This window comes from Ovis aries, chromosome 2 (genome assembly GCF_016772045.2).
Source record: "Ovis aries strain OAR_USU_Benz2616 breed Rambouillet chromosome 2, ARS-UI_Ramb_v3.0, whole genome shotgun sequence".
In the NCBI taxonomy this organism is placed as follows: domain Eukaryota; kingdom Metazoa; phylum Chordata; class Mammalia; order Artiodactyla; family Bovidae; genus Ovis; species Ovis aries.
Genome location: NC_056055.1, coordinates 101,538,302 through 101,679,445, shown reverse-complemented (window position 1 = coordinate 101,679,445; position 141,144 = coordinate 101,538,302). Strand labels below are relative to the sequence as shown.

The window sequence follows — 141,144 nt, the reverse complement described above, 5'->3', positions numbered from 1 at the left end:
CATTACATTCACATAGCTTATTCATCCAAATCTATTGTCAACGAGTAATTTTCTATTACCTCAGGATTTTGCTTTTGGGACTTATTTGTGTAAAGGAAATGCAAGCATTTGTGCTTGTACTGATCCTCTGATAAATAGGAAAACTTATTGCTTCTTAGTCTAAATAGTTAAATTCAGCCTTAGCTCGGGGAAGGTAATCCAAGGGCTTTCCTAACGCATCTAGTCTAATAATGGGTGGTGTGTACAAAAGGGCGAGGGTTTATGCAAGGCCATTTCATGGCCTTTGCTTATTGGGAATTACTCTTCCATCATGGAGAATAATTTCAGTCCCCTCTAGCATAGGCTGCAGACAGTTGAGCTAGCCAGTAACGTGTCTGTGAACTTGGAAAGTTTTTTCAGAAGGTGCTTTTGGGTGCTGAAAACCACCACCCATTGTCCCTACCAGTGATGTCAGGGGATGAGAAATGGGAAGGGGTTCTTCACAGAAAACAGATTTCATCAGTATTCAGAGCGTGGATCCATTTCTAACACTAAGCTCAATAGACCTTTGTACTAACGAAATGGTGACTGATTAATCACTCTGATAATGTAGAGACCAGAATTTGTATAGGTCTGTCTGGTAATTGGTGCCTTTAGGAAAACCCACGGGCATCTGAATCATGATCATGTAACCTACCCTCAAATGGTCCAGGAAAAATACATAGTTGGAGAGGAATAATGATAAATTGTGGGAAAATTTAAGGTGAACGAGGGTAAAATACAGGAATTCTCTGTACTTTTTTTTTTTGTAATTTTTATGTAAGGATGAAGTAATTTCAAAATGAAAGTGCCTCCAGGCCTTCAGGGTTGCCTGCATATGAGAATATATTAGTTACCAGCCTTGGATATTTTCCAAAAGGGGGCAAAAATGACAAAAGAAACGTGACTATTAAAGCCACTTTCTCTTCAGGAAAGTAGAAGTCACTAGACAGTTTATAAGGCTAGACCTGTTGAAAGTGAGGGTCTTGTCTGAGATACACAGTTAACTACTCTTGGTTCCATGCTCAAAAGCAAGCTTGTGAGGGTATAAAACCAAAGGAGAGTTTGCTTAATTTTTGAAATTTTGAATGGGTGGGAGACGAGATTTTGGGGAAGGAGCTCCTAGAAGGAAATGGCAACCCACTCCAGTATTCTTGCCTGGAGAATTCCATGGACAGAGGAGCCTGGCAGGTTACAGTCCGTGGGGTCACAAAGTGTCAAGACACAAGTGGGCACATGCACACATACTTCTAGAATGGGGAAAGTTGAGAAAGGGGAGGGACAACTGGCGAAGCAAAATGGAGAGGGGGTGGGTGCAGGACGCAGGTACGTGAACTAGTAGCAGCCGCAGAAGGAAGTAAAAATGCACAGAGACATTGGTGGGTAGATGGCTGTGCTGAAGTGGTTCATCATCTGAAGCCTCTCCAGGAAGCAGGAAGCGGTGCCATCCTCTGAGAAAGATAGGTGGTCAACAGGATTGGGCTTGAGGAGCGGAGTGGAAAATGCTGCTTAAGGGGTGGGAAGGGGTTAGCCACGAATTGCTGGTGAGTGGTGAGGCCTCAGGGTGATAGTGGGATGTTTATGGGGCCCTGAAGCTTGCGATTTTGCTCTGGTAGCATTCAACTGTGTGGAAGTAGAAGCAGAAGTTAAAGTTGGACATGGAGTATGCCTTCCATATTTACATAGCACATGAACAAATGGATGGATTTATCTATGGTTAAAGTATCGCTGAAAGTAAGTAGCAAAAGAGAGGGTGGGCTAGGGAGCTGAGTGAGATAAATGTAGTTAAATCGGTGTATTCTGGCATCTGGGCTGAGTAGGGAAGGAAGTGAAGTTATGAAATGACCGTTAGGGAACAGTGATTGTCAAGGGATTCGTTTTCCAGTGAGGTTCAAGTATGTATATGTGGGGGTACGCCTTTTTCAGAAGACTGAAAGATGTGTTAGAGAATGCCTAATTCTAGCCTTGATTGAAAGTAACCAACATGACTGGAGGTGAAGGTGATTGGATTTGAGGACAATGATCTGTGAGGCTAAGTATTGTCTACATGGAAGAACACTCTGGGTGATGCTGGGACATAACAGGATGGAGAAGAAAATGGTAGTTGTGTCACAGGTATCACGTCTTGTCCTTTAAACTACACTCATTTCTGCTACAGCAGCTGACTCATGCACCAAAGGTAACCAAAGCTTGGGAGATGATTGCCAAGTCACTTCAGTCGTGTCCCGACTGTGCGACCCCATAGACGGCAGCCTACCAGGCTCCCCCGTCCCTGGATTTTCAAGGCAAGAACACTGGAGTGGGTTGCCATTTCTTCTCCAATGCATGAAAGTGAAAAGTGAAAGTGATTAATTTACTCATTTTGAATTTTCAGTCAGTAACTGAATCTTTTAGGTGTTGGGAAACAGTAAGTGGTATATGGCTGTTTTTAAAAGTAATGTTCAGTGTTAAAACGGCACAGAAATTAGTAAATTTTTTCCTACTTTACTTGGGGGATGAGAAGTACCACTGGATCTGTACCTGAGAAAAGCAGGAGGTAAGAGACAGAGAGTTCAACTTAGACCAAGGTCTGAGTCCAAATTCACCCCAGTAGAAACTGGCTGTGATGTTTGCAAGAACGCTAGGTGGTATGCTTTCATATGGACATGGGACAAAATTAAAGCCTCCAGTATTTGCCTGGAGTAGGCTGGCTTCTGTTTCCCTGCAAGGTTGTCTGTACTTCAAATAGGTAACAGTTCTCTCCTAGGCAGGAGGCTATGTCTCCGCTTTCCTATCTGCAAAATTCGTTTCTTCATCAGATGCTGTATACTGTCGTCCAAGACTATGCTAAGTGCTAGGGTAATAAGGATGAAAAAGACAGTACTGACAAGAATTTCGGGCTTCCGTGGTGGCTCAGACAGTAAAGAATCCGCCTGCAATGTGGGAGACCTAGGTTCAGTCTCTGGGTCGGGAAGACAAGAATTTTAAAGAAGGTGGGAATGGAACAATCAGGTGGTTATAAAAACAACTAGATATAATGAAGAAGGTTTAGAGTAGGGAAAGTCTCAGCAAAAAACCATCTGAGGAGGGCTCTGGTGGTCCGGTGGTTGGAACTCCATGCTTCCAGTGCTGGGAGTGTGGTTCGATCTTTGGTCAGGGAACTAAGATCCTCATGCCTCTGATTTGGAGAACCAGCCAGTAATGTCTTCTTTTCAAAGAAGCCATCAAGGCTGCTGCCATCTCCATGGACATCACTAATGTCAGTGTCTCTTGGTGTGGCCAAAAAAGTATTTGAGAAGCTCTTTGCAGCAGTTCAGTCAAAAGGACCTATAGGACAGTAGTGACCCAGAGGAGAGGCTGGATTCAATAGATTTCTGAGGTAGAACAGACAAGATGTGGGCAGCATTTCGATGGGGCTGGGCTGTGAGGGATAGGGAAGAGTCTGGTAGGACCTTTTTTTTTTTTTTTTTCATGTGAGAGAGAATGCTGCCAATATTCAAGGTAAGAAATACAGGAATTAGCGATAGTTGGGGGAGAAAAATGAGTTCAGTTTGAGGTGTTTGAGTTGCCTAGAGCTATGCTATCCAATAGAGTCACCACTGGCTACATGTGGGTGTTGACCACTTGAAATGTGGTTAGTAAAACCGAGGGGCTTTTGGATTTCCCTGGTGGTCGTCCAGTGCAGGGAGGGGACACAGATTCGATCCCTGGTCCAGAAAGATTCACATGCCACGGGGCAACTAAACCTGTGTGCCACAACCACTGAGCATGCATGCTGCAGCTGTTGAAACCCGTGCACCTAAAGCCCATGTTTGGCACTCTGCAACAAGAGAAGCCACTGCAGTGGGAAGCCCGGGCACCGCAGCTAGAGAGTGGCCCGTGCTCTCTGCAGCTAGAGAAGGCCCGCCTGAGGACCCTGGAGCAGCAACGAAGACCCAGAGCAGCCAAAAATGAAAAGGCAAAACCTAGAGGACTTTTGAATTTCACTTTAATAGTCACACAAGGCTTGTGGCTATCATGTTGGCCAGGACAAGTAGAAAGCATGTCCACAAAAATTCTTTGCACAGCATGGAATAGAGGCTACCTATGCAGATGAAGATTTCCAGTGGGTAGCTGGAAGTAGGAGTGTATATCTTGGAAGAACAATTGGGGCTAGAGACAGGATTGAAGAGTCACTGGTAGTCAGAGTAGTAATGAGGCTGTGGGGATGGATGAGACCTCCCAGAGAGGGGAGGCAGAGCAAGAAGGGAGGAAGGCATCAGTGAGAAATCTAGAGAATACAACCTAAAGTCCAGTCGCTCAGTCATGTTCGACTTGGCGACCCCATGGACTGCAGCACACCAGGCCTCCCTGTCCACCAACTCCCTGAGTTTACTCAAACATGTCCATTGAGTCAGTGATACCATCCAACCATCTCATCCTCTGTAGGCCCCTTCTCCTCCCGCCTTCAATCTTTCCCAGCGTCTTTTCAAATGAGTCAGTTCTTTGCATCATGTGGCCAAAGTATTGGAGAATACAACCTAAAGGAGGCTGATAAAACGAGATGCTTTCCAAAGAGACTAAGAAGTGTTTCCTCTAGTTTCATATACTTTCTTTTTTTCCAATTTTATCTGGTATCTCCTGTGCCAAATACATACAGTGTCCTACACACGGTATAACACAAGAAGTGTCTTTTATTTTCAAGTTCTTGAGTACCTCACTGTATCTTCATGTGATCATTGTATCAGGAACTACTGCTCTGGGTAGATCAGGTTAGACTGCCTCTGAGGATATCTAATATGACTTAGACAGAATTCAGGAAGAGGAGTGACCATCTTTTGACCTTACTAAGTCACCCTTCCTTGCTACACTTTCCTTCATACTCAGCTATGATTTTCTGGATTATACTTAAATCAGTTCATTGCAATACCCTCCAACTTTCTGTCCTCATTCACATCATTTAGGGGTTGGCAGTCGTTTCCTGTAAAGGGTCAAATAGTAAATATTTTCAGCTTTAGGGGCCATATGTAGTCTCTGTCGTATAGTCTTTAGTAGTATGATCTATAGTTTTTCCCTATAGTGCTTTAAAAATGTAATAGCATTTTTTAGCTTGCAGCCTGTAAAAACCAAGCCACATGCTAGATTTGTCCTGCAAGTAATAGTTTATTAACCTGTTACCTAGCAAGACCTCAATCTGGGTGAACCCATCTCTAGACTTGTCCCTACATACATCCTGCTAAGTGTTCCTGAAGGAAATCAGTAACTCTATAGATTGTTAACATAAAAACAGTCACCAGCCCAAACTTCGTATGATACACATTCAGTTCAGTTCAGTTGTTCAGTCGTGTCCAACACTTTGCAACTCCATGGACTGTAGCATGCCAGGCTTCCCTGTCCATCACCAACTCCCGGAGCTTGCTGAAACTCATTTCCATTGAGTTGGTGATGCCATCCAACCATCTCATCCTCTGTCGTCTCATTCTCCTCCCACCTTCAATCTTTCCTAGCATCAGGGTCTTTTTCCAGTGAGTCAGTTCTTTGCATCAGGTGGCCAAAGTATTGGAGCTTCAGCTTCAGCATCAGTCCTTCCAATGAATATTCAGGACTGATTTCCTTTAGGATTGACTGGTTTGATCTCCTTGCAGTCCAAGGGACTCTCAAGAGCCTTTTCCAGCATCACAGTTTGAAAGCATCAATTCTTTGGTGCTCAGCTTTCTTTATAGTCCAACTCTCACATCCATACATGACTACTGGAAAAACCATAGCTTTGACTAGACAGACCTTCGTTGGCAAAGTAATGTCTGATTTTTAATATGCTGTCTAGGTTGGCCATAAATTTTCTTCCAAGGAGCAAGTGTCTTTTAATTACCTGGCTGCAATCACAACCTGCAGTGATTTTGGAACCCAAGAAAAGAAAGTCCGTCACTGTTTCCATTGTGTCCCCATCTTTTTGCCCTGAAGTGATGGGACCAGATGCCATGATCTTAGTTTTCTGAATGTTGAGTTTTCACTCTCCTCTTTCACTCTCACTAAGAGGCTCTTTAGTTCCTCTTTGTTTTCTACCATAAGGGTGGTGTCATCTGCATATGTGAGCTTATTGATACTTCTTCCAGCAATCTTGATTTAAGCAGGTGACAATATACAGCCTTGACTTACTCCTTTCCCAATTTGGAACCAGTCCATTTCTTGTCCGGTTCTAACTGTTGCTTCTTGGCCTGCATACAGATTTCTCAAGAGGCAGGTCAGGTGGTTTAGTATTCCCATCTCTTGAAGAATTTTCCACAGTTTGTTGTTATCCACACAGTCAAAGGCTTTAGTGTAATCAATGAAGCTGATGTTTTTCTGGAACTCTCTTCTTTTTCAATGATCAACAGATGGCAATTTGATTTTGGTTCCTCTGCCTTTTCTAAAACCAGCTTGAACATCTGAAAGTTCTTGGTTTACATATTATTGGTGCCTAGCTTGGAGAATTTGAAAGCCTAGCTTGCCTCCCAAAGAAAGGCAATGCCAAAGAAGGTTCAAACTACCACACAGTAGCACTCATCTCACATACTAGCAAAGTAATGCTCAAAATTCTCCAAGCCAGGCCTCAACAGTACATGAACCAAGAACTTCCAGATGATACACATTAGTGGACAAGCTTATTACTCTTCCTCATTGATACAATGGATATTTCCCACCTTTTCCTCTTCAGACCTTCCATTTCTGTCCCACACACTCCATACTGATTGGGCAGACTAGTCAGTGCTAAGCTCAGGCAAAACAAAAAACAAAAAAACAAAAAAAACCTCTAGCACATTATCATCAAAATGTATCAGAAATGATAACCTCTAGCACATTATTAGAGACACTGCCTGCCTACTTGGTCTTAACTGGCTTTCTCATGTGTCCAGTTAACTGGTGGGTCTGCTGACCTAGGCTGGCCTCAGCTAGGATTACTTTCCATGTGGTCATTTATCTTGTAGCACATTAGCATGAGCTTGTTCATATCATGGTCCTAGGGCTCCGAGAGAAAGCAGAAGCTTGAAACCTGACTCAGTATTGACACACTGTCATTTCCTCATTCAAAGTCGTAATTCCACGCAGACTCAGGGGAGGGAAAAGTGACTCTACTGTTGATGAGGGGAACTGCAGTTACCTGCTGCTGCTGCTGCTGCTAAGTCGCTTCAGTCGTGTCCGACTCTGTGCGACCCCGTAGACAGCAGCACACCAGGCTCCGCCGTCCCTGGGATTCTCCAGGCAAGAACACTGGAGTGGGCAGCTACTTGATAACAGGTTGTAAATACTGAGAAAAGTGACTTGTAATCTTTGCTATCAACCTGTGATAGCATTCATCTTTGCACAATGAAGTTCTCTTTCTCTCGGCCTCCGTTCTCAGACTTTCACATGCATCAGAATCACTGGGAGAGTTTGTGAAAACACAGATTGCTGGGCTCCACCCACACAGTTTCTGATTCAGAAGGTCTGGGATGCCAAGAAATGTGTTTTTCTCACGAGTCTCCAGGTGGTTCCTCTGCTACCGGCCTACACACTAGTTTGAGAACCACTAGTTGAGGCTCATCCCTCCCTGTGTGTTCTGGGTTTCACTTCCGTTCACTTTAATAACAACTTTGATTTTGCAGTTCTCCTCCTTTTCCCTTATCTCTGACTTTGCTGTCCAGACTGAGGTCTGTGGCCCACCACGATCAGCATCACCCGGGAGCTTGTTAGGAATGCAGTCTCAGGTACACTGGATTAGAATCTGTACTTTTATCAGCATGATTCGTGCGCACAGTGATGTTTGAGAAGCACCACCTGTGGGCTGTCCTCGTCAGCAAGCGAGCCTGTTCTTGATTTCCTCCTCCAAGCTCGCCTCTCTTCCAGTGTCCGTGTTAGCAGATGGCACCCCCACTCATGCAGCTGCTCAGGGGAAACCAACGGGTGTTCTCCTTGATTCCTGTCTCACGTATCCTTCCTCCAGTCCATCAGCAAATTGTCATGGGGGTTTTAAGGTTACACATCCAGCAACTTCAGCACTGCCACTGCTTTGACCCTAGTTCAAGAGTCCACTCTCTCTCACTGGGACCAGTGCTGTAGCTTCTTACCAGGTCGCTGCTCCCGCCTTCCCCCTTGCAGTTTGTTTGCTGTTCTCCTGCTCAAAATCCTGCGTTAGTTACCGAGAGTGCTCAGGATCAAAATCGTCCCTGTCTTCCGTCAGGCCGTATTTGACTGCCTTGGCCGCCTCTCTTTCCCCAGTCCATCCCACTCCCACAGCCCTGCTAACCTTTATTTTTTTTCCTGCAGACTCAGTTTACTATCGCCTTCCAGACTTTGTAGTTTCTCTTCCTTTGGAGTAGAACGCTCTTCACCCAGCTGGCATGTTCTCCCTTGATATGAATCTTCCCTGATCAATCTGTATAGCATAAGCAGCCCCCATTTGCTCTTTATTCCCGTATCGTGCTGCATTCTCCTCACTGCTCTTACCTGACATCTAGTTTCTTGTCCGCCTCTCACACTAGAATGTCATAAAGTCCATTTTAGTCACGGTGCGACCATTTTCAGTCATTCAGACCAGATACCTGAACTGTAGGCTTGATTCTTTTCCCTCTTCTTTTCTGCAGCTATTGACGCAATCCTGTCTCTAAAATATATCTCTTCTCCTCTCCACTGCCACTGTCCTTATCTAAGCCTTCATGTATCTTCCATGAGTCACCTCCCAACTGAACTACTAGTTCTGCATAGGAACCAGGAAGAATGTTATCAGATTATGCTGTTTTGCTTAAAACCTTGCGGTGTGTTCCCACTGCCCTTCATTCCTTGCATTACAAGGCCCTGCTTGCCTCTTCAGCAGCACTGCCTACTATTTACCCCTTGTTCTTGAAGTTCCAGCTACCAGTGTTTTTCACTTTTTCTTGTTGACCTGTTTCTGTTTTCCGTCCCCCTGCATGAAATCCACTGCCCCAGCTTTTTATGAACAGTTGATTCCTTCTCATTCTTAAAGATCCAGCTGAATGAAGTGTGGCCTATTCGGAAAAATACACCCTTACCATTGTATTAAAAGCTTTTTTCCCAATGTCCATTATTTTCTGACTCATGACTTTACTTGCATTCTTTGCATTACTTCACAATGGTCAATTTCTTATTTATGCATTTCCACCTGAGGGAAACTTTTGTCACTTATCCCCACGTACCCAGTTCTTTTCACAGTACTGCGCAAATGTGCTGGTTAAAGGTAATGGCCAGGTGAGCTAGCAGTTCTGCCGAATCCTTTCTTCTCATTGTTCTGTGATGCTTTCCTTCTTCCGCTTCTCTGACCTCTCAAATGACTCTGTTTATGGAACTTCAGTTCTTTCCGATTCTACACTGTAATTGTTGATGTTTAATTAATTCATTGTTATTCAAAGCTCTGTAGCATAAAAGGAGGCATGTCTTTCTTTTTTAAAGGAATTTTAGATCTGATTTTCCTTCCTCAGTTAAACATTTAAACCCCATTAGTGGCAGAATAGCTTGTATGAGAAAACAGTGATAAAAATGGACAAAATATAAAGAACAAGTACTTGGAGGCATTGAAAAAAAAAAGCAGGAACTAGAGGGAAGCAGAATACTGAATGACGGGAACTGTACTGCATCAGAACTGCATTTATTTGACTTTTCTTCTGAGGGTTCCCACTAGTGCATCTGTCAGTTTGCACACAAGCAGAGAGTCACTGAATTCAATGGCAAGCCGTCACTGAATTAGAAGCTGAACCCTGGGGCTGCCACAGTGATGACACTGAGGGGGAAATTTCTGAAAGGAAACAGAGGGACCCCTAGAATTTGTGTATAACGTTCACTCAAATCCTTCCATGAAGGGAAGAATGCAAGGGCCCAGGTAAGCAACAGCTGGAAGGCTGGAAAAGCTTCACAAGATAGCTGGAAAGGGAAGGCAGAATTTGGGGTCTGAGTTTCACCAACTTGGAAAGGCAGTGGAAACATGTAGAGCTTTTCACTGAAACCCTCAGGGCCACACCTTAACAGAAAAGACTATATCCCAAATAAGGGAATCACCTTGCATAAAGGCAAACTTTTAACAGAGGTGTGAAACCCACCAGAACTGTGAAACAAGGCCTCTATAATTTCAAAATTAATAGCTGGTAAGTTAGTATATTAGATAAAAAGCAACACTCCCCAAAGTAAAATAACAGAATCCAGAGATTCTACAGCATATCTGTGATGTCCAGGGTAAAATAAAAGATTATTAAATGTGTGACGGAATCCATAGTCAAGAGAGAAAAAAGTTACAAAACCATAGTGTGGCACCTCCCTATGGTCCGGTTGTTAAGACTCAGTGCTTCCAATGCAGGTGTGCAGGTTTGACTCATGGCCAAGGAACTAAGATCCCGCATGCTGTGTAGCATAGCCAAAAAAGCAAAAAGAAAGAAAAAACCCAACACATACTGTGAGATAATCCACATGGTGGAATTAAGCAAAGACTCTAAAGATAAAATTAGAAATATATACATGAACTTAAAAGGCAGCTATAATGATGAACATAGAGTTTCTCAGCTGAGAAATTGAAAGAAGAAAAAAACAGTAGAAATCTTAGAACTCTTCAAAACAATATTAAAAATGATAAATTCACTGGAAGCCTAAACAACATATTGGAGGAACCAGAAGAAATGACATCAGATGGAAAAAAAACATTATCTACAAATGGGAATGAATAACACTTGAAATTGTAAATGGGAAAATAGAAAAGAAAATAATTATTTTATTTAAAAGACAACTGACTTTTTACAGTAAAGCTCATAGCATTGTATTATGTGGTTTATAATGCATAAAAAAGTAAAAATTAGGACAATAGCAAAATGATGGGCTGGGATGGGTGCTTGCAAGGATCTTATATTTTTACTTGACGTGGTATAATATTAATTATAAGTAGACTGAATCAGTTAAAGATGCACATTGTAATCAATAGAGCAACCACTATATAAGGTTGCTCATACACACACACACACACACACACACACACACACACACACAGGGACAAACTAAAAAGAAGACAATTTATAGCTAACAAAATCAGATGCAACAAACAGCAAAATTGCAGTTTAAAACCCATAAAATGACTAAATATAAATAGATTTAATGTTCCAATTAAAAGGCAGAGATTGTCAGACTGGATGAAAAAGGAACACCTAACTATAAACTGTATCCTAAAGGTACACTCTACATATTAACAGAAGTTGAAAATAATAGGATGGAAATGATACACCATGCAAACGGTAAGCATGAGAAAGCTGTATAACACACGAAGTAGACTTGATATAACAAGAGTCAGTACAGACGAAAAGATTCATAAAGACACCATTTATCAGGAAAGCAACAGTCCTAAATGTGTACACATCTGACAACAGAGCTACAAAATTTATGAAGTAAAAACTGATAGAGCAAAAGGGACACATGGACAAACCAGTAATCATGACTGGAGATTTTAACACCCCCTCTCAGTACTTGATACAGCAAGTAAAAACTATGAATAGTAAAGACAGGAGGCTCGAACCACACTCATACACCAACCTGACATAATTGAAATTTATCAAATGTTATACTCAAGAACTATAGAATACACATTCTTCTTAAGTATATCTGAAAGGTATATCAAGATTGTCTATATGCTGGGTGATAAAGCAAATTCCAATAAATTCCAAAAGACTGAAATCCTACAACGTATGCTTTTGGATCACAGCAGTTTAAAATCGGAAGTCAGTAACATCAAGCTATTTGGGAAATTCCCAATATTTGGAAAATAAACAGCATACTTCTAGTTAACTCATAGTTTAAAGAAGAAATCACAGGGATATTAGAAACTTTCAAATGGAATGATGTTGTAAACAAAATGTATCAAACTGATGGGATTTAAAACTTCTCAGCTGAGGAAAGGAAAATTTATAGCCTTAAATGTCTTTTATTAGGAAAGAAAAATGTATAAAATTGTGATTTAAACTTCTAACCTACCAAACTAGTAAAAGAAGAGCAAATTAAACCCAGTGGATGTAGGAGAAAATAATGATTAGAGCAGAAATCAGTGAAACAGAAAACAGAATAACAATGAAGCTATCAAAGCCAAAGTTGGTTTTTGAAAAAACAGAGTTGGTAAATTCCTGGCAAGACTGATTTTTAATTGATGTATATTTGAGTCACAATGTGTTAATTTCCGCTATACAGCAAAGTGATTCAGTTATATATATGTTCTTTTTTACATTCCTTTCCATTATCATTTATTACAGGATACTGAATATAGTTCCCAGTGCTATACAGTAGGACCTTGTTGTTTATTCATCATATATATAACAGTTTGCATCTGCTACCCCCAAACTCTCAGTTCATTTCTCCGCCACCCCACTCCTTCTTGGCAACCACAAGTCTTTGTTCTCTATGTCTGTGAATCTGTTTCTGTTTTGTGGATAAGTCATTTGTGTCATATTTTAGATTCTACAAGACTGATTTTTTTAAGGTAAAAAGATAATAAAGAATATCATGAATAGGTTTATACCAACAAATTTAATGATTTAGAGGAAATGGCCAAATTCCTTAATAAGCACAACTTAACCAACACTGATTTGACGTCAGGTAAAAAATCAGGGCTTCCCAGGTGGCTCAGTGGTAAAGAATCCGCCTGCCAATGCAGGAGATGAGTGTTCAATCCCTGGGTCTGGAAGATCCCTTGGAGAAGAAAATGGCAATCCACTATAGTATTCTTGCCTGGAAAATCCCATAGACAGAAGAGCCTGGTGGACTTCAGCCCGTGGGGTCACAAAAGAGTCAGACACAACTTAACAACTAAACAACAACAACAAAAAATTAGAATGGCCTTATATCCAGTAAAGAAATCGAACTGTTATGAAGAATCTTTGTGTATCAATCTAGAGGGGTGGGGTGGGGTGGGAGATGGGAGAGAGGTTCAAAAGGGAGGGAATATATGGTGTACCTATGGGTGATTCGTGTTAAGGTTTAACAGAAAACAACAAAATTCTGTAAAGTAATTATCCTTCAATGAAAAATAATAATAATAAAAGCATCTTCAAACAAAACTCCAATCCCAAGTGGCTTCACTGGTGTATTCTGTTAAATATTTAAGGAAGGAACAATACCTGTCTTACACAAACTTTTGTTTTATAAGGTCAGCATAACTCTAACATTACAAGAAAATGTACGACCATAGGTACAAATGTATGACCATAGATAAAAAATATTAGCAAACTGAATCCAGAAATACATTTTTTAAAGGGTGCTACTTCATGATCAAATGTGATTTATCCTGAGAGTTCTAGGTTGATTTAATATTAAAAAATCAATAAATGAAATTCAGTATATTTGAAATTCAATATATGATCACCTCAACAGGTATTAAAAAGCTGAGAAATTTGACACCTATTCATGATTTAAAAAAAATAACTCTGAGCAAAGTGGAAATGAAGAAAACATCAATCTGATAAAGGGCATCTAGGAAAAACCAATAGCCAACCTGTTTACTGAGTCCAAGCTTGTACCACTCACTGTATGACTGGCCAATAAATTCAGAGACAAGTTGCTGGGGCAGGGAATAATGACTTTGTTTGGAAAGCCAACAGACCAAGAAGATGGTGGACTAGTGTCCTAAGGAACCATCTTTCAAACGTGAAAACCGAGCCGCCTTTTATATTGTGACTTCCCTGGTGGTGCAGATGGTAAGGGATCTGCCTACAATGCAGGAGACCCGGGCTCGATCCCTGGGTCAGGAAGACCCCCTGGAGAAGGAAATGGCAACCCGCTCCAGTACTCTTGCCTGGAAAACCCCATGGGCAGAGGAGCCTGGTAGGACACAATTGAGCAACTTCACTTCACTTCTTTTATATTAAAAGGGGAAAGGGGTGTGGCTGGTTGTTTCAAACTTCTTGGCATTGGAATCCTTTGTTCTTACTGCTGTTGACCTAGGTCTGGCATGATGTTCCTACAAACCTCCGACAAGACAAATATTATGCTCTGCTTTCAAATTTCTATCTCTCTATGAATGGAAAGGTGTTAACACCTCTAAAGATCGGAGTCTTGAGAATGGACTGTCCTGTAAATTTCAGGCTCAAGGCAGCATTCTTTTGAGTTTGAGGAGCCCTTGGTACAGAGTCCGTGCGACTAAGCACAGGCAACAGACCACACAAGTTAGAGCTAAAGGGATGGATTCAGTATGGAGTCAGGTTTGTTCTCTGTTACAGAGTTTGTAGTTAAAGTGAACATTGATTGTTTCCCTGCTTAGATTAGTAATAAGGTAAGGGTGTCAACTCACTAGTTTTATTCAGCTTTCTTTTGAAGCCACAGGAGGTGCCATATGGAAAAGAAGCAAAATAAAAGGCATAAAGATTGGAAAAGAAATAAAACCCTGTATTCCCAAATGGCATACTGTTTACATAGAAAATTTTAAGAACTCTATGGAACAGTAACTCTCTAGAGCTAATAAGTGAATTAGTGAATTGCATAATACAAGTCAAATTAGTCAATTCTATATACCAGCAACAAAAAGTTTGAAAATGACACTTTAGAAATGATTCAATTTACAGAAGCCTCAAAGAATGTAAAATAGTTAAGAATAAATTTAATAGATATGTAGAAGATCTGTACTTGTAAAACTATAAAATAATGCTGAGGGCAATTAAAGACCCAGATAAATGAAAACTTATGTTCATGGATTTGAAGGCTCAATACTGTTAAAAATGTCATTTCTCCTCAAGTTCATCTGTAGGTTTGATGTAGTTCTGATTAAAATCCCAATATGCTGTTTTAAAAATAGGAGTTGGCAAATAATATTTCATGAAAGTGAAAGTCACTCACAGGTGTCTGACTCTTTGTGACCCTACGGATTGCAGCCCGCGAGGCTCCTCTGTCCATGAGATTCTCCAGGCAAGAAAATTTCATATCAAAATCCAAAGATCCCAGAACAGTCAATGTACTTTTTTTTCCTTTGGTATTTTTAAATTTATTTGGCTGTATCAGGCCTCAGTTGCAGCACGCAGGATCTTTAGTTGCAGCATGTGGGATCTAGTTCCCCACAAGGGATCACACCAAGGCCATCTGCACTGGGAGCAAGAGTTTTAGCCACTGGACCACCAGGTAAGTCCCAATATAGTCTTTACAAAGAGACATAAAGCAGTATCAACAAATAGATAAGTGGAACAGAATAAAGTTAGAAATAGTGCACAGCTGATTTTTTGACAAAGGTGCCAAGCCTATTCAAAGGGAAAAGTTTTCAAGGAAATAGTTTGTGTGAAACAAGTATGGAAAAAGTGAAAGCTTGACCTCTACCTCCTCCCACAACAAAATTAATTCGAGATGCCCATAACCTAAAGATAAAAGCTGAAAACACAAAGACCCTAAAAGAAAACACAGAATATCTTTAGTAGGCAAAGATTCACCAAAGAGGACACAAAAGGCAGTAAACAATGAAAAAACTGGTAAATTAGGTTTCACCAAAATAAATTTATGCTCAAAAGGCACCTTAAAGAGAATGATGTAAGTCACAGACTGGGAGAGGGTATTTGGACTACATATATTTGACAACAGCGCACTATTTCATACCAGGCAAAAGCCCAAACCAAACCAAACAAGCGAGCAACAAACTGACCAGCGTGTGTATTTCCCGGGCTTGCATCCCCTGAAGCTCTCTCACACTCCAGGTGGGGAAGGCACCACGGGATGGCCACTTTGGAAAACAGGTGACAGTGTCCTGTAAAGTTAAGACACTAGACCACAGGACCCAGACAACCTGGGCAAAGTGGTTACACCCGCATACATCTCCCCAAACTCATAGAATTATAAATTAACATCTATGCATTTTATCGCATCTCAACTTTACGGCCCTAAAAGCAAAACAGAAAGTAAGATGAAGTGAACACCAAAGAGAAACTCGCAGGGGTCCCCTTGGGTCCCTCGGGATCCGCGAGCTGGCGAGGAAACGAAACCGAAACCGCGCGGGGGACCCGCGGTTGATCACGGAGCCTGGGGGGCCCCCGCCCCTAGTTTCAGTTTCGATTTTCCCCCCGCAGCCCGGCTTCCCCTGCAGCTCCGCCTCCGCGAGGAGTGCTCACCTCGCCAAATTTCTCGCGCCTCACAGCTGTGTTTTCGCCGAGCGGAGCCGAGCGCAGCGGCGCCGAGCAGAGCGCAGGCGAGGCAGCGGGTCGCGGGGAGCAGAGTCGCCGGCATGACGGCCGAGCAGCGGCGGAATTTGCACGCCTTCCGCGGCTATGTCAGCAAGATCCTGGACCCTACCTACATCCTGAGCTACATGACCCCCTGGTTTAGGGACGGTGAGTGGTTGCCGCCTGCTTCTTGGTGCAAGAAAACAGTTCAGGATTTCTTTCTTAATTCCACCCCTCAACCCCCTTCCCGGTCTTTCAGTCAATACAGTGAACGCAGGGTTTGTGGCGAGATCTTCGCAATATTTTAGACTGGGGATTGTCAAGAGTTTGAGAAGCCCTTGGAAGCCCACATGGGGAAACTGAGTCCCAGCGAAGTGAAATGACTTGCTTAGAGCTGCACATTTGTTTAGACTTAAAGCTGGGGAAGCATGTCGCTGTCCGTTTCATTTATGTGTGCTGATAGTTGTGTCCGTCTACTGTGTTGGTCTTTGCGCTGACATCAGAGATTCAGAATAAGATACAAGCCCTTCCTTAAAATACTTTAAAGTCCAAGGGGTTGGTGGAGACAGGCGAGGACCGAAGTACACAAATGGTAAGAAAGTGCTGTACTCCGGGAGAAGTTGAGACTCACTCTGCCAGATCTGGATCTTATCAGCAAGTGACTGGAAACTTTTATAAATTTGATTTTTATTTTATGTTGGGTATAGTTGATTTACAATGTTGCATTAGTCTCATGTACAGCAAAGTGATTCAGTTATACCTATACCATTCTTTTTCAGATTCTTTTCTCATACAGATTATCACAGAATATTGAGCAGAGTTCTAGGTGCTATACAGTAGGCGCTCCATAGATGACCTGTTTCGTATATAGTAGTGTGCCCACTCCAGTGTTCTTGCCTGGAGAATCCCAGGGACTGGGGAGCCTGGTGGGCTGCCGTCTATGGAGTCGCACAGGGTTGGACACAACTGAAGCGACTTAGCAGCAGCAGCAGCAGTGTGTGTATGTTTATCCGAGACTCTTAATTTAGCTCTCTCCCCCACCTTTCCCCTTTGGTAACCATAAGTTTGTTTTCGTAGTCTGTGAGTCTGTTTCTGTTTTGTAAATAAGTTCATCAGTATCATTTTTAAGATTCCACATATAAGTGATATGATGTGATATTTGTCTTTCTCTGAGTTCACTTAGTATGATAATCTCTAGGTACATCCATGTTGCTGCAAATGGCATTATGCCATTCTTTTTTATGGCTAATATTCCATTGCATATATGTACCATGTCTTTTTTATCCATTCCTCTGCCATTGGACATCTAGGTTGCTTCCATGTCTTGGCTACTGTAAGTAGTGCTGCAATAAATACTGAGGTGCATGTATCTTTTCAAATTATGAGAGGAGCAAGACTCACTGGAGGGAATGGCTTTAGGCTTCAATTCAGGTGTTTCCCCATAGCATATGAGTCCCATGATGATGGATAATGGCCATTTTACAGATTTGTATTGAGGTACTTTGTGCCAGAGGTGAGCAGAGCCTTGGGGAGAAGAGAAGGGAGGGGCTGCCTGGAAAGAGTTGAGGTGAAAGAGGGAGCCTGCTCCAAACGCCTACATAACTTTCCTGATGTGAGGCAGTTTTTTGAAACTGTATTAAAGCAGGCAGGTAACTTGAGTGCTAATTGCTATGCACATCCGAAGCACAGGCTGTGGAGTGAGGAGTGAAAGAATGCCACCAACACAAAGCATTCCCCCTTAGTAGCTGTGCTCAGAGAGAAGTAACAAAATAACATCCTACTGACCGCAGAGGAGTTGGGGCCCTTGAAGAATGTAAGTGGTGCAAGACATCTGTCTCTTCTAGAAATCCTCCAAAGAGTGGAACACTAACAATGATGTGCATCTCATTCTTTCATGTACTGTGTATTGACTTAATAACCAGCAACTCAGCAGTTAAGCTGTGTCAGGCATTAGGCTAGCACTGGCTAGCATTAAAACATACTACTACTGCTGCTGCTAAGTCACTTCAGTCGTGTCCAACTCTGTGCGACCCCACAGACAGCAGCCCACCAGGCTCCCCCGTCCCCAGGATTCTCCAGGCAAAAACACTGGAGTGGGTTGCCATTTCCTTCTCCAATGCATGAAAGTGAAAGTGAAGTCACTCAGTCGTGTCCAACTCTTGGCGACCCCATGGACTGCAGCCTACCAGGCTCCTTCATCCATGGGATTTTCCAGGCAAGAGTACTGGAGTGGGGTGCCATTGCCTACACATATTAGTTAATAGGAAGCATCCTTTCAGGAAATGAAGGATCGATAGGAATGGTTCTGCCCTGAGATTAGAGTGCATGTGTGAAATCAGGTAACTGAGCATAATAAAGTGTGGTGAGTGCATTGATGGAAAACCATAGTATGCTTATGGGAGTGCACAGGTGGGATTGTTTTTTAATATATATTAACTTTAATTTATAGTTATAATACAGCACAATAAACATATCAAAAGTTTCTGTGGAGTATGTATCTCCCTGAATAAACCTTAAAAAAAAAAAGACAATAAACTCCTCATAAAAGAAAAAAAACCCCACAAGGTAAGTTCAAAAAGTGAGCTTGAGTAGCTCAGTGGTAAAGAATTGCCTGCCAGTGCAGGAGACATGGATTCAATCCCTGATCCGGGAAGACCCCATGTGCCGCGGAGCAACGAAGCCCGTGCTTCGCAACTATTGAGCCTGTGCCTGAGACCCCGAGAGCCGCAACTCCTGAGCCATCTGCCACACCTGCTGAGGCCTGCACGCCTGGAGTGCGCTCCACAGCAAAAGAAGCCGCTGCAATAAGAAGCCTCCGCACAGCTAGACAGTAGCCTCATCTCTCTGCAGCTAGAGAGCCGCCCACGTGGCAGGGAGGACCCAGTGCGGCCAGAAATAAATAATTTTTTAAAAGCAAGCTTAAAAATACTGTGTATAATATTATCTTATTTTTGAATGTTAACAATACCGTAGAGTTCTCAAGTCCAGCCCCATAGGCAGCTGTTTGCATATAGTTGGTTGACATCTTTCCTGTTCATTCCTTTGTATCATCACATAAACTCTGCTTTTCCACCCACTTTTTCTGTTTCTGTTACACTGATTAAATTCTCTATACCTCCCCCGCCTTGTTTTCTCAGCTCTTTTGGTTAAATCCTAACCCTAAGCTTCAGAATGTGACCTTAAGACCCAGCAATCTTGTGCCTAGCTGTATATGTACTTAAGAGAAATGAATATTTATATCCACACAAAATCTTGTACATGAATGCTTATAACATTACTGTTCATAAAAGACAAAATGTAGAAACCTAAATGCCTATTAACTGATGAATAGATAGACAAAACTGGTGCATCCATACAATGGAATATTATTCAGCAAGGAAAAGGATTAAATATGATACATGATTACAATATGGATGAACTTGAAAACATTATGCTAAGTGAAAGAACCCAGCCATGAGGACCACCTACTCTGTGATCCCGTTCATATGAAATGTCCAAAATAGGCAAATCCATAGTTACCATGGGGGAAGTAGGGAATGACTGCTCATGGGTGTAAGATTTCTTTCTACAGTAAAGAAAAGGCAGTAAAATTATATAGTGGTGATGGATTTACAGCTATAAAAGCCATTGAATTTTATACTTTGAAAGGGTTTGTTTTATTGTTGCAGAGACCTTGGCAGAAAAGGGAAGCATTCCTTCCTGTCTTCTTGCATTCATTCAGCATACCTTTGCTAACTGTGCATTGAGTACTAGGTCTTCTAAACTCTGAGAATACAGAGGTGAACCTGCCCAACAATTGGAATCACTCCCTTAGAATTTACATCCCACTGGCAATAGGACTTCCCTGGTGGCTCAGATGGTAGAGCATCTGCTCAATGCGGGAGACCTGGGTTCAGTCCCTGGGTCGGGAAGATCCTCTGGAGAAGGCAATGGCAACCCACTCCAGTGCTCTTGCCTGCAAAATCCCGCGGATGGAGGAGCGTGGTAGGCTACAGTCCATGGGGTCACAGAGAGTCGGACATGACTGAGCAACTGACTTTGCTTTGCTTCGACAGTGGGGAAAATGATCAAGTGTCAGGTCATACGAAGGTAACTTTGGTTATCTGCCCAGACGTGGAGTTACTGTGCAAAATCAGTAAGACCACCAGCTGGTTGGTGGATAGTTGTCTGTTACCTGGCCTCACTGTGTTTTCTTTAGCTCCTTTTGCTTTTTCTTTTCTACCATATTTCCTACCATCTGTTGACCTGAAATAAATAGACTGCCAGATATTTCTCCAGCAAAGACAGACTTTTTTCAGGATCAGCAGAGAACTGCAATCTGGGATCTGCAATTGTGGCAGCCCCATGCAGGTCCCTGCAGGGCAAAGGAAGAACACTTTTATAGAGGAGAAAAGGAGCCTGGGAGGGGCTGTAGTAAACAGTCATTGGCTTTTCCTTGGCTCACTCCTTGCCAAGAAAGAAGTCTGACTTCTTCCTCTTGGGCTCTGCTATGGGCATAGATGCATTGGGGAAGGAAATGGCAACCCACTCCAGTGTTCTTGCCTGGAGAATCCCAGGGACGGGGGAGCCTAGTGGGCTGCCATCTATGGGGTCGCACAGAGTCGGACACGACTGAAGTGGCTTAGCAGTAGCAGTATGGGCACAGGGCATGAGAGTGCCCCCTTCTGGTCTCCTGACTCTATTGTGATTTCTGTTTACTAATTTTTTGTCTTAACAAAAGCCTGGAAATAGGACCATAAAAGGACCTTTGTTTATTCTAACTCTGGTTGCTGTTCAGTTCAGTTCAGTCACTCAGTCGTGTCTGACTGTTTGCAGCCCCATGGACTGCAGCACGCCAGGCCACCCTGTACAACACCAACTCCTGGAGCTTACTCAAACTCATGTCCATCGCATCGGTGATGCCATCCAACCATCTCATCCTCTGTCATCCCCTTCTCCTCCTGCCTTCAATCTTTCCCAGAATCAGGGTTTTTTCAAATGAGTCAGTTCTTCGAATCAGGTGGCCAAAGTATTGGAGTTTCAGCTTCAGCATCAGTCCTTCCAATGATTTCCTTTAGGATTGACTGGTTTGATCTCCTTGCAGTCCAAGGGACTCTCAAGAGTCATCTCCAACACCACAGTTCAAAAGCACGAATTCTTTGGTGCTCAGCTTTCTTATAGTCCAACTCACACATTCATACGTGACTACTGGAAAGACCATAGCTTTGTCTAGATGAACCTTTTTGGCAAAGTAATGTCTCTGTTTTTTAATAGGCTGTCTAGGTTGGTCATAACTTTTCTTCCAAGAAGCAAGTGTCTTTTAATTTCACGGTTGCAATCACCATCTGTGGTGATTTTGGAGCCCCCCAAAATAAAGTCTGTCACTGTTTCCCATCTATTTCCCATGAGGTGATGGGACCAGATGCCATGATCTTCGTTTTCTGGATGTTGAGCTTTAAGCCAACTTTTTCACTCTCCTCTTTCACTTTCATCAAGAGGCTTTTAGTTCCTCTTCACTTTCTGCCATAAGGGTGGTGTCATCTGCATATCTGAGGTTATTGATATTTTTCCTGGCAATCTTGATTCCAGCTTGTGCTTCATCCAGCCTGGCATTTCGCATGATATGCTCTGCATAGAAGTTAAAGAAGCAGGGTGACAATATACAGCCTTCACTTGCTCCTTTCCCGATTTGGAACCAGTCTGTTTTTCCATGTCCAGTTCTAACTGTTGCTTCCTGACCTGCATATAGATTTCTCAAGAGGCAGGTCAGGTGGTCTGGTATTCCCATCTCTTGAAGAATTTTCCACAGTTTGTTGTGATCCATACAGTCAGAAGCTTTGGCATAGTCAATAAAGCAGAAGTAGATGTTTTTCTGGAACTCCCTTGCTTTTTTTCTGTGATCCAGCGGGTGTTGGCAGTTTGATCTCTGGTTCCTCTTCCTTTTCTAAATCCAGCTTGAACATCTGGAAGTTCACGGTTCACGTATGAAGCCTGGCTTGGAGAATTTTGAGTATTACTTTACTAGTGTGTGATATGAGTGCCATTTTGTGGTAGTTTGAGCATTCTTTGGCATTGCCTTTCTTAGGGATTGGAATGAAAACTGACCTTTTCCAGTCTTATAGCCACTGCTGGGCTCTCCAAATTGGCTGGTTGCTGTGTCCACTGTAATTGTCGCTGATGACAGGAGTGGTTCTATCCTCACACCCTTTTAGTCCTGCAACTAATTCAGACTTTTGAACAAGAAACTTTCAAATGTTAGAAGAAGCCATGGTTTTTCTACCTAACCTGGTGCTACCATGACTTCTCACTTGTTATGAGGAGACTCTTGCAGGCATCTTTAAGAGACTCCTTTTCTTATGAACTGCCCTCCAGCATGCGTCCAGACTTCCACAACAGACTAGGAGAAGTTTCCAGAGAGGCTGGGGGTAGGGGTGATTGACCAAGACGGAGAACTTGCTCTTTCCTGCAGGTCCTTTCATTGCTGTGACTCCCCAACCCCATTTGAGAAGATCTGACAGCGCTTCCAGTGATCAGTGGTTTTACCTCCAGTGATTAGCAGTTCTGAAGTTTGATGAGTCCCTCTTGCCTCTGTTTGTAGATGTGGTGCAGCGTATTCAGGCCGAGAAAAACAACAAGGGGCCCATGGAGGCTGCCTCACTTTTCCTCCAGGTCCTATTGGAGCTCCAGGAGGAAGGCTGGTTCCGTGGCTTTTTGGATGCCCTTCACCAAGCAGGTTAGTTCATTCTTTTTACTCACAAATCAGAGTTGTTACTTGACTGTTTAAAGATTCTGTAAAGGTGAAATTCTATTAATTTATAAGTATCCACGTTTAGTTTATGTCTCTTAATCTGAGGCAATGTAAAGACCATTTTCAGGCGGATGCTATAACTGCCTACTTGAAATTTCCAAAGGAATCTACAGAGAGGTTATTACAACTAATGGAACAGTTTAGCATGTTTATTGGATATAAGATCAGTATACAAAAATTAGTTGTATTTCCACCCACTGGGAAAAATGGCAAATGTAATCCAAAATGAAATACCATATCTAATAGTGACAAAGTTATATTTAGCAATAAATCTAACCAAAGATGTGTGGAGTCAATAGAGAAAATGATGAAAGGGTTTTGAAAAAATATAAAGAAATTCTAGGGAATTCCTTGGTGGTCGAATGGTTAGAACTCTGTTCGTTCACTGCCACGGCCTGGATTCAATCCCTGGTTGGGGAACTGAGATCCTGCAAGCTGTATGGCAAAACCAAAAAAAAAAAAAAAAAAAAGTCCTAGCTAGGTGGAGATATATACCTAGGCACGTGGAGAGGAAGACCATAGAAGTGGCAGTTCTCCCTACACTGAGCTATACATTCAGTACAATTCTAAATAAAAATCCTGCATGCTTCTTTATGAACTTGACAAGCAGATTCTAAACTGTATGTGGAAGAACTATGACCCAAGCATAGTCAGTACACTTCTAAAGAAGAGTTCAGTAGGTTGGGGGTTCCTTTTTTAGATACCAAGATGTATTAAAAGTCACAGGCATTGATACAGTGTGATGCTGGTCCTGGTATTGAACAACTGACCGATGAGACAGAATGGAGAGCCTTCAATCAGACTCATATATTTATGGAACTCTGATGTACTGGAGATCACTGGGAAAAGAGGATTATTCAGAAAGGAGGGAGTTTTTGATACACTGCAGTAGGCCATTTCAAATGGGATAAACCAGGCAAACTGTAGCTTTCATATCCATGTGGATACAAATAAACTTGTCTTCCTTACCTCATTCCACGTACATCCATATACTTGCACACACACAATAAGTCAAAAGAATTCAAGACTTAATTCATAATAGCAAAAGGTCAACTATTTTAGACCAGTATATAGAAGAGCAGTTTTCTGACCTTAGGGTATGACAAGATTTATGAGATAAGACCTTAAAACATTAACCTAGATTGATAAATTTGAGGATATTAAAATTGAGAGTATATGTTTATCAAAAAACACTATATAGAAAGTGAAAAAACAAGTGACAAACTGGGGGAGGATATTTTCAAACTACATTATCACCAAAGAATTAGTATCCATGATATATTTAAAAGACTTAAAATCAATTAAAAAAAAAAAAGAAAATATTTACAAGGCAAAAGATGTGAAGTGAGTCTTCAAAGAATAGGAAGCATGAAAGGTTAATAAACATGAGAAAAGATTCTCAGCCCAATTAGCAATTAGGAAGTTGTAAATTAGGAGCATAATGGCAAAATCTAGGAAGTCCAACAGTTCAGTTCAGTTCAGTCGCTCAGTCGCTCAGTCGTGTCCGACTCTTTGCCACCCCATGAATTGCAGCATGTGGGAAGGCTCAAAGAGGATTTTTAGTAATGGGAAATCTTAAGGATGACAGTCCTTAAGGAGTGTAACTGCTACAACTGTTTTGAAAAACAATTGGCATCAGTTCATATAGTTACAACTCTCCTTCTATCCATCAGTTTCACTGTTAAGTATATGCCCAGAGAAATTCTTAACACATGTATTCCAGAATGTACATACAAAGAATGTTCATACTATAGTCAGTTGGTAATGCCAAAAACAAGCAGGCAAAGAAACAAAACTAGAAGCAACACCAGTATCCTTCAGAAAGAGACTGGATAAATACATTTTGTGATATTTACACAAGAGTTGATTATCCTGCAATGGAGATATATGAACATAGCTACAGATGACAGCATTTCTAAGTGAAACTTAGAAATGTAATATTAAACTTTCTAAAAAGTCAGAGAAAATTGCATTTAGTGAAGAATAAAACTAAAACATTTCAAACAAGCTTAAACTAGACATGTATTCTTTAGAGAATTATATGCCACACAACTATTCTAAGAAATCAAGAGTGATAAATCAAATACAGGATAGTGCTATCTTTGCAGGAAGATAGAAGAGTGAGAGAGAGGAGACACACACCCACTAAGGTACTGGAATATTCCAGGTATTAAGCTGGGTAATAGCTTCATATGTGCTAATATGGTCTTTATAGTCCAGTGAAAAGAGTGTGGGCCTGATAGTCAGACAAGCCTGGTGGTTCTCTGAAGAGAAACTTAGAGCCAAGCATTCCTGGATAATTCTAGTTGGAAATAATTTTTTCACTCAAATTTCCCATTGTACTTACTATTCTTTCCTTGGAATAATGTAGGCAGTAAGGCCCTGAGGGTCAGGAATTAACATTTATATTTCTTTTTGCCCTTTTTTACTACTTTGCACTGAGAAGATACTTAGCATGATGGTTTGACTCAATTGAAAGAAAGGCAAATCAGAGATTGTAGGTGAAGTCCATGGGATACCTTGGAAGGAAGAGGTCTTACTGAGACCAAATATAAGACCTCAAATTTATTCTCAGTGAAAGCGTCAGTCACTCAGTCGTGTCTAACTCTTTGTGACCCATGGACTGTAGCCCGTCAGGCTCCTCTGCCCATGGGATTTTCCAGGCAAGAATACTGGAGTGGGTGGCCATTCCCTTCTCCAGGGGATCTTTCTGACCCAGGGATTGAACCCGGATCTCTCACATCTCCTTCACTGGCAGACAGGTTCTTGCCACTAGCTCTACTGTAAATGCGGGGTGCCTAAATGAATATTGAATTTTCTTTTTGAAAGATCGTAAATAATGGAAGTGATTTATAGTTGTTGTCAGTTTTCTCACAATACATTCAAATGTGATTTCTAAATCTTAATCTCAACATATTTTTTTAGTTGGTATCCTAACAGCCCCATTTTTTCCCTACTTTTCAGGTTATTCTGGACTTTGTGAAGCCATTGAAAGTTGGGATTTCCAAAAAATTGAAAAATTGGAGGAGTATAGATTACTTTTAAAGCGTTTACAACCAGAATTTAAAACCACAATCAATCCAAAAGATATCCTTCCTGAAATATCTGGATGTTTAATTAGTCAGGAATGTGAAGAAATTATTCAGGTATTTTAATTAATATTAAATATTGAATTTGGGGGAAAAATTTGACCATGAGGAATGTCTTCTGTTTTCTATGTTATTTTAGAACTGAACAATATCATTAAAATCTACTAAAGTCCTCAAATCTAAGGTATAATTACCTAGAAGGATACTTTTATTTGTGATCTGAGTAATCAATTTGTGTCACAGATTTTTTTCAGGTTTGCCCTATTTTCAGTTAAGATTCCTTTATTTTGTGAATAATGTTTTATACAAATTTAAATAAAATCCAACAGTTTAGCAAATAAAAAGAAAAAAGGTTATGGACTCCAGTGGTTAAGTATTCAGTCTCTGGACACAAATCAACTTTGTTAATCCAAGCTCAGCCGCTTACTAGTGGTGTGATCTTGGGCACATTTAGTGTCTCTAAGTCTCTGTTTCCTGTATAAAATGGCAATAATAATGGTACCTTATTAGTAAGGTATTTTTATAGGCTTTGAATGAGATGATATAGGTAAAGTGCTTACATATCTCTGGCACATAATAGTAATTGCTCAATGAATTTTAATTATCATGATTAATAACAATAACCATGTAAGTCTCACTATCCAGAAAAAACTATTTGTTAATATTTTGTTATATCTTTCCAAATATGCCTATGCCAGTATACCCATATTTTGAATAGGTGTAAAGTAGTTTGTTTTCCTGATATAGCTGATGTTAATATAATAACATCTCAGAGGAGGTAAGAGCACATGGCTTGACATGGTGATACCATGTGCAAGAGGACGAGGATAAAGGGGAGTGTATCTTAAAAGATCAAGTCGCACTGGGGCAAGAACGGTCGTGAAAGAGGCCTAGTGAACCAGAGCATACAATGATTTTAAATTTGATAGTGTTTGAATTGACGTTTCTTCAGTAAAAGCTCATAAAATGAAAACTTGTGAAACACTTGATCAGTCCACTGCAATTGTCTTCCTTAGATAAGTTCCAACAAGGGGCTGATGGCAGGTGCAGAGAAAATGACTGAATGCCTTCTCAGATCAGACAAGGAGAACTGGCCCAAAACGTTGAAACTTGCACTGGAGAAAGAAGAGAGCAAGTTCAGCGAACTGTGGATGGTAGAGAAAGGTAGGATATTTGGAAGGGTGCAAGGGTCTGAAGATAGGTCCTTCTTCATAGTTCTGCTTGGAGCTTCTTGCATTCCTACCTGCTTTTCACTCACTGTCAGAAGCATTTTTCCCTTCAAATAATCTTGGCTATATCTCTAGTGAGAGGCCAGCGTGAAGTTGAGTTCTGGGAGGTAGGTGGTTCTTTTTATCTACAGAATTAGTTGGGTTGTATATGTCCCCTGAAAATGGATCAGGACAAACCCTTTCATCCAGAATTAGCCTATCTGCCCAGAGTATTTGGGGGAAAGGCGGAATCTGAGCTCACTCTCTGGGTTTAGATGATGAGAGAAATAGCTTGAAAATTCTAGAGTTAAAGGTTCAAACTCCACAACTCACTGCCTTTTCAGAATAGAATCATCTTAGACACTATCTGGTGGTTCTCTTGCCTAGAATCCATCTGGAACCGAACTAGAACAAGACTGAAAGGAAGAATCTGTTTTGATTAAGTGGCTGAGCTATCCCTTGGCTTCCTGAAGCTAATAACATCTTCTCGGAGCATTATTTTAAGGGCTGAGTTTGATAAACCATCTGAGTGTCTGGTCTTAGCCTTTCAGAGTCTTCTTTAAGATCATAAATTGTTTCAGAAATTATCTGTCTAAATACACATCTGGTGTCTTGGGTCAGGTCAGGAATGGAAGACAAGAGTGTTTCTGCTAATAGGGCTTGTCTTTGGCGTGGTTGTGGATCGCCTAGGGATCTTGTTAAAATGAAGCTTCTGATTCATTTGGGGCTCAAAAGTTTGCATTTCCAACAAGCTCCTAAAGAAGTTGCTGGTCCGTGTTCCACACTTTGAATAATAAAGTCCTAAACAACACTGGAGTTCAAACTTCAAATCAAGATTTCAAATTCAAAATGATTTCATTTAGTTGTTTTAAAAGGTAGAGGGAATGGTTATGAGAAATTGTAATGGAAGTTTAAAATTTTATGACCTCTTTGTAGGGCTTTCACCATCAAGATCGTAATCAGATAAAGATGATAAGATGTGTTTTGTTTTCATAAAGGTGCAGAAAATGTTCAAATGAAAGATCTTGAGGATGATGAAATGAAAACTTTGGACATACAGATTGTCTACAAGGAAGAACCAGAAAACCAGAATCTTAGCCAGAATCCCTGTCCTTCTTCAGGTACTCAGCATTGTTGGTTCTTCTCCATAATGATGCTCCTGAGATATTTCGAGTGGAGTCATGTCTTGCAGCGCCAGAAGTCATAGCCTAATAGAAAGGTTTCTAAGGAAAAATCAGAACAAAAAGAGAATCTATGTTAAAACAGATATGTTCCGTACGACTAGAAATACCATTCTCTCCCTTCCATAGCGCTTGCCAGCTTCTTCCTTTTTTCCCCTCCTTCTTCTTTTTTTTGTCTTCTTTTATCACTAAGGATGTGCATGTCTACACTGAAAATGCAAATAGAGTCCTCCCAGAAGCTCAATGCCTGTGACCTCTGAAATCAGCCCTGCTTTCTAAAGAAATACTTCTGCTCTTTGTGAGTCACTTGTTCAGTTTCCTCTCAAGATCCCAGGGCTGCAGTGTATGTTGATAAGTGTGTGTACTGTACAAATGTGTGGGCCTGAGACGTGGAGCTGGGGCTGAGATCCAGCCTGCGTTGTTTGCCAACACAGTGCAGTGAGGGGCTATACCCTCCAAAAGGGAGTCCTTTCTCTAATTCACACAAAGGCACTATGAGTTAACTGTGTCCCTATAAGGCCCACTTTATGTTTCTAGGAGCATATTTTCCCGAGGAGACCAGAAAGCAGCATAATAAATTAAGTAAAGAGTAGTTTATAAAAGGGCATCAGAGGAAAAAAAAATAGGATCAATAAAGAAGGATTGGAAGAAGAATGTGATTTGGGGATAAGAACATAAGGTGAGAATTGATGGACTGTTTCTGCAATAAAATGATACACATTTTTGTCACTCCAGAATAAAGTCAGTGAATGTCAATTGCTTTAAGTTTTCTGACAGGTAAAGGTCCTTAGCGAACTCACTTAACCATTTAGAAATTTCCATTTACTTTAAAATAGGTAGGTTAGACTCCACGGATGATTTCCAAGGTCTTTCTAGCTCTTAACATTCTGTACGCTTATCTGTTAGTGAGATACCTCTGATTATTTTTTTAAAACTTCTGATTCTGTTAAGAGAGAATACCATGTGAGAGCCTGCAGAATTATAAAGCACGGTTGCTTGTCAGTAAGAGATTACTTTGGAGTCTGGTATTCAGTTCAGTGTTTTTCAAAGACCTTAGAGGGATTTGTGGTTTTGTCTCATGCGGCATTTCCTTTAACTGGTGGTGATCTGTTTTGCCCTGGATTAGGCCATTCTTGCTTTAGTTTCTCCTGATTAGGCTTCCATGATTGTTTCAGAAAGAAATCTTTGAGGTTTTTTTTTTTTTTCTTTTCGCCTTTTTTCCTTCCTGCCATTGGTACTTTGTTATTGAGGGAGAATTCTGTATTTCAAATCAGTGCAGAAGCTGGAATGGTTAATTAGAGACAAGAATTCTAAACTTTCTTAAATGAGGTCTTTCTTGCTACAGTCAGATTTCTTGTCCTTTGGAAGATAGTGTTGACTTGATTCCTCAGCGTGGTCACTGTTTGCTAACTTAGTTTCTGTTGTGTTACAGAAGTGCCTCCTGCTTATAGCCCATTGAAACCAAGAAATTTCCAACTAGAGCTTGCTTTACCTGCTCAGAAGGGAAAGAATACAATAATATGTGCTCCTACTGGTAAGTGGGTGCAATTACTGAAATAGTTTATTTCTCTGTTTGTTTCCTTTTGTCCACTTCATTGAACACTGGGGCCAAGTAGGCAAATTTCAATTGTTTCATTGTTCCATTGATCTTTTGAAAAAACCGTTATTCATATAGTTTCATAGTGTTTTCAGGGACCCGAGGAAGGGGAGAGAATGCTTGCTTTCAGCTTCCTGCAGTCCCTGGCTGTGTGCGAGTGCCTAGGAAGTAGCTTGGTTTTTGCGAGTGTGAGTTCTACAGTTGTTAATCCACCCTCATCATCCGTTTACTTGTCAGCTCTGTGGTTTTAGAGGAGCCCCCAGTAATGACCTTTCTATGGATGTATTTTAGTATACTACTAGTTACATGTTGTCTTTCTCTTTATATTTTAAAAGGTTGTGGAAAAACCTTTGTTGCCCTTCTTATATGCGAACATCATCTTAAGCAATTTCCGCAAGGACGCAAGGGGAAAGTTGTCTTTTTTGCTGTTCAACTCCCGCTGTATGAACAGCAGAAATCTGCGTTCTCAGAATATTTTGAAAGACTTGGGTAGGTATAAGTTGGTCCAGCTTTTTTTTCCTCTAGGTCATGTAACCGATGTGTTTTGTGCTTTGTTTTGCTTTTAGAAAACCATGATTCAAAAAACTTATAGTAGATTAAGCTTTTTAATAATTTAGAGATAACTCCTTTATGGATACACCTGAAATCCTAAACTCCTTTGATTAAGATAAATTTTATATTTAAATGGCACATTTCACTTTTTTAATGATTTTATAATTTATTTAACATTACTCTTTTCTCTGTTCTTTCACGGTGGTGGCTTGAAAGAATTATCGTTGGCCCTCTGTATCCTCAGGTACCACATGGAATACATTCTATTAATGCCAGCAATTCTTCCTACATTATGTTTATTGATCACTTACTCTATGTCAGACACAGTAAAGAATCTACTGACAATGCAGGAGATCCCAGTTCGATCCCTGGGTCGAGAAGATCCCCTGGAGAAGGGAATGGCAGCCCACTCCAGTTTTCTTGCCTGGAGAATCCCATGGACGGAGGAGCCTGGTGGCTACAGTCCATGGGTCGCAGAGTCTGCACGGCTAACACTCTCCCTTTTTTCACTTTTCTGTGTGTCAGGCTTTGCTCCAAGCACTTACCTTTTCTCCAAATCCATTCCTTTTGAACTTAGGGAGAATTTAATTGACATTCTGATTTTTGTGGTTCCTTATTCACATCATGGTTGCTAATGGGAAATTTCTGTCATCTTCTAGGTACAAAGTTTCAGGCATTTCTGGAGAGATAGCTGACAGTGTCTCTGTGGAACAGATTGTTGAGAACAATGACATCATCATTTTAACACCACAGATTCTTGTGAACAGCCTTAAAGATGGGACTATCCCATCACTCTCCATCTTTACTTTGATGATATTTGATGAATGTCACAACACCAATAAAAACCATCCATATAATATGATCATGTTTAATTATCTAGATCAGAAACTGGGAGGATCTTCAGACTCACTGCCCCAGGTATGTCCAAAGTCAGGTGGATTTCTTCCTAAGTCCTATTTACTTACCCTTGTGGCCATATTGAGGATGTCCTTCTTAGATCCTTGCATACTGTATAACTCATTAGGTTAGTTTTGATTGATTGATTCATTTATTGACTTAACAAATATGTATTAGGTACCTCCATGTGTCATGCCCTGTGCTAGGCGCTGGGCCACAAATATAAAAAGATAGTCCTTGCCTTCAAGCAGCTTAAGTTTTGTAGGGAGCCAAATATGTGAGAATTATGTCATAATTTATGGTAATAACACACAATGGAGTTGTACAGAAAAGAAATAAAAGTGATCTTAAATGTGCTATGAACGTAAAGCAAGACCTAATAGAAGTTAGGATAGGTAAAAGCTAATAAGAGTTTATAAGGAAAATAGCTGGATGGTTTTCAGTAAAGGCTACTGTGTGTCTAGAGGCATAGGGGTATGAAAGTGCATAGGGGCTCGAGAAGCTTAAAGTTTTTTTGGCTGTATGGCTTATGGGGGCCTTAGTTCCCCAACCAGGAATTGAACCCAGGCCACAGCAGTGGATGTGTTGAGTCCTAACCACTGGACTTCCAGGGAATCCCCAAGAATCATGACGTTCTTAATATTGCCTGGGTGCAGAGTCTGAAGTTGTGGATAGCCACCCGTGGGGCAGGATGGGAGAGAGGGAATGATTGACAGAACAAGAGGCCAGGAGAGACGAGCAGCTGTGGGCTGAGTAGACACATCAGTACAGGAGAGTGGACGAGGCGATGTTTTTGGTGTCATCAGAGGGGAAGGGCTGAGAGGAGTCAAGACAGAGAATAGTTTATAGGTGGGGGCAGGAAGGGTATGGAATCCCTGGCATTTTCTCTTGAATGAAGGAGAGAAAGATGGTTCACTGAGAATAATCAAGATGAGAATGGAGGTGGGAGCTCAGGGTACATGGAGAAAATTTGAAATGGGAGACACAACTGAGGGGAACACAGATGAATGGCCTGGTAGTTTTGAGGCCAAATGAGGTTGGAAACCATGCCCTCTGTTTACCAGTCTCACATTGGTGTTGCATTCTCTAGGCTTAACAATTAACCATTGAGGAAGCACAGGTTAGAAGAAATCCAGTATGGTGCCCAAAATTCAGACAGAATTCAGTAGAAATCACATTTCTTACAGTTTTTTCTTCTAGAATAAAATTGATAGTTAACTAGATTCCTTGTTTATTTGAATGATTCACTGAGTCATTCAATATTTGAGTGACTCTTAGAGGAAGAAATAAATATTTATTAGAAGACCATTAAACTAAATTCTTTACAAATGTCATCTTATTGAAGTCACCCAGCTACCATTTTTTAAAAATTGAAGTTATCACTTTTTTAAAATTGAAGCTACTATTTAAAAAAAATTGAAGCATATTTGATTTACAGTATTAATTTCTGTTGCATTAATTTCTGCTATACAGCAAAGCAATTCAGTTGCTCTCATATTCTTTTCCATTAGGGTTTATCACACAATATTGAACATAGTTCCCTGTGTATATAGTAGGACATTACTGTTTATGCATCCTGTATGTAAAAGTTTGCATCTGCTAATCCCAAACTCCCAGTCCATCCCTCCCCTGCCTCTTTCTCCCTCGGCAATCACAAGTCTGTTCTCTGTGTCACACATCTTCCAGTTTAAATGGCTAAAGTTGCCCAACTTTACAGAGAGATGAAGATTTTTGTCCAAGACACCCAGCCAGTGTGACATGGCTGAGATTGAAATGGAAGTCCTTGCCCTTTCCAGTGTATTGTCCTGTGTGTCACAGGGGAAACAGAGGTAAAGACGAGAGCAGTCCTGCCTGGAGAGGGTCTCTTCTCTGGGCTCCTGTGCTGACCCGTGCTCAGCTGCAGAGCAGTGCCTCCTGCCTTTACTCGGCGCTTCACCTAATGGGGACCTTTCCATTTTTGATGTCATAGAGAATGTCAGGGGCAAAAAAAAAATTCTTTATCTGAAGTTAGTTTAAAAAATAAAAACCCTACTTTATCAGGAAAGAGTTACATGAGGGATTGTGGAAACATCTTGCTATTTCCCAGACATCTGACAGTTTGGAATGCTCCTCACAGGTCGTTGGGCTGACGGCCTCAGTTGGTGTTGGAGATGCCAAAAATGAAGCCGAAGCCACAGAATATATCTGCAGACTGTGTGCTTCTCTCGACACGTCAGTGTTAACAACAGTCAGAGACAACTTGGAGGAACTGGAGGAGGTTTTTTATAAGCCCCAGAAGCGTAAGTGGGATCCAGTCACAAGCCCTATGGGACTTTGTTACCCTCTGCTATTCTTAGTTCAGGGTCACATAGATGAACGCTGAATTCTTACCCTTTCTCTGTCTAGAGGGAAATATTTATCTGCCAACGTGGAAAATAGTCATATTTCCAGCTTCTCTCCCCAGTGAAGCTCAGGAGTGGCCTGTAGAAAGCAATCCTTCTCACTGTTCATTTCCATAAACCTTAACAAAGGTACTGGCTGTGAGAGAGGTGCTGAGAACACCTTAGCATGTAGGTGGCTCGGTCCTTCCTGCCTTCTGGGCCTGAGGACAATACTGAGTTCCTATCTGTTATTTGAATATGTATCTGGAATTTTGGTTGAAGTAAAAGTATCTGAACTCATCATGTCTTTCCTCAAAAGATCCGAATATGATTTGATTACTCAGATTGACTAACAAAGATTGATATTTCTTGAATATCAATGCTGTACTAACCCAGCAAGGGAGAGAGGGTACGGAAGACACGTATGACTTCACCCCTCGCTCTCTAAATAGCACACGACCAAATGACTACAAGGCAGAAGAAACATGCCTAAGACAGTCAGGGCGCTGGCTGTAAGGAATGTAGACAAGGTGCTCAACCTACGGCTTTTGATGTCATATGCAAATTTCTTTGGGCTTCCTCAGTGGCTCAGCAGTTAAAAAAAAAAAAATCTGCCTGCTAGTGCAGGAGGCACAGAAGATGCAGGTTTGATCCCTGGGTCAGGAAGATCCCCTGGAGAAGGAAACGGCAACCCACTCCAGTATTCTTGCCTGAAAAATCCCATGGGCAGAGGAGCCTGGTGGGCTCCAGTCTAAAAGAGTTGCAAAGAGTTGGACAGGCACGATTTTTTTTTTTATCATCTGGTCTCTCCCACAGGCTGAGCTTCATCTCCTTTTACTTCCCACAAACCCAACCAAGTTGCATTTCTCTGGGCTCCTGGGATGGAGGAGTCACGTGTGTTCTCCCTCCAAGCTTTGTCCATCCCAGCCTTTGCACATGACTGTGCTCACTCCTCCTCGCCTCTTCCCCTGTTTATCCCCTGACATTGCCACCCCAGGAAGAATGAGAGAAGCCTCCCCGTGCTCCGTGGCACTTTGTGCGTACTGTGTCACCGCTCTCTGCCTGGTCGTCTGGCTTGTGTATTTTCTCTCCTAAGATGACAGCCTTCTCTGGAGCGCAGCGCATGTTCTTTTCAGCTATCACCAGAACCCAGCATGTTCTGCAGATACGGCAAAAATGAATATTTGGAACATTGTGAACACGCCTGGGGGTTAGGTGGGAAGGGAGAAGATCAAAGAACAGAGACAGGACTTAAAATATGGTATTTGTAGAAACAAGATGGATATCAGCCTAGTCAGAGCAGGAGCTCTGTGTTGAGTTAACAGGAAAGCCCGAGTAAGAAGTTGAATTAGGGAAAGGAAATGCCGGCCCACTCCAGGATCCTTGCCTGGGATATCCCATGAACAGAGGAGCCTGGAGGGCTATAGTCCACGGGGTCACAAATGAGTTGGGCATGACTTAGTGACAAGAAAGCAGCCACGGGGCATTTTTGAGGGAAGAAAACAGTCCCAGGAAAGTTGAGGTGCTCGCCAAAGGCCCCAGAGCTTTTGATGCAGAGTCTAAACTGTGGCTGAGGACTCCCAGCTCCCAGGTCTCTTGATTCTGACCTCTTTCCCCAGATACTCATGTGGAAGTCTAGAATCTGAAGTGTGCCTGAGGGCTTCCTTGGTGGCTCAGTGGTAAAGAATCCACCTGCCAATGCAGGAGACACGGGTTCAGTCCCTGGTCCGGGAAGATCCCGCATGCCATGGGGCAGCTAAGCCCTTGCACCACAGCTGCTAAGCTTGAGCTCTAGAGCCTGGGAGCTGCAACTACTGAGCCCACTGCTGAAGTCTGCATGCCCTCGGGCCTGTGCCCCTCAACAAAAGAAGCACCACAATCAGAAGCCCACGGACTCCAGCTAGAGAGTAGCCCCTGCTCGCCACAACTAGAGAGAAGCCCAGCAGCAATGAAGACCCAGCACAGCCAAATATAAATAAACAAAATTATTTTTTTTAAAAGTTGAATTTAGACTTGGATCATGAAAAATGTTAGAATGCGTGCATTCAACACTAGGGAGTGGCTGTAAGGTGTCTTGAGTATTTGTTTCATCATTCAGATGACCTGCCTGTGAGCTTGGGGCCTTGGGTTTTACAGAGGAGGTGACAAAGGCAGAGAAAGGTTTGGAGATATCTGCGTTCAACTATGATGTGTTCTTCCTGAGAAATACTAACTTTCCTTTGATGGCTCTAGTTTTCAGGAAAGTGGAATCACGGACTACAGACAAATTTAAATGCGTCATATCTCAGCTGATGGCAGAGACAGAGGCTCTAGCAAAGAGTATCTTTGAAGAACTTGGGACCGTAACTCTTGGTGAGAATAACCTCATTTTGTCTTCTCTCCATCTGGGAACGGCCATCTGTTGTTCACTGGGGTCTTTTTGTACTTTTCTTAGTGCAAACAATGTCAAGACCATACCCAGAGTTTAACTTTCTTGTTTATGTTATTCATGAGGCTTGTAAGTCCTCCTTTATTTTCTCTTGCTTTTTTTTTTTCCTTTTTAAATCCAAAGTAAATCCACCTAGACACACACACCTGAAAAATACCATATTTAATTCAATCCATTGCTTTCTTGACCTTCCAAGTTTAGCTTTCCATTATATGAATGAAACCACCATTGCCCGGAAGTCTTGGATTCAGACCTACGGGTGACCTTTGATTCTTTATTCTTTTGAGACTCTCTTGAAGTTGCCAAGTTCTCTTCTCCTTTTTAAAATCAAGTAATTAATTCATCGGGTATTGTGCCAGGTACTATGCTAGGTAAAGGAAGCACCAAGATTAAAGACAGTCTTGCCTTCAAGGAACTCAGCATCAAACAAAGATGCGAATAGTCACCCTGTAGCAAGGCAGGGTTACACACTGCTATTACGGGCGCACAGGGGAGCTTAGGCCAGGACTGGGCTGTAGGGAGGACTTCCTAGGGGAGGTAATGTGTGCGACAGATCTTGAAGTCAGCCAGGTTAAGAAGGAGAGGTGATCAAGTGAGGTCAAGAAGACAGCAGTTGCAGAGGGAAGAGAGAGCACAGTGAATTTTAGAATCTGCAGGATTTCATGCTAATTCTAACAGGTGACTAGTAGAAAGGAGAGTGGGGCTGGGGGAGAGGCTGGGGGCAGACAGTGAAGGTGTCCTGCAGGCCATGCTGAGTTTGACTTTTATCCTAGAAGTGGGACTTCCCTGGTGGTCCAGTGGCTTAGACTCCACACTCAAAATGCCAGGGGCCTGGCTTCCATCTGCAGTCAGGGAACTAGATTCCCACTTGCCACAACCCAGAGCCAGCGCTGCCAAATAAATAAATAAATATCCTAAAAGCAAATGGGAAGCAACGCACGATTTTGAACTGATAAGTTCTGTGATGAGAAATGAAGAGAGCCAAACTGAGGCAGTGGAGATGGGCTAGTGAAGGAAGCAGGCTTGTGCAAACAGAAGTGTTCAGATTTAAGAGCTCCCTGGGTTTGGGTGGGAGTGAGCGAGTGCGGGGCTTCTCTCTTGGCACCTGTGTGTGGACTGGCAGGTGTTACTCGTTCTAGAGCAAGGAGCAACTTGGGCAGGCACAAGTGAGCTTAGAGTTTCGGAGATGTTGAATTCTCGTCTCCAAGGTAACTTCTGCGTCTGAGCTTCTCTCACGCTCAGTCTCTCTGCTTTCTTTCACAGCTTGATTTCTAACAACTTATTCTAACAGCTGCTTTGCCTGCCTCTACCCTCTTTCCCGTCGAACCCCCATTACGCAGCTCGTCTTCCTGGGATTACCCACTTTATCTCGTCAGTATCCTGCTGGCGATCCTGGTTCTCCAGGCAGAGCTCTCACGGCGCCGCTCACCTGGCCGGGCGCGCCCCGCTCGCACAATCTGGTTCTGCTTCCCTCGCCAACTTTCCGCTCCTTGCCTATTAGCAGTTCCCTCGAACAAATTCATTCCCTTGTTTGTTCATTCAGTGCTGGGCTAAGTGCTCGGTGGTGGGAACACAGCGTGGACCCTCAGACACAAGCCCTGCCCTCACGGCATTTTCGGTTTGGCTACCGGCAGTGCCAAAGGCGGGTGAGTGACAGTGTCGAGGCAACACGGGGTGGGGGAGTGGTGGGGTGAGCGGTATTTCAGGCAAGGAGACCGGCGCCGGGAGAGAGTCTGGGGGCTTTCACTAGTCCTGAGAACTGTAGGAAGGAAAGTTAAGCAGGTAAAGGCCAGAACACAGAGCCCCCTGTGAGCCAGACTAGGAGTTTGGCTGGAGAAACCCACTTAACACTTGTGTTTTATTTTTTAAAGCATTTATTATTGTTATTTTTAACATTTATTTATTTGGCTGTGCTGGGTCTTAGTTGCGGCATGTGGGATCTAGTTCCCTGATCAGGGATCAAACCCAGGCCCCCTTTGTTGGGTGTGCAGAGCCTTAGCTACTGGACCACCAAGGAAGTCCCTCAAGACTTAAAAACAATACATGTATTTATTTATTTGGCTGCACGGAGTCTTAGTTATAACACGCAGGACTTTTGTTACGTCATTTGGGACCCTGGTTCTCTGACCAGGAGTCAAACCTGCACCCTCTGCTTTGAAGGGTGAAGTCTTAACCCCTGGACTGCCAGGGAAGTCCCTCCCTAAAGGCTTTTAATCAGTGGATTAGCATTGTCTCTCATCTGCAATTTTGGAAATTCCCTCCAGTTGTTGAATGGAGACTGGACTGGAGGGAAGGGGGAAGGAGGTAAGGAGATGAGGTAGGAGGAGATCATGGTATTATCCAGAAGCCTTAGGACATGGTCAGGGTTGTGGAGGTGGAGAAGGGTGGGCAGACATGGCTTTCTGCCTTCTTCTCGTCTCTTATACCCTCCCGCCATCTCTTCACCTGTTCAGATACTGTCAGCTGCTTATTGCCAGATGGCCTAGCTCATTTTTGCACCTACCTAAGTTCAGTAAATACCTGTTGATTACTCTAGTTTATTGATAGTCCCCTTGTTTGTAGATTGGGTTACTGCTACTTGTCTGGGTAACCACCTTTGTTTCTCTGATTAAAGATGAATGGGTGAGGGGATTTCCCTGGTGGTCCAGTGGTTAAGAATCTCCCTTCTAATACAGGGGACGAAGATTCAAACCCTGGTCTGGGAGCTAAAATCCCATATGCCGTGGGACAGCTAACTCCGTGTACCCCAGCTAGAGAAGCCCCAATGCAGCCACTAGAAAAGCCCCTGTGTGCTGCAGCAAAGACCCAGCACAGCCAAAAAAAAAAGGCAGGGGGGCAGTTAGGTTTTATTCCATGGCTGTTGTTTGGCCTCTGGGCTGTTTGGTTATCAGCTCACAACTGGTAGAGCTTGGGTATGGGACACATCTGGGTTTGAATTCCTGTGCTCCCTCTATCGGAGAAGGCAATGGCACCCCACTGCAGTACTCTTGCCTGGAAAATCCCATGGACGGAGGAGCCTGGTGGGCTGCAGTCCATGAGGTTGCTAAGAGTCAGACATGACTGAGCGACTTCACTTTCACTTTTCACTTTCATGCACTGGAGAAGGAAATGGCAACCCACTCCAGTGTTCTTGCCTGGAGTATCCCAGGGACGAGGGAGCTTGGTGGGCTGCCGTCTATGGGGTTGCACAGAGTAGGACACGACTGAAGCGACTTAGCAGCAGCAGCAGCAGCAGCAGCTCCCTCTGTATACTAGCTGTGTGACTTGGCGTGATGATTTCACTTCTCCGAGCTTCCATTTCCTCATCTATAAAGTCTATCTATGTCATGGCGTTGTGAAATGAAATTATAAATACAAGACATGTTGATTCTTGGTATGTAGTCGGTATTCAGTAAGCAGTTGTGTTTGTACGTAGACACACTGCTGAAAACTGTCTCAAGAGAAATACTCTAAGGAATCAAAATTAGAAAGCGAGACATGCTTAGAGCCTTAATGACTAGCCAGATGACACAATGGAAAACAGGTTTTTTTTTTTTTTCTTTTTCAGAAAACTTATCTCGCATTCAAAATAGGAATTTTGGGACACAGAAATATGAACAGTGGATTATCGCAGTTCAGAAAGCGTGCATGGTGTTTCAGATGCCAGACAAAGATGAAGAAAGCAGGATTTGTAAAGCCCTGTTTTTGTACACGTCACATTTGCGGGTATGTGGCTTCTTTGGAAAAGGATATTTCCATCGTAACACCTACTGGGAGCTGTGCTATGGCAGCTGAGAGAGCATCATTTAGGAACTTTCCCGGTGGTTCTTATGAAGCAAATGCCAAAAGCTATCCTATTCAACATCTGTCTTTGCTCTCTGAAACCTGGCCCTAGAGGCCGAGGGACAGAAACAAGGGCCGTGGGTCTGTGCTGTACCTCAGTATCCCCAGATTTGACCTCAGGGGTGGGGAGTATTACTGTAAATACATGACCAGGGACAGCCATCTTTAAAGTCTTTAAAGTTCAGTAGGTGGGTCATGTTGCCATAGCTTGAAGCATGTTTTCCTACCTTTGGTCAAACCACGTGCTAGGAAGTCCAGAGTCTGTAGTTGTTTGCTGGTTAACCAAGAACTTAAGCAACAGTTACCACCATCACCTCTGCTTATCGTGCCATTGAAAATATTTTTAAAATACATTCAATCCATATGAATTTGTAGAATTTTAATGGACTTAACTGAATATCTGATGTAAGGGGTCAGCGCCATCATTCTGAACAGGTGCAATTCAGTGATGGTTTTGGATGTACAAAGAGGTTTAAGTTGAATGTCCAAATTATGAAGCAGGTTGATGTGGAAGTTGCTTTACTTTCATTTTTGTGATTTAATCTTTGACATTTGTTTTTCATGTAATTTTCTTTCTCTTCCAAGGATTCTAGGATCCAAAGTGATCCGAATTAATGACTAATTCTAGCTAATTGAGGTGTTTTCTTGTTTTGTTTTTTTTTTCCTACAGTATGGTTCTAAGGTTTTATTGCAGTACTGTTAGAGGTGATTCATCTTTAAAAACTTAAGTTGGAATAGACTTGAGACAAGTTTATTATTAAAATTAATTCTGTGTCAAGTACGGTGAAATGAACTTAAGTACAGCAGTTGTATTAGACATTAGAAACATACTGAAACTTTCCATTTTCAACAGAAATACAATGATGCCCTCATTATCAGTGAGGATGCGCGGATGAAAGATGCTCTGAATTACTTGAAAAACTTCTTCAGCAATGTCCGGGCAGCAGGATTTGATGCAATTGAGCAAGATCTCACTCAGAGATTTGAAGGTGGGTGGTGTTTCCAGGGGGAGGAAGCCAGTGGAACCTGGAGACTCCAGGGGCAGTGTACACATATGGCGTCACACTTAGCAACACCTGGTGATGCTCAGGGACTGGTTCTGGGCTTACGGAGATAGGATACGTGGCAGGACTGTGAGACTTCAGGGAAATCTGCACTTAGGAGAAGAATCTGCTGCTTACACTATTTCCTGTTTCGAAGAAGGAAAAAATAGGATTTGCAAAGGATACATCCCATAGAAATAGTCAATTGATAGGAACATTTTTTTGGTTTAACTTTTAGTAATTTGATAAAGATTTAAAAAATATAAAAAAAAGTTTTAATGATATTAAGACTGTAATTTGAGCTAACTCTGCGAGATAGTGAAGGACAGGGAAGCCTGGCATGCTGCAGTTCATGGGGAGCAAAGAGTTGGACACGACTTGGCAACCGAACAAGATTGTAATTATGTACTTCTATATAAAGAAGAAAACCGATATGGCTCTTGATGCCACTGTGTTCATATTAAGAAAAATATAGGAAAATATTAAGTGAAAAGTAAGTCTTTCTTCTTCCTCTCTCAAATGCCTTTTCCCAAATAATAATTTTTTGGGTCTATACCAAAGTATTAACTATAGATATGCTAAATACTGAGCAACTAACTTTCTTGGGGGAAGGGAAATTTATGCATTTATTAGTGTATTCAGTGTATGCATTGCATTGGTGGTTATTTATCGTAAAATTCTGGTCAGAGATTGAGAGATGAAATGTTTGAACTGTAGCTAAAGGTTGCAGTGTGTTCTAAATTACTAGAATTTATAAACCTTTTGTGGGCTCCCAGGTGGCACTAGTGGTAAAGAACCTGCCTGCCAGTGCAGGAGATGCAAGACATGTGGGTTTGACCTCTGGGTCAGGTGGATCCTCTGGAGGAGGGCATGGCAACCCACTCCAGTATTGTTGCCTGGAGAATATTGTGGGCAGAGGAGGCTGGCAGGCTATAGTCCATAGTATAGCAAAGAGTTGGATGTGACTGAAGCAACTTAGCACACGCGCGTAAAACTTTTGTAAAATATTCCCCTTTTTGCAGAAAAGCTGGTGGAACTAGAAGATATTTCCGTGGATCCCAGCAATGAGAACCCTAAACTCAAAGATCTCTGCTTCATCTTGCAAGAGGAATACCACTTAAACCCAGAGACCAGAACCATCCTCTTTGTGAAAACCCGAGCACTAGTGGATGTAAGCTTCTCCCTCCTTGTGGATAACAAGTTGGCCCAGTACAATTTCAATTAAAAGATTGTCCATTCTTTACTTCTTTGCAATTAAGCATCCCTATATAGGGTCTGTGTGGGTCTGTTTCTGGGCTCGTTATTCTATTCTGATTTTCTCTTTGTTTATCCTTACACTGATACCTCACTGTCTCAGTCACTCTGGTTTTTAATGCCTTGATACCCTCACAGCAAGCATTTCACAAATTTTTATTCCTTCCATCAATTAAAAAATTTTTAGCTGTGTCTGTGGGCACCTAGTGGTACCTCACTAAGGTTTTAATTTGTATTTCACTAATGACTAATATGATTTATCATTTTTTTCATATGCTCGTTAGCCATTCATGTATCTCCTTTGGTGAAGTATCTGTTTACATCTTTTGCCCATTTTAAAATGGAGTTTAACTGGGTTATTTATTATTGTTGAGTTTTTAAGTTATTGTTGTTAGTTTTTTGAGAGTTCTTTTTTCTGACAAAAATGTCCTCTATCAGAATTGTGATTTGCACGCATTTTTCTTCAAGATCTTTTCATTCTCTTAACCATATCTCTTACTGAAAGTTTTAACCTTTGACAGGTCCATTTTATCTTTTTTTTTCTTTTTGTGGATTGTGCTTTTGATTTTGTGTCTAAGCAACCTTTGCCTACCCAAGAGCACAGATTTTTTTCCCATGTTATCTTCTAGAAGTTTTATAGATTTAGATTTTATATTTAATTCTACAATTCATTTTGAAGTATGGATTGAGATTTTTTTTCTCTTAGCATGTGGGTATCCAGTTATTTCATCATATATGATGAAAAGACTATCCTTTCTCCATTGAATTGCGTTTGTAACTTAGAAAGATCAGTTGGCTCTGTTCTTGTTGGTCTATTTCTGGATTCTGTTTTCTGTTCCATTCATTTGTACATCTATCCTTTCACCCATCCTATGCGGTCTTGATTACTGTAGCTTTATAGTAATTAAGTCTTGAAATCAGGTAGTGTGAGTCTTCCAACTTTTTAATTTTTTTCAACATTGTCTTAGCTATCTTTCTTTCCCTTTCCATTTTTATTTTAGAATAAACTCATCCACATCTATGAGAAAATCTATTGAAATTTCATTTGGGATTGCACTGAACCTATAGATAAAACTGGGGAGAAATTATATCATAACAATGTATCTTTTTTATTTAGGTAGGGGTTCTGTATTAGTTACCTGCTGCTGATAACAGTTTATCATAAAACTAAGTAGTTGGAAACAACAGACATCTATAATGCATATGGGTCAGTAATCTGGAAACAACTAACTGGGTGTTTCCGTCTCAGGATGTCTCATGAGGCTCCAGTCAAGTTGTTGGCCACGGCTACAGCCGTCTCAAGGCTGGGAGGATCAACGTCCAACCCCACTTGTGTTGTTTTTGGCAGAAGATGTGCTTAGCTCATTCATGGGGGCTTCCCTGATCACTCAGTGGGTAAAGAATCTGCCTGCAATGCAGGAGACACAGAAGACACGGGTTTGATCCCTGGGTCAGGAAGATCCCTTGGAGAAGGAAATGGCAACCCACTTTAGTATTCTTGCCTGGGAAATCCCATTGACAGAGGAGCCTGGAGGGCGACAGTCCATAGGGGTCCCAAAGAGAGTCGGACATGACTTAGTGACTAAGTGTGCACACGCATGCTTAGCTCATCCATGGGGGCCTCTCCACAGGCCAGCCTCACAAAGAGGTGCTGGGCTCCCTTAGAGAAAGTAATCCAAGAGAGGTTGAGAGGCCGCCTAATATCAAGGTCACAGCCATGCTATAGCTCCAGCTTGGAAGCGACTCCCCTCAGGTCTGCCTTATTTTATTCATTAGAAGCAAGTCAGTAAGTTCAGTGCATACTTGAGGGGAAGGGACTGAACAGGATCTGAATTCCAAGGGGTGGAGATCACTCACAGCTACCTTAGAGGCCGCCTGCCACATCTTCTTTGGTTTCTTTTATCAGTGTTTTGTCATTTCCAGCATACAGATTCTGCACGTATTTTGTTAAACTTATACCTAAGTATTAATGCTATTATAAATGATACTTCTGTTTGTTGTTGATATTTAGAAATACAACTAATGTCTGTATATTGATCTTGTGTCCTGAGATCTTTCTAAATTCACTTATTTTCTACCTACCCACCATTCTGAACCTTGCCTTTTTCACTGAAAAAAATGTCTTAGATATTGAATTATATTGGATTACAAAGATAGACACCATTATAGCTATTTATTGCATAGAATTCAATCACAAGAAGCTTTTGATTACTCAGGTCTGTTAGTCTGAAAACTACTTCAGCGTACTTGTCTGTATACTTTTTAAAAATTGAAGTAGAGTTGAGTTATGGGATCGTATTTATTTCTGCTGTACAGCAAAGTGATTCGGTTATACATATATACACATTCTTTTTAAATTCTTTTCCATTATCGCTTACTTTAAGCTTTTTTTCTACTTGCATTGTTGTTTAGTCACTAAGTCACGTCCAACTCTTTGTGAGTGGGACTGCCAACTCATAAAGACTCTCAGTCACTCCCATGCCAAGTTCCCCTGTCCTCCGCTGTCTCCCTGAGTTTGCTCAAATCCCATGTCCATTGAGTCAGTGGTGCTATCTAACAATCCCATCCTCTGCCGTTCCCTCTTTTTGCCTTCATTCTTTCCCAGCATTAAGATCTTTTCCAATGAGTCAGCTCTCCAAATCAGGTGGCGTCTATTCAATATTGAATCAATGCAGATAGTATACAAAGAGTGACAATTGCTTTGTATTTTCAGGCCTTAAAGAAGTGGATTGAAGAAAATCCTAAACTCAGCCTTCTAAAACCTTGCATATTGACTGGACGTGGCAGAACAAATCAGACAATGGGTATTTATATATAGTGCATTAGATCTAATATATATATAAGAACATACGTGACCTATTTTAATTCTTTCTTAGTGCTTGTATCAGTCAGGGTTCAACCAGAGAAGCAAAACCAGTAGGAGATTATAAATACATACATATATACATTCATATATAATATATAGCGACACATGTATATTGTACACAGACAGGCACACAGGGATTTAGTACAAGGAATTGACATACACACCTGGACTGGCAAAGCCAGTCTGAGTCCACAGGGCAGGTCAGGACCAGGTGGAACCCCATAGGCGGATCACCTCAGTCCTCTTTTCAAGGGCTGCCTTGTTTGGGTCAGGCCTGCCTAAAATGAAGTCCCTATTGAGTAACCGTATCAACTGATTTAAGAAGTTTAATTATATCTGCAAATTCCCTTCACAGAAACACCTAGGTGAATATCTGGGGACTGCAGTTCAGCCTAGCTCAGTGGACACATTGAAATGCCATCACCATGCACAAATGTCAGAAACTTGTAGACTTTCTCCTCCCATATGTCCTGCAGACAAAACCGAAGTTTTGTTTTGTTTTCAATATTGTTTAAGTATATTACTCTCTTGCTCAAATTTTCAACCAGTAGATTAACTGGAAATAGACATGCTCTCTTTCTAATTTATTGTTATTCTTTAAAGTGTAAAAAACTTATATGCATTATCTATTTTATAATTTAAAAAAGTCCTAGAGATAGTCCTAAAATCTAGGTAGAGAGGGTTAAAGGATGAAAGGCTCCCTTTGATCCTAGGTGGCCAGTCCTCATGCTGACATTCTCACAGCCTTGCTCCCCACACCTCAGTGACAAGCAATGACAGGTCCTCACTGTATCTCTTATTTAAGCTGTTTATAAAAAACAGTCCTGCCCTCAGTCCTCGGTCATCACCCTTGAAGTTTCCCTTTATGCAAAATTTAAACTTCATTGATCTAAAAAGCAAAGTCAGATTTTGAATAGTTGGCTTACCAAATGAGGTCCAACACTACCTTGTGGTTGGAATTAGAGGCTTCTGCTGTATGACTCCAGCATGAGTCCAACTTGATTTTCAAGCTTTGTTATTCGTCCATACATAAGCCCCCAGAAGATATTTGTTTGTCCATCCCTCCATCCATCCATCCATTCATTCATTCATCTATCCATCCACCATCTACCCACATTCATTGAGAACTCACTCTGTGCCAGTAACTGCTTCTGCCGGGCAGCCTCCCCCTCCTCCTAAGTCTAGACCACTAGGGCGGAGTCTCCCTCACCCACACCCCACAGCACACAGTTCTGGCTCCATTCATTGTCATTACATTGAATTATAGTTTCCCATATATAGCCTTCTTCTGCAAACCAGAAGCTCCCTTTAGATAAAAATGAACCTTTTAACCATTCTATCCTTATAATTGCAGAATAAATGTTTGATGAGCAAATAGTGACGTTCAGAAATTAGTGAAGTGTGGTGTCTGTCTTGGGCATGTTCATTGTTCAGTAGATCATGGTGAAAAGAAATTGTTTTGGCCTCAGCAAAATATATCTCAAGATTTGGGACAGAGTTGGAACTTTTATAAATTCTGTTAACTCTGAGGTGGAGACCACTTAAGTTCCTGCTCTTCTCAGTGTTATCAGTGGCCGGGAACTGCACAGTGGTAGGGTCCTCAACTGAAATCCCAAGCCTGGTTCTGCTAGTAAGCTGTCAGTTCACCATCCCTCCAAAACATCCAGGTCTTCACCTGTAGGAAAGGGGAAGCATGACATTTGCCATATCAACCTAAAAAGGGCCTTGTGAAGTTCCAGTGAGTAAGTAGATGTGAAAAGGTCTTGTTAGCTGAGAACTCCTGCGCGTGCACAAAGATGTTACAGTTAGCTATTGATATATATTTTTTAATTTTTATTGGAAATAGTTGATTTATTGGAAGTAGTTGTGTTAGTTTCAGGTACACAGCTAAGTGAATCAGTTACACGTATACATGTAGCCACTCTTTTTTAGATCCTTTTCCTGTGTGGGCCATCACAGAGTACTGAGCAGCTTCTTCCTGGTTCTCTTTTGTATATAGTAGTGTGTGTATGTCAGGCCCAGTCTCTGTTCATCCCTTCCCCCTTCCCCTCTGGTAACCACGTTTGCTTTCTACATCCATGACTCTACTTCCGTTTTGTAAATACTTGCATTTGTACCCTTTTCTTTAGACTCTACACATAAGTGGTATCCTATGATATTTGTCCAGCTGTTGGTATTTTTTCAAAAAATTTAATATTTGCTTTGAGATATCGTGACTGAAACCACATAGCTAATAGGTGCTGCAGCTGGAATTTGAGGTCAGGCAGACTTGTGACAGAGTCCAAGATGTTAGACCCCCAGCTTATCTACTCTAAGGCAAGGACAGGGATAGGCCCTTCCCCGAGGCTGTTGTGAGATCATGAATGTAAAGCACTTATCACAGTACCTGGCATGTCGTAAGCTTTCCATAATTAACAGCTATTTTTTTCAAGGGTAAAGTTCCCTCTTGGTGAGTTATGTAATGCCCTCTGACAGGAATGACCCTCCCAGCACAGAAGTGTGCATTGGACGCATTCAGAACCAACAGAGACAGCAAGATTCTGATTGCTACCTCGGTTGCCGATGAAGGCATTGACATTGCTCAGTGCAATCTGGTCATCCTCTACGAGTATGTGGGCAATGTCATCAAAATGATCCAAACCAGAGGTAAGAAGAGCTTTGGTGCCAGGGCTCAAAGGCTGCCATTTTGTCTGACTTGTGAATGTGCCTGTCATTCCAGCCCTTCTCCTTTACTGTGACTGGTGGCACAGTGGACCCTTCTATCACTGGCCCTTACGGTGACCTACTTGGTCAGGATGGGATGGCTACAGTTTTGTCCACAATTTTGTCTTTGTTCTTGTTCACAATGAATACTGCTTACTTGGTTAATATTGGCTGACATGTTGATGGAAGGAAAATTCCAGCTTTGAGGCTTCGGCAGTCACATAAAAGCCGTTTATGGTTGTGCTTAGGTGCTGGTGGGTCCCCTGTGTGCCAGAAAGGACATGCAAGGAGTTCTCCCACTGGAACTAGGCAGCCTCCTAACTAGTCTTTCTTATTTTTTCTTAATTTCCGTAACTACAGCTGCCACATTATTTTTCCTGAAAAACAGCTCTGAGCATGTCACCTCCCTGTATAGAAACTCCCATAGTTCCCAAATGTCCTTGATGTTAAAGCGTTTTCAAAATCCGGCACCCTCTTATCTTTCCAACCTTTTTTCCCATTCTTCCACTTTGTGCATTATCCGCTTGAGCCTACCTGGCTTCATCTGGTTTCCTTTTTGAAGGGCTTGCTCATGTGTTGCTGCTGCTGATCTTTGTTTCTCTTCCCCTGCTTCCACATCACCGGTTCCTCAGTCTCCCAGCTGAGATGATTAGTAATCATCTCTAATTTGAATGCCCGTGGCCCTTTTATCCATCTTTCTTATACCACTTCTCATTTTCCACCTATATTCTGGTGGTTGTGAACACGTCTCTTTTTTAAAAGTTTTGTGTGTTTGTTTTTGGCTATGCTGGGTTCTCTCTGCTTTTTGCTTGGGCTTCTCTCCGGTTGTGGTATGCTGGCTTCTCGTTATGGTGGCTTGTCTTATTGCTGAGCACAGGCTCTAGGGTGTGCAGACTTCAGAGCACGTGGGCTCGTAGTTGTGGTGCACAAGCTTAGTTGCCCCGTGGCATGTGGTATCTTCCTGGACCAGGACTGTAACCTGTTTTCCCGGCATTGGCAGGTAGATTCCCGTCCACTGAACCACGAGTGAAGTCCTGTGAACATATCTTATTTCCCCATTTCCCCATCTGTTTATCATTCATCTTTGGGGCTGTCACAATGTCATCCTGGAGGTGCCTGCTGGGTTGTCTTTAAGCAGTGTCTCTAATAATGTGTCTGTCGCATCACACTGCACCAGGGAGACCGTGAGCAACCAGCCTAAAGTGGGCTCCTTGTTTGTCTGAATGTTTAATGCGCAGCTGCACACCAGCGTTTGACTCCACACCCTACCAACTCGCTTTTCCAGAAAGTGGGATTCAGTGAACCAAAGCTGAATTTTAGGAACATCCCTGCTTCTTTCACATTCTCAGATTTGTCAGAGTTTTACATCAAAGACACCAAGTAAAATGTTTATTTTCTAACAGGTAGAGGAAGAGCAAGAGGGAGCAAGTGCTTCCTTCTGACTAGTAATGCCGATGTAATCGAAAAAGAACAACTGAACATCTGCAAAGAAAAAATGATGAATGACTCCATTTCAAGCCTGCAGAGATGGAATGAAGCAGTATTTAAGGAAAAGGTAAGTCTTTGCATCCATGTTACTCCTTCAGAATCTAACGGTAAGCCATGAACAGGGACCGTGAACATGGTTGGTACCTGTTATCATTTTGCTCTGAGTGTTTCTTAGGTTATATTTTTATTTTTTTAAGTATTTGTTTATTTGTCTGCATAGGGTTTAGTAGCAACACGTAGGATCTTCGTTGCAAAGTGCAGGCTTCTCTCTAGCTGTGGCACACAGGCTTAGAAGCTGTGGCAGACTTAGTTGCCCCACAGTATGTGGGATCTTCGTTTCTCAACCAGGGATCAAACTCTCTTCCCCGGCTTTGGAAGGTGGGTTCTGAACCACTAGCCCACCAGGAATTCACCCCACAGCGAATATCAGGTTCATTCTGCTTTACTTCTCAATGAGCTAAAATACATTTTATTAGTGCTAATGCTTGAAGCTATGCTTTTAGATCTAAAAGGAAAACAGCTAGAATAGTTCCTACACGGACAGTTCATTTTGAGGACAACACCCTAACTGCAAGACACAGCTCTTCTTAGTCTTTTCTTCACACCTCTCTCTAACGTCTGGAGTCCTCAGGGAGAAGGTCCTGGCGCACTGTGCTTGGAGCTGTGCCCAGTGTTGGAAGGCCTGTTTACACATATGGATGAGAGAGTGGACCTTGATGGAGCGTGTTGGCTCCGTCCAGCCTCTCACTGGTGAACTTAGTTTGACTTTAATTTTCTTTATGACACAGCATGGAAGCAGATTAGGGAAAGAGACACACACACAGATACTTCATCTCAGACTCTGGAAACACTGGACCCTGCAGGCCTGGGGAAGAACTTTAACGTTAGACAGTGGTTCCAATCTCAACTCTGCCACTTACAAAATGTGTAACTTCAGATAGTTCCTCTTTGAAATTATCATTCTTATATGTAGAGCTCACAGGGTAGTTTTGGAGATACAGTGAGATGTATGCATTGCTTCCTACAGTGCCTGGTTTAAGTGCTTAAAATGGGAGTTGTTACAGGACAAGGGTGAGAGGCCTATTTTAACTTCATGAAGATGAGTCTTATAATTCAGTAGACTAATTCCATAGAGTTCATAATTTTGAAAAGTCGTTATCTGTATGCTCAGAAAAGTATTGAGAAGGAATGAACTATTGAAAGCAAACTAATGCTTACTGTAGGAAAAAATTACGTTATGTCAGTGTTGACTCATTTTAAAAAACATTTCTTCCTAAAGTTAGGAGAACAAGATATTTGAAAGTACCTCGTCTACATTTTCACTGAGAAGAATTGCAGGGAAATTCTTTAGTTCCTCTTAATTTCCCCACTTAATTTTACTTACGATAGAGTTTTTTCACTGAGCCACTTCTCCATTTTGTAAAATATAGGGATGATGCTGATTAAAGGCTTTAAAACCTTTTTAGCTTTGGCATAATTTTTTAAATCTCCTCCACTAGGTAATGTTGTGCTTACACTCACGTGTGGCAAAAGCAATAGAGTAAAAGCCTGTTGAGGAAGACAGAGGCTGGAACAAACATATAGATATTCTTTTTTTCAAAAAAATAATTTTATTTATATTATTTTTGGTTGTGCTGTTTTTGTTGCTACCAGGACTTTTCTCTAGCTGCAGTGAGTGGGGCTACTCTCTAGTTGAGGCAAGTGGGCTTCTCATTGCTGTGGCTGCTCTTATTGTGGAGCATGGGCTTAGGAAGTGAAGGCTTCAGTAGCTGTGGTTCTCAGGCTCTGGAGCACAGGCTCAATAGTTGTGGCACACGGGTTTAGTTGCTCCACAGCATGTGGGATCTTCCTGGACCAGGGATTGAACCCGTGTCTCCTGCATTAGCAGACGGATTGTTTAACACTGAGCCGACAGAGAAGCCCTAGAGTTCAATTTTTTTTTTTACTTTTTAAAATTATATTTTAAATTAAAATTTGCTTTTCTGTTTCTTGACTTTTTTTTCAAACTTTCTATTTTGTATTGGGGTATAGCTGACTAACAATATTGTGGTAGTTTCAGGTGAACAGCGAAGGGACTCAGCCATACGTTCTTTTGTAGCCAACGCATCAGGTCATAGAGTGCCGTGAGGAGAAAATGGACTGTTGTTAAGTATCTGTTGAATTAGGCTATTTAATTCACACTGGGGAATTCCCCTAACATGCATTGAGTGAAAATGGGCAGAGATGGTAAAGAGTGAGCAAGGACCCAGCTGCAGGGTGGCCAAGAGTCTCTGCTAGCTGGTAACTCTGTGGCGGTTGGGAGCGCAGAGTCTTGGTCTCGTCCCTGTCCTGTTGTGGTGACCAGCGCACACTGCCATGTTGAAAGAGGCAGGCTTTGCTGTCAAGGGAAGAGGCTTAGGAGAAGTATACCAAGGTAGGGGAAACCTTATTCTCTTAAAAGTCAAAGGATTTATGGTTCTCGGGGTGAGCCCCCTGTCTGTGGTGTTTTGAAAAAGCAAAGACTAGAAATCTTGTCAAGAAAACTAGAGATACCAAGGGAACATTTCATGCGAAGATGGGCTCGATAAAGGACAGAAATGATATGGACTTAACAGAAGAAGATATTAAGAAGAGGTGGCAAGAATACACAGAACTGTACAAAAAAGATCTTCATGACCCAGTTAATTACGATGGTGTGATCACCCACCTAGAGCCAGACATCCTGGAATGTGAAGTCAAGTGGGCCTTAGGAAGCATCACTACAAACAAAGCTGTGGAGGTGATGGAATTCCAGTTGAGCTATTTTAAATCCTGAAAGATGATGCTGTTAAAGTGCTGCACTCAATATGTCAGCAAATTTGGAACACTCAGCAGTGGCCACAGGACTGGAAAAGGGCAGTTGTCATTCCAATCCCTAAGAAAGGCAATGCCAAAGAATGCTCAGACTACCACAGAATTGCAGTCATCTCACATGCTAGTAAAGTAATGCTCAAAATTCTCCAAGCCAGGCTTCAGCAATACGTGAACCATGAAATTCCAGATGTTCAAGCTGGTTTTAGGAAAGGCAGAGGAGCCAGAGATGAAATTGCCAACATCCACTGGATCATCGAAAAAGCAAGAGAGTTCCAGAAACATATCTATTTCTGCTTTCTTGACTATGCCAAAGCCTTTGACTGTGTAGATCATAAGAAACTGTGGAAAATTCTGAAAGAGATGGGAATACAGACCACCTGACCTGCCTCTTGAGTAACCTATATGCAGGTCAGGAAGCAACAGTTAGAACTGGACATGGAACAACAGACTGGTTCCAAATAGGAAAAGGAGTACGTCAAGGCTGTATATTGTCACCCTGCTTATTTAGCTTCTGTGCAGAGTACATCATGAGAAACGCTGGGCTGGAAGAAGCACAAGCTAGAATCAAGATTGCCGGGAGAAATATCAGTAACCTCAGATATGCAGATGACACCACCCTTATGGCAGAAAGTGAAGAAGAACTAAAGAGCCTCTTGATGAAAGTGAAGGAGGAGAGTGAAAAAGTTGGCTTAAAGCTCAACATTCAGAAAACTAAGATCATGGCATTTGGTCCCATCACTTCATGGGAAATAGATGGGAAACAGTGGAAACAGTGGCTGACTTTATTTTTTTCTGCTCCAAAATCACTGCAGATGGTGACTGCAGCCATGAAATTAAAAGATGCTTACTCCTTGGAAGAAAAGTTATGACCAACCTAGATAGCATATTCAAAAGCAGAGACAGTACTTTGCCAACAAAGGTCCATCTAGTCAAGGCTATGGTTTTTCCAGTAGTCATGTATAGATGTGAAAATTGGACTGTGAAGAAAGCTGAGCTCCGAAGAATTGATGTTTTTGAACTGTGGTGTTGGAGAAGACTCTTGAGAGTCTCTTGGACTGCAAGGAGATCCAACCAGTCGATCCTAAAGGAGATGAGTCCTGGGTGTTCACTGGAAGATCTGATGTTGAGGCTGAAACTCCAATACTTGGCCACCTCATGCGAAGAGCTGACTCATTTGAAAAGACCCTGATGCTGGGACAGATTGAGAGCAGGAGGAGAAGGAGATGACAGAGGATGAGATGGTTGGATGGCATCACTGACTCAATGGACATGAGTTTTGGTAGGCTCCGAGAGTTGATGTTGGACAGGGAGGCCCGGCGTGCTGCAGCTCATGGGGTCGCAGAGTCGGACACGACTGAGCGACTGAACTGAACTGGACATTGGATCTGAGCACCTGGGCCCTTTATATCAAAAAACTTTGCACAAGTGAGGGAAGAAGTTCAGAGTGCATTAAGGCAGCCCTTGAGTGGGGGAAGGGAGCGTGTGCACTCTCTTCTCCACACCCACAGCTGCCTTGTCCATTACCTCCGTGTGGCTGACTTCCCCAGAGCACTGTGGCCCTCGGGGACCTCTGGTTATTCTGCAGCCATCTAGCTGAACCTGTAGATGGCCCAGAACCCTCCAGAAACTTATTTCCATGATGGAAGCCTCAGGATCTGATTGGACTTCATTCTAGAGCAATAAAGTATAAAGGATATTTTTCATAGTTCTAGTTGTGGAGGGTCATTTGAAATCAAAATGAAGAAGCCTACTTTCCTTTCTTAGGAGTAGAGGATAAGATTCAGGGTAAAAGAAAGTTCATTTTGGCTACAGAATTTCCAACCTGATCTCTGCCCACGACTGCATACAATCAGGTATTCATAGTTTCGCTTTTCTCACCTCAGTGTAGGGAGTTACGCTGCTTCCCAACCACAGGTGGGCGAAGGGGAGACCGTGTCCTCTAGACTTAACTTGTGACTTTGGTTAAACCTCTTTATCCAGTTACTCAGTTTTACTTAGTTTTCAGTATAGAAGTAAGAGTTTTAATTTTTAGGATTTATATTTATTGCCTTTAGTGACATTTAAAATATTTGAGATTATTACAATGGAAACAGTGAAAGACTTTATTTTGGGGGGCTCCAAAATCATTGCAGATGGTGACTGCAGCCATGAAATGAAAAGATGCTTGCTCCTTGAAAGAAAAGATATGACCAACCTAGACAGCATATTAAAAAACAGAGACATTACTTTACTAACAAAGGTTCATCTAGTCAAGGCTATGGTTTTTCCAGTAGTCATGTATGGGTGTGAGAGTTGGACTGTGAAGAGAGCTGAGTGTTGAAGAACGGATGATTTTGAACTGTGGTGTTGGAGAAGACACTTGAGAGTCCCTTGGACTGCAAGGAGATCAAACCAGTCTATTCTAAAGGAGATCAGTCCTGAATATTCATTGGAAGGACTGATGGCTGAAGCTGAAACGCCAGTACTTTGGCCACGTGATGCGTAGAACCGACTCATTTGAAAAGACCCTGCTGCTGGGAAAGATTGAAGGCGGGAGGAGAAGGGGACAACAGAGGATGAGATGGTTGGATGGCATCACCGATGCGATGGACATGAGTTTAAGCAGGCTCCAGCAGTTGGTGATGGAGAGGGAAGCCTGGCATGCTGCAGTCCATGGGGTTGCAAAGAGTCGGACACGACTGAGTGACTGAACTGAACTGAACTATTTAATTGCATTTTAGTATATGTAGGTGATTTTTTTTAATTGGATGCCCAAAGGGAAAGTTTATATTTGTACCTTTTTCCCGTCACATTCCCCCCACCCTGGGCCTACCTTAAGTAATGATCAGAACCATGTCTGAGAAATTAAAATTCCTCATAGGGAAATGTATATCATGTAACCCAGGAATTTCGTTTCTAGAAATTTACCCAGAGGAAATAACGAGGCAAATGCACACATCATGCAGCAGTTTTATAACAGTGAAGATGTGAATTGGAAATCGGGCACATTACGCTTCCTTTATTCTTACAAAGACAATGAAGATAGTTACAGGTGGGATGGAGTAGAGTGGGGAATCAGGGGAGAGGAAATCATATTTTGATTGCTTTCCTGGCCTATATTCCAGGCCTAAATTTTTAAATATAAATCAAGCTTTATTTGAGTTTGAAGTGCTTTAGAGATCCATGGCTTCTCAATGGGTGATCAGTAACCAGTACAAGGTATACGGGGCTGGGACATTTCCGCTCACAGTGACAATAACTGACTCATCCGTGCAGAACATGGGCTCTCCACCAAGCCCTGCAAATGCTTATTTATATCAACGGGTCTCGCAGCGATCCATGTGGTTGAGCCTCTCATGAAGTCACGCTCTGGGAGGGAAACTGAGGCATGAAAATTTTCAGTGTCAGTAGATCACACAGCTAGGTCGGGGTAGAGCTGGCAGAGTCCATCTGGCTAAACTCTGCATCTGTTGTCCTGACCAGAACTGTTTGAAGCATAAATCAGTTCAGTTCAGTTCAGTCGCTTAGTCGTGTCCAATTCTTTGCAACCCCATGAACAGCAGCACGCCAGGCCTCCCTGTCCATCACCAACTCCTGGAGTTCACCCAAACTCATGTCCATCGTGTTGGTGATGCCATCCAGCCATCTCATCCTCTGTCGTCCCCTTCTCCTCCTGCCCCCAATCCCTCCCAGCATCAGGGTCTTTTCAAATGAGTCAGCTCTTTGCATGAAGTGGCCAAAGTATTGGAGTTTCAGCTTCAACATCAGTCCTTCCAGTGAACACCCAGGACTCATCTCCTTTAGGATGGACTGGTTGGATCTCCTTGCAGTCCAAGGGACTCTCAAGAGTCTTCTCCAACACCACTAGGACAACTAAAAAAATTTTACTGAGTAATAGAAGGTAAATTAAGACAAAAGAAACCCTGGGACTACCCCGGTGGTCCAGTGGCTAAGGCTCCAAGCTCCCAATGCAGGGAGCCCACATTCAATCCTTGGTCAGGGAACTAGATCCCACATGCTGCAACTAATACCGGCTGCTGCTGCTAAGTCGCTTCAGTCGTGTCCGACTCTGTGCGACCCCAGAGACGGCAGCCCACCAGGCTCCCCCGTCCCTGGGATTCTTCAGGCAAGAACACTGGAGTGGGTTTCCATTTGCATGAAAATGAAAAGTGAAAGTGAAGTCGCTCAGTTGTGCCCGACTCTTAGTGACCCCATGGATTGCAGGCTACCAGGCTCCTCCGTCCATGGGATTTTCCAGGCAAGAGCACTGGAGTGGGGTGCCATTGCCTTCTCCGACGTACCGGCACAGCCAAGTAAAAAACTTTTGAAAAAGAAAGAAAAGAAACAGCATTTTCTTGAATGGCTGACTATTTTAAAGCTGTGCCTTCACTGCAAATCCAGTTGTGCATTTATCATAGCCCACAATCAAAATAGAAATGAGGCTTTAGCTTTGTAAAATAGCTCCAGAGTTTATATAGACACATGCATGAATGAAAATAGCGATGGCATTTCTGAAAAAATAACTCACGAATAGATAATGCCCTACCCAGTACTGAAGTACAAATCACCATCATTAACATTTTCATGGTTCTTGGCAAAATACTAGCCTAACAGACCAAGACGAATACAAGGAGCATTAAAGCTATGCCAGGCAGTCCTGATCAATTATTAACTCATGTTACCTCCCAACAACCTATGAAGTAAATGCTGTGACTGTTCCCATTTTATATTTGAGGCGCTTGCCCAGAATGACACGGCTGTAAGTGGTAGGAACAGGGCTACACCTAAGCTGTCTGGTTCCACCTGGAACATTGGATAAAACAGAGGCAGCCCCACAGACCAGTGGGGCAGAGCAGACCCTTCCACAGCCAGCTCTGCTCTGTAATCACCATGCTCTTTCTTCCTTGATGTTTGAGGTTTCAGGGCTTCTTCTTCTGTCACGTTCTTCTCTTTAGAGAACTTCTTTTTGCTCTTCTTTTAGGGAAGGGAACGTCTGCTGGTGCACAAATTCTTAAAATAATTTGTTTTGCTTCACCTGAGAATGTCTTGATTTCCTCTTTATTTCTAAGTATATATTGCTGCGAATATAGGCATTTGGATTGACAGGGTTTTCTTTTAGCATTTGAAAAATATTGTGCCACTTTTGTCTGCTGTCCACATTCTCTGGTGAGAAATCTGGTGTCATTCAGATGGTTTTTCCCTTGTAGGTAAGGTGCCATTTTTTTTTTTTTTTTTTTCTGGTTGCTCTCAAGATTTTTTTCCTGTGTGTTTAGAGAACAGACTTGTGTTTGCCAGGGAGGAGTGGATCGGGGAGGGAAGCTTGGGATCAGCGAATTAAATGTAAACTGTTATATGTAATAGTTTACACAACAATAGGATAAACAAGAAGGTCCTACTGGATAGCACAGCGAACATATTTAATATCCTGTGATAAACCATACTAGAAAAAAATGTGTCTATATGTGTGTAGCTGAGTCACTGTGCTATACAGCAGAGATTGGCATAACATTGTAAATCAACTACACTTCAATTGAAAAAATATTTTAAAAGACAATATAAATCAAATGATCTGGACTTCCCATAGGATAAATCTCTTAAAGGTGAAATTACCATCTAAAAACCATGTAAATCCAGAAATAGATAAATAAATGAAGGTAAGGGGCAAACCATACATACACACCGAAGTTTTTTCCTGTGTCTTTAGTTTCCGGAAGTTTAACTACAATGTGTCTTGGTGTGGTTTCTTTGCATTTATCCTGTTTGGATTTGTCCAGCATCTTCTGTCTGTAGGGTTCTGTTATGCAAAATTTGGGAAATGTTTAGTCATTGTTTCTTTGAGTACTTTTTAAGCTCTGCTCTTTCCCCTCTCCTGTCATAACTGTTAGATCTTTTTAAAGTAGTCCTAAAGTTAGCTGAGGCTCTGCTCATTTGTTAATTTTTTTCTGTTTGCTTTCTGTTGTTTAGATTGGGTCATTCCTGTTGTTCTGTCTTCCAGTTCACGGATTCTTTCCTTTGTCCTCTCTGTTCTGCTATTGAGCCCATCCACCAAACTTTTTGTTTTGGTTATTGTATCTTTTAGTTCCAAAATTTCCATTCTGTTCTTCTTTATACCTTCCATTTCTTTGTTGAGCCTCTAAGTTTGTTTGCTTCAGGAGTGTTTATGATGACCCATTGAAGCATTTTTATTATAGCTAGTTTAAAGGTTTTGTCAGATGATTCTCAAATCTCTGTCATCTCAGTGTTAACATCAACTGGTTGTCTTTTATTTTCCATTCAAATTGAGATCTTTCTGGTCTTTGGTATAAAGAGTGATTTTTAAATCAAAACCCAGAGGTTTTCATACCAGATGATGAAATTTGGGACCTTCACCTTCCGTGTTAGCTGGCTGCTTCTGATACTGTTCTGGCAGGGGAGGTAGGTGACCCTGTTTCATAACTGCCAGGTGAGGGTAGAAGTCGAGGTTTCCTACTCAGCTTCTGTTGATGTCAGCAAGGGGAGGCTCCTTGTTACTTCCGCTTGGGGATGGACGTTCTGGACCCCAGCGTGATCTCTATGGATTCTGCAGACAAGGGGGCTACCGTGTGGCATTCTCTGACACCACCAGGGGGGAGTGTTGAGATGCTTCGTATCAGCCCTAAGAAGTGGAATTCTAGGTTCCTCCCCACTAGATTCAGGGTTTCTTGGTTCTTTTTTTTTTTTTTGGTCACTGTTGTTGATTTCTCTCTGTGGAACAGCTAGTGTCTAAAAGTTTTCTGTCTCGCTAGTTGCCCCTGTCTTCATCCTTTGGCTAGAGAGACAGGCTTTTGTTCAGACTTTCTGTGTGTGCCGAGAGGTATTTCTGGTTGCCAGCTTCTTCGGCCCCATGTCTGGGATATATACACAAGGCGAAAAAAGACAAACCCCAGGGATCTCACTCACATGTGGTTTCTAGGGCCCCATGGTTCCTAGCTGGTCTGCCTTCTTCTCTTGGTCCTTCAGAATCTTATGTTTATTTTATATATAATGTTTCAGTGTTTTTAGTTGTACTTAGCCAAGGCCTAAATTTTGAGGTAGAATGTAGTCATCCTAGACATTTAACTTTAATGTAATTCAACAATATTCTTTGTGGTTTGGAAGGGAAGAGAGAAAAAAGATTTTAGGTGGTGGGGGACTCTTCTGCCTGCTGTTCTATTCAATAGGTTTATACCTTGGGAGTGGGTATTTTATTCCTAAAACAGTCAATGCATATCATATGTCTATTTGTGAAGGATTTTAAAAGTTTTACCAACTACTAATGTAGAAAGCATGGTTTGCATGACTATTTTATGGACATCTTTCATGCTTTTATGGATCTTTGATGAAGATATGGAAAGACTAATTGGAGAGGCCACAGTTAAACACTGACTAACAAAGAATTAGGAGAATCAAAATTATCTGTGGGATTTTTATAAACAAAACCAGGTACTGTATGTTCATAGAAGTTGTATAGGAATAAATTATAATGTATGGGGTGTGTGTGTGTGTGTGTGTGTGTGTGTGTGTGTATGTATTAATTATACCGAGAGTACAAATTTAAAGGTTTTTTGGTCTGCTTTTTTGCACTTAGATTCACCAGATACAGGTTCAAGAAAAATTAATCAGGGATAATCAAGGAAAAGTAAAACCTGTTGTTGATAAGAACAATAAAAAACTGCTCTGCGGAAAGTGCAAAACCTTTGCATGTTACACAGCTGATATAAGAGTGGTGGAGGTAAGCACGCTTTTCACAAAGAGCACTGGGTCATTTTTTAGCACTCATTAAAGCTTATCTATCAGTGAGAGAATTATAGTAAGAATACTCTTATTTCTTTTGTTATCCTGGCCAAGGTCCACGTATTTTTAAAAGGCTAAAACATTTAAAAGAAACCCTGAATGTTCAACAATAAAGGAATACCTTAAAAGCTGCTGCTTAACTAAATATTGTATAGCCATTACAAATAATTGTTATGCTAAATGCAATGTGGTATTCTGGATTAGATCCTAAAACAGATAAAGGTATTATTAGAAAAAGTAGTAAAATTTATAGCTTAGTAAATAGTAATGTAGCGATATTAATTTCTTAGTTCTGACAAATATGCTATGATATGTAAGATGGAAGTGCTTATTAAGGAAGCTAGGTGAAGGGTATACAGGACAGTCTTTCCAACTTTTCTGTAAATCTGCAGTTACTCCAGAATAAAATTTTTTAAATAAAATTAGGAAGCTTATGTAGTATAAGGAAAAACTTTTTACAAATTAATGGCAAAGTGGAAAAAACCCCAGGATACAAAGTAGTAAATATGCTATGATCAGAGCAGTGTGAAATAATAGCAACGATACCACCATCACCACCACCAGTGAAAACACTTAAGTTTATACCAAAAAAGGCTAGCAGAAGTATACTAAAACATACTAACATTTTGCAGTGAGACAGCATGATTCTTTTCTCTTTCTACTATTTTATGTTTTCTTAAAAAATTTTTTTTTAATTGGAGTACAGTTGTTATACAGTGTTGAGTTTCTGCTGTAGAACAACGTGAATCAGCCACAAGTACACATGTCCCCTCCCTCTTGAGCCTTCCTCCCACACCTATTTTAAGAGAAGTTTTCTAAACTTTCTTTTGGGGATATGGATCACTTTTACAATGGAAGCAAAATCACTTGATTTTAAACACATCTGCAGCTTAGTTTTCTATTTTTTTTTTTCTTAAAACCTTTAGATAAAGGATTAGAAAAGTCTCCAAAGACAAAAATTGGACGTAACTCTGTTGCTGCTGACTGGGGACAGTGGAGGGCCTGGGCTGGTTCACATGATGAGTTGTTACATTAGGGATGTTTAGTCTTCAGAAAGCAGAAGTCTCTAGTCAGTCCAACACTGGAGCAAGAAACACATTTAGGGCTAATACTAGCAAGTTCCCATACCTTTCTGAGTCTTTTCCTTTAGCTGTAAAAAGTCCTTTCAGCTCCAATTTGGGCGATTTTCTGTTGAAATAGCCCTTTTAGACTCTGTTTTCCTGAGGGCCTGGTTTGTAGGGTCTGTATTTGTTCCGTGCACTGTGAACTTTGTTCTGGTTTATTCTAGTGTTGTGGGTGGGGCCAGTGGACAGCTTAGGCCCTGAGACTCTTCAGATACACACTGACCCTTTGTTGTTCTCTGTGTCCTTGGGATTCTTCTGTCACGGCCACTGGTGAACTTGGGCTTCCCAGATCTCCAGCAAATAAATACCCCTTTGTCTCTGAATTAATACCGAGTATCTGTTAATATTTTCAGGGGTTTCCCTGATGGCTCGGTGGTAGAGAGTCCACCTGCCAATGCGGGAGACTCAGGTTCCATCCCTGGGTCGGGAAGATCCCCTGGAGAAGGGAATGGCAACCCACTCCAGTATTTTTGCCTGGAGAATCCCACAGAGAGAGGAGCCTAGCCGGCTACAGTCCATGGGGTTGCAGAGCCAGATGTGACTTAGCGACTACAACAGTGACAGTCTATTTTCAGGAGCCAGGTTGCCTGGAAACTTCTTAGTCCTTCTCTGCATGAAGTGTCCCCCATCAACTCACTGGTACCTCCACGCCCACCCTCACCTCCATCTGTGTGGTTGGGAGTCAGACTGCATGGATTCTACTCTGGTCTTGAGGCAAATTCACATTTCCTCCCTACTCCATCTGTAAAAGAAGTGGGATCCTGCCTCCTTCTCATCTCAGATTATTGTGGAATTTTATTTTTTAAATCACAGTTACATTCTGGTTCTAACATTCTGTTTCGGGTGCTATTCAATCCCTTTATCTATAGGAATGCCATTTCACTGTGGTTAGAGATGCTTTCAGGGAGTGCTTTGTGACTAAGTCACATCCCAGCCCGAAGAAATTTGGGAATTTTGAGAAGAAATCTAAGATCTTCTGTGCCAGGAAGGACTGCCTCCATGACTGGGGAATTCACATGACGTACAGGACATTTGAGATTCCAGTTATAAAGATCGGAAGTTTTGTGGTGGAAGATGTTGCGACTGGAGCTCAGACACTGTATTCAAAGTGGAAGGACTTTAATTTTGAGAAGATCCCATTTGATGCTGCAGAAATGTCCGCTGGTGCTCAGGACCTCAATCTGCAGGCAATGAATGGCCTTGAATGAAGAAATTAGACCTGTGGGTAAATCATGGATCTCTTTGTACTACGGTCGTTATTTTTCCTATGGCTTGTACCATACTGAGTATTTATCACTCAACTTCTGTTCGTTTTCAGCAGTTTGTACTGATACTATATCATGTCTGTCAAGCAGAAGGGAGTGGATTAGAGCACTCGATTCTTTGTTGGCTGGGAAAGCTTGGGAAAAATGAATAAGCCTTAACTTGTTGCCATCCTTCCTTTCAGAACCCACTGCACCCACAGCCAATTAGATACACCGGGATCAGTGAATGGGTGAATGGACTGGTGAAAGGTTTTCCATTCTTCCCTTTCCTTAACCCACTATGAAGTCAAGTGAAGTCACTCAGTTGTGTCCGACTCTTTGTGACCCCATGGACGGTAACCTACCAGGCTCCGCAGTCCATGGAATTTTCCAGGCAAAAATACTGGAGTGGGGTGCCATTTCCTTCTCCAGGGGATCTTCCCAACCCAGGGATCGAACCCGGGTTTCCTGCATTGCAGATTGACGCTTTTACCGTCTGAGCCACTAGGGAAGCCCCTATGCTGAAGCTGAAACTCCAATGCTTTGGCCACCTGATGCAAAGAACTGACTCATTGGAAAAGACCCTGATGCTGGGAAAGATTGAAGGCGGGAGGAGAAGGGGATGGCAGAGGATGAGATGGTTGGATGGCATCACCGACTCCATGGACATGAGTTTGAGTAAACTCTGGGAATTGGTGATGGACAGGGAGGCCTGGCGTGTTGCAGTCCATGGGGTCAAAACGACTCAGAGACAACTAAGCAACTGAACTGACTGACCTACTGTAAACTGGCTTTTGCCCTTAACTATCTACTGAAATCATTTTTGTCAAGGTCATCAGTGACTCGGGTTGTCAGATCCACTGGGCACTTCTTAGGATGTTTTTGCTGTTTTTGCCCTGTTAAATACTTCTTTCTCGGAACTCTGTCTTGGCCACTAGCTCTTGTAACTCTTCCCCAGTCTTTCCTGTTGGCTTCTTTTTCTGATCCCTCATGTGCTGGTAATTCCAGAGGTTCAATGTACATACATATCCATAGGCATGAGAGTCACATATACTTGTATTCTCTGTGTAGCAACGTGTGGCATCTATTATTAAAACTTAGCAATGGACTTTTTTTTTCTTTGTTGGCTCTTTGACCTTTCTCCTTTAAAGTTTAGTTCTTTTTCTTCTTTTTAAATTTTTTAAATTAATTTTTATTGGAACGTAGTTGCTCTGAAGTGTTAGTTTTTGCTGTAGAGCAAAGTGAATCAGTTTTACATATACACATAGCCCCTCTTTTTTAGATTTCCTACCCAGTTAGTTCACCACAGATGACTGAGTAGAGTTCCATGTGCTAAACAGTATGTTCTCAGTCATGGACAATTATTAGTCATGGGGACGTGTACATGATACAGTGATCCTTGCAAAGCTGATTCCTGTTGTTTCAGTTTATTGTACATCTTGCCTAATTAATATTTTTCTTAATCTGTGCCATTGCTCCCTTCGATTGGTTATCTCAAGCCGTTTGCCAGTAATAGCGGATGGTCAGCATTTGGACTGTGTTCTCAGGTAGGTCCCTTGGATGACACTGAAGGGGCAGTCTGATTTGGCTGTCCATTCTGTTTAAAAAATTAGAATGCATGCAAAGGCGTCCTGTGCCGTTTAACAGGGTTTGCTGATGCTCTGGAGTTTAGTTTGGTGTGTTCCAGACAGAGAGACACCTGAGTTTTGCTGTCTCCACCCAGGCCAAGGGTCTCAAAGAGTCAGACACAGTTGAAGCGACTTAGCCTGCATGTTCACAGTTCCTATGGCTCCTCGCATCTTCTTCCAGCTTCCTTGCCGTGCCTCGTCTTCCCTGGGTTCATTGAACAGTGAGATACAGCGAGACAGTTGGCGTAGTCAGCAGGATACAACGAGACACTCAGGAACAGCCAGATGAGAGAGATGCATAGGGTAAGATATGCAGAAAGAGTTCAGAATTTCCATGTCTTCTCTGAATCGCTCTGTGTTCATAAACCTGGCAGCTCTTTGAACCCTGTTCTTTGGGTTTTCTGAAGGCTTCATTATGTAAGCATGATTGATTAAGTCCCTCTCACCTCCCCTGAGGGCAAGGGATAAGACTGAAAGTTCTAACCCTCTGATCCTGTGATTGTTTTCCTGGTAACCAGCCCCCATCCTTAAGTATTAGTTGCTCAGTCATGTCTGACTCTCTGCGACCCCATGAACTGTGCTACCAAGTCCCTCCATCCTTGGGATTCTCCAGGCAAGAATACTGGAGTGGGATGCCATTCTGTTCTCCAGGGGATCTTGCCAACCCAGGTCTCCTGCACTTCTCAGGTCTCCTGCACTGCAGGCAGACTCTGAGCCACCAGGGATGCCTGCCTTTCCTTAGGTGTGGTCCAAAGGTCAGTCATTAACATAACCAAGACACCTTTGTTGCTGTTACCACTTGTGAAATTCCAAGGGTTAAAGGAGGAGCTTAAGATTTTTCAGGGCTGGAAAATCTGCTGGAAATCTAAATAATTGAGTTTGGATGAAGGTGAGTAGCCCTTCCTTCTTTACAGCTAACCGGAGAATGCAGATGAAAGCTGAAACAAGAAAAACTCAGAATTTCCTTGTTTCACATTAGCCTGAAGTCAAGCCCCTGCAGGTATAGAGCATGGAACCGAGTAGGCATTTGGTTGAGACTTGTTGAAGGAAAGAAAACAGTAGTAAGGATTTAAGAATTGCACACTCTTGACCGACGCCCAAATGGTCACTGGATTTCTAGATCAAAGGCTGCGTTTCAGAACCAACTGGGAGTCTTTTTCTTGGGCACATGCCTAGCCCCCTTAGAACATCCTGGCAGGGTGGTAGCTTTTGAACTTCCTCAGGTGGTTCTGATATAATCTGATACAACCACTCTTTTGTTAACTGTGGGTCCCCGCCAGTGCTGACCTTGTGATATTTCCCCCGAAATGAAAAGTCACTTTCAGTCTAATGCCTGATTGTGTCACAAGGCCAGTAAACTGACTCCCACCCTTAAAACTGATAGTATTATTTGAATTTAAAAACAAACAAGCCAGCAGGTCAGTGTTTGCTCAAGTGTGACCCGTAGAACGTGGTGCTGTGCGATGCTCTGCAGAAAGCAGTTCTGCGGGCAAATAGGCTTCCATGTTGTCTGTTACCCCTTCTCCCCTCAAATGAACGACTCACAGCACACTCTGCCACTGTGTATCCTGGGTCAGTCCCGCAGTAATAAGGCCCCGGTAACCCCGTGGTTCCCAAATACACTGACCCAGCTGCTGCTGCTGCTGCTAAGTCGCTTTAGTCGTGTCCGACTCTGTGCGACCCCACAGACGACCCCCGTATTCACGGGACGTTACCAACATCCTGTAGAAGAACCACAGTAGCAGATACTCGTAAGCCCGGATGCTGACCAGATGACTGGAACCGAATTAGAGTATTAATTTCAGGATCATACCAATAACTTTTATTATATCATGTAATAAAACTATAAATTCCACTCAACAAATCTGTATTTAAAATGCAGACCTCAGTTTTGAGGATGCAAATTATTAAAACTGTTAAATATCAACTATAATTATATAGTCTTTGTACAGGTGAACAAAAACAACTTACATGGTAAATTCTGTTTGTGGTCAGGACATTTAACAGCTTCCGAAGAAGGCAGCCCGTGGAACTTGGGTTCCTGTTTTTCAGAAGCAGCTCTCATGCCTCTGCCACACTGTCCTAACTCAACCCTGAAAGGCCAGCTGTGCCCAAAATAAGGTTCTTCATTTAGGTGACTAGGAAACTCTCGATATTTTTGGCCTAGGGGACACTGGGATCTAAGATCACAAACTATTAACTGTTATCCCAGAGCTGTCAGTGGCCATATGCCCCGGCACACAGACTGGCCCAGAGTGAGGCCGTCACAAATGACTCACTAGATCCAGTCACCCCTGTGGCAATGCCCACCTTGGTTCTTGAGCCCTTTTTTTTTTTCGTTTAGGCAGTTTGAATTGCGCTTCTAACACTGTTTTAAGAGTCCTGTCTAATATATCCTCCTAGATCACTTTCCACCTACGTGAGCTGTTCCATAGCCAAAGATACATGTGCTTATTCGTTGCAAGAAAAATGTCCATCAGTGAACTCACTGTGCGCCAGAAGCACTTGTTTCTCTAGGAGGGATCAGGCAGATACGAATTTAGAAAACAGTAGAACAAAGGAGATGGGAACCCCATAGACAGGAAGGAGGGGCTGGGCCCAGCACGCTTCTCACCTGGAGAGTAAGCACCCAGTGCCTTCTTGAGAAACCAGGTGAAAGGGGTTTATTTGTCCAGCCTGGTTGAGAGCAAGGATGGGACACTGGCCCAATACACTTTATTAATGAACACGATAGAGGGTGTTTGGAAGGGAGAGGAGAGAAATTCAGAGGTGAAGCAACCCCATTCCAGAAGTCATAGCCGCAAGAATGTCTCCCCATGAGCACTGAGGGTGGGAAGCCAGGCTGCTCCCAGGCTCAGCAATGGAGGCCTGAGGGGTGGATGTGTTTTTTCAGCCCTTAGTGTTTTTATGCTAGGACTGATTTTAATATGTGGGTCACAGGGTTTTATTGTACAACAGGGTTCTGTTTGTGATTTTTATTCATGAACAGAAGCTAGATCTCAGAATCTCAGAGGCAAGGATGCTCGGGAACCTGCCTTGTCCATTATTTGGGGGAGAGCTGGGGTCAGGATTTGATCCTGGGTGTTCTGGCGCTAGTGATAAAGATTCCACCTGCCAGTGCAGGAGAAACAAGAGATGTGGGTTCGATCCCTGGGTCGGGAAGATCCCCTGGAGGAGGAAATGGCAACCCACTCTGGTATTCTTGCCTGGAGAACCCCATGGATGGAGGGGCCTGGCGGGCTGCAGACCACGGAGCTGCTGAGTCAAATGTCACCGAGTGAGCGCACAGCCCGAGTTCTGCTGACCAGCCCACAGGCCCTGAGTGCTGAACGCTGAGCCTGACATTCATTGGCGGGAGATCAATTGGTAAGGTATAAGGTGCCCTGTTACGGACTGAACGTGCCCCCCCTCCACCCCAAATTCCTATATGAAGTCCAACCCCCCGCTGTGACTCTGTGGAGAGGGGCCCTCTAGGGTAAGCTTAAATAAAGGTCACGAGAGCCGGGCCCTTGTAGGAAGAGACCCCAGGGAGCCAGTCCTCTCACCCTTTGTCTGCGCACATGAACTGAGGGAAGGCCACTCGAGGACACAGGGAGAGGTGGCTGGCTGCAAGCCAGGATGAGAGCTCGCACCAGAAAATGAATTCGCTGGAACCTCAGTCTTGGACGTCTATCCTGCAAAACTGTGAGAAAATAAATTTCTGATGTTAGAGCCACTCAGTCTATGACATTTCATTATGCGGCTGGAGCAGACTACGATGTGTGCCCTGAAATGACTGCAGTGATGAAAACGAGCAGATGACCCAGATGAAGAAAAAAAAATTATGATCTGTTCACCAAGCTACATTGTCACTGCCCCCAGGCTATTGCTGCTGTCCTGTGTGCTTGTAAATGAGGTTCAACACAGCCATTTAACCTGCATATTATTGATGTGGTTATAAAAAAGAACTCGAGGGACTTACCTGGTGGTCCAGTGGCTATGGATTCCGTGCCCCCAGTGCAGGGTGCCTGGGTTCAATTCCTGGCCGGGGAGATCCCCCCTGCCACAACTAATTGTTCTCATGTTAAAACTAAGACCTGGCACAGCCAAATAAATATATTTTTGGAGAACAAAACTCAAAGATCACTCAGACTTCAGGAACCTGCAGTCTGAAATTTGCTCTGCTCTAAATATCACAAAATGAGGGCCACACACACAGCAGAATTCAATACCAAAGTCAACATTTTTCCTTGAAAATAGATTTAATCTTATTCAAATTAGAAATGTTCTGCAGCTCTCTCCAAAACCACCTCCAAAATTCTCCTCTTGATATATGAAAAGTCTTCTAGGGAAGCTTTATGAAACTACTGAAAGAAATCTCCATATTTCTTCAGTGTGGATCTGTCAAAAGGTACGCAAGCAAAAATTTTCACTGAGCTGCTCACGGGAGGAAAGGGCGGGGTGGAGGGACTAGTCACCACGTGTGAACACATGCCCCTCTGCCTTGTCAGTTAACAGTGGTAGCGCGTACAGAGGCGAAGGACTCTCAAGGGGAAGGTTTCACTGGGCAGAGGGTAACAGAGAGGAGCCAGAAACTGGGCAGGAGACGGACGTGTGTTCACCTGAACATTAGAGGCTAAGAGTGAAAAATCAACATTCAGTGATCAGTGACCTTAAAGGGCTCAACTCTCCCTTCTTGGCACAAGTGACGGTCCCACCATTCTAAGCTCCCAAATTCTAGAACAAGATAAAAAGATTAACAAAAATAGAGCATGTGGGAACCGCTGATTCTGTGTGCAGAGGATCCACGCTGGAACCTCAGGGCACCCTGGGCAGGCAGCACCCCTGCATGGAGGGGAGGGTCGGGGGAGGAGGCCAGCGGTGGAGAGGTTGCCAACCCAGGGCCTGCGGGCTGCGGATGCTGTGCTCCCTCTTGCCGCTGGGCAGCTGGGACGCCCCTCTCCAAGGAGACCAGGGCCTACTTGGTCATCTTGCGGATCATGTAGTTGAGGATGCCCCCGTTATGGAAATAAGTGAGCTCCACGTCGGTGTCAAACCTCATGACAGCCTGGAAGGTCTTCCCGGTATCCAGCTGGGAGGACGGAGAAGCAGAGAAGAATTGCTGAGGGAGGAGACGAGCCAGCCCTCAGACTGCCCCTCCAAGTTCAGTCCACGCCCCGGCAGCACCCAGCACCCGGAGCAGGTGCCAGCCGGCCCCAGCCCAGACCCGCTGAGCAGTAAGCTGTGTTTTACTTAACAAGATGCCCCAGGTACTGATCTACAAGGTAAAACCCTGCAGAGCATCTGTGATGGAAGTGAGAGACACCAGAGAATTAGAAACAGCCTCTTGGGGCAGCAATTACTAGCGATGTTTGGAATATTTTCGAAGCTTTCACCAGGGACGGCGGGAGGAAGGAAGTGTTGGCAGCCAGCAGGCGCTTTGTTAAGGCTGTCCCCTAGGCGCTGGTCCAGAGGCTCACCCTGGGACACGGCTCAGCAGCTCAGTCTGCCTGGGTGGCTAGATCACCCTGGGACCACGGGGCCACACTTCATCCTCGCCTTACCCAGGGCTAATCTGTCATTTTCACCTCAGTGCTCATCAAAGCCAGGGCCTGGGGTGAGGTGCAGGGATGGGGTGAGTGTGTCTGTTCACATTTTTATAATAAAAAGGTGTTTTAAATGCCCTGTCCCTGAACTTTTCATCACTATTCTCCCAATGCAGGAGATACGAGTTCAATCCCTGGGTGGGGAACTAAGATCCTGCATGACCTGTAGCATGACCAAATTAAAACAAACAAAAAAAAGACTGATGACTAACAGGGGTCCCTTTTAGCTGGACCTGGCATGGAAAGGCACTGACTTACCTTGATCTGGACTTTCATTCGTGGTTTCAGGGTTTCTGGAATGCTGATAGTGTATCGCTCACGCCCGGTGAGTCCCAGGGTGTCTGCACTCTCCCCAGGGAGGTACTCTAGAGGGATCACCCCCATCCCGACCAAGTTACTTCGGTGAATACGCTCGTAACTCTCCGCTAGGACAGCTCTGATTCCCTGAGAAACCAAGAGAGTAAGTAGTTCAGACAGCTTTTCTTTAGATACACAGACGCCTTACAGAAGGGTTCTTAGGTTACAACTCTTCTCCTGCCTAAATTCTTAAATACCAATTAATCCTTTACATAAAATGTTGCCATTGTGAAGAGCACCGTAGCTGACCGACTGCCTCCACTGGATAAGCAGCATGTGGGCAATGAAATGAACTCTCTGCTTGTACCCTCACCAGCCCTGGATGGAGACACTGGTACTGTGCCCTGCACCCTGGGGATTGGTGGTCTGTCAAGATATTTGAACCCACAAAGTCTAACCGCACACTTAGTTTGTGATACAAACTCTCATTGTGTCTGGAAACCACACTACAAATAAACACAAAGAAAATTCATTTTCCCCCTTGAATTTTGGTATTATTGTAGGCTGTATTAGCAGACACAGAAGATTTAATCAAAACACAACTTTCAGAACATACTACAGAGAAAGGAACTGGTCACCTGCTGTGTGCTGCTTTTATACCTCCTGTTTCAACGATCAAATTGCACTGAATATAATCTTGATATAAAGCTTCCTATAAAGTACATTTTATTGGTAGCCTATAACTGACAATATACAGCAATGATCAGTAAACCAGGATACCTGATTAACTAGAACACCCAAATCTCAAATATTAGTTAACTGTAATATAATATTTAGACACCCGTAAAAGCTCTCAACATCCTTTCAGAGCCCCTAAATCAGGGTCACTCAGGAAGCTTGTTAAAAATGTAGATTCTTGGGTACTTACTACCCCTGATCTACTGTATCAGAATCTCTTGCAGAAGCATGAGTGGGAGAAGATGGGATTCTTTAAGTCTGGAGAACCATGGCTAGACAGAGGTGTTCTAAGAGTCTGCTGATATTACAGTCACAAGGGGAGGCTTTTAAAATCCAGACGTCCAGGCCTTTAACCTTACCAACCAACCCAGAACGTCTGGGAATGAGATCTGGGCATAGGTATTTTTAAAATCACAAAGTGTTTCCAAGTTTAAAAACACAGATTTAAAAGAGCAGATTCTTTAGGACAGTAGGCATTTTGTATAGATTTATGTACATATGTATTGTGTATTTATTTGGGGGGAAGGGGCAATGGTTGTAAACACAGGTTATTCACGCCCCAAGCTTTGTGAGGAGGGCTGTGTGGGGCTGCAGGTCACGCTGCCCAGCCCTCTCTGCCTGCAGACAACGTGGCTGAGGCTGGCCAGCTACAGAAGGAAGTGTGTGCACGGCCGACTGGGCAGACAGAACTCAGGGCAGTTCTGTAGAGAAGCTGACACTTGTGGAGTCAGGACCCTAAAAGATGGCTGTTCCCTTGCTCTTTGTATACCCTCTACTCTCCTGGTCGGGCTTCGCCTCTGCCCTACTCACCTGCGTGCTTGCCCTCTGCCCCTTAAGCCAAGACGGCCCCACCTGTTAGTTCATTAAAGGGAAACATTTACCCTCTGATGGCTGTTACTTGAGGGGCTATGAGGGACATGCCCCAGCTCTGGTCTCCCTGTAACTGACAGCCAACCTGATGTCAATCCCTGCTCTAATAAATGGGAGGAGCCGCCCCCTCCTCCCAGGGGTAGAAGTGTGCCCTGCCTGCAGTGAGCCGCACCCCATGAAGCTTCAGATGTGTAAGAGCCTCCCTCTGTGAGATCACTGATGCCAGGCTCTTTCCCTGGCCCTGTGGCTGGTGCAGCCCCACCAGACTCGAGAGCCCCGTGCCAGGACTCGCCTATCCAGACCTTACTGTCTCCCGCCAGCCCCCGACTGCTCCTGCACTCACTGCTGTTGGCAGCGCCTGGCTCCTTTCCTAAAAGCCTTCCTTTTGTAATTTCTTAGATTCTTTTCAGCAGTTTCTAGAAAAGGCAGGCCTTCGACAAATTACCAACTAATAACATATCTTTTCTCCACACTGCCCCCTCCACTGCAAACTGATGGACTTAAAGAAAAGGGGGCCGGTGCTGGTAAGACCTGGGCATCTGGAGGGCTGTCTGCCAGACAGCCATGTATTTTTTACAGTACTTGTGGATATCAACTGACTTAGCGTCTGCCAAATGCATGGATTTGCTCAAGCCATCGTTATTTAAACTGATATCAGCTAAGCTACTCTACCCCACCCTGAGCACGGAAGCCAGGCACTAGGAGTGGCCCTGCTTTCAGGGCCAGCAAAGGGGCCAGAGGTAAAAACTCCGTGGGGCCCCCTCCTACAGGGACAGCTTACGGGTCAAGCCCTGAAATGGCTGAAGGTTCTGAAGAGTTGTCTGTCTACACACAGAGAGGGCTTCCTTTTCTACTGAGCCTGTGCACAGACCATTCACTGGCAGTAAAAAGCAGCTGTAAAAAGTGCATTCCCTGAGTTTATTCAGAGCTCAGGCTCCTGGGCTTCCCTTGTGGCTCAGCTGGTAAAGAATCCACCTGCAGTGTGGGAGACCTGGGTTCGATCCCTGGGTTGGGAAGATCCCCTGGAGAAGGGAACAGCTACCCACTCCAGCATTCTGGCCTGGAGAATTCCATGGACTGTATAGATCATGGGGTTGCAAAGGGTCGGACACGATTGAGAGACTTTCACTTTCAGGCTCCTGATGTTTTCCCTTCTGTGAACCTAACAATCAAGACAGTAGCACCAGCTTATTCCTCACATTGACCTGGGAAAAGGGCCTTAAATAAGCTTCAGGTGCTAACCTGAGACCATTATGAAAACCATGAAACTTTCCCCATTAAAAAAAAAAAGACACACATTCCACACTTCTGGATGTAATTTCATAGACTTCAAGATCCTCCAGACACACCCAAAGATCCATGGCTCCCAGGATAGCAACATGTGATGGCGGGGAACCTGGTGACTCACTTCACTCCGGGAGAGAAGCCCCGATCTACCAAGCAGGAGGCGAGGAAACAGTCCACGCTTCCCCGAGCTTGCTTTGCTCTCCCACAGCATCTTCTTGGAAAGTAAAGCCTTCCCCCCAGCTTCCCTTCTGGTTCAGGGGGGCAGCTGCCTGCAGGGCTGTCTCTGCGTCCTACTCACCAGGAGGAAAGGGCCCTTGGCAGCCCAGTCTCGGGAGCTGCCCGAGCCGTACTCTTTGCCGGCCAGGACGATGAGGGGTAGGCCCGCCTGCTGGTACCGCTCAGCCGCGTCGAACACATCAAGCTGAGGAGAAGAGGAGGAAGGTTTTACCGACAGAGTGAAGGCACAGCGTGCAGACAGAGGCCAGTAAGTCCTGGGGGGACATTCAGGAGTGTCTGTAGTCGGCCAAGCCAGTGTAAAGTCAATGGCAAGCTCAACCAATCAGTTGCCTGGTCTACAAATTTCCAGTTAATGCTGTCTATTAGTACTTACCTCTATCAAATTGAATTTTATACTCTTAAGTGAAATGCCTTATTGCCCTAATTTTAGAAAAACATTCAAATCCAAGGGCATCAGGGGGAAAAAGGAAATTAGAGCAGTTTTTTTTTTTTTTTAAACTCTTCCATTGATTAAAATATTTTAAAGCAAAAGCAGAGAATCCCACCTGAATGTGGGTTTTGATTCTGTACCAGAGATGATCGTGATGGTCAGTTGTGAACACAAAAAAGGTCATGTATTTGGAAATCACAAAAACGCAGACTTTTATTCATTACCCTTCTGCTAGGAGCCAGCATGGGGAATCCTGCCCATGGCAAAGGTCATGAGGAAGGGGGCCTGGCAAAAAGCAAAGGCTGACCTCAGGCCTCATGGGTACCCCTGGATTTTCCTGAGCATCTACCCCCCAAACCAGAGTCTGCCTGCTTTATTGTACTGTGCTTTCCACTCTTCTGACATAATAGGGGGCTATCCCCGACCACCTTTCTCTGGAAAGAATTAACTTAGAGCTCCAGTTAACCGTCTCCTGCATATAAAAGGAGTGTCTCAGCTCAAACCCCTCTGATGGCTCTCTAACTTGCCTGACAGTTAGAGACTTTTACAACTTGTGATTGTTTACAGCCCCTCAACCGCGAGAGGCACTCAGCTTAAAATGTCTTAAAGATATAGAGCCTTTTCTAAAGAGCTAAGAATTATATTGGTGATGAGTTTTCATTGTTGAGTCAATGACTGCTGCCAGGCCTCCATATTCTTTATCTTTTAGGCACCTGGAGGATAGTAATCAATGTAATTGGGATATAGAAAAAGGAATATAGTAGTTTTGATGTTAGCAACACTAGACTTTTGAGTTAGTGATAACTAACAGTTTGTTATAAATCACTGTACTCCTCCTTCCTTGTTATAAATTGTTGTGTCCTTGCTATATAAGAATGTAACCTTAATTAGTGCTTTCTGAGAGTGGCACCAGACTTTAGTAAGAACAACACTTTTAAGGCGAATAAGTTTTCTGGTTGACAGACCCTTATCAGAAAAGGGCCATAAAATGCTAATAGGCCTCCTGGCCAGAAGATGATATACATGTTGTGTATACAGCTAGGTATGCAGAGAGAAAGCCTGGTCTCGATAAGATTCAGGGCTGCTGACGCTGCATAATTTTGTATTATCCATTGATCTCTATGTACAACCAAAAGTATAAAAAGCTTTTCTGGACAATAAAGGACAGACCAGTTTCTTGGGCCAGTTCCTGGAAAGACTGGTTCCTCCGTGTCTTCTTTTCTTTCTTAGTCTATTTTCTGGCTGATTCCCATATGGGGCATAGAGGCTAGCCATGTCTACTTATTTGCCCAGGCTTCTAAGACCTATGTGAGAGGGAGTCCAAGGCGGGGCACCCTCTGCTATTCAAGCAGGTGCCTGTGGCCCTATGTAGATGGTTCAAGTCCCTTGTCTCAGGGCTTTATTGGCTTTCTATGTAAACCAAGGAATACAGCCTCTTTCTCCCCTCTATTCTCTTAACTGCAAACTCTTTCCTTATCTCTCTCTAAATCTATATATCTCTCTCGCCACTCTGTCCCCGCTTCGGATACCCTGGATCCAACCGGGGCTGGACCCCAACACCCTTCTACATGGAGATCAAGGAAACAATAGTAGAAACACAGATGAAGCACCAATCAATAAAGGATAAGAAAGGGTTAAGGAATCTCTTAGTATATATGAGAAACAGCTTTAACAAATATTCATTTGTTTCTCATAGGAACTCTGAACATTCTGCTGAGCTGAGGCTTCACAAAGACAGGTGATATCATTGATGGCGAATAATGAAACTTTTTTTTTTTTTTTGTCGCTACTTAAGTCAGAAAATAAGATCCGTCCAAAGAGGGAGTGTTTGATTTGAAAGGAGCTCTAGAAAGGTATATAATCAAACTCTCAAGTAGGCTTTCACAAATTACTATTGTGGTGAAAGGATGGAGACTGTGGTTAATGTCACACGGCACAGCCTAAATCTAGGTAGGATCTGTCTGTCTTCAGTTGAACAGAACTCACAAATATAGAAACAGTTGAAAAAAAAACAGAGTAAAAGTCTGCTCTAACCAAAAAGCCTGGATGCTTTCAAAGACTAGAAAAGAAACAACCTACCTGATATTTTCAGAGGTATCTATTGCTAGTTTGGATATTAAGAATGTGGGAGTGTGTGCTTTAAAGTGCTTTCAAAACTACCACAGAGCTGACAGTCTCCACGGCAGAGACAGGGACTCCATGGCAGAGCGGGTGGTGGAACCCAGCTGTGCGGACTCAGCAGGTTCGAATTCTGGGTCCTGCCTTTTCTCTTGCAGCAAGCAGCTTATAAAGCATCGGCTCCCTGCACTGGCCCTCTCTTCTAAAGAAAGCATAAAAGTTAGTGGTCTCTTCTGATATCTCACCTCTGGATCCCTAAGTATATAATTGGTCAGTTCATTTCTCCTTTTTTATTATCCATTAAATTCCTACTTAGAGGATTTAGTTCTTTCAACTACCACTCTTGTAGGGCCCTCCCCCTCCCCAACCTCTCCTCTCCAGGGCCTTCTAATATCACTGTCATATCTTTTTTTATTTTTGGCCATACGTTTTGATTACATACATGCAATTTTATTTACAGCTGAGCCACATAATGGACTCAGATTTCCTTTTCTTGGCAATTAAAAAAAATTTATTTCCCACTGGAAATAATAAATTTGTATGTGTGTGTGTGTGTGCGTGCATTCACCTGTTTCTGTGTCCCTACCCATTAACTAACGAATATACTACCTAAAGTATCGATACAAGTCTTTTCTGAAGACATTCACAGCTATCACGCAATTTACTTTGAAAATCTTTCTCACGGGGTGTCACTCCTGATGCCCTCATTCCTGTGGACCGCTTACTCTCTGAGGTGTGTTCACGTGACAGAGGAGTCTTCCTTCCCCAGCATCCTGGCGATTCCCTGCACTTCCTTTTCCTGGGTCCTACATCTTCCCCTATATTTGGTTTATTCTCTCGTTTTGGTGGGACACAATTACCAAGTAGCTTTCTGAGGCTGGGGCTGGCACATAATTGTTAAGGCTTCTGAATGTCTGAATGTGCTGTTGCTTTACCCTCACTCGGCTGGGCGTATGAGGGATACAGACTTTAGAGTGCCGACAACTTCCCCCAGCCTAAGTCTCCTGGGTTGCCTTGAGGGCGTCTGACCCCCAGAAGAGTGCACGTAAGCCTCTTTCCCCTTCTCCGAAGTTTCTAGGTCTTCTCCTACCTCTGCTGTTCTTAACTTCACGGAGATGTGACTTGGAGTGAGCATTAACCATGTGGCTGGGTGGGCGCAGTGGACCTTTCGATCTGGAATCTCAGATTTTGCACTTGAAGAATTGCTTGTGTTAATTCTTAACAATTTCCTCTCCGATCTTATTTGTTCTTTTTAGCATCTTTATTCAGTCAGATGCTGGTCCTCCTCGGTTCAGGCTTTGGTTTTTCTTACATTTCCTATTTTCCCCTTTGTCTTTCTACCTTCTGGAAGATTTTCCCAACTAGTCAACTTTTCCTGTGAAACTTTTTAGGGACCTTTTTTTTTTTTTTTAAGAGTTCCTTCTTGTCTTCTGATTACAACAACAGAAAATCATCTCTTATCACTCTGACGAAATAACTGTTTTTCTTAGTTTTCTTCTACTCTGTGCATTACCTGTTTTCCTCTTTATTCCTCTGTTTCTTGTCTAGGTCTGTCTTTCAAGTTCAAGGCCTGACTCCAATGTCTCTTTATCTCTGATGCTGTCTCCTTATTTAAGCTGAGGCACTAACCATCTGACTAGGAGTTCTGCGCACGGTAGGGCTGTCAGTGAGGGCCTCCACCATGACAGTTGGCATCCCGGAGGCCCTCAAAGTCTACTAACTGCAAGCCCCTGCTTCGTCTTTTGGGGATTTTACCATTCATTTGGACCCTTTCCCTTAGTAGTCTATTGTCCCTGCTAGTCACTGAACAAATATGTCCTGGCACTCATGTTGTGCTGGATGGGCTTCCCAGGTGGTGCACTGGTAAAGAACCCACCTGCCAATGCAGGAGACACAAGAGATGTGGGTTTGAGCCCTGGGTTGGGAAGGTGCCCTGGAGTAGGAAATGGTGACCCACTCCAGTATTCTTGCCTGGGATATCCCATGGACAGAGAAGCCTGGCGGGCTATAGTCCATGGGGTTGCAGAGTTGACTGAGTGACTGAAGCACGTATGCCACCCAGGGTTAAGCCTCAGAACCTTAAAAAGTAGATATTATTTTACTTTGCAAGTACGAAAAGTGAGGCTCAGAGAGGTAGGCAGATTGCTGAAGAAGGCTCCACAGCTGGTCTGAGGTGGAGTTAGGACTTGAACCCAGGCTTGTCTGACTTCAAGGGCAGGCTTTCCCACCTCTCCCCATGCCTGCCCTCTGTGAACAGACAATTCCAGCTCTAATAAACCACCTCCACGTGGTTCCCATTAGGACCCAAGCAGGCCTGCACAGTCCTCTACATTCTTCCTTCCCTAACGGTATGATTAATTAAATTTTACTGGAGTCATAAAACAGCACTTCTTAGTAAATATCCTCTACCTTAACCTGGAATTTCCCCTTCAAGTATTCTGAACCGATGAAACCTCAATTGGAGGCTTTTTAAGCTCAACTCCTAAGAAACTAGATTTAGTTAAAGCATGAAGCAGAAATCTCTAAGCAGGAAAAGGCCTCCCAGTTTAAAGGGACTCTTCTTTAGGGATGAACTCTACATATATGGAACACTTGGCAAGAGGGACTATGTAAAGCAAGAGGCAGGAGGAGGTGTGGAAGATAAAAATAAGACCCAAGGGAAAGTGACAGTGCAAGCACTGAACCACCCAGAGCCTGAGAAATGCTGGCTTCTAGAGGAAGCAGAAGACATCATACTCACAACTTCACCAGAAGGCAGATGGATAGTCTGTGGTGCCTGCTTGTTCAAGAATTTGTTTAATAAGCGGATGTTGGCAAATGTCCCCCGCGCCATGATGGCATCGTTCCCTCGGCGGGAGCCATAGGAGTTGAATTCTCGAGGAGTCAGGCTGGTAACAAAGGCAGGAGAGAAGCTGGTTTAGGGAACTGAGAGATTAAACCTGGCTTACACCATGAAAGGGGGAAAAAAAATCACAAACCTAGGTATTTCTGTAAGTCTACTAAGTGTTGTTCTCCAAGGTGGAAAAAGTGTTTCCATAGCTTCGACTGAGGGCACAATGAGAGGTGGCAGGTGCGATGGTGAATCTATAGCCTCCCAGCATCAACCTACAGTCTTATAAATCTGGGTAGAGCAATTGGGAGGAACTTTAGAAAGAGCATTTTATTTATTCAGTAAGGTAGCCTATAAAGCTTCATAAAAAATAAAATGTTAAAAATGGGTGGGAAAAAAAAAAGGAAGCAAAGGGAATACTCGGGTAGGTCAGTTTGGTGGAGCCAAGAGTGGGGGACACATAAAATACATTCTATAAATTAAACAGAAGAAGGCTCAAATTTGTCCAGGAACTCAATGCAATTAAAAAACACGTAACTGGCAACGTGACTTAGTATCACTGTAAGATCAAAGCAGGGCAGGGACGAAGGAGCAGAACAAGAACTGCTAGTCCTAAAATCAAAGAAAAGTCTGGTCTGTGGGTCCGAATGAAAGGACGTTTTGAGACGTCAGGAACAACATCTTAACAATGAACAGTGACCAGTTCACTGGGATGTTTCTTAAAATGCTAGGAACCATGTGTGTTGATGATTCATTCGTTAGTGCAATTCTGAAGACTGAGAATCTAAGCATGGGCTTCAGGAGTAGGTGAGTGTGTCTATGAACCCCTGAAATTATGTCCAAAATGTGGATATGTATTTTTCGGGAAAGGTGTATTTCCTTTCATTCTATTCTCTGAAGAGTATCAATAACCACCAATCAAAAGAGGTGTTGGTTACTTCTCTCTTCCTAGTTCCTTCTTCCAGCCTCAACTCTGTTTCTCTAGCTTCTCTGTCCTTAGAAGCCTTTCCCATTCATTCATTCAACAGCTTTTCACTGAGCACCAACTACATGCCAGGCGCTGTCAGGTGCCTGGGATACAGCAAATCCCTGCTTTCGCAGGGCTTACATCCTAGAAGGTAGAGACAGAGAAGTTTTTTTAAAAGAGCATCCTACACAAGTGTTACTAGATTGTGGTTAATACCTAAGAAAAGGTAGGCCAGGGCAAGAAGAGCATGGTGGGCGTGATCTTATGGAGGAAGACTTGAACTCGGCGTGGGAGTTCATTAAGAGGGTATCTTGGGGAAAGGCATCCGAGAGGAGAAAACAGTCAGCTCACCTGAAGGCTCTCAGGCAGAGGGGTACTTGGCCTTGTTTGAACATGCAAGGAACCAGATGGTGGGCAGTGTGTCCTGAGCAGTGTGGATGAGGGGACGAGCAGGACTCCCAAACCCACCTTGAACATCTGCCCTTTGCTATTTGCTGATGGACTTGCATCTCCCACTCAAGACAGAACCATCCCTTTAAAAGCTCATAATATGAGAACTTCCCTTAGGTGGTCCAGGGGCTAAGACACCACACTTCCAGTGCAGTGGGCCCGGGTTCCATCCCTGGTCGGGGAACTAGATCCCACATGCCGCAACTAAGACCCGGCCCAGCCAAATAAACAAATAAATGTTAAAATCTCGTATGTATTAGGTTGGCCAAAAAGTTTGTTTGGCTTTTTCCATGCCATTTTAACAGTAGACAACCCTGAGTGAACTTTTTGGCCAACCCACTATCTGTGTATGGGTAGCTGCCATACATTTTAAAAAGTAGTTGTCCCACGTTAAAGAAAAGTCTCAACATGACCACTGTGCGTTCACCTCCGCTAGATCTGGGCTGTCTTCTTAAACTCACAACACGCACATCCTGGGGGACAGGAGACATTCTCAGTCTGAGTGAACAGACTGCCCCATGGGATGTACTAGGACAAGGCAGAGACTGAATGAGCAAGGGAGAAGGGGAAAGTTGTGAGGAGAATGGGTTACCCGCCCAGCAAGTGGGAGGAGGGGCAAGGGAGCTGCCTCTCCCACAGGGGAAAAAGGAAAAAAAGCTTCAGTGCTGTTTCTCATACTGGCTCTGGGCCCTGTCCCTGACGAAGGTGACTCAGCACGTGGGGATGGGGCCAGGAATGTTCATCTCCCCAGAAGAACCTCAAGGCAAGTCAGGTCTGGGATGGACACTGGCTGGTATCGGTGCACTGTGGTGGTGGTTTAGTATCCGACTCTTTGCGACCCCATTGACTGTAGCCGCCAGGCAAGAATACTGGAGTGGGTTGCCATGTCCTTCTCCAGGGGATCTTCTTGACTCAGGGTTTGTTAAATAGCGGTATATAATATTAGTGTGAAAGTGAAAGTGAAGGTGCTCAGTTGTGTCCGACTCTGCGACCCCATGGACTATAGCCTACCAGGCTCCTCTGTCGACGGGATTTTCCAGGCAATAGTACTGGAGTGGATTGCCATTTCCTTCTCCAGGGGATCTTCCTAACCCAGGGATCGAACCCAGTCTCCTGCATTGTAGACAGACGCTTAACCGTCTGAGCCACCAGGGAAGTCAATATTAGTGTAATACCTGTTAAAATAGGTATATGACTGAAGGATTGCTGAATGGAGGTGTAAACTGCAAATCCTCAAAGCTGTTCTCTGTAAAGAACATGTCTCTTGGGACTTCCTTGGTGGTCCAGTGGATAAGACTCTGTGCTTCCAATGCTGGGTCCTGGGTTCAATCCCCAGCCAGGGAACTAAGATCCTATGTACTGCAACCAAGTCCATACGCCGCAACTACTGAGCCTGTGCACTCCAGAGCCCACACGCCACAACTAGAGAATCCATGGGCTGCAACAAAGACCCAGCACAGCCAAAATAAATAGTAAACTAAAACACAACACATGTCTGTCAACTAGGAAATGTCAAAGCATTTCTGGTTAACCCCCTGCCAAGTGCTTCAAGTATAACCAGGCCACACAGGGGAAGAGTGGAGCCTTGTACATAAACCATCAGCCAAGCTGGTGGCAGGGATGACAGCCGAGTCTAATAAGTAGACTTGCTCATAAAGAAGGTCTCTACGTGCTGGGGTTCATGTGCTGGTGGATTCTCTAGTAGCTTCAAAGCTACAAACAGAAAGAGTGATTGGTTTTCAGGCTCCAGGGTTCAGTGAAAAACTGGAGTCTGACTCCAAACAGACCTCATGAAAAGAGGACTAATGACCTCATGCTGTCCCTTCTGTCTTCAGGCCTCCCCTCTCCCATCGTTACTCACCCTCTGTTAGTTAAGTAGCGAGCAGCAGGGCTGTTTCTTGCGATGTTTCCAGCTGGAGAGATGTGGTCTGTTGTTACTGAATCTCCCAAGTTTAACAGCACATAGGCATCCACGATAGACTTAGGGGGCTGAAGATCCAAAGTCTAGCAAAGAACACGGAAAGTCAGTGTTTGCCCGGCTTTTCTCCAACGCATCACCAGGGGAGCCTCAACAGCAGTGGTCCATGGATCTGACCCTGATGACAGCCCTACATCAACACACAGAGAATTCTAGTTTCATTGGGTTTATCAGGGGTGTTTAGTAAGGCAAAGTGAATTTATGCAAAACATCCGTATCTCACCCTTGAAGGAGGTGAAGTATTGGCACTATCCCCTCAAAAACAAAAGGGATGCTGCGGCAAATGACAGTCTTTCTCCACATCCAGAGAAGGTCCCAAACGCTGGGTACAGCAGGAGTCCTGCCTTCTGCTCACATCCTCTCATCCCCTCCTCCCACCTGGAGAGCACAGACTCCTGATCATCAGTTTCAGAGAAGATTTTCCTTGTTTGTATGGGTATAAGGCTTAAGTATGGCAGGTCCTTGGGGCTGTTCTCCTGGACAGTCCCCCTCAGACGTTACTGAGTCTCTATCCCCGTGATACTTGATCTCCAGGGGTCTCTGCACAGCCATGTGGAAGCCCTGGACAGACAAACCACAGGCCCACTCCAGCCAAATAACCCAGCTTCCTCAAGCTCTCCTCAGTGTTATCTGCTCAGGTTTGTAAAGGTTTTAATGAAGTAGGTAGTCAAAGTGAGGGTACTGGTTAATCAAGTAGATTTTACAAGCCAAGAAACTTTTTGAAGAACTCATTTTGTTAAGAAAAAAAAAAAAAAAAAAGTCCTACCAGGTCTTCAAAGAATGGTGGTGATTTAATGTATGTAGATTTGGGATTCCAGCAATATAGCTTATCTGACGGGGCTGCTAAGGCATTCCAGCTCTCATTTACAGTCTTGGGGAGAAAAAGAAAAAGGAGAGGCAGGTCTAAGCACAGTTCATCCTGAGGAAAACTTAACATGTGAACATAATATTCAAGCTAAGAGTACAGTAAGACCAATTCTTAGTCTAAATGGTCACACAACATGTCTATACAAAGATAACACCATGCTAAGAAATTTAAAAATACACATGCCCTGTAACAGGCCATCTCTTAAATGACCCCATGGACCTGCCTCCTGGGAATCCTACCTGTAAATGAACCCCTCCTGCTGAGTGAGGGCTGAGCCTAGTGACTCATTTCCAGGATGAGGTTACAGAGACTGCCTTCTGTCTCTTCACCCTCTTACTTGCTCTTGCTGGCTCTGCCAGAAGCCAGCCACCATGCTGTGAAGAGACCCACCAGTAAGGTCCTGAGGGGGCCCTCTCGCTGACAGTCAGTGAGAAGCTGCAGCCTTCACCCACAGCACCTGAGGTCCTGTATCCTGCCAATGACCACACGAGCGGTCTAAGAACTGGCTCCTCCCCAGTCGAATCATCACGTGAGGCCACAGCCTCAGATGACACTGGGAATGAAGCCTTGTGAAGGCAGACACAGCCTGTTAAGCGGCACCTCCATTTCTGACCCATAAAACAGATAAGAAATGTTTGCTGTTTTAATTCACTAAGTTTAGGAGTAACGTGTTGCAGAGCAACAGGTAACTAACACATATAATTTACGGAATAACAATCCAGGTTGAACCCGAGGAGAAATTATTGATGCTCTGAAGATTTGGGGAGGTAGACTTCTGGTCACAAGAACATTAGATAGTAAGTGACAGCCACTATGCGTTCAAATTGGCTTGAATTTGCTCCACATGTCATTAACTCAGCCTCTGGAGAAACGTATTTAACCCAGTATCCACCAAACTCCCTTCAACCATTTCCCAACGAGCAGCTTGTGGGATTCAGTGTGTGAGTGTGACTCCCATTTGACTCTGCTCCCCAGTCTGCCCTCATATTTCAAGCCACCAGCCCCACCCAGAAGCCCTGGGGTCAGCCTAACACAGAAACCAGGGAACAGGGTAACATTCGAGTCTTGGAAAGTGATATGGAGCCCCATACATTTCCCCCGTTTGTAAAATGCATAGCAAGTTTGTTTTTTAATTTCAGCAGCTTGATAGTTTGGTGCTTCCAACTGAGTGGCTTTTATTTGTATTACTCTTTGAAGCAGGCAAATAAATCTGAGAGGTGCGTTCAGCCATGTGCCCCTCAGTGACACCCTATAGTGACATTGGGCTCCTCAACCACAGCCCATGCTCTCCCTGGGCTGTCAGAGGAAGAGGGGAGCCATGCAGAGCTAGCCAGGAGCCACATCCATGCCGAGTCCATGCCTCCTGAGCCTGCTGCTCATGTGTCCAAGTCTGGGAACATCTGGGGAGAGTTGGGTCTGGAAGAGCCTGAGTTGTAGGAGCAAAATGATTGTCCCACTTTCCCAGTTATCTGAAGAAATGCTACCTTGTCTAGTTGACACCGGCACTAGCCTCAAGGTTGGCAGAGAAGACGCAGGGGAGCGACTTCCCCTTGACACTGGGGCGGGGACCTCACCTCTATTTTCTGGTAGACCTCCTTAAACATCCCGGGGATCACGTACTGACGCTCCACTGCCTGGATCTCATCTCTGGTTGGCCAGATATCTTTCAGAAATACTTGCTGTCCCTTGGCATTGACACCTGGGGAGAAAATGTTTAGTAGTGAGATGAACTTCACCTCATATCCGGTTTTCATGGTCACAGGCAGTCAGCCCAGTCTCATTGTTTAGGGAAGCTACGTTCAGAAAATTCTCTGTGCACACTGAGAAAACACTCAGCCACCGCCCGGAAGAAACACACAGGTTAGGCTCCCAAGGGTTATCCACAACACTGCTGTCAACTGGTCAATACGTAACGCGGTTTCACGTGTTTCTGCTTACATACCGTTGATGCATTCACATTGCACTCTGGAGCCTGTCTCACATGAGGCCTGTCATAGCCTTCCTGAGCTCAGGAATACTCCACAGCACTTTAGCCCTACTCTCCGGTCATTTTAAACAGTAAAACCACCAAAAAAAAGCACAAATGTGTGAAAAACATCATGCTATCCAGAGCACAAATAGAACCATTTGCAGTAGAGACTTGAAATAAAAATACAGAGTGTCACCTTGCTTGACCTCAGCTGAGAGCAGGCACAGTGAGTGACTCAGGGATTCCACCACCTTGTGCATGTCTGTGAGAGACCATGGGAGGGTGATAAGTGCTGATTCTGGGGGTGAAAATCCACTTCAATGAGGAGTCAAATTTAAAAATATGGAATACATATGTAATGAAGATCAGCTGCACGTCTAAAGCTAAGATTTCCTTAAAGTAAATTCCAGGGCACTGTTTTCATATTATCTAATCTGCATAGCATGGACTGAGGAGGGCACACAAGGAGGCCAGGGGAAAGGAAAAAAAAGCATCATGTCCCCCAAGCTTTGAGAAGCTGCACACCGTGGACGTGTTCCTACAGCACAGGTATTAAAACCAGGCTATCATGAGACTGAAGCAGGAACTAGAAAGGGAGGGACTGAAGCAGAGGCCAAAATGGCAAGACCTCCGTTACTCTAAGTGTTTCTTTCCCTTTTTGTCCCTTCCCCTTTCGTAAATTCTTGTTTAGCTATTTCAGTTATGTCTTAGCTGTGTGCTGGGAAAGGAAGCAAAGACCCTTCTTCCTCCTCTGATCTTTGGAGGTTCTAGGTTTCATTATTTATTAAGGAAGGCAATAACTATTTTCCAGTAACGTTTTCAAATTCATTGGGGGAAAAAAAAACTGTAACCCCGCAAATCAGATCTTACCTAGTGGCTCTTTCTCAAAGTCGATTCTGATGGTCCCAGCAATCGCATAGGCTATTACTAAGGGCGGAGAGGCTAAATAGTTGGCTCGGGTATTGGGGTGGACTCGCCCTTCAAAGTTCCTGTTCCCAGACAGTACTCCAACAGCTACGAGGTCTCCCTGTATGAGGCAAGGGGGAAACAGGTGGCAGAGACAACAGATGGCCTGGGCTTCCGACCTATCTGTTTTAGCCCTCCTTTAAGTCAAGGAGCCCTTTAGGCTTCCCCTGCACTTGGGCCTCTCCCCGGGGAAGGAGACCACAGGGTGAGCCTGGGGGCGACATGCTGGGTCAAGAGCAGCAGAGAGACGCCCTGGAAGGTTCTGCTCAGGAGCAAATACCAGGTGGGTCAGAAGGCAGCATCCTAGTTATTCTGCAGCCGGGGGCCTGAGAACAGGTGGGGAAGATGACAGGTTGACAGTCAGAGGAAGCCACACTGGCTGACAGGGATTCCATAATCAGTGCAAGCAGATGAAATAGTATTTTTCCACGCTATAGAATTTATGGGACAAAAATCAAGCCAATGAGCTTATGTTCAGTTGTCTGACTTGGAACCAGCCTGCAGACAATAGGAACAAATGATTCTGGTGCCTTCGCACGTGTGGGGCATGCCCCGGCCAGGCACCGCACTAAGTCCTTAGCGTCCACTATCACCAGAGAGCTCGCAGCTTTCTGGAACACGTACTGTCATCACTTCCCGTTTACAGTTGTGAAAACTGAGGCACAAAGAGGTTCATGAACTTCCTCAAAGATATATAGTTAATAAGTTTAACTCAACTCCAAAGACCACTCTCTTAACCACATCCCATGCTTCCCTGAACGTTCTTTAAAATTACCAGCATTTCATCACGTATCATGTGAAAAAGAAAGACCCGCAGGCTGCCCTGCTCATTACCTGTACGATGGCCTCGACCACAGCTTCCGGTAAGGGCCCGCTGTTGCCGATGCAGGTCATGCAGCCATAGCCCACCACGTCAAACCTGGGGCGGGAGAGAAGCACGGGATGCAGGATGACTCTCAGGGGGCCCACCTGCCGGTTCCTGGGGACCACTGACTTAAAGAAGGGTAACACAGGGCTGTTCCTGTGAGGCTTCCGTTCTCGGGAACATTTTGATCTACTATTCATCCATCCCAAATCATTCCATTAAGGCTCCTTTTTATAATTCACTTAAAAAAAAAAAGACTGAAGTACAGGTGATTTTATATTTATATTCTATTTGACCTATTTTATACCTAGTAGTGTGTATCCTTTAACCCCATACTCCTAATCCCTCCCCCTTTCAAATCCCTGATTTCCCCTTTGGTAACGAGAAGTTTGCTTTCTGTATCTGTGAGTCTGTTTCTATTCTGTAAAAAGACTCATTTACATCGTTTTTTTTTAAAGAGTCCACATACTACTGCTAATATATAACATTCGTTTTTCTCTGTTGACTCACTGCATTCAGTACCATATTCTCCAGGTCCATCCATATTGTGGTGAATGGCAATACTTCATTCTATTTTATGGCTGAGTAGTATTGTTATATATGTATCTTTTTATCCTTTCATCTGTTGATGGACACTTAGGTTGCTTCCATGTCCCAGCTATTACAAATAGTGCTGCTGTGAACATGTGGTTGCATTTATCTTTTTGAATTAGTTTTTGTCTTTTCCAGATATATGCCCAGGAGTGGAACTTCTGGCGATATAGTAGTTCTACTATTTTAGTTTTTAAGGAACCTCCATACTGTTTTCCACATTGGTGACGCCAGTTTACATCCTCACCTACGATGTAAGAAGGCTCCCTTTTCGCTATACCCTCCACAGCATTTAGTATCTGTAAGACTTTTTCATGATGGCCTTTCTGACTTGCGTAAGGTGATGCCTCATTGTAGTTTTGATTTGCATTCCTCCAATTATTAGTGAGACTGAGGATCTTTTCATGTGCCTGTTGGTATCTGTAAGTCTTTGAAAAAATGTCTATTCAGGTCTTCTGCTCATTTTTTGATTGGGTTGTCTGTCTGATGTTGAGCTGTATGAGCTATCTGTATATTTTGGAAATTCACCCCTTGTCGGTTGCATTGTTTGCAAATATTTTCCTCCCATTCTATAGCTTATCTTTTAATTCTGCTGATGGTTTACTTTGATGTGCAGAGTTTTTTTTATTCCGATTAGGTCCTATTTATTTTTGCTTTTGTTTTGCCTTGGATATTGTCAGAGAATATTTGGCCTATGTTCCCTTCTGGTAGTTTTATGGTGTCATGTCTTACATTTAAGTCTTTAAGCCATTTTTAGTTTATTTTTGTATATAGTGTGAAGAGTATCCTAATTTCATTCATTTAAATGAGGCTGTCCAGCTTTCCCAAACCACTTATTGAAGAGAGTGTCTTTTTTCCATTGCATATTCTTACCTCCTTTGTCGAAGATTAATTAACTACAGGTGAATGGGTTTATTTCTGGTCTCTCTATTCTGTTCCATATAATTTACTTTTATAATTAATTTACTTTTTAAATTTATAAGTAAATTATGAGGAGACTACCTAAATGATCTGTAATTTTTAAAAGTTGAAATCAGATATCTGATATCTTTATTCACTACTGTTATTATATATTCCCAGGGACTTCCAACTTTTATGAGGTACATGATAAAGATCTATGTCAATTATATTAGTAATAGTGGGTTACTAGGAGAAGCTGTATTTGGAAACAAATAATTGACTTCAGTCATAACATTTCATAACATTTCTAGGCATGTGAAATAATTATTTTCATACAGAGGGCAGACTCTCTGCGGCAGAGCCGATATTAGCCCACAGCACACCTTCATGTAACTGAGAAAAGCTGCCCCTTCCCTAGGAGGGCAGTGCTACAGTGGAGCACGGGCTTGATATCAGCCCATGCTCTCTTCACAGATACCCTTATCTGATGAACAACCAGCACAACTGTACAGGAAGGCCCTGTCTGTTGGAAAGTGAGGGTTTAAGTCTGCATTGATGAAAGACTATGCAGTTAGATACCATCAGATAAGCTTACATCCATCTCAAGCTGACTGCGCAAGGTATCTGCGGAATACAACGCAACAAAAGCAATGGTGTAAGAGACCCCTCCCTCACCCAAGCTGAGACAGGTAAGGCATGACTCCGCTTTCCCGCAGGTAGTAGGTGACCACACCGCTGCCAGGAGACAGGCTAGTTTTGATGTAAGGCTTCACGCTCAGGCCCGCATCCACAGCCTTCTTTGCTAACAAGCCTGTGAAACGGTAAACACAGACATGGTTGCGGGCTGCCCACTCCAGGTGCCACAGACAGTTCAGGAAACACTGACTTTGCTCTGCACTTCCTGCACAGCCTGACAGGACCCCACTCACACTGGTGCTTTCTGCCATTTTTGCTGCCTAATAGAAACCAAAGCCTGGCGTGCTGTAGTCTATGGGGCCATACAGAGTCGAACACGACTGGGAGACTAAACGATAGAAACCAAACGCTCACTGGCACAAAGTCACTCATGTTTGTTCAGCAAGCTCAAAATGAGCCATGGACATGAATGACATAAAAAGAGAAGTGCTTTTTGTCTTTCAAAGAGATAAACCATTCATGATTATACTAGAGAGCAGGTTTTTAATTTCTGGAGGGAAAGCAATCTTTCTAATTATATTTAGATAAAAAATAATTGCCAGGGCCCCTTCTTAAAGTATACGAATTGTGTACTAGTTGGTGAGGAGTAGAGTCCATCTAGATGTTAAAAATCTTGCTCTCAGATATTTCTTAAAGTGGAAGATCAAGGGCTGCTGGGTCACTTGATTCTGGGCAAATCCAGAGGCTATACAGGGACACTTGGGTGCTCTGACTTGGGACATCTCATGGAAGTAGGAAAGAAATACGGAGTATGGATATTAAGAGACAAGAAGCTACAGACAAGCTGGTGTCTTACCTTAAGGAAACACATTTGTCCAAAGCTTAGGGGGCAACAGACGAATTCTTGGACAAAGAAAGTTTTCCTTATGCACCTGTCCAGTTCATAAAGAAAGAACTATCTGTGTGTGGACATAAGAGGAACTCTTCGGGATGTTTTAAAATTTGGCAACTAAAGGGACCTTACATTAATGAAACTCTGCATGTAAACATTAAATAACCAGAATTTGTGTAATAGGCAGATAAGTTTGATCAACCAAGTGCCCTGTGTGCTAATTCAGATGCCCTTGACAATGTATCTAAGATTAAATGCCACTGTATGAAAAGGGATTTTATGAAGAACAATCTGTGGCATGAAAACATTTTTTCCTTTTTAAAATTCTGACACAAGATTCTAGGCTTTACCAGAAATTCATCTTTCTTTCCTCTCTCTTCCTTATTTTCTGTGTTAATTCTAAAGACCATACTACTTTAAATATTTTGTATTGGGCACTGTTTATTGAATAAACATTTCTGGGCCAATTAGTCTCTGCATCTGGGAAGGATAAGGTTCAGAGAACTATGAAAGTCAAAGTGTTAGTCACTCAGTCGTGTCCGACTCTTTGTGACCCCATGGACTGTAGCCCACCAGGCTCCTCTGTCCATAGGACTCCAGCAAGAATACTGGAGGGGGTTGCCATTCCCTTCTCCAGGGGATCTTCCCAACCCAAGGATCGAATCCAGGTCTCCTGTACTGCAGGTAGATTCTTTGCGGTCTGAACCACCAGGGAAGCCCCATACACAGAACTTAATTAAGCCCTTGGGTTATGTCTTGGAAATTCCCACCCACATGTCCACATGACCATCAGATGTATTTACCTGCCCCTAACATCACAGATGGATTACTGGTGTTTGTGCAGCTAGTAATGGCAGCGATTACCACAGAACCATGAGCAAGGGTGAACTTGCTGTTATTATAGATAAATGTCTTATGGTCATTATGATGGTCTGGAGCAACCTGGAATCCTTTAAATCCTTGCTATAGGAAGAAAAAAAGAAGATATATATATATGGTCAAAAGTTCTCACTTTGGAAGGAGAAGAAGCACTTTGGTAATTATAATTCTTAAAACATAAACATCTCAGCTGGTAAACTCTGAAATGCTACAGAAAAATTAAAGTTCCCTTTCCTCTTTTTAAATCTTTATAAAAGGGAGTCTTGATTTCTGAATCTTATTTTGCTTTGAAATTATTAACAATTACCTCCTTCCCACCTTAAATAGTGAAACGCTAAAACTACAAATTTAGCTTAAAGTTAGTCTATCTAGAGCAAATTAGTACAGATTTAATGGCCACAGAGGGCACAGACACTAACCATAAGGAAATTTAGAAAAAAGTGCCATAAGAGTCTAGTAAAAGAATCAGACGTGCAAATAATATAAAGTACCAACAATGAAGTTAAAGGATATGAAACGCCATCACAGGGGTTTAGACTGATGCCAGAACGTTCAAATGAGGGAGAAATGACTTTGTGCTATGAGATCTGAGGTCATGCTGTGGAGGAGCTGAGAGATTGGGGCATGCTGGTGAGGAAGGGCATGTGGGCAGGGGGGGCATGAACAAAATTAGTGGCCAGAATAGCTTGTTCACGCAGAGTGAATGCTGTGGTGAGAGTCAGGTGAAGAGCGGATATGCTCTGGAAAAGGAGAGTTAGGAAAAATGAAGAGGAGGGTTGAGTGTGTTTATAGGCAATAGAGGGCTGTAAGGAAGCTGCTCAGCTCTTAGCTAAGGTAGGAGGAGGCACCAAGGGGTTCAGTTTGGAGAGGAAATGCCTTCAGTACTAGGCTTCAGGAAGATTCATCATCGAGATGGGTGAAAAGAAGCCTGTGCATGAAGAAGCCAGGCATGGGGAGGGTCTCCATCCACCTCTCCCAGCTCCCTACCTTGGCCCCCAGGCAGCTCTCAAAGTCCTTTTTCATATCAGACACGGCGACTTTGTCCTGAGGCCTTTTGGGTCCACTGCAGCAAGGCACTACTGTTTTCAAGTCTAACTCCACAACCTGTCCACCCAGAGAAAAGGAACCACAGAACCGTCATTATACCCACAAAGCAAAAAAAAAAAAAAAACCAACAGCTGTGCCAGAGAATTTACACAGCAATAAAAACAAATCAAACTAACACATTCAAAACCAAGAAAGTCAGGGTCCCTTTCTAACACTGAAGGGAATTTCCAGAGATCCAGACAGGCACTTGGTAGCATGCGACAGGCAGAAGCCTTGCCCACTCTCAGAAAGACCAGGGTGGGCGCTATGGCTGCTGCGGTCTTCCACTTGGCCCTCGTTACAAAGCAGCTCATACATCCTTTCTATTGCTTAAGTTAGTGTGAGATGTGTTTCCTACTGAAATGACAGATAAACCACTGTAATTTTTCTAAGATGACTTGGGGGGATGTTGTCATTAAGTCATCAATGCCAAGAAATGGGTCCTAGCCTGATGGAGTATTTCCTTCCCTCAGTGTGTTAATAATAGGAAAGGAAATAATAGTCCCACATCTGGTTTACCCTCCGATCTTGGCTGTAGAGAAAAGTGGGGTTTAGTTTGCACCCTAGACAATGAGTGAAGATAAGCAGTGGATAAATCTGAACTAACTGATTGGCTCACACTTAATCGATTGGCTTGCACTTTCATTTATTTCCCATCTATAATTCTGATGAGCTTATCAGCCTTTAAATAGCTCCAGTCCTTCTAAACTTCTTCTCCAAGGGTCGTCTACATCAGAGGAATAAATCAAAAAAGGAGACACTCAACCTAATGGTCAGGAAGAATGGGGGAAGTTATGTTATTTTGTTATGTCTGCAATTCCTTATCTTTTTTATTTTTTCAGCCTTTAACACCCTGTTCTTTTGTGATAACTTGGCAGTGACTAACTTCCTACAAGTACACTCCCCCTAGGAAAAACTTTCACAATTAAAACCACAGGCTTGAGGAAGAGGAAACGTGTTCAATGAGAGGTGCTCCCATACCTGGGCAAAGTCTGGGTCTTGAGAGGAGTCACTGAAGTCCCGAAACATTCCTACAGCCTGAAGATACTGTTTAATATGCTTTACTTTTTCTTTGTCACGACCTAATGGGCATTTTAAGAAGTAGCAAGTAACAGATGTCAGTATTTTCTGATGAAACGAATACCGTCAGTAGCAACTGCATAAACAATGAGGCTTCACTTAAAACACTCCAAGCCCTCTGCTGACACTGTAGCCTGCAGACTCATGGTCTGACTTTCCAACTGATGCTGCTGTTTACTAGGGACCATGAACCAACCTGCTGTTCTATCGAAGGGACTGTTTTCTGAAAAGGATTCTACTCTTAGTTATAAGTACCCCTCTCTCTGGGTTATAGTTTTTTTTTTTTTTTTCCCAATTATTTGGCGGCACTGTGTGGCATGTAGATCTTAGTTCCCTGACCAGGGATGAAACCCATGCCCGCTGCATTGGAAGCATGGAGTCTTAAATCACTGGACCACTGGGGAAGTCCTGATTATGGTTCTTAATTAAGAGGCTCCTGAAAGTGAAAGTGAAGTCACTCAGTTGTGTCTGACTCTTTGCGACCCCATGGACTGTAGCCCACCACGCTTCTCCGTCTGTGGGATTTTCTGGGCAAGAGTACTGGAGTGGGTTGCCATTTCCTTCTCCAGAGGATCTTCCCGACCCAGGGATCGAACCCAGGTCTCCTGCATTGTAAGCGAGACGCTTTACCGTCTGAGCCACCAGGGAAGTAACACTAAGAGGCTCCTAAGGCTTAGCAAATTGCCAAAGTGCCCCTCCTATGCATCTGCCTTCAACTGGCCATCGACCCTCAACATTCTACATTAGCCCTGTTAAAATAGTAATTCCCCCCACCTCCTATCACAGAACACGAGCTGTGTGCCCAGCACTGTGGGCTACACTTTTTCAATACATTATTTCAATCTCTAATCCTTTATCCCGACCTTCTGAGACAAACACTATTATTATCCTCATGTATAGATGAGGAAATACTGGCTCAAGAAGATTAAATAACTTTTCTTGGAACACAGGCTGTAAATGGCAGAACCAGGAGCCAAAGCTGAGTTTAACTCCAAAGTTCAAAGTTCTAACTCATGATACTGTATCACCAGGAATATGACCCCAAATGCTCTGCTGTTTCATTCAGAAAGCTCCTGGTTGCAGGAGATAATATGCATGGTTTGCCCAAATGGACATGCAGAACTCCCCTTTCTCTGACAGTAAATTAAGACTGCTGGAGAGCTTGATTCTTGGATCCACATCAGATCAGCATTTGTTGTTTGCCTGTTCATTTTCACTGAATTGTCAAGGTCATCAGCTGTCAGCAAGGATCTTACAACAGATGACTGTCTGATCTTCTTTAGCATATTTATCATGACCTGTTGTTGCATTCCAGTGTTCACTACACCCCATGTCACCCTCCCCATGAAAACACATGGGAGAAATTTCTCTTAGGTTTCCGTTAAGAAAGGGTTCGCCTTCTCTAAAACCATTTGTTTCATTTCAGTAGATGTTAGAAATTCAGTACCAGATCAGTAAGAGGTTCAGTGGCCACCTCTAGATCCCAGAACCCAATCTTATCTCTGGTGTAGTTTGCAGCTTGCCCCTCCCCACCATCCCTTCCCTTCTCTTCTGTAGGGTGATGCCTCCACTGTTTAATTGAGGGACAGAGGCAGAAGGTAGCACGCCGATTGTCAGCTTTCTCTGAACTATACAAAGGACCTTCTGTTCTCAGGGTTTTGCACTTACCTGTCTGCACCAGGTACTTGATACTGACTTCATCAACTGGGAAAAAGGCGGCAGTGGCCCCATACTCTGGACACATGTTGGCAATCGTAGCTCGGTCGGCAATGGACAGTTGGGCTACTCCTGGCCCAAAGAACTCGACAAACTTGCCCACTACCCCAACCTGGCGGAGGTGCTGAGCAACAGGATAATAACAGAATTTGAGATTTGATAACCCACATTTTTTTTTCAGCATTTACTTTTTATGGTCATGCCAGGTGGCACGCAGGATTGCAGTTCCCCAATCAGGGACTGAACTCGTGCTCCCCACATTGGGAGAGCAGAGTCTTGACCAGTGGACCAACAGAGAAGTCCTGATAACCCTTATTTAAAATGCAGAACTATCCCCTTGCCATTCTCATAAACTAGCCTTGTGAGTCAACACAAACAATAAATTAGCCCAATATATTTTGGTTTATGGGCTTCCCAGCTGGCTCAGTGGTAAAGAATCTGCCTACCAATGTAGGAGACGCAGGCTGGACCCTTGGGTTGGGAAGATCCCCTGGAGTAGGAAATGGCAACCTGCTCTAGTATTTTTGCCTGGAAAATTCCATGGACAGAGGAGCCTGGCAGGCTACAGTCCATGGGGTCGCAAAGAGTCAGACACAGCTGAGCACACATTATAGATTACTCTTAAAAATAAAACTTAAAAAGCAATGCAACTAATACAACATGGTATCCTGTAGTGGATCCTAGAACTGAAAAGGGACATTACTACAAAGACTGGTGGAGTTTCTAGTTTAGTTAAAAATGACATACCAATGTTAACTACTATTTCTGATAAATGTACCATGGTTATGTAAGATGTTAACATTTGGGGGAGCTGAGAGAAAGGTAACAGAACTCTGTATTACCTTTACATTAACTCGCCTATAAATCTAAAATTATTTCAAAACAGTTCTTGAAAAAGAAAAAATAATATAAAAACACAATATTAAGAAAAGTTTTTCAAAATGAGAAAACGTTCTAAGGATTAAATAAGTTCTTTCAACTTAAATTAGTTATGATTTGCACTTACTGAGTAAGCAAATGCCTTGTTTCCAAGTGTATAATGAATGAATATCCTGAACACAGGTATAAGTCAAAGGTAACCAAAAGATTCAGGCAGTCTGACTCCCACAGCTTTTCCATACAAGCCATCAGCCAGAGCTGCAGCATCAGTGACCAGCTTGGGCCTGCATGAAATCAGTTTCATGAAGTGTGCACAGCCACATAGACAGGCTCTTCTGATTATGTGGAATTCTGCCAAATTTTGTGGGTAAAGCCTATATTATTCTACACTTGCACGATGTGGACATCTCTGATAAGCTATAATATTCAAACGCATCCAATGCTGATTTCCATGACGATTAAATCAAAAGTATAGTATCCATCTCAAATACCCCAAGCCTCCAAACTATACAACCAGGAAAAACTTTGTGATAATAAAAAAATTACTTTTCTAATAATCTTTCAAAATGAAACTGCCTTCTTTCTGCAAAGCAAGCAAATCATTATAAAAGATTACTTTCAACAAGGGCAAAAATAAAAAACAAACAAAAAAACAACTAACTAGTATTTTCCAGCTTGGAAAAACATCTGTTACAATAATGTAACTTAAAATACACAGAAAGAAATTTTAAAAGTCAAAAATTATTCATAGAAAGAGTTCGCTATTTACATACAAAGAAGAACCACATGGAAAAAGTACAGAAGTATAAAAATATGCATGGATAAAGGGATTTAAAATTCAAAAAAAAATATGCATGGAAATGATTTTGTACAACCTCAGCACAGTGATTATCTCTAGGAATGAGGAGGGTGGCTTTAGCCATAAACATTACATTTCACTTCTTTAAAAAATGTACATACAGAGAGAGCTCTGAAGCAAAAACAGCAAAATGTTACCATCTGTTAAGTTTATGTAGTGGGCATATAAGTGTCATTTTAACTTCTGTGTATTTAAACTATTTCACGGTTTCAAAAACTTTTTTTTTTAAAGAAAAATATCCATGCAGCAACAGAAGAGTAATGTGAACCTAATGATCTGAAATTTGACCACAGAATTCTCACCTTATCTCGTCACTTTTAAAGTCATCAACGTACTGTTTCCTAGCATTTCTAGAGCACATGGAAACCAAGAGAGAGTCCATCAAGGACTTCCTTCCAGTTTGTCACTGAGACTCTCTAAGACCCCAGAAGAGGCAGCACTTGGTTACCTTGGTGATGGTGAGCACGATGTCAGTGGATGTTACCAGGGGGTGGGGATTGCCCACCAGCCTGTAGCCGATCACCTGGGGAAGCACCATGCTGATTGGCTGGCCCAGCATCACAGCTTCTGCTTCGATACCACCCACACCTGTATGCAGTAACAGTTTCAAGACTCCTCAGGCATAGTTCAGTATCATTAATAAGTAGTCAACCCACCCTCAGTATTTTACTAGTGTAGAGTTATATTTCCATAAAGAACAGTTATCTTTCCTCTATTTCCCTCTACAGAATTTTTAACAAGTGTTTCTCAGAGTGTGGTCTCCCAACATCTAGATCAAAATCCCCACGATTCCACACTGAAAAGGAGAGTGAGGGTCAGGAGTATCCATTTTTAACAAACTCTCCGGGTGGTTTTCATTTATTTTAAATGTCCCTAACCCCTTGTTCCAATTCATTCTTCCAAACATCATACTGACTGCATAAAAGGCACAAAACACTTTTTGGGGTACTGGAAATATAACAGTAAGCAAAACAGACAAAAATACTTCTCTGATATTTGTTGGTCACTCAAATTCATGCTGCTGGAATGTAATGGGATCAAAGTAAATCGAGGTCCATGCCATAGACCAGCACATATGGAATAGGAACCCAAAAGAGCACTCACCCCAACCAAGGACACCCAAACCATCAATCATGGTGGTGTGCGAATCTGTGCCCACAAGGCTGTCTGGGTAGTAATATCCATCCTGATCAAAGACCACTCTTGCCAAATACTCCAGATTCACCTGGTGGATGATTCCTGAGCCTGGTGGAATAATCCTCATGTTGCAAAAGGCCTGAGAGCCCCACTACAGTTGAGAAATGGGAGGAACACTGTGAATGCCAGCTCACCTCTCCCTCGCACCCCACACATATGAAGAATCAATCAGTGGAACCAAGCTCTGCCCGTACCTTTAAAAATTCAAATCGTTCTTTATTTCTTTCAAATTCCAAGTCTTGATTCTTCTTTAAACTGTCTGCCCTGTCAAAGAGAACAACTAAACGTATAAATTTTAAGACTTAAAATGTTACCAGTCAAAGCTATTGATGATAAGCCAAATGGCATATCATCTGGGTAGTAGTGCATTTCTTCACATGGCAAAGAAGAGTTAACTAAAGAAAAAAGAACTTTATTTTTGATTCAGGTGATTTTTTTTTACCATGCCTTTAAACATGGTGGGTAGAAAACATTGAGTGAATCTAAGTAAAAACTATTCTAATCATAAAGTCTGAGTCTTAAGAACAGACTTAAGACTTTTATGAGGAGAACAGCAGTTTAGATTCTTAAAGAAGCCTTCTTTCCATACACCTTTCTCATCTGTGACTTTGTTACAACACCTCTCTGAGCTGAGCCATGCCTGAGCCTGGCATTTTCATCTATTTTATGTTGGGAGACAGGAACCCAGTGATGCCAGGAGGCACAGGAATTTGTAGAATCACAACCTCCTATCCTCCAAATGGAGGTTTACAGGGCAGATGGTGCTGCCCAAGAACATCTATAAACCCCAAAATACATGCCAAGGTTTGCTCAAAGTCATTCCATCCATCAGGATGGACATGGACAATGCAGAGCATCAGGAAGCTTTTCTAGAATTTTTATAATCAAACTACATTGTTTTGAGTCAAGGTAGTACATCCTAGTACACTGAGGGCTCCATCCCTCTGGTCCCCACCTGTGTCTTCAGGTCCTCTACCTTCATCCTAGTACACTGAGGGCTCCATCCCTCTGGTCCCCACCTGTGTCTTCAGGTCCTCTACCTTCATCCTAGTACACTGAGGGCTCCATCCCTCCGGTCCCCACCTGTGTCTTCAGGTCCTCCACCTTCATCCTAGTACACTGAGGGCTCCATCCCTCCACCTTCATCCTAGTACACTGAGGGCTCCATCCCTCTGGTCCCCATCTGGGTCTTCAGGTCCTCCACCTTCATCCTAGTACACTGAAGGCTCCATCCCTCCACCTTCATCCTAGTACACAAGGGCTCCATCCTTCCACCTTCATCCTAGTACACTGAGGGCTCCACCCCTCCAGTCCCCACCTGGGTCTTCAGGTCCAGATCCATATTCCCAATGTATCCTGAGCATCTACACCAGGAACACTTTGGGTACCACAAATGCAACAGGCCAAATCCTAATGTGTGACCCTCCTCCCTGCATCTCCTCCTTGTCCTTGTCTGTCCATCCCTCATCTAATGATCTCCTCTTCTCCCACTTAGTACCTACAGCTAGCAGAGTATTTATTCCAGAAACAGTCTCCTGCCCAGTTTCTCTCAATCTAGTCAACCTATCTTTTGTACCATCACCAGAATTTGGTTTTCCAAAATACAGATCATCACAACCCATGTTGAATCTGCCAGGGGATCCCATTTTCTAAATACAGTACAAATCCCTTTCTTTAAAAGACAAGGTCCTTCAGCCTGATCTAAGAATTCCTTCATGCACTCTCTCCCATCCTCCAGCCCAAACTTTCAGCTTCAGCGGCACTGTGGCCTTCATACTCCCCCACACCACACTTTCCTCATGCCTTCGCATGCTCTGTTCTCTCTGTGTAGAATGCCTTTCCAGTTCCTTGTGGTAAACATGCCTGGGGACCTAGACTAAGTGATACTCCTGGAAGAACCTCCCAACTCTCCAAGTTAGAGATTTCGTTCCTACACTTATTAACTGCATTCAAGCTATGCATTCTCTAATCTCTCTGCTTTTTGAGACTAACCTGCTTCTTGAACAAATACTGGCACACAATAGGTCTGTTAAATAGAATTATTTTTAATTAAAAAAAAAAAAAGCAAAGGCATCTTGGAACATTATTCTTAATCATGTATGGCCCTGCTCTATCTCTTCGGCTGTACTCTGAGCACACATGGACTCCCAGTCATTATGCCTCCTCATCCTCCTGTTTCTAGAAGGACGTCAGAGCTCCTTACAGCAGAAGCAGGGCTGGAAGAAGACCATTTAACCCGCAGAATTTTGGGACCATCAGTTTGATATAAATGACACAGTCACAGGGCAAGCAGAAGCCAGAATGTTTAGGCTGCTTTATGATATGTTAATTCTAAGTTAAAAAAAAAAAAAAAGAAACCCACTAACAACAACCCTTTTAGTCACTAAAACAGAACAACTTTCATGCTAACCTTGGCTCTTTCCTTAACTTAGTTCTAGTTACTCAAATGAATAAACAGACCTAGCATTCAGAGTTTTCCACCACTCAGAACTGCACCACATTTACCCAACCTGGTGAGTTTTTAATAAGATCTCTGAATGTGAATGGCCTCACAGATTAAAGAGGAAATGTTCCCTTATTTACATAAATTGAAATCAGATCTGGATGTAGTTCCAACTTTCTGAGTATTACATTTAATGGTACTCCAGAAATTCACAGAAAATATTTATAGAGGAAATAGTTCGTAGTTCGGACATGCTTGAAATCTGGTTGGAAATTGTTATATTCTTGTTGGGATTTTAAAAAAGATTATTTCTGAGATAACTTTGAAAAACATTATAATAATGCATTAGTTAAATCCTTGATCCCTGAAGATAGTGTGAAGCCAATTACTAATATTCAAACCAAGGAAAGAGCTTAGAAATACTTACGAGAAAATTCACCATCCTATCACTCCTTACTCAGTTGTACTAACTCATTTCTGGAAATAGCTGGAAATAAGCCCACAGCACAGAGTTCCACAAAAGCTGAGACATATCACATTTAATTCTTTACAAAAATGAGGAAACAGACTGGGAGGTCAAATTGCAAAACCAAACTCAAGAAATAAAAACAAAACATTAGCAGTGAAAATGCTTCTCACAGAAATGTGTCTCTCGAATTAAAAAAAAAAAAGTGTTTGCTAGATTTGGGTATCATTTTAGATTAAAGCTCAACCTTGGACTTTGTGTTTTTCAAAACAATATTTTCAGTATTACAGTATAAATGAAAAATGTCCATAAAAAATTGAAACCTGAGTTGACAGATGTCACAGCTTCAAGAGGAAACCAAGTCACAGTTGGTGCTGATTCAGATTCTTTACCTACTTAAGAGTCAGGAGTTCTTTGAGTTTTGAGTCAAATAACTTCAGACATTAAAACAACTGCAATTCTGTCTCCACCAGTACTTTTACCTTCCAGGCCAGGGAAATAAAGGTAAATCCGTGAGGCCAATGAGAGGCTTCAAGAAAGATAAAAGTGGCCCATGATTCTGTGAGGTTGTTGTTCAGCTGCTAAATCGAGTCCGACTCTGTGACCCCATGGTCTTCCCTGTCCTTCACTATCTCCCAGAGTTTGCTCAAATTCACATCCATTGAGTCAGTGATGCCATCCAACCATTTCATCCTCTGCCACCCTCTTCTCCTTTGCCTTTGTGACCTTACTTTTTATTCATTTCTGAAGTGGGACTTTAGGAAACATACTTACTCTTCAGTAGGACAACAGTTTGTGTATTTTTAACTCTTCCCTTTGAAATCAAAATATTAGATTGAGCTCATGTAATTTAAGGGGAAAAAAAATAAGCCTAAGGATGGGTTGAGTCCAAAGGAAAGGAAAGAGCTGGCAAGTATCCAGTCTGCTTGTTCCAAGAACTGACAGTTCAGGAGACAAAACAGATTTCTCTCTATTCCTGAATTTTTCTGGTTTGGATATTGGCAATACTAATTTGAGAATGACCAGTTTCTACGTTTCTCTTAAGGCTATATGGAACCCACTTAAATTGCCAAGGAAGCAAATAAAGGTTTTGGGTTTTTTTTTTTTTTTCCCTTTGTATGGCTGGTTTCACATGCTTAAATGAACTTCTATTATAAAAACAACAGCTTCTTATTGTAAAAATAAAGAATAGTTACAATTGCTTAGCAGTTTGGCACCTCTCTTTCCAATTCTCTAATCTCTGCCTACCTTTTAATTGTGGAGAAGGCAATGGCACCCGACTCCAGTACTCTTGCCTGGAAAATCCCATAGATGGAGGAGCCTGGAAGGCTGCAGTCCATGCGGTCGCTGAGGGTCAGATACGACTGAGCGACTTCACTTTCACTTTTTACTTTCATGCATTGGAAAAGGAAATGGCAACCCACTCCGGTGTTCTTGCCTGAAGAATCCCATGGATGGGGGAGTCTGGTGGGCTGCCATCTATGGGGTCGCACAGAATCGGACACGACTGAAGAGACTTGGCAGCAGCAGCTTTTCATTGAGCTGGGATCATTCTCACAGGCAATTTCTACCTGGCTCCTTGAGCTAACACATGAGCATGTTCCAAGTGTTATTAAGGATTTAAATATAACCCTAAAGGTTACTTAATATATTTATTTTAAGGATGTGATGTAATTTAATAAATCACTCTCCTTTGTTGGGACACCTAGAATGCTTTTAGGTTTTCTCTATTATAAATAATCCTTTAAAGAGCACTATTTAGTCACTAAGCTTCTGCTGAATTTCAGAAATCTATAAAGGGTATGTTTAGAAGCAGAAATCCCAGGACAAAGGATATGGCAATTTCTAAGGATCCAAATACACAGTGCTTTCATTATTTCTAATTTCCAGCACTATCAGCAGTGTATAAAAGTGTCTCCATCATGACACCTTTATAATTAATAACATTTATTTTCTAATCTTAACTATGTTGATAAGAGAAAATGGTATCTCAAGGGTTTAATTTACCTTTTTATTACTTGTAAAGTTGAAAAGGTTGTATATGCTGTTCACCATTTTCTTTTACTGTGCAATGTCTACTTTCCTTTGCCCATTTATTTGCTGGGTTTTACTGCTTCTTTTCTTTTTTTAAATAGGTTACACGTACTCTGTATATATTAAGGCTATTAACTCTATTGAAAATATTTTTCAAGTTATCTCCTGTTAACTCTGAAGTCCTTACATCTATAGTTTTTGTGCCTTTGTTTCATTCATTGCCTCTCAATTGAGGAAAGTCTTTCTCATCAAGACATTTGATACATATAAAGTTACATTTTCTTCTAAATGTTTGATGATTTAATTTAAAAAATATTAATGCTTTCAATCATAGGTACTGTTTTTTCTACCAAAGAATTAATTTTCCCGGCATTGTATGCAGAACAGTTATTTCTTTTTAACTAAGGTTCTATCTAAAGTTGGAAATAATTTTACTTAGTTATGTTTCTAGGTGAAGGTATCAGCCTTCTAGCAGTACCTGGCTGCCCTCCCTGTATTCATATCCTTGTTGTATAATCTTGCAGTTACTAGAGTGTATGCCTCCACCCCTGACTTTGGGCTCAACCGCGGGCCTTGCTCTGATTAACATCATTGTGAACAGAAGTGATCAGATGTCAGTCCCTCATCAAGGCCTCGAGAGATACTGCAGGTTCCTGCTTGCTCTCTCAAGCCTCTGCGATGCCCAGACGGCTGCTTTCTTCAAAGCAGCCCACAGAGAATGGGGTAGGCCCAGCTGCCCTGCAGATGTGCAGTGTAAGCAGTCAACCCCGTCAAGGCTGGGTGAGGCACAGCTGCCCAACCGCACTCAGCTGAGATTAGCTGACCTCCCAACTAATTGGTAGATGTGTAAGAGATACATTTTTATCATCTATTGCCACTGAGATTTTACTGGTAGGTTATTGGTAGGGTTATAACAGGAAGAGAGAAGAGGATATCCTGAACTGTAGAAGAAACAGTGGAAAAGAAAGGTACAGACATTATGGACACTCATGTGGAGAGGCAGCGATGGCTGGATATAAAATAATTACTTGAAATCAAAAGAGGAATAAGGATCCAGTGGTTAGAAAAGGCAAAACAAAACACCTAAACACTTTTAAGGTCACACACATACTTGTACGAACAAGCCCTCTTGGCAGAAATCTGTCTGTGTTTTTCACCCAAACTTCAAGCTTAAACACAGCCTGCTCCCCTGAAGGAAGTAAATAGAAAGAAAAAAAGATTAATGTCCCCATCACTAAAAAAAACAAAAAAACAAAAAAAAAACCTCAAGGAAAAATATATAGTAAGTTTGAGTTTTTCTGAATATATCTTTCAAAGATTTTTCTTCTCTTATTTAGTGATACACACACACACACACAGAGAAAGACTTATACTTCAAGATTTTGCACAAAGCAGAAAACCCAAATATTCACCCTAGTCTCTCACCTTCTGTTGAAATCAACCTGGATGGAATGATCAATGACAAGATCAGCAGGACAGATGGGGTTTATTTTCTCTGGATTGCCTCCTAACTTTTTCACAGCATCACGCATGGCAGCAAAGTCAACCACAGCTGGCACACCCCTAAGAAATGGGAGAATTAAGCAGAAAACAAATCTGTTAAACAAGTGTTATGTGGGTATTTTCCAGCTTTTGTTTCTGCTGAAAATATTGGCAAGAGGGCTATCTCACCAGTGGAGTAAATGATAGATGTCAGAAAAGTGAAAGCTGCTAAATACATTTCCTTGAGTGGAAATCACATCAGTAATGAGCATCATGGCTGAGCAGTACCTCTATATGCAATTTTATTCCTGCATTAAAGTTAACAACCAAAGTGGTTTAGGCAGAGAAACTGTCAGAAAGCTGGCACTTAAAAACTTGGGAACTTTTTCTATCACTGTTCCCTGCTCACATGGTGGGCTCGCAAAGTCTTTGGCAAGACATATAGATCACACCCTTCAACTTCAGACCAAATTTAAAGGAATGGATGTAACTCAGAAAAGCAGGCTGTGAATCACGCTTATATTAAGCGCATCCTTCCTTTTTATTATATTAGAGAGTAAAATATGAGTAATCATCCTCTAAAACAATGAAATTTGGTCTCCAGAAGGAATAAAATAACATCGTTTAAAAAAATGACAAGGTAGGCTGTGAAGGGGTGAAGGGCTTCCCTGGAGGTCCACTGATTAAGAACCCACTTGCCAATGCAGGGAACACGGCTTCAATCCCTGATCCGGGAAGATCCCATACGTCCCAAGGCAACTCAGCCCGTGTGCCACAACTACTGAGCCTGTGCTCAAGAGCCCAGGAGCCGCAGCTGCTGAAGGCCACGCACTGAGAACCTGTGCTCTGCAAGAAGAGAGAAGCCAGCACACCGCAGCAAGAGAGGGCCCCACTCACTGCAGCTAGAGGCCCGAGGGCAGCAGTGAAGGCCCGGTGCAGGCAAAAGTAAATGGACAAATCAGCAGATTGCCTTTTTAAGTGAGGCTGTGATGGGAAGCAGTTCTTGGGATTAGCAGGGTGTGAGCAGACTTAACAGCAACACATCAGGCCTTGCAAACTACGCATCTCCCCTCCGGTGATACAGGTCAACATTCCAAGGATGTCTGCTTAAAACCTGGCTCCCTGGGTGACCGGATGTGGGGGAGAAAAGATTCTAAGACAGTTCCACTTCATGCTGTCTCTTTCAACTTTTTTGCTAGTACACTGAGGGCTAGGATCATCAAGGCCAAGGACAATGACCTCTGCCGTTGGAAAAGGTGGATGAGTACCGTCCCTGAGATTATCTCTTGCCATCTGGGGTGACCGCCCTCTTTTGCTTTCAAGTGTCGCTGAATATTGAGTGAAAAATCACACAATCACTGTGTTGTTGTTTTGTTTTTGCCTTTAAAAAGCCTTCTCTACAGAGTGACAAGGGAGGGAGAGGAGAGAGTAAGGTGACACGAGGCTCACGTAAAGTCCTGCAGGATGACTCGGGCAGGCTTAAAGGGCACTTCTATGTTCTTATGCTGCATGACCTTCCAATTCAGGATATTTTCAACGTCATTCTTCTTCACCAAAAATTGATCACAGTTCCGAATGGCTGCCTCCAGGAGAACTCTGATAGAAAATGGTAAGGATCCTAGGAATAAAAGGAGAAAGCATAACAAAACAGACAAAAAACCATGAGCCATCTTATTATCAGAGCTCTTTAAAGCCTGTCTCCATCCAAACCTGATGCAAGGCAACATCCCCTCTAGTCTTTCAACAAGGAAAGAGAGCACATTTAAACTGATTTCAGCGATTTGAAATATCAGAATATTGAATGGGCTTGAGACATTCAGTTATTAGAAAATAGCTAGCGTGTGAAAAGAGTACAATTGTGTGGTAGTCTGAACATTCCTTTGTATTACCCTTTGGGATTAGAATGAGAACTGACCTTTTCCAGTCCTGTGGCCACTGCTGAGTTTTCCAGATTTGCTGGCATATTGAGTGCAGCACTTTCACAGCATCATCTTTTAGGATTTGAAATAGTACTCTGCCTGGAAAATCCCATGGATGGAGGGGCTTGGTAGGCTGCAGTCCATGGGGTCGCTAGGAGTTGGACACAACTGAGAGACTTCACTTTCACTTTTCACTTTCATGCCTTGGAGAAGGAAATGGCAACCCACTCCAGTGTTCTTGCCTGGAGAATTCCAGGGACAGGGGAGCCTGGTGGGCTGCCGTCTATGGGGTCGCACAGAGTCGGACACGACTGAAGTGACGCAGCAGCAGCTAGAATTCCATCACCTCCACTAGCTTTGTTTGTAGGAATGCTTCCTAAGAGCCACTTGACTTCACACTCCAGGAAATCTGGCTCTAGGTGAGTAATCACACCATCGTGGTTATCTGGGTCATTAAGAAGTTTTTTATACAGTTCTGTGTATTCTTGACACCTCTTCTTAATCTCTTCTGCTTCTGTTAGGTCCTTGCTGTTTCTGTCTTTTATTGTGCCCATCTGTGCATGAAATGTTCCCTTGGAATATCTATTTTCTTGAAGAGATCTCTAGTCTTTCCCATTCTTTTTTTTTTTTTTTTCTCTATTTATTTGCATTGTTCACTTAAGGCTTTCTTATCTCTCTTTGCTTTTCTCTGGAACTCTGCATTCAGTTTTGTGTATCTTTCCCTGCCTTTCGCTTCTCTTCTTTTCTCAGCTATTTCTAAGTCCTTCTCAGACAACCATTTTGCCTTCCGGCATTTCTTCTTCTTGGGGATGGATTTGGTCACCACCTCCTGTACAGTGTTATGGACTACAGTCCATAGTTCTTCAGACACTCTGTCTACCAGATCTAATCCCTTGAATCTGTTTGTCACCTCCACTGTATAATCATAAGGGATCTGATTTAGGTCATACCTGAATGGTCTAGTGGTTTTCCCACTTTCTTCAATTTAAGCCTGAATTTGGCAATAAGGAGTTCATGATCTGAGCCACAGTCAGCTCCAGGTCTTGTTTTTGCTGACTGTATAGAGCTTCTCCATTTTTGGCTGCAAAGAATATAATCACTCTGATTTTGGTATTGACCATCTGGTGATGTCCATATGTAGAGTTGTCTCTTGTGTTGTTGGAAAAGGGTGTTTGCTCTAACCAGTATGTTCTCTTGGCAAAACTTTTGTTAGCCTTTGCCCTGCTTCATTTTGTACTCCAAGACCAAACATGCCTGTTACTCCAGGTATCTCTTGACTTCCTACTTTTGCATTCCAGTCCCCTATGATGAAAAGCACATTTTTTTTTTGTTGTTAGTTCTAGAAGGTCTTATAGGTCTTCATAGAATTGTTCAACTTTAGCTGCTTTGGCATTAGTGGTTGGGGCATAGACTTGAATGTTGAATGGTTTGCCTTGGAAATGAACAGAGATCATTCTCTCAGTTTTGAGACTACACCCAAGTACTGCATTTCAGACTCTTGTTGACCGTGAGGGCTACTCCATTTTTTTCTAAGGGATTCATGTCCACAGTAGTCAGTATAATAATCATTGTTATTAAATTCTCCCATTCCCATTTTAGTTCAGTGATTCCTAAAATGCCAATGTTTACTCTTGCCACTTCCTTTTTGACCACATCCAATGTACCTTGATGCATGGACCTAACATTCCAGGTTCCTATTCAATACTGTTCTTTACAGCATTGGACTTTACTTTCACCACCAGACACAGCACAATTGGGCATCCTTTCCACTTTGGCTCGGCCTCTGCATTCTTTCTGAAGCTGTTTCTCTGCTCTTCCCCAGCAGCATACTGGACACCTACTGACCTTGGAGGCTCATCTTCCAGTGTCATATCTTTTTGCCTTTTCATACTGTTTATGCGGTTCTCAAGGCAAGAGTACTGGAGTGGTTTGCCATTCCCTTCTCCAGTGGAGCACGTTTTGTCAGGCCCTGACTAGCAGGGACATGTCCTTCTGCTGTCCCATGTAGCTGGAGGACGTGCCCAGTGCCCTGGCTGTCCCACTGCTGGTTCTCGTTGAGCGTGTAAGCCTTCACTGGCTGCTGGGCATGTTGATCACCATTCCACCCGGGGGCCTGGGCAAAGGCCCTTCTGGAGTTGCTGGCTGGAGCTGACTGATGTTGGAGGAAACCCGGGAGCGCAGGGCTCCCCAGCCTCTCTACTGCCACTGCCCGCCCTAGGGCCAATCCGCCACCCAGTGGCCTGACTGTTGCCGCTGGCTGCCTACTACCTACATAGTTGTTATTTAACCATATCATTGACTCTTTTGGGGCCTCAGCTTCCTCAGGACTTTTTAATGTTTCTGAATATAGCCTGACAGGCTTGTTATTCAGATCAAATAATATACATGTACAAATACTCTCTATATCAAGTGTTATATAAATGTTATATGTATATAATCATTATCTACTTGAAAATGAGCAATGTAAGAAGGGTGCGTGTGTGTATTTCTGTGGTTAATCCAAGACCATTCAGCCATTCCCTGCTACTCCCTCTTCCAACTCTCCTAAAGGCTGATTTATCAGGTAGTTTACTTATTATGCAACTGACACGCCAATTGCTATCAGAGCATTTATATCAAAGAGCCAGGTGCCTACCATATCTGGAATCCTCCAATTTATTCAAATTGAAGAACTTCTTTCCTGGTTGTGCAGGATCCAAAGGCTCAACAAGGTGTGCGAATGGGTTGCTCATGATTCCTGATGACCACGTGTCCCTGAAAAGGCCAGAGAACATTTAATTCCTCCTCTCAAAGCTGGATCTTATTTATTCCAACGAGTATTTGCCCTCTTTAACAGTTATGATACACACTGACTTCATGAAATCACTTATTATCTTTTCAGAGTGGTGGGAAGGTGGGACACAAATGAATACCAGAATGATATTCTTAGCAAAGAAAATGACTTCTGTGAAGCTCCTATGAAAGCTAGCATTCACCTCTCATGAGTGTACGATTCCAAACTTCTTTTGTCTTATATCTACAACTTTCCAACATGGCACTGATAAGACATGAGGCAGAAGGGAAATGAAGGAAGTGTCACACGGGAAATTGCAAACACATGAACATCTGAGCTGGATTCATGCTTTGCTTGACCAGAGGTAAGAGGTCGGAGCAGGTGACACTGTACAACTACATAAAACCTGAACTCTGGGAAAGCAGACTTGGAAACAGCTGTTTTCTTCTGTAGCTGCCTCTGCAGCATTTTAAATAAACTTGTTAGTTAGAAGTCTTCTGGACTCACTTTTACATAATGGTAGCGAGAGTGTGTTCACATCAAGGAATCTTTAAGGTACCTGGTAGATGTATAAAAGGCTAAACTCACAAATAAGTTCGGAGAGGACCCTCTACCCCAGCTCTGGGCAGAACTTCTCCTGTATCTTTTTATAAATTGTAAGTGGTGAACGAAAAAGATCTGGCCTGCACCATACAGATAAACAGCGATTCAAATAACTAAAAGACTTAGAGTAAAACACTCCAGGGCAGGAGCTGGAAGACTTGCTTTCTAAATCTACGTCTTTGGCGAAAATCCTTATCAGTCCATTCTTCAGTCTTAATTATTATATAAGAATAGTAAAATTTCCCTACTTAATCCAAGGTTTTATGAATAAATATTTAAAAGTTCAACCTATTTTGGGGATGACTGATATGAAATGATCAACATATTACTATAAAATGAGAAAAATGAAAAGATATGTATCTCGATAAACCCATCATAAATTGGAAATACCATAAGCTGAAATGCATTTAATGTACTAAGCTACTGAACATCGCAGTTTAGCTAAGCCTACCACGGATATTCTCAGAACTCTTAATGCTAGCTTACAGTTGGGCAAGATAACCTCACACAGAGTTGAATATCTCATGTAATGTATTGACTACTGTATTGAAAATGAAAAACAGAGTGGCTGTTTGAGTACAGAATGGCTGTGAGGTTGTTCATCCCAGGGATGGCATGACTGACTAGGAGCTGCGGCTACAGCTACTCACGATCACAGTAGAGTACTGTACCGCATAGCACCAGCCCGGGCAAGGATCAAAACTCAAAACTCAGAGTGTGTTTCCACTGAATGCCTATTGCTTTTGCTCCAAAGTGGTGAAAAAAAACAAAACCGTAAGCTGAACCACTGTAAATCGAGGACTGTAGAGAAAAGAGCTGTTTGTAAGGATGAGCAGTGACAGTGGCTCTTGTCTCCAGAGACAGGCCCATGTTTTCATCAAGACACAAAACAGACTGGTTCCTTTAGGGAATGAGTGAGTTAAAGTTGCTCAGTCATGTCCAACTCTTTGCGACCCCAAGGACTGTAGCCTGCCAGGCTCCTCTGTCCACAGGATTCTCCAGACAAGAATACTGGAGTGGGTTGCCATTCCCTTCTCCAGGGGATCTTCCCAACCCAGGGATCAAACCTGGGGCTCCTACACTGCACGCAGATTCTTTACTGTCTGAGCCAAGAGGGAAGCCCCTTAAGAGGGACAGAGGCCTGAAAGTCAGGACCGGGAGGACAACTCACATTTATCGTATATCCTTTGGTATTGTTTGCATTTTAAACTGAGTACAAATAAAGTTGTTTGAAAATGAGTTAAAAACTTAAAGAGAGAGAATGTGTTCATTCACTCTGTCTGAAGCCCAGTGCTGGGCTATTCTGATGAGAGGCAGCTGAATGAGGAGTAGCCCTGCCTTCCTGGAGTTCCCCGTGCAGGAGGGCCGGGATGGTCTGGGCACCTGTAATGGACAGGAGAGAATGCAGTGGAAAGGCGTGTGTGTGTGAGAGAGATAGTGTGTGTGTGTGTGTGTGTGTGTCTGTCTGTGTAGAGGTGGAGCAGGTGGGGTGGGGGTGGGGAAACGGATCTGATTCGCACCTTGTTGCTAGGAGTGGCTTCTTTCCCCTGCATCCATATGGTTTTTTTTTTTTTTTTAATCTTTATTGAATTTGTTATAGTATTGCTTCTGCTGTGTATGTTCTGGTTTTTGGGCCTCAAGGCATGTGGGATCCTAGCTCCCCAACCAGGGATCAAACCGGTACTCCCTGCATTGGATGGCAAAGTCTTAACCAGTGGGCCGCCGTGGAAGTCCCATCCCACGTGGTTTTTGCTGGAGCTGCAATTTGGTGAGCGAGGCTAAAGGCCAAGTGACTGCCTTCTCTAGGAATTCTGGAACTGAAACTACAGAAAGGCCAGCAGGGGACGCTGGGGCATGCTGCAGCTCTATTTACAAAAGCATGCACCCCAGGTCATCTGCAGCAGAATTACCTGGGGATCTTTCTTGTTAAAAATAGACTCCTGAGTCCCAACCCCGCTCCCCAAGCTGCTGAATCAGAAGGGACTGGGGAAGCAGCAGGACCAAATAATCTCCCAGGTGTCTCTAGAAGGTGTCCAGTCTGAGAATCATTGCTGGACAGTGTGGAGGGTCAGGTGAGGAACGCCCGCTTACTTCAGAAGGCAGTGAGGTACCATGGAAGGGAGATATGTAAGATGGTGAGGGAATGAAACCAAAATGCCACCCCAATTCAGGAAGGGGCCCTGAACAAGGGAAGCAGGCAGTGCCCGGCCAGGCAGCTCGGGTATTGTTTGCCTAGCCAAGGGAGCAGCACCCACTTGGCTCCAGCCACAGGCTGCATGCAGGAATGCCAGCCCGGTGTGGACGGTGTTCAAGCGAGTCTGGCAATCTGGATTTCCACCCAAACTCTCTTGATTTACAAATGTTGGTAACTGTATTTTCCTAAATGACTGAGTGGGCCTGCACCATGATGGCCAAACCAGACACGCCCATGGGCGAGCCCTGACCTGCGTTCTCACTCAGCCTGGCAGATGTTTTGGAGGAACGGTAGGAAACTAAAGAGAAAACTTGGGCAAGGAAACTCTGGAAGTGTTGGGGACCTTTTGAAAAACCAGGCATGGTGGCCAGGTCATATCTTTAAAAAGTCTTAAGTCACATTAAATCATTTCTGTTTCTCTGTCAAGCCCTAAAAGGGCTAGTTTGCCAAAATTCTATAGGCAAACCAGTTGCTAAATTGTACCCATATCTGCCATGATGCGCTAAGAACTCAACATGTCAATTTGCTTCCCTGAAGCTTACAAATGTGGGCTTCCCAGGTGGCACTAGCCGTAAAGAACCTACTTGCCAATGCACAAGGCATGAGTCGCAAGTTTGATACCTGGATCAGGAAGATCCTCTGGAGGAGGGCATGGCAACCCACTCCAGTATTCTTGCTTGGAGAATCTCATGGACAGAGGAGCCTGGCAGGCTACAGTCCACGGGGTAGCAAGGAGCTAGACATGACTGAAGCGACTCAATACAGCTTACAGATGCCCCCAGCAGAACTCTGGAAGTCTTACATGATTCTTGCTGTTCCTACCACCCTACAAAGCCAGCTGGTATTTCAGGATGGATATATGTCTCCCTGGTGGCTCAGATGGTAAAGAATCTGCCCGCAGTGCAGGAGACCTGGGTTTGATCCCTGGGTCGGGAAGATCCCCTGCAGAAGGAAATAGCAACCCACTCCAGTATTCTTGCCAGAATAATCCCGTGAACAGAGGAGCCTGGTGGGCTACAGTCCATGGGGTCGCAAAGAGTCAGACATGACTGAGCGACTTTCACTCATTCACTCACATATGGTGACCAGTGTGGCTCTTGTAGAAAATATGTTGTGTAACACACTATCTGCCTCCTTTTTTCTTTAAAACCTACATAATTATCTAGTTTCAGTACTTGAATGAAGGAAATCTTACTTGCAGAAGTTAGGAGACAGACAAACCAATTACTAATCACTAAGTATCAGGATGTACCGTTGACTTCATACCATCTTCTATAACCCTGGCCACAACTCTGTAAATTTCAGTCTACTATTACTCTCATTTTATAGCAGAGAAGACCGCAGCTCTGAGACATGAATAGCTCGCCACAGGGCAAACATCCAGTTAGAGGCAGAGCTAGGCTTTGATCTCTGGCTTTCTCTACCAGCTCCTTGGGGCCACCTCTCAAGGTGTGGCAACTCCTCATCTGAAGGAGGTGCTGGCTGGAGGCCACCAAGCAACCCCTAGTGTTGATGAAAAGCCAGGAGACTTGCGGGCCTGCAAAATCCTCCTACAAGCCTCAGTTCTGAATACTAGAGTCGCCTTTCCTTCTATCCAGGGCTCAGCCAGCACAGTGGCCTGGGCTGGGCACTGATTGCCACATGTCCCTTGCCACTCTGAGCCCCAGGGCAGTGGAAAGCAAGAGCAACTGTATTTTTGCAACCCCAAACTGGTTTTGCTTGGAAGTTGGGAAATGTCTACTCCTCACCCTTCTCCCCCAACCCCTGCTTTAAATCTGGAGGGTTCTGGAAATCAGAGCCACTCCAAAGTTTCACTCACTTTATCGTTTGTATTTCAAATGATATTATAGGAGTTCACAGTGCTTCGGGAACCCCAAGAGGGAGCCAAAGTGACCACATTCCAAGCAGGGTGTGAGGAGAAGGATCTCTGCCTTGGGGACGAGCCAGACCAGAGCAGAATCTAGGCATCAGGGATACACGTAGGTCTGCCTGACCCTCTCCAGAACCCTCAAACCCCATCCCCAAGCCTCAAGTATTATTACTAAGGGACCTGCAGGCCCCAAATTGTCCTGAGACCTGTGATTTTGCTAGAAACCCCACCAACTGGCCAGGGAATCCTGTCTACTTCCACAGTCACAGAAACCACAGACCTTGTTGCTTCAATTCCTTTCCTATCTGCTCTGCCTTGTTCCCTTTCATCTGTTTTATCTAACCCCCATTCAATACTAATAAGAGAGGAATGAACAAACAGGATTGTTTTGGAGAGAGTGGAGTGTTATCCTAGGTTTTTTTCTTTTATGGAAAGAGGAAAGGTTAGTGTATACATGGAAATACGTTCGGGTTGCTGCCTCTTCTGTTCCACAGAATAAGGTGGTACTGCATGGAGGCAAAGGATAAAAAGAGGAAAAGAAAAGAAGAAAAGAGATTTTTTAAAAAAGAAAGGAAAGCAGGGGAAATGTTATATTTAAGCAGTGAGTTTGCAGCTCATTCAGCGCTTGTCCTTCCTGAACACTTGTGTTGAGAAGGCCAGAACTGCTGACCTTTGCCTCTGAATCAAGCGGGACCCAGGGACAGTTATTAAACAAAAGGAATCCAAAAAAGGGACCTTTGTACTGTCTCTGAAACCCTTCACTACATCTGTGTACATTTTGAAAGAAAAGATAATTGTTTGGTAGAGAAATGGGTGTTTCTCAATGCTAACCCATCCTGAAATACCAGCTGGGTCACTTAGCATGACCCTTACAGGTACATTCTGTGCTCGGAGGAGTGGGAGTGGGGTAGGGAGTGCTGGACACCAGAATTTTAAAGGAAATCACTAAAAATTCTAAACAGTAGGCATGGGTGGGCAGATCTGAGACATTTACCAAGTGAACTGTGCTCCTTGTAAAAAGCTCAGCGCAGGGATCCTTTCCAGCCGCAGACAGCGCTGCTGCCAACTGATCTTTGGCTTCAGTTTAGGGCTCGGGCGGGAGGCTTGGAGAGGCACCTTCACTTGTGCCTAAGCCACACGGCACCAGCCCATCACCATGCCCCGTGTGCTTGTGCTCAGTCGCTCAGCCACACCCAACCCTTTCGTGATCCCATGGACTGTAGCCCACCAGGTTCCTCTGTCCATGGCAATTCTCCAGGCAAGAATATTGGAGTGGGTTGCCTTGCCCTCCCCCAGGGGATCTTCCCAACCCAGAGACTGAACCCACGTCTCCCGCACTGCAGGCAGATTCTTTTACCATCTGAGCCATCAGAGAAACCCACCACTCCCTAGGTGAGCACAGTAGATGCTGAGGATGCAATGAGATAAATCAGAGAATGTTGAGCCTTCCTTGAAAGAACCGTAGATATCACCAACATTCCCCTGACGAGGAAATAGAGTCCCTAAAAAGAAGGTGATAGCCTGGGGGGTGGCTACAGGATTGTTAAGTGGCAGAACGAGGAAGAAAATATATCTGATTTTCCTTCCAATTAAAAGTACATTTCCCTGGCAGGGGTGAAAAAAAAAAAAAAACCAAACAAACTTAAAATCCTCCATAAATAGAGTTTAAAAAGTACTACTTAGACATATTACAGTCTTCTGGCACTTTCATGAGTTAGCTCTATAATCATTCACTGAGCCTTCTATGATTCAAAATTCCAGAGAACTGACTGACAGCTAAACTTTGGGAAAACAACTTGTGGTTAAGTTTTTAACTATCTGGATGTTCTGGATGACTAGTTTATTCTAAGAGAGGCAGATGAGTAAGGGTAAATCAATCCTATAGATGTAAATATCAGACTCACATACTATTGTATAAGTAAATAAAAACAAGAAAGATATAAAGTTAAGGTATACAGATAGTTAACAGACATAAGAAAAGATGTTCAACATGACTTCTCATCAGAAAAATGCAACCCAAGACCACAATGTCAGTGGTTTTGCAAATCAAAACCAGTCTCACACCAATAAAAATGGCTACCATGAGAAGAAGACATACAGATGGCTAACAAACACATGAAAAGATGCTCAACATCAGTCATCGTCAGAGAAATGCAGATCAAAACCACAATGAGGTACCACTTCACACCAGGAGAATGTCTGCGATCCAAAAGTCTGCAAGCAATAAATGCTGGAGAGGGTGTGGAGAAAAGGGAACCCTCCTACACTGTTGGTGGGAATGCAAACTAGTCCAGCCATATGGAGAAGAGCGTGGAGATTCCTTAAAAAACTGGAAATAGAACTGCCTTATGACCCAGCAATCCCAATGCTGGGCATACACACCGAGGAAACTAGAATTGAAAGAGACACATGTACCCCAATGTTCATCACAGCACTGTTTACAGTAGCTAGGACGTGGAAGCAACCTAGATGTCCATCAGCAGATGAATGGATAAGAAAGCTGTGGTACATATACACAATGGAATATTGCTCAGCTATTAAAAAGAACACATTTGAATCAGTTCTAATGAGGTGGATGAAACTGGAGCCTATTATACAGAGTGAAGTAAGCCAGAAAGAAAAACACCAATACAGTATATTAATGCCTATATATGGAATTTAGAAAGATGGTAATGATAACCCTATATGTGAGACAGAGACACAGATGTATAGAACAGTCTTTTGGACTCTGACGGAGAAGGCGAGGGTGGGATCATTTGAGAGAATAGCATTGAAACATGTATAATATCATATGTGAAACAGATCGCCAGTCCAGGTTCGATGCATGAGACGGGGTGCTCAGGGCTGGTGCACTGGGATGACCCTGAGGGATGGGATGGGGAGGGAGGAGGGAGGGGTGTTCAGGATGGGGAGCACATGTACACCCATGGCTGATTCATGTCAAGATATGGCAAAACCCATACAATACTGTAATTAGCCTCCAATTAAAAAAATAAATTAAAAATTAAAAATATATATAGTATTAAAAAAAGACACAATCTCATAATCTTGCAAGATAGGTGAATTAATAATATAACTATTTTTCATGAGAAAAAAGAGAAAAGACCACAAATATTACACACATATATATTACACATATTATATATATGTGTAATGGAATACTACTCAACATGAAAAAGAATGAAATTTTGCCACTTCTACCAACTAGACTTGAAGGAAATAAGTCAGACAAATATGATATATTTTCACTTACACATGGAATCGAAAGAATAAAACAAATGAACATAACAGAACAGAAACAGCATAAAATAGACACAGAGATCAACAGGGAAGAACAGAGGGCTCAGAAATAAACTCACACGCGGATGGTCAGTTAATCTACAATCAAGGAGGCAAGAATATACAGTGAAGGAAAAACACTCTCTTCAATAAGTGGTGCTGGGAAAAGTGGACAGCTACGTGTAAAAGAATAACATAAGGACATTTTCTAATACTATGCACAAAATAAACTCAAAGTAGATTAGAAGCCTAAATTTAAGACCAGAAACCATAAAACTCCTTGAAGAAAACATCGGTGGAACACTCTCTGACGTAAGCCATAGCAATATATTCTTGGACCTGTGTCCAAAAGCAAAATAAAAATAAATCACGGGACCTAATTTAATATATAGCTTTTGCACAGCAAAGGAAACCATTGGCAAAATGAAGACAACCTATGAAATTAGAGAAAATATCTGCAAATAATATGACCAATAAAGGGTTAGTTAATATTCAAAATACATAAACAGCTCATACAATTCAATACCAAAAAAAAAAAAACCCAAACAACTCAATTAAAAATAAGACCTAGAATAACCTATGTAAAATTTTAACAAACCTCACAGATATAAACAAACTAGTGATTAATAGTGGGGAAGAGACGGTGAGGAGGGCAAGGCAGGGGCAGAGGACTTCGAGGTATAAACTACTATGTATAAAATAAGCTACAAAGATATATTGTACAGCACAGGGACTATAGCCAATATTTTATAGTAACCGTAAGTGGAGTATAACCTTTAGAAATTGTGAATCACTATGTTATACCCCTGAAACCTAGGAAAAGATCAGAAAAATATTGGTACAGTAAAATAAAATTTTAAAAAGATATTCATTGTGGAAACATTAGAATATGCAAGTAAACGAAAAGAAGAAAATAAGTCACCTGTAACACCATGGTGTGGAGTTTCACTTAACATGAATTTTAAATGTATTTGGATTCACATTGTTTTTTAAACTGCTTCCCCCCCCCCCCCCCCCACTTATCAGTAGACCACAAACATCTTTATGGAGCCATCATGTGATTTTTTTTTATATGGTATTTTATATCACTTTTAACTACACCATAAAAATCTCTCCTTCAGTCATATAATAATTTATTTACATTTCTTATTATTAAAATGTGTAGGTGGTGTCCAAGCATTAACATTCAAACACTGCTTGCACTTTTTGCATACACTTCTTTAGATAGGTCCTTAATCCAGTTCCTCAAAATAAACCCTGAGCTTTCAGTTCCTCGAAGTAGGACAGCTGGGTGGAAGGATCCGATAGCTCCATTTGGATACACATCACCAGGCCGCCAGGGAAAGGCTGTACCAATTTTATGACCCTTCTCTGAAGCAGAGTAAAAACAAAAGTGCCTAAACCAGGGAACATAATTTGTCTTTATCTTTAGACATCTGAATTTCTTCTGTAAGCTCTCTGTCTGCCAGAAAGGCCAAACTGAGTGACGCTGAGATGGCCTCTGGTGACCAAATGTTCTCATACCTGAAGGGACTTTGCTGAGTTATTCCTGTGGACGAGACTCAGCTCTGTAATTCGGGAGAGGCAAGGACTTGCCTCTTGGCCTCTATCTGATCTCGAGACCTGCGGTCTGCAAGATTCCCCTTTACAAGAAGGGAGCCCTGACAACCTGATGCATAACCTGACCCCATGCTCAGGGGCACTGTGCACCTCGCTGGTTAGAGCCGCGCAAGTGACCGATTCCTGACAGCGTGGGCAAAATCTCTACTGGGATCAGTGAACTCTGCTACCTGTTACCCAGACCATTTTCAAGCCCAGGCAGCAGTCTCACTAATGGCTTTTGTGAGGGAGACTGAGTAGCTTATGGGCAGTACACTGCTAAACCGTCGCTCTTGCTAGAAGACTGTCGTTGTAGTTGTTTAGGTGCTAAGTCATGTCTCTCTGTGACCCCATGGACTGCAGCACGCCTTCACTATCCTTCACTTCCCTGTAAAGGACTGTCTCCCAGAGTCTGCTCAAACTCATGTCCATTGAGTCAATGATGCCATCCAACTATCTCATCCTCTGTTGCCCTCTTCTACTGCCCTCAGTCTTTTCTAGCAGCAGGGTCTTTCCCAGTGAGTCAGCTCTTCATATATCATGTGGCCAAAGTATTGGAGCTTCAGCTTTAGCATCAGTCCTTCCAATGAATATTCGGGGTTGATTTCCTTTAGGATTGACTGATTTGATCTCCTTGAGTCTAAGGGACTCTCAAGAGTCTTCTCTAGCACCACAGTTAGAAAGCATCAGTTCTTTGGTGCTCAGCCTTCTTCATGGTTGTCCAACTCTCACATCCATACATGACTACTGGAAAAACCACAGCTTTGACCAGACGGACCTTCATCGGCAAACTGATGTCTCTGCCTTTTTTTTTTTTTTTAAAGATTTACTCACTTGGCTGTGGTGGGCCTTTGCTGCTGCACAGGCTTTCTAGTTGCTGAGAGCAGGGACTACTCTTCAGTTGCAGTGCTTGGGCCTCTCCCTGTGGGGGCCTCTCCTGCTGCAGAGCACAGGCTCTAGGGTGTGCAGGCTACAGCAGTCGTGGTGGACAGGCTCTAGAATGCTGGCATGTGAGATCTTCCCAGGCTAGGGATTGAAACGGTGTCCTGTGCATTGCAAGGTGGATTCTCAACCCCTGGACCACCAGGGAAGCCTAGTCTCTGCTTTAGGCCTACGCTGTCTAGGTTTGTCACAAACCTAGACACTTGCTCCTTTTATTTCAAGGAGCAAGTGTCTTTTAATTTCATTGCTGCAGTCATCATCTGCAGTGAGTCTGGAGCCCAAGGAAGCAGTCTGTCACTGTTTCCATTGTTTCCCCAACTATTTGCCATGAAGTCATAGGACTGGATGCCATGACCTTAGTTTTTCCAATGTTGAGTTTTAAGGCAGTATTTTCACTCTCCTTTTTCACCTTCATCAAGAGGTTCTTTAGTTCTTTTTCACTTTCTGCCATAAAGGTGGTGTTATCTGCATATTTGAGGTTATTGATATTTCTCCCAGCAATCTTGATTCCAGCTTGAGCTTCATCCAGCCTGGAATTTCGCAATATTCTCTGCAAAGAAGTTAAATAAGCAGGGTGAAAATATACAGCCTTGACGTACTCCTTTCCCATTTTGAACCAGTTCATTGTTCCATGTCCGTTCTAACTGTTGCTTCCTGACTTGCATACAGGTTTTGCAGGAAGCAGGTAAGGTGGTCTGGTATTCCTACCTCTAAGAATTTTCCACAGTTTGTTGTGATCCACACAGTGAAAGGCTTTAGCACTGTCAACGAAGGAGATGTTTTTCTGGAATTTCCTTGCTTTTTCTATGATCCAACGCATGTTTGATCTCTGGTTCCTCTGCCTTTTCTAAATCTAGTTTGTATATCTAAGTTCTTGGTTCACATTCTACTGAAGTCTGGCTTGAAGGATTTAAGCATTACCTTGCTAGCACGTGAAATGAGTGCAACTGTTCTGGTAGTTTGAACATTCTTTGGCATTCTTTGCCCTTCTTTGGGATTGGAATGAAAACTAACCTTTTCCAGTCCTGTGGCCACTGCTGAGTGTTCCAAATTTGCTGCATTTTCACAGCATCATCTTTCAGGATTTGAAGTAGCTCAACCGGAATTTCATCACCTCTACTAGCTTTGTTCGTAGCGATGCTTTCTAAGGCCCACTTGACTTCACATTCCAAGACATCTGGCTCTAGGTGAGTGATCACGCCATCGTGGTTATCTGTGTCATTAAGACTTGTTTTGTACAGTTCTTTTGTGTATCCTTGCCACCTCTTCATAATATCTTCTGCTTCTGTTAGGTTCATACCGTTTCTGTCCTTTATTGAAGAACAGAAGACTGCCTGGGACCACATACCAGCTGACAGTGATGGTATCTGTTTGGCACAGTCAGGTTTGTAGAGATGTTTGCAACAGGTGAATGATTTTAGCTAGATGCCAGCGATAAAATAAAATTCACCTTTTCAGGTCTCTCCCCAGGCTTTGGAGATATAATTCCAATCACATTTAGCTGCTTCTGCTGCCACAGCTGAATCCTCTAAGGTTATTTTGTGACAGAGAAAGGAGCATGGATGTGAACGACCCCTGTGACCAACCACAGGATTCCCAGGTACCAGCAGGAAGGAGCAAAGCTGTAACCCAGGCCGCAGAACTCCCGTCAGTAGTGGGTGGGGTGTCTCTTGTGCCATCCAAACACTTCATTTAGGAAGAGATGGGAAGCTGGGGACAGACAGGTATACACTGTGTATTTAAAATGGATAACCAACAAGGGCCTACTGTAGAGCACAGGGAACTCTGCTCGATGTTATGTGGCAGCCTGGATGGGAGGGGAGTTGTGGGGAGAATGGATACATGTATGCGTATGGTTGAGTCCCTTTGCTGTTCACATGAAGCTACCACGACACTGTTAATAGGCTATACCCTAGGGCAAAGTTAAACATTTAAAAAAAAAAACAACACACACAACTATAAGTGGGGAGAAAAGGGTTTGGGGTGGGGTGGAGACTGTGCCTATCAGTTCCCTGGAAAGTTTCTATAGTTTGAAAGGCTTTCAGGTGATTCACTGAGAACCTCTGTGCTATGGTTTAAAGTACAGACAACACGCCCTCTGAATTACTTACTGAGCACATCTAAGACAGACAGAGTGGATTTTTTAAATCTGTGCAGACATCAGAAAGAGGTTTATTCTGTAATTCATATGGTTTATTCACCTTGCTTCTCACACTTTCCTAAATATACCCTTCCTGATTTTTCCTAGCTTGCAATCCAAAGTAACATAACATCACTGCATCTCTTAGAGTTTACTTCAGTTCACTCTCAAGATTAGCTGTGCTTCCTTTTCTTCTGTTTAAAGAGAAATTAATTGGTCCTGCTCCCAAACTGACTGCTGTGTATCTAAACATCATGCTACTTATAAACAGCTTTTTGTCAAAAGTGAGATTCCAAGAATGTCTATGTAAATATAAACACGATTGAGGTCAGAACCATTCAGGCCAGCAAACCACCATGCTGGTCGACTTGGTTCTTTTACAAACGAGAGAGCTAGAAATGTTCGTTTTTTTGCTTTATTTGATGCAGATGCATCTGGGAAGCTGGAATAGCTAAATATCTCTGAATATTCTCAGCATGTGTGTGTTAGTCACTCAGTTTTTGTCCGACTCTTAGCGACCCCAAGAACAGCAGCTGGCTAGGCTCCTCTGTCCGTGGAATTCTCTAGGCAAGACTACTGAAGTGGGTTGCCATTCCCTTCTCCATGGGATCTTCTCAACCCAGGGATCAAACCCAGGTCTCCTGTGTTTCAGGCAGATTCTTTACTGTCTGAGCTACCAAGGAAGCCCAATTTTCAGAGACCAAATCATTTCTTTGATCTTCCTAGCTGTTCATAAAAGTACTTGGGGAAAAAGAAAAACACAAAAAATAATACAAAAATCTCTTAAATGTGATACTTGCAACCAAAAGAATTTTAAAGGAGAAGTCATAAGTGCAATTATCTATTCTGGCAGAGAATGGGGGGAAAAAAGGTAGTGCTGTTGTATGAAAAATGGGGCAAGAAAGAATGGTCATGTCCTAGGTCTCGAGTGGCCAAGTGAGGGCCCTTGGCTTTGTGCAGGAAAGAATTCAAGGTGAGCCATGGTAAAGTGAAAATGGGTTTTTTTTAGAGAGACCCACACTCTGTCCATAGATAGAGTGTGGGCCATCTCCTAAGGTGAGAGGTGGCCTAGGGCATGGGGTCCTCTTGGAAAGGGGACCAGACCCCGAGTGTAGGGGTGGTTGGTTTCTATGGGCTGGGGAATTTCACTGGATACTGAGGAGGAGGAATATTCTAGCTATCTTGGTGAGGGGGTGGGGATTTCCAGGAACTGGGGCAACTCCTGCTTTTTGACTTTCTATGGTTGGCCCTATAACTGTCATGGCACCTGTGAGACATTTAGTATATGCTAATTACAGGGCTTCCCTGGTGGCTCAGATGGTAAAGAATTTGCCTGCAATGCAGGAGACCTGCATTCAATTCCTGGGTCAGGAAGACTCCTGGCGAAGGGAATGGCAACCCACTCTGGTATTCTTACTGGTGAATTCCATGGACAGAGGAGCCTGGCGGGCTACAGTCCATGAGATCCCAGAGTCAGACATGACAGCATTAATGTGTTACAGCGAGTGTACAATGAGGCTCAAGGTCTGTGGGAAACTGAGTCTCCTGCCATCTTGAATCTAGTGGTTTCTACCCAGCTTCTGTCATATCCTCAGAATATGTTCTTCTTTCAAAGGCTGCATCCTGTCCTCTTCCCTCCTGTCTCAGTGCAGAAGGAGGGTCTTGGAGAAGGAATGGCTTTATAAGAATATTAGCAAATCCATCAGCACATTTTTCTCAGGCACTGATTAATGCAAGGTGCACTTTACACCACAGAAATTAATGAGACTCTGCCTTCAGAAAGCTTTGCAGTCACACAATAACTTGTCACTCTGGGTTACAATTTTAACTTATCACAAGTTAACTTATTACAATTTTAACTAACTCTTTTGTCTCATCCTGGACCACTGGCCAGAGTGCTCCACATATATTCCTAGAGTTTTTAAAAGAGCTGTAACAGTTTTTGAAGGATTTAGTTTCATTCGATGGAGAAGGAAATGGCAACTCACTCCACTACTCTTGCCTGGAGAATCCCAGGGACAGAGGAGCCTGATGGGCTGCCGTCTATGGGGTCGCACAGAGTCGGACACAAATGAAGCAACTTAGCAGCAGCAGCAATTTCATTCGAAATAAGCCACAGAACCTTTCTAGGCCTCAGTTCCCCAGTCTGTAACACAGGGCTACTTGATGATCTAAAAAGTCCTTTCTGGGTGAAAAAGATTCTATAATTCATTCATTCATTTGTTCAATGTATCTTTAGATTAACCATGTAATATGTCTTAGGCACTCAGGAACAAAATTGACAAAGCTCCCTCATGGTGCTTCCATTTCAGTAGGGGGAGACTAAACAAATAAATACAGAAACAGAATGTCAGGCTGTGACCGGTTCCATGGATAAAGCAGGACCAGGCAGTAGGGCATGTTCTGTGAAGTGTTATCAGGTGATCAAAGAAGACCTCACTGACATGGAGCCACTTGAGAAAAACTGTGGAGGAAGTGAGGGGAATCTGGAGGAGGGGTCAGATCACATGCGAAGGCCCCGAGGTGGGTCTGAGGGAAGGCAGAAGGGGTGAGCGAGGGCAGGAAAGGAGAAGACTGAGGTTGGGTATAGCAGAGCCCGTCACCGTAGGAACTCGGACCAAGGGCCAACCACAAAGTGCGCTCCTAACTTTAGAAGTGGTTTAAACTGTACATTTCCAACACCAGAATTTAGGTTTGGTAAGATACTAACTCATAATATGAAAACATCTGATTGTCATTTAAGAAGTAGCTACTTCCTGAAATCTAACCTTTCTGTTCCTCCAAACTTCATTAAGTCACATTGGAAATTTTCAGGATGTATCATAGAAGTGATCATGACTCACTCAGCAGATGTGCACAGCCACAGCCAAAGGCAGTGGTCAGAATTTGGGTGGATCATAGCCCTGTGACCACGGCACTGTCTGAACAAGCCCCTCTCGCCTCTTTGAGGCTCAGTGCCCAAGATGGCACATCACCGCATGCAATTCCCAACACAGAAAGCTTGCCTGACACATCTTTTAAGCTCATTTAAAGTTAACTACAGTAGCACAAACCCCAAAGAGCAGAAATAGTTATTTTTATTTTCTGGTATCACTACGAGCTAATATAGATAGGTTCATAAGAAAGTCTTGGTGAACTTCACATTTATTATTCTGGAGATGCACTGAGGAAGGCAAGTCACTGTGTGGTCGTGGAACATTTGTCCAGAGAGTAAAGGAAGAAGCAGGGCAGGGAGGGGTCTTCCTTGGTGGTCCAATGGCTGACTCTGTGCTCCCAGTGCAGAGGGCTCCATTTCCATCCCTGGTCAGGGGACTAGATCACAGGTTGCAACTAAGACCCAGTTCGGCCAAATAAATAAATAAATAAATAAACTTTTAAAAAAGGAAGCAGCAGCAGCAGCAAGGGCAGGACCCATCAGAACTAGGCATCTTAACTAGCCCCGCTCTGGACCTCATCCTCTTCTCTTTGAGGCCAGTCCTCTTTAAGGCTGCCCTTCTTAAACTGCGGTTCCCTACCCTGCAGCAACCCACCATCACCAGTAGGGTTTCCAAAACGACACCTGCAGAGACCCCAGCCAAGCCCTGATATATCTGAGTCCCAAGGGCAAGGGAAGCGACGTGAGTCCCTCGAGCTCCTACCTCACTTAGTAGTTCCTTGGTAATGAACTTCTCTAACTCGAATTTTAGAAATTAGAAAGAATGTCACCACAAAAGGGTTGGGCATCAGGATGCCAGAGGTCACTCCGGGCAGCATTTCTCTCCATGAATTCACCGAGGTTCTGAGGTGATCTGCCCCCACCCACTTCAGCACTGCTGGGATCCAACAGTGATGACTCATGCTGGTCAATTTCTCAGAAGTTTGAGCTATAAACCCACATTTCTTGGTTTTCCAGAAGAAAGGCAGCAGCAGGGAGGACCTGATGCTACTGTTTTTTTTCCCCCACAGTCAGGTGGTTAGGAGTGGGAAAGCAGCTGCCAGATAGCAGGAGTGCTGAAAGGGAACTCAAAGTCAAGTGCATCTGCCCTTAAGCCCAGCTCTTGAGCAATAATGCTGTAACCCCATCTCAGTGGCCCACAGGGCCACACAGCATCCACATGCAATGGCCACTTCACTGGGTCAAAGATGGGACAAGCATTAGAGCAGCATTTGACTACGACGCATCTGGTTTCTGAGCTGCTGGTCTGTCCAAGAAAAGGGACTACTGCAGATTCAGTTTTACATTCAACCGTGAAAGACACTGGTTTGACTTTGATGGGATAAAGACATAGCGCTCCCCCCGCCTCCCCGCCATCTTCAATTACACAGACTGGTCAGGAGGTTATGACATGATCAAGCAGTCCATCCCGCAGCAGTGGTGGATGCAGGCCGATAAAGGGAACTCCACGGGGGATTCCCTGGCGGCCCAGTGGTTAGGGCTCCACACTTCCACTATAGAGGGCGGGTTCAATCCCCGGTCAGGGAACTAAGATCCCATATGCCTCACAATGCTGCCAAAGACAGACAAAAGAAGCATCGAAGGAGAGCACCTGATCCAGTATGGGAAGGGGTCAGGAAGGCCTCTGGGGATAGGTGACACCATGCAGGAGTCTTGGAGAACTACACTGAGGGAGGGAATCAGGGAAAAAATATTCCGGGCAGAGAAGACAGCACATGTGAAGGTATGGAAGTGAGACCCCGTGGATGTCACAGAGCTGTTCCACGCGTCTGAAGGGGAGGTTCATGATGGCGGAGCTCAGAGGAGAGGGGAAGGGTGGGGCCCGTATCACGAGGGACCTTGAAGAAAGGTGCAGAAAGACTTGAAGGGAGACATGTTAAAAGGTTCTTAGCTGAAATCTTCAAGATCTGATTGGATATTATACATCCCTCTGGTAGAGGTGGCTTCCCAGGTGGCGCTCATGATAAAGAACCCACCTTCCAATGCAGGAGACATAAAGAGATGTGGGTTGGATCTCTGGGTTGGGAAGATCCCCTGGAGGAGGGTGTGGCAACCCACTCCAGTATTCTAGCCTGGAAAGCCCCATGGACAGAGGAGCTCAGTGGTCTACAGTCCATAGGTTGTACAGAGTAGGACACGATGGAAGCGACTTAGCATGCAGGCACGCTGGTTGAGATAGGAGCTGACTTGGGGGAAGGATGCTAGGCTGGCATCAGGGAGGCAGGTTATGGTGCTGTTGCAGTCATCAAGTCAGAAGTGGGGGGCAGGGCAACAGATCCCGGGGGCAGCTAAGAAAGGAGAACGGGCTGAGGGTGGGGGAGGAAGAGCGATCTCGGATGGCTCTGTGTTCCCCATCTGCGCAACGTGGCAGAGCCAGTGACCAGGACAAACACCTGGGTACTGCTTTCAGACGGAGAATTTGCCTTGAAGAGGAATGGCAGGCAGCAGCACACATGGGCCTGGAGCTCAGGAGGTCTGGGCTAAGAGAAGTGTGGACAGGCCTCTGCTGTGAGTGCTACATCACTCCATGGCGCTGCAGCCAGCTGACGTGAGCTGAGCCCCTGTGGAGTGCCCGACACTTTGTCCACAGCATCTAATATGGTCCCTCAACAACTGTGACATAGGGATCACCCCCCAGCTGCACAGATGAGAAGACTGAGGATCGCAGACGATACGTATTGATAACCTGTCAACACCCCATGGCTGGAAAGTGGCCAGTTTGTGTTTTGTTTTTAGTTGCTCAGTTGTGTCCGACTCTGCAACCCCATAGTCTATAGCCCGCCAGGCGCCTCTGTCCATGGGAGTTTCCAGGTGAGAATACTGGAGTGGGTTGCCCATCCCTTCCCCCGAGGATCTTCCCAACTCAGGGATCGAACTCATGTCTCCTGCATTGGCAGGCAGGCTCTTTACCACTGAGCCACCAGTGGCCAACTCCCTTGCCCTATGCGTTTCCAAACAAGCAGAGAATCTTATAGTTACTCCTCATCCAAAAACCTACATTAACCAAATAGATTTAAAAAGTTAAATCTCACTTTTTAAAACAATCTTCCAACTCTAAAGTACATATGTGAGGACTAGATAATTTGGATAATTTGAGGTAGTCATGTCCGACTCTTTGTGGACTATAGCCCACCAGGCTCCTCTGTCCATGGGATTCTCCAGGCAAGAATACTGGAGTGGGTTGCCATTCCCTTCTCCAGGGCATCTTCCTGACTCAAGTATCAAACCACGGTCTCTTGCATTGAAGGCAGATTCCTTACCATCTGAGCTACAAGGGAAGCCAATAGAGTAGTGAGGACTAGATAGCTGCCCTCTAATTGCCCCTAAAATACCCTTGATTTCAGTATAAATTTGTATAGATGTATATTTCAGTATAGATGATTATATATAGTAATCATACATATAGATTAAATTACATATAGTATATGTAATTTCAGTACCGATGGCTTCTGAAGTATGGGTTGATGTAAAAAATCCATTATCAGGCATCACCAGCCTTAAAATGTAACTGATTCCTTATCTGAGCAGATAAGGTTTTATGAAACATAACAATTCTTATTGTTTTGGCTGTGCCACAAGGCTTGTGAGATCTGAATTCCCTGACCAGGAATAGGATCCGTGCTCCCTGCAGCGGAAGCTCAAGTCCTAACCGCTGGACTGCTGGGGCAGGCCCAGCATAACATAGCAAGTGCTGGTCTTGATGCTACCACTATTACACAACTATCCTGAGTATGTCTGTGTAGTTCTCGCATGTAACCAACTGTCCACAATGATTCGTTCACTTCTCTTTACAACCAAAAGTTCCAACCTGGTAAGTCTGTAGCAGAACTCTTTCTTAGACCGACACGCCTCCTTCAAGAGCTAAGCCACAATGTGTACTTTGCTTTGTAAGTTTACAGTCATGATCATGAAAGGATGATGAGGTTGAAGAATAATGAAATGCTCCATCCGTGTCAGTTTGAGCAAGAGCCCAGGCAATTCCCACAGTTCAAAGATGGGTTTCCTCAAAGTTCTGAAGTCACAGAAACAGAAATGAGAGAGAAGCCCACTAGCACTCATACTGAGCAGCCTTGCCAATTCATCAGAAAGTAGATCAATTTCTACAACCTGAGGAATTTGGAAAGTGATTGGTTCAGAGTGTGCTATCACTTTGGTAGTTTTATGCATCAGGATATACACACTGACTTCAAGAATCTGGTCTGGCTCCCAAATCCATGTCATGTTTAGAGAGCTTCCTGGCTTTGCATGTTCCCCATAGCCAATCCCAGAGAAGGGGGCAACAGAGGATGAGATGGTTGGGTGGCATCACTGACCCAATGGACATGAGTTTGAGCAAGCTCCAGGAGACAGTGAAGGACAGGGAAGCCAGGCATGCCGCAGTTCATGGGGTCAAAAAGAGTCAGACACGACTTAGCAACTGAACATCCCAGGCTTCAGGAACCTGGTCTGGCTCCCCAGTACACGTCATGTTCAGAGAGTTTGTCTTTGGATGTTGCCAATATTCAATCCCAAAGCCCTTTGGTTTCCAATCTACTCTTAAAATCAGACTCTGCCACTTTCTGTCATAGACAAGATTCACTCTAGCTGTCTAAACCTATTTACTTTTTGCAGATTTAAGGTAACATTACCTGACTGCACTGCTCTGCCCAGCTCACAAGGGCCACTGTGATTATTAAAGGAGGCACTAGATGAAAAGATGATGAATATTGGAAATGACTCTACACCCAGGAGCTACCAGTATTCATGACATTGATTGATATCAACTTACTTCATGGGGCGTGTGGACCCTACATGTAGTCTATTTCTTTTACTGAAGATTTAAGCCTACATCTTACAACATGATAGATATTCTAAAAGAGGGTCACTGTTTCCTGTTGAGGAAAAAAAGCACTCCAGAATCAGAGAGGGCTTCCAGATACATGTGAAAAAATGACAACAGACCAGAAAGATAATTTCCTCAAAAAAAGTTGCCTTTTTTATATTGGCTCAAATTGGAGATTCTTTTTGTTGCAGTCCTTTAAAAATTATGTGGATGAGATAAAACATTTGTGGTCCTAGACAATATGGGAAAAATTTCCCTTGAACATGATACATTTCTCTTGTAATCAAAAATGTTCTCCAGTGCTTGAGTTAAATTAATTTAGCATCTATCTCTTGAGCATCTTCTCTGCACAAAGTATTGCTTCCCTGGTAGCTCAGTTGGTAAAGAATCCACCTGCAATGCAGGAGACCCTGATTTGATTTCTGGGTTGGGAAGATCCCCTGGAGAAGGGATAGGCTACCCACTCCAGTATTCTTGCCTGGAGAATCCCCATAGACAAATGAGCCTGGCGGGCTATAGTCCATGGGGTCACAGTCGGACACGACTGAGTAATTAAGCACAAGCAGCACAGGAGAAAGGGAGAAAGGAAAACCTTGTTTTACTTGAATATTACAAAGATGATGATCTGGCTAAGGAGACTGAAATAAGCTTGCTGTTTGCAAAGGGTCATAAGAGAGGCCAGAGGAAAGAGACAGCTGTGACTAGGGGAGGTGAGAAAGCCTTAACAGAGCAGAACTGGGAGACAGGAAGAAGAAAGGCCAAGAGGCAAGCAAACGCAGAGGCAGAGAAGCGGGACCACATAGCAAGTGTGTGAAACCCACTCTAGGGGTTCAGTCATGCTGACTGCAGGGCACAAGACTTTAAGATTTTGCTACAGCAGTCAGCACATGCTTGATACTAAAAAGACACAACAAAGAATACTTTTTTCATTAGTTTATACAGTTGAACATAAAGATGTTAATGTTCATAACTGCTGAAGCTGGGGATTTATAGTCTCCATTTCTTTGTATGTCTGAAGTTTTCCATTAAAAAAAGGCCAGTGAGTCTGGGGAGGTAGTCAGCTGATGGCTTCTCGGGTGATGGTGCAAATCCAATAAGAACTGTCTAACCTCTGGGTCACTTGGAAGGAGAGGGCAGGGCTGATTGGAAGGAGAGATTGGAGCTGATCTTACAGGGGGAAGTAGACACCACACAATGTGACTGAGGGCTGTTTTTGTTTCCCCCCTGAGTCGCTTTCCACACACTTCTTTCTCCACTTCCCACTGGGAGGAAGGGAGTAGCAAGGGTCTGCTACTGGCCAGGTTGTATGGTCCATCTAAGCAAAACGAAGGCAATTATGTTGTCCTCTGTATACAAGTAACTGTAGAGGCTATTTCTGGTCACATCAAGTTTAATACTTGTTTAGTGGTTGCTAGCAACTATTAATCAGAGGAGGCAATGGCACCCCACTCCAGTGCCATTCTTGCCTGGAGAATCCCAGGGACTGGGGAGCCTGGTTGGCTGCCGTCTATGGGGTCGCACAGAGTTGGACACGACTGAAGCGACTTAGCAGCAGCAGCAGCAACTATTAATAAGCAAAGTGAAGATAAATAAAAATCTACTGTACCCTACCACCAAGAGAAAACCACTTGGCATGTGGGCATATCCTTTGCCCCACTTGGTGCGTGGGCACATCAGAACGTACATGAACATGCTTTCTCTTCTCGTAACTTTCTCACAGAGAAACAGTCTTGGGTATCACATTTTTAAAATTTTAAAACTGTACTTTATGACATTTCATGAAATAGCACTTTACAACAGCAGTTTAAGGGGGGTATGATGATCCACTGAAGAACAGTCTGATCTGGTGGCTTCTAACCTTACATCAAACTATACTGTTCAAGAATGTTTTGATCTCAGAGGGCTCTCTCCTAGTATCATTTTGACTTAATATATATATACTAGTATCACAGATACTAGTTTAGAAATGTGATGTAATAAAGTAATTTGTTTTCTTGGGAGAGAGGGAGTAGTGGTAACATTCTTATCAGAGAAATACTCCTATCTTCTTTGAAAAAGTGTATGTTGTTGGGATTTCAGTTTTTGTTTTCAGATTGTAAAAGCAATACAGGAATGCTGCTAAACAGGTGGTCATATGGTATCATAAAGAGTAACAAGGAGAAGGTTCCTGCCTTTTTTCTGACTCCATTGCCCAGAACTGACTGTTAATGGTTTGGGATGTCTGTCTTCCAAACATTTATAAGGCCATGGTGTGTGTATGTGTGTCCAGTTGCTAAGTCGTGTCTGATTCTTTGCAACCCCATGGACTGTACCCTGTCAGGTTCTCCTGTCCGTGGGATTTTCCAGGCAGAAATACTGGTGTGGGTTGCCATTTCCTTCTCCAGAGGTCTTCCCGACCTAGCGATAGAACCCTCATCTCCTATATTGGCAGGCAGATTCTTTACTGCTAAGCCACAATGGTGCTCTTATAAGGCTATATATGTACCTAATTTCTATCTGGAACTTGTGCTGACAGAGCAAGAAGCCAAGGAAGAAATCCAATGAGGGGTCCCCACCTACCACACAGCAGCCTGCAGGACACTGGGGTCTGGCAGAGGCTGAGGAAGGGCCACCCACAGGGACAAACACCCCCCAACCCCGAAAGTGGAAAGGGAAAGAGCACCAAGACTGGGAATCATATTCCAATAAATGCAAGGTTGCACAACCACACACAGAAGTGATCATGGAGGAAAGGGAGGCAATAACATGCCTCCCTGTTCTCTTCGAAATCACTTCCGACCCACTTGGAAGCTCTTGAACAAACTCCTCCACACTTGGCACCGGCTCCCTATGGGCATGTCTCTGAACCCATAGGTCCTGTGTGCCACATCCCCACTACAATCTGAAGGCATACATAGGCCACCTCTGCAGGCACAGAAATAACCTAAGGCATCTGAGAGCCTTGCCAGTTTTCAGGAGGCGTGCAGGGCTCATTATCTTTTACGTGGGGACACAGTACTTGGGTTTCCAGAGTGAGGTCAGCTTGGTTGCAGCTACCAGAGGTTAACCATCCTTCCTTGGGGTGATCCGTGTTCCCATTCAGAGGAAGGATCACAAACAAGAAGCGGGATCAATGACTTGAGCCCCTGAAGCATTTCCTACTCCAGTGGTTCTCAAAGTGTGGTGCAGAGGACTCTAGGGATTCACAAAGTCAAAACCACTTTCATAATAATACCAAGATGCTATTTGATGCTTTTACTCACACACATTCAGGAGTACACAGTGGAGTTTTCCAGAGGCGATATGACATGTAATACCGCAACAGACAGTGCAGAAGCACGATATAAGAACCCTAGCTGCCACTTATTAAAACTGATAGGAGATTTGCAAAAATATAATACAATGATACTCTGGTCAGTAACATTCTATTTTGAAAGGTATGGTTATTTTCATAAACACATATCAACATATAATGCATGCATGTCTGTGTGCTCAGTCATATCAGACTCTTTGCTACCCCCATAGACTGTAGCCCATCAGGCTCCTAAGTCCACGGGATTCTCCAGGCAAGGATACTGGAGTGGGTTGCCATTTTCATATCCAGGGGATATTCCCAACCCAGGGATCAAACCCACATCTCTTATGTCTCCTGCACTGGCAGGTGGATTCTTTACCACTATTTTTAAATGAGATACTAAATATATTGAAAAATTCTGTTTTAGTTATACATGATAAATATTGAGACACATAACCCACATAAAAGCTCCTTAATATACTAATTTTTAAGAGTGTATAGGGGAGTTTGAGAACTGCTGAGAGGCTGTTTCCGACTCTCTGCCCCCGTTCCCGCAACACACACACACACACACACACACACACACACTCACTCACTCACTCACTCCTCCCTGGGTCTGTGAGTCTTTAGGATGGACTCTGTCCCCACTGCTGAGAGGCTGTTTCCGACTCTCTGCCCCCATCCCCGCAACACACACACACACACACACACACACACACACACACACACAGACACACACAGACACACTCACTCACTCCTCCCTAGGTCTGTGAATCTTCAGGATGGACTGTGTCCCCACCCCTTCCACCGAGGGTCTCTTCCCTCCTCACTCCATTTCCCCCTTACCACCTGGTGTGGACTCCCCGATCTGTCGGAACCCCAGTGGGAAATGTCCCTCCCTCGCCACCCCCAGCTCGACGAGGACTCCCCGGCGAAGCCCGCACACCCTCCTTGGGGGCAGGACTCCCCGCTTCAGTGTGCCGGGACAAGTCGCAGCGTGGATTCTCCCGGCGGCCCCCACAGCCTCGCCGACTCCCGGCTGAGGCCCGCACAAGCTCGGCGCGGACTCTCCCGGCGGCCGGCACAGCCCGGGCGAAGGAGGCCGAGGAGAGCCATTTCCAGTCCCGCCCCGGTCCTCGGCGCGGCACGGGCTGGGAACAGGGCGGAGGGGTCAGTCCCCAGGAACTAGTCCCGATTCTCCCGGCTGCCTTCCCGCTCCCCCGGGCGGCCCGGCGCGCCGCAGCCCGGCTCGGGGAGGCGGCCCGGGGTTCCGCCGACCCGCATTTCCCCCGCCGGGGCAGGGCGGCCGGCGCTCGGGCCCGGGGACCCGGGTTGGGCCGCGTCGTACTCACCGCGGGGCGCACGGCGGACTCCGACTGGCGCGGGGAACCAGGCTGGGGGCGCTCTCCCGGGCTGAGTCCAGCCGCTGGCGCCGCTCCGCCCCCTGTCGCCGCAGGGCCGCCAGCCGAGGGGCGGGGCCGGGCCGGGGCCGGGCCGGGGCCGGCGAGTGGGGCGGGGCCTGCGGGCGGGGCGGGGCTTGCGGGCGGGGCGGGGCTTGCGGGCGCGGAGACCTCGCCCGGGAGGGAGCGGGGTAGCTGGGGGTCAGCGGCAGGAAGCCGCCTCAGGACAGGATCCTCCCATGCTGGCCCAGGCCGGGGACACGCTCACTCTTGGGCGTGGAGTGTGACTGCCCAGCTCGCAGGGAAGGAGCTGAAGGGGCAGGTGAGAAATGCAGCTTTTAAAAATGATTTGACCGTCACTGTGGAGGCTTCCCTGTCCGACACCCCGGTACGTGGTCACCTCCCCTCTCTCCCCTTTGCCCCCACCCCGCCCCCATCTTAGCGCCTGGCAAAGCGAGCCGAGTGACTGCCAGGACTTCAGAGTTTCCATGGTTATGGAGTGCAAAGTTTCAGTGTTGTTGTTTTTTTATGTCTAGCAACGCTTCCTAATGCAGGCTGTTCACCTGTCAGAAGTCAGAGAAATGACTGAGTTGACTCAGCAGGCCTTCCTCACTGCGCCTAGTTTCTATAGGTTGGTTGGCGTCGCGCCTGCTCAGGCAAATTTGACTGATTAGATCTTTCTAGAGAAAAGGTGAGGGTTTTGCCCAACTTATATAAAGAGTGATTGTAGTTTTCTATCTTGAGTATATGGATATACGGCTTATAGAAAGAAGGAGTAGTGGCTATCCCCATAGGGGCCAACCTGTGTAACGTAGCGTTTTTAGCTTCCCAGGTGAGGCTAGCGGTAAAGAACCCGCCTGCCAATGCAGGAGACATAAGAAAAACGGGTTCATAACCCTGGGTTGGGAAGATCCCCTGGAGAAGGAGGAAATGACAACCCACTCCAGTATTCTTGCCTGGAGAATCCCATGGACAGAGGAACCTGGCGAGTTACAGTCCATGGGGTTGCAAAGAGTCGGGCACTGCTGAGCAACTAACACGGCTGCTACTATATTCAAGTTTGAAGAAGGACATATTTACTGTGTAGTAAACATTGCTTCCCAGGTGGCTCAGTGGTAAAGAATCCACCTGCCAGTGCAGATGGAGGCATGAGTTGAATGCCTGGGTCAGGAATATCCCCTGGAGGAGGAAATGGCAGAATCCCCATGGACAAAGCAGCCTGGCGGGCTGTAGTTCATGGGGTCGCAAAGAATTGGACATGACTAACTGAGCGCACACACACACATAACAAGCATTATATTTTTACTGTATGGGAGAAGACTTTCTTCCTACCCACTTTCTAAACTGTTACCATTCACATCCATTGAACAAACTTCCCTTGAGTGGACTGGGGTCCCCTTAGAGAGTATGTGCAGAAGGCTGAGGGGTAGGGAGAAAAGACATCCAGCTAAATTTTGATTCTTAACCAAGGCAGCCCTTCACAAAGCAAAATTTCTTAATGTTTAATGGTAACATACATGTAATAGGAGAGCTGATAATCCTTGATAGGAAATAATTAAATCAGAACTATAAAAGGAATTGAGATTTATTAGTAAACGCTCTGGCCAAAACAGTGAAGGAAAAAGTTCTCGCGTCACCCTACTCTTTTGCTCTTGGGCCTGTCACCAGGAATGTGTGGATTGCAAAACCCAGTGACCTCTCTTCTGTTCTTGCCCTTGCTGACTGCTCTGTGGTATTTGATACTGGTAATAGGTCTTTCCTTGAAATTTTAACCTCCTTTTGGCTTTAGAGGCTTCTACTCTCATGATTCACCTCTTCTTAATTTGGCCCCTCTTTCTTAGGCTCTTTCAGTGCACTTTTTCTCTTCTCACTTTACATGTAACTCCATACACTGATGAAGTCTTCGTCATCTATTTTCTCTCTATGCAAACTTCCAGCTAAAGTCTGCTCTGTCTCCATCATTGACCTTAACCTTCTTCAGATCTCCACACTCTTTTAACAGCAGCTATTTGTGGAGCATTAGCACTTGAGTAGGAGAAGGCAATGGCAACCCACTCCAGTACTCTTGCCTGGAAAATCCCATGGATGGAGGAGCCTGGTGGGCTGCAGTCTATGGGGTCGCGAAGAGTTGGACACGACTGAGCGACTTCACTTTTCACTTTCATGCATTGGAGAAGGAAATGGCAACCCACTCCAGTGTTCTTGCCTGGAGAATCCCAGGGATGGCGGAGCCTGGTGGGCTGCTGTCTATGGGGTCACACAGAGTCGGACACGACTGAAGTGACGCAGCAGCAGTAGCAGCAGCAGCAGCAGCAGCAGCAGCAGCAGCAGCAGCAGCAGCAGGACTTTGCTGGTGATCCAGTGGTTGAGAGTCTGCCTGCCAGTACAGAGGATATGGGTTTGATCTCTGGTCTGGGAAGACCCCATGTGCTGCAGGACAGCTGGGCCCAGGTGCCTCAGCTACTGAGGTCATGCTCTAGCACCCATGCTCTGCAAAAGAGAAGCCACCGCAATGAGATGCCTATGCATTGCCACTAGAGAGTAACCCCTGCTCATCACAATTAGAGAAACCCTCACGCAGCAACGAAGACCCTGCACAGCCAATAAACGAATTTCAAAAGTATATAATTATTTAAATGAAATCATTGGATACTCTGAGGTTATAAGTTACTAGTTCTTTGCAGACAAGAAGAGGAGCTTAAATGTTCCAGGAGGGAACTTTGGTCTGTTCCTATATGGTCTAAAATTCTTTATTCATTTATTTTCAGGCCTGTGTCTCCCTGTTTGACAGTCCAGAGTTCCCTGCTACAGCTCTGTAATTTAGGTGCACTCAGGTAAAGATGCTCTCCATCCTGGGGATGGAGGTGTTAGAAATCATATCACAGTCATATTACTGTTCTGACTCTGCTGCTACTGACTTATTTAATATTTTTTTCTGGATAATGATCTGTAGTAAGTCTTTCATTGCTGAACATATTGTTGTTATTGTTCAGTTGCTCAGTTTTGTCTGATTCTTTGTGACCCCATGGACTGCAGCACCCCAGGCTTCTTGGTCCTTCACTGTCTCTCAGAGTTTGCTCAAACTCATGTCCATTGAGTCAGTGATGCCATCCAGCCATCTCACCTTCTGTCATCCCCTTCTCCTCCTGCCTTCAATCTCTTCTAGCATCAGGGTCTGTTCCACTGAGTCAGTTCTTCGCATCAGGTGGCCAAAGTATTGGAGCTTCAGCTTCAGCTTCAGCATCAGTCCTTCCAATGAATATTCAGTACTGATTTCTTTTAGGATTGACTGATTTGATCTCCTTGCAGTCCAAGGGATTCCGAAGAGTCTTCTCCAACACCACAGTTCGAAAGCATCAATTATTCGGTGCTCAGCCTTCTTTATGGTCCAACACTCACATCAACACATGACTACTAGAACAATCATAGCTTTGACTATATGGATATGTGTCGGCAAAGTGATGCCTCTGCTTTCTAATACGCTGTCTAGGTTTGTCATAGCTTTTCTTCCAAGGAGCAGGCATCTTTTAATTTCATGTCTGGACATATACTTGATATTTATGTTGTACCTACTTGTATTGTAAATGCGCATGAAGTCCAGAAGAGATTCTTGCATTCAGGGACTGTGGCAGGTAGAGAACCTGCCTCTGTTCTCTTCCCAGCAGTCCTGCAAAAGAATGTAAAATCTGAGAGGAAATGGAATTACAGCTTTAAGGATTTAAAAAGTGGCAGCTTGGAAAGGCAGTTTCCCAGTACAATATCGCCACCTGCCGGATCCAGGCACTAAGTACACCCATTTTAAAAGGGGGAGTAGCAATTGATGTGTTGCCAAGTGCTGGTTGAAGATGAATGCTTGGTCCTTACATAAAGGCTTAGGCCTCTGCAACCTGATGTCCCCATTCCTGGGTGAGCTAACTCAGACTTGACAACGAGTAAGGAAAAACTCGGGGTTCCCTAGTAGCTCATTAGTACAGAATCTGTCTGCAATGCAGGAGATGTGGGTTTGATTCCTGGGTCAGGAAGATTCCTTGGAGGAGGAAATGGCTACCCACTCCAGTATTCTTGCCTAGGAAGTCCCATGGACAGAGATGCCTGGTGGGTTATGGTCTGTGGGGGTCGGAAAAGAGTCAGATATGACTTAGCAACTCAACAACAGCAAGGAAAAAGTCCAGTCTTACTTGTTAAATGGAGATTGTATGGCCTGGCCCCAGCAGCATCTTAGTTTATTTGAAAAAATGGCAGCTATTGCTGATAGCTTACAGTGAATGGTGCCACTGAATTCATGGTCTTTGAAGGAGAAGATTTAACTCCGGGACCAAAGACAGTCTCAGTCAGTCAATGCTTTGTGTAGATTTTATTTAAAGTGAAAGTAACAGAAAAAGCTTCTGATGTAGACATCAGAAGGGGGCTGGCAAGTACCTGCCTCACTGGTTTAAGCAGGGTCTTATGTACTTCTCAGACTTCCCTGGTGGCTCAGATGGTAAAGCGTCTGTCTACAATGCGGGAGACCTGGGTTCGATCTCTGGGTCGGGAAGATCCGCTGGAGAAGGAAATGGCAATCCACTCCAGTACTATTGCCTGGAAAATCCCATGGATGGAGGAGTGTGGTAGGCTACAAGTCCATGGGGTCGCAAAGAGTTGGACACGACTGAGCGATCCACCTCACCCATAACATTCATCCAAAGCCTAGAAATTAAAAAAAAAAAAAAAAAAAAGGCATGTCCTTGAACAAGAGATATTGCTGCTTACAAGGCGTACTTGTCTAAGGCAAAAGAATGTGAAAAAGAATGTTTGCCTCCTCCTTAAAGGGCCTTAGGCTTGGACTCCTTATCAGCCTGCCTAAGTTAACCTCTCATTGCTTTGGAAACACTTTATCCTCCATTCAGTTCAGTTCAGTCACTCAGTTGTGTCCGACTCTTTGTGACCCCATGAATTGCAGCATGCCAGGCCTCCCTGTCCATCACCAACTCCCGGAGTTCACTCAGACTCACATCCATCCAGTCAGTGATGCCATCCAGCCATCTCATCCTCTGTCGTCCCCTTCTCCTCCTGCCCTCAATCCCTCCCAGCATCAGACTCTTTTCCAATGAGTCAACTCTTCGCATGAGGTGCCCAAAGTACTGGAGCTTCAGCTTTAGCATCATTCCTTCCAAAGAAATCCCAGGGCTGCTCTCCTTCAGAATGGACTGGTTTGATCTCCTTGCAGTCCAAGGGACTCTCAAGAGTCTTCTCCAACACCACAGTTCAAAAGCATCAATTCTTCGGTGCTCAGCCTTCTTCACAGTCCAACTCTCACATCCATGCATGACCACAGGAAAAACCATAACCTTGACTAGACGGACCTTAGTTGGCAAAGTAATGTCTCTGCTTTTGAATATCCTCCGTTATACCACCTGAAATAAATCTATCAGTTTATTGGGGCCCTTTGTTCACAGAGGTTCATCTTAATGCCTGGTTCACTGATGGTTTGGCTAAGTTGACTCTTAGTGCCCACTGGCCTGCTTCCGATGTTCAGTGGCTGCTCAATATATGCCATCTTGAAAACTTGTGTGGTTGTCCACTCACTGGGCAGAACTCAAGGCCATTCTCATAACTCTGGCCAATATTCCTTTTGATGAAAGAAATTTTTTTTTCTTTTTTGACCTGGTCCTTGGGATTTTGCCAACCATTTAGCCGACTGGTCTACTATCTGGCCTGCTACTTGGAGTACGTGTAGATGAAACAACTCTGGCATCTCTGGTGGGAACACTTTAGGCCCCAAATGTGTGAGGGTGGGGACAGTTCATAGCCTTGTTGTCCCGTAGGTCCACCACCAACACTGGAGTCAGATAACAACTGCAGCTGACATTCTGTGGGCGTGGCTGGCCCTGAATTCCTCTGCCTGATGGCAGATGCTCATACTCTGCACATGGACCCCCCTGTAAGCAGGTACAGCCTTGTTTCATTGTGACTTCGAAATTCACATGCTTTTCTGATCCTTGAGAGGTCTTTGGTTATGCTGTGTATGGAAAAGGAGTCTACAACCCCTTATAACACTGCCCATGTGATGTAAACACTGCCTTCTGTAATTGTTGGCAATGACCGCAAAGATCTGTAGGTTAGTGTAAATTCTCATGGCTTGTAGTGGATACTAGACAGCCTTACACTAGACTGCATCCTGACTGAAATAAAATCCCTTGGTCTCCCCGAGGACAGTTGCCTGGGCCCCGGAAGGCATATTTAAGTCAATACGGCAGGTTAATTTTATCTTGCCTTTGGAGTCCTAGTGACAGAAGCCTTGATTACATGCAGTATGAGAACATTTGAACTGATTTAGTTCTAGCTGCTGTTGGTTAGGGTAATGAGAGTGGTCAACAGTATGGCATACTTCTGTGATTTTTGCCAGAAGTCAAGACAGGGAGGAACAACAGGTGGATTGATGGGGAACGCAATCTTCCATGGCCCCTGCACATTTTTGCTGGATATGCCAAGAACACAGGTCCTGTCTGCTTTTTACACATGCCGTTCCTTAGGGTGGTGTTTACAGAGAGCAGAGATTGTTAGAATTTTATATAAAGTCAGACATGTGCCTCAAAATTACTAGGTGAGGAGAGGAATTGAGTGAGACTATAGATGAAACAGTATTGTCTAAGAATTTATGATCGTTGAGTCTGGATCATGGGTGCGTGTGAGTTCAAAGTGCAGACTTTGTTATCACTATGCGTGCGTGCAGTCTCTTTAGTCATGTCCACCTCTTTGCAACCCTATGGACCGTAGTCTGCCAGGCTCCTCTGTTCATGGGATTCTCCAGGCAAGAGTATTGGCGTGGTCCCATGGGAGGGAACGATGTGGAAGAGCCTAAGTTCTTGTGAATTCCCAAGTTCATTGCTGCTCCTCTGCAGCACAAACCTACTGTATGTATTACATCCTTCTGGGGTCCTCCATGTCACTCACTCCCATGGGACCCGAGGCAAGAACTTGATACTCATGCCATTTGCTGTGCCTTGAGTAATCAAGTTTTTCTATGACCCAGGAGTCTCCTGCCCCCTGCCAATATTCATAAATCAGTAACAGTCTCTTATTAGCTTGGAAGTACAATATAATCTCAAACCCTCACGGGTATCTGTGTTTTTTGGGAGGACAAAGGATGTTACGGTTTTTGCTTGAAGTCACCAGGCACAGAGTTAGCTGTGTAGCTTTGTTTTTATATTGAGGAAAAGAGTTCAGTTCATTAAACTTTTCCTGAAGCTGCACCAAATTTCGCAGAGCTTGAAATCTGGCACTTTTTCATTCAGCCACTTTTTAAGTTTTATTTAAAAACTTTAAAATAATGAAAGGTCTCAGCCATTTACAAAAGTAGAGAGACTAGAATTGTGAGCACCGATATAGACATCCCTCAGCTTCAGCAATTTTCAACTCATAGCTAATCTGATTACTTCTGTATCTGTCTCCCATCCCTGATAACTTGACAGCACATTTATGAAATCATATCACTTCATTTTTAATATATTTTAATTTAAAATGATTGACTGAAATTTGCTTTGTTTTATAGTATCTGTATTCTTTGAGTTTCCAAGAACTATTTTGTGAACATAAGATATATAGCACCATTAATAATAATTGATGGAAAACCATCACAATCCTCCTTCTCCTTGATCTCTGAAATATTTTAGAGGTACCCAAACTGTACATAGTGGTAAATGTATGTTGCTGTTTGGTCGCTAAGTCTTGTCAGACCACTGTGACTCCATGGACTGTAGCTCACCAGGCTCCTCTTTCTTTGGAATTTCCCAGGCAAGAATACTGGAGTGCGTTGCTGTTTTCTTCTCCAGGGGATCTTCCTG

At 43.5% G+C, this 141,144-nt stretch overlaps 2 protein-coding genes and 1 non-coding gene across 3 annotated transcripts; 2 read left to right on the top strand and 1 right to left on the bottom strand.

Moving 5' to 3' along the window:
* Positions 1 to 16,074: 16,074 nt before the first annotated feature.
* RIGI (RNA sensor RIG-I) lies at positions 16,075 to 63,456 on the top strand. The gene is made up of 18 exons (XM_004005323.5): positions 16,075 to 16,271; positions 22,681 to 22,815; positions 25,855 to 26,036; positions 26,996 to 27,143; positions 28,186 to 28,308; positions 29,801 to 29,902; positions 30,301 to 30,454; positions 31,177 to 31,435; positions 33,531 to 33,693; positions 36,007 to 36,126; positions 39,750 to 39,907; positions 40,878 to 41,013; positions 42,090 to 42,238; positions 45,035 to 45,125; positions 47,663 to 47,833; positions 49,294 to 49,445; positions 59,775 to 59,918; positions 61,974 to 63,456. Exons 1-18 carry the CDS (start codon positions 16,166 to 16,168, stop codon positions 62,310 to 62,312), a joined length of 2,832 nt encoding a protein of 943 aa, XP_004005372.1. The 5' UTR covers positions 16,075 to 16,165; the 3' UTR covers positions 62,313 to 63,456.
* Positions 63,457 to 68,198: 4,742 nt separating this feature from the next.
* Positions 68,199 to 133,349, bottom strand: ACO1 (aconitase 1). Its single transcript, XM_015093260.4, has 21 exons — positions 133,274 to 133,349; positions 108,126 to 108,244; positions 105,021 to 105,189; positions 103,515 to 103,652; positions 97,341 to 97,410; positions 97,054 to 97,237; positions 96,398 to 96,537; positions 94,164 to 94,335; positions 92,397 to 92,497; positions 91,317 to 91,433; positions 90,254 to 90,413; positions 88,598 to 88,733; positions 86,401 to 86,485; positions 85,471 to 85,627; positions 84,206 to 84,330; positions 82,530 to 82,634; positions 81,647 to 81,789; positions 78,279 to 78,426; positions 73,052 to 73,174; positions 69,820 to 70,005; positions 68,199 to 69,047 (listed from the first exon to the last, which is right to left on the bottom strand). Exons 2-21 carry the CDS (start codon positions 108,220 to 108,222, stop codon positions 68,934 to 68,936), a joined length of 2,670 nt encoding a protein of 889 aa, XP_014948746.1. The 5' UTR covers positions 108,223 to 108,244; positions 133,274 to 133,349; the 3' UTR covers positions 68,199 to 68,933.
* Positions 81,058 to 81,129, top strand: TRNAG-UCC (transfer RNA glycine (anticodon UCC)). Its single transcript has one exon. It is a non-coding gene; the product is annotated as a tRNA-Gly (tRNA).
* Positions 133,350 to 141,144: the final 7,795 nt, after the last annotated feature.

Excerpts from the sequence above, each read along its gene's own strand:
- RIGI (XM_004005323.5), top strand. The coding sequence starts at position 16,166 with ATGACGGCCGAGCAGCGGCGGAATTTGCACGCCTTCCGCGGCTATGTC. Across the intron at positions 26,037-26,995 it reads AATGTGAAGAAATTATTCAG|ATAAGTTCCAACAAGGGGCT; the intron begins GTATTTTAATTA and ends TGTCTTCCTTAG. Across the intron at positions 31,436-33,530 it reads CTTCAGACTCACTGCCCCAG|GTCGTTGGGCTGACGGCCTC; the intron begins GTATGTCCAAAG and ends TGCTCCTCACAG.
- ACO1 (XM_015093260.4), bottom strand. The coding sequence starts at position 108,222 with ATGAGCAACCCATTCGCACACCTTGTTGAGCCTTTGGATCCTGCACAA. Across the intron at positions 91,434-92,396 it reads AAGACCCAGACTTTGCCCAG|GTTGTGGAGTTAGACTTGAA; the intron begins GTATGGGAGCAC and ends CTGGGTGGACAG. Across the intron at positions 73,175-78,278 it reads ATCTGCCTTCTGGTGAAGTT|CTTGATGTGTTCGACGCGGC; the intron begins GTGAGTATGATG and ends TCTTCTCCTCAG.